At 45.0% G+C, this 144,179-nt stretch overlaps 4 protein-coding genes across 4 annotated transcripts; 1 reads left to right on the forward strand and 3 right to left on the reverse strand.

Moving 5' to 3' along the window:
- Positions 1-1,323: 1,323 nt before the first annotated feature.
- UBE2F (ubiquitin conjugating enzyme E2 F (putative)) lies at positions 1,324-88,844 on the reverse strand. Its single transcript, XM_050900263.1, has 10 exons — positions 88,782-88,844; positions 85,978-86,111; positions 76,066-76,095; positions 73,436-73,501; positions 65,639-65,706; positions 55,578-55,648; positions 49,277-49,334; positions 33,507-33,539; positions 31,056-31,118; positions 1,324-1,800 (listed from the first exon to the last, which is right to left on the reverse strand). Exons 2-10 carry the CDS (start codon positions 86,093-86,095, stop codon positions 1,750-1,752), a joined length of 558 nt encoding a protein of 185 aa, XP_050756220.1. The 5' UTR covers positions 86,096-86,111; positions 88,782-88,844; the 3' UTR covers positions 1,324-1,749.
- An 11,194-nt stretch (positions 88,845-100,038) lies between these two features.
- Positions 100,039-101,336, reverse strand: LOC127018377 (interferon lambda-3-like). The gene is made up of 5 exons (XM_050899967.1): positions 101,175-101,336; positions 100,829-100,906; positions 100,519-100,662; positions 100,329-100,409; positions 100,039-100,215 (listed from the first exon to the last, which is right to left on the reverse strand). The coding sequence occupies exons 1-5, from the start codon at positions 101,334-101,336 to the stop codon at positions 100,039-100,041; spliced, it is 642 nt and encodes a 213-aa protein (XP_050755924.1).
- A 5,934-nt stretch (positions 101,337-107,270) lies between these two features.
- LOC127018550 (putative methyltransferase DDB_G0268948) lies at positions 107,271-113,034 on the reverse strand. The gene is made up of 7 exons (XM_050900254.1): positions 112,932-113,034; positions 111,165-111,293; positions 110,461-110,621; positions 109,971-110,184; positions 109,205-109,305; positions 108,296-108,433; positions 107,271-107,701 (listed from the first exon to the last, which is right to left on the reverse strand). The coding sequence occupies exons 2-7, from the start codon at positions 111,273-111,275 to the stop codon at positions 107,611-107,613; spliced, it is 816 nt and encodes a 271-aa protein (XP_050756211.1). The 5' UTR covers positions 111,276-111,293; positions 112,932-113,034; the 3' UTR covers positions 107,271-107,610.
- A 7,091-nt stretch (positions 113,035-120,125) lies between these two features.
- MREG (melanoregulin) lies at positions 120,126-136,187 on the forward strand. Its single transcript, XM_050900228.1, has 5 exons — positions 120,126-120,217; positions 124,743-124,902; positions 133,391-133,481; positions 135,225-135,388; positions 135,768-136,187. The coding sequence occupies exons 1-5, from the start codon at positions 120,126-120,128 to the stop codon at positions 135,900-135,902; spliced, it is 642 nt and encodes a 213-aa protein (XP_050756185.1). The 3' UTR covers positions 135,903-136,187.
- The last annotated feature ends 7,992 nt before the right edge of the window (positions 136,188-144,179 follow it).

Genomic DNA, 144,179 nt, shown 5'->3' on the forward strand with positions numbered 1-144,179 from the left:
ACTATTTTGGCAGCAAAGATCTCTCACTGCAGTTGCCTGCTAAAAATACGCTGATCCATGTTTCATTTTAAATAGACACGGTGGCAATATTATCTGAAGATGAAGCGCACGATAAGGTGCTCTGCATGCCAATCCCTGCATTTCACTTCCCTGCTTTCCTAGACCTCCAGTAACATCTACAGGAGCCTGTGAAGCTGTAAGGGAAAAGGCACCGTGAAAACTTAACAAGCAAGGCTGCAGCGTGCTTAAAATTTGCAACCCAGCTCTGCCCCCCTAATGATGGAGACAATTTTGATCTCCTTCAGTGTCTGCAGAGGAACAGTAGGAAAAAAATGACAGGTAATCATTCGGGGGGATAAAAACCCAACAGCCAATGCCCGAGCGTTACACATACACTTGCTCCGTATGAAACCACACGAACATTTATTTCTATGGTTTATCTATTTATAAAAGCTTGAATCGGTTCCACGGCACCTCCTCTGCGTGATCCCACAAGCGAAATGCGTTTCGGTCTCTGAGGCTAGGCCAATGCCCCGGCTCGGCAACCCTGGGCATCGCCTGGGTCAGCGGGTGAGCAGCGGGCAGCTCTGGCACACGACAGGCAGCAGACTTCTCACGGCATTGACTCTGAAGTGATTCCTGAGGTACACGCTACTCTCTTCTGAAGGATCTCTGCTTGCACATACTATGTGTTTGATATACAGCTACTTACAGAAAAGGCAATTATAGCATCATACCCTTTCAAACTACCAAAAAAGCCAGGCACGCACGAGTGTTTAAAAGAGGGTGCAGTGCGTTAGGATTCTCAGCCGCATTATTAGTCATTCACTTTCAGTGCAGAAGTTTGAAGAACACAATTAGGTGTTCTCCAGGTAACGGTGCTTGAATTTACGTTCATCAGATCGAACAGCATCTGATGCTCCCTCACCACATCCAGATCAGAAAGCCAAAGGCAGATTTAAAAAAAAAAATCTCCCTTTCATTAAATTTTCACAGAAATATATAATATATATAATATATATATACTTTTACTAATACTACACATTTACTTAAGTTACGGATTAGCCTGTATTTCTTTTAACTACTTCACACAATGAACAGAAACAAAAAAATACTGTAGCCCATAACAGGAGCTGAAAATAACAATGTAAAAATTCCAAACGTGTGACAAAAACATACTTACATTAAACATCATCAGGAATTTCAATACCAGAAGTAGAATTTCATTTAGCACTTGCATTCTGGCAAGCTCTAAGCCTTAGCTGAATGACTCTTGGAAAAAGCTTGTATTGTTTCTGCTCATCAAAGGCAACAGTATTGTGATTTGGTTCACAGGAGACTATTTTATTGCCAACTTGAAGTGTTCCAAAACCACGCCACCTTTTCTGTCTGTTTGTTTTTTTTCCTTCCCCCCTCCAAACTAGGCAAGAGTTAAAAAAAAGTGTAATTACAATTTCAATAGTGATTTCTTTTAAGCTCTCAAGCATATCTCATCAACAGGATATACAGTACAGTTCAGAAGAGTAAACATTTTTAAAAGTAAGCAAACAACTTTTTCAACCAACATACACAATTTCTTGCTGTATTTATGCTGAACTCTCCTTTTAACATGGACAAGTTATGAAGTTAGTTTTCTTCTTCAGTACAACATGGACACAGGACTAGTACAATCCGGGCTGGTTTTGTTGTTGTTGAAGTTAAGGACAACTCTAGTGTGGAAGCCATGGTCCTGCCATCCATCTCCCTTCATCATCTCGCATAGCGCTTAATGTAATCTTCAACTTTATTCCGAAAGTCCTCCTAGAGGAAAGCACAGTCAGAATTACCGCAAGCATGTCAGAGAGGGACTCACCTAGGACTACGACGGTGGTGGATTCCCACATTAGCACTGGTGGGGTCAAATTGCCATCAAGTGAAAGGCCCCACCGCTCTCCCCGAGACCCAGTACGTGTTTCCGACACGGTGTATGAGAACTGAGGCGACCGCTCGAGTCCTTGCAAGCAGATGTCCGTGCTCCGCTGGGGACCTCCTCTGGGAACTGAACTGAACAAAGAGTTTGCCATCGCCAGCTACCAACATAGGTACAAACAGCCGGTGTCTGACAGGTCGCCGGTGCCAGGAGGCTGGGTCCCAGCTAGCGGCACAGCAAAGATCTGGCCATGGTTTTAGAGAAGGAAGGGAAGCTGTCCTCCTGGATAAAAGAGGCAAGGCTACGGCAGGAACTGTTACAAAAGCTGCGTGCCCTAAGGCAGCTTTGTCCCAAATCCTCATTCTGGCCTCCCCCTGGTAATTGCACAATATCACAGCTAGCACATAACTAAGCACACATAATCAATCACTGGGGTTTTTTTGGTCATTTATTATAGCCTAGAGAATTAAAAGTTCATCCTCCAAGTCAATCATTTGTTAAAGTGGTTCAGGGGGAACACGCTTACACCTGTAGACCTCCACAGAAAACCTACGGGACTGTTACGTAACCTCTGTATCTATGGAAAAGCACACATTTCTGGTAGTTTATCTTTCTAAAGCACAGAGATGCCAAGCGAGAGAAATTCTGACATCCTTTCCTTATCTGATACTTGTCCAAGCCGGGATGTCAGACAGATGCTACATTCCTGTAATGTTATTCTGAGTCTGAACCTCGCCTTGCACGCTTACAGCCTGTTATTAAATATGTTCAACGCAAACACACCAAGTGGCCTGTGCTCCAGATTCAAGTGGGGGGTTCACAGCAAAGTGCTTCTTGCTTGATTTCCAGTTCCCAGTTTTGCGTGCTGGCTAGAATATTAAAAAACCAACACACACAACAGATGAAGAGGTTTTGAACACGGTGTCCTGCTACGCTGGAGCTGCCTGGAGAGCAGGGGCCACGGAAGCCCTGAAATCCTCTGCCCACCAAGTCAAGGCTCTGCTTTTACTAGGAAGGGCACAAAGTATCGCTGCCACGACCTGACGGATCGCAGCAAGGCACGATCCTGCTTTAAACAACGTACCTTGTCAAAGAGAGCAGCTCCAGGTTTGCTGATACATAAAATGATGCCCTTGGAATGCACACCGAGTGTTCTGGTACAGTCCACTCAGCAAAGAGCTAAGTAAAATGAAGTTTACAGACAGAGCAGCAGTTCATGAATTTAATGCCCCATGTAAATAATGGCCATTCATTGTTCAAGGACTTTAATATCGGGTCTTTTTAACTTCTTTGTTAACAGTAGATAAAAGCTGAGCACCGCAATATGCACCATGACTTTGTACTAATACTGCTAAGAAGGTCTGAAAAGTAGCGAGTAGTCACTTTTAACTGCAAAGCTTGGTTTAAAAACAGGGAGAGCGCCATCTTCCCTTGCAGCGGCATGCAGTAACCCATTCTGAAATTTGAAATATATAGTAAGATACTTAAAATAGAAACAGAAATTGTCAAAGCTAAAATATCCCCTCCCCAAGCTAACTTTGCCTGCTTCTAGCTTGACTACATCAGCTGTGTGTCCCCTTTTTTTAAAAAATTTAGATTTCCCCCCCCTGTGTCTTGATCAGCATTTAGCAATACACTGCCACTAAAATTTTTGCTAGACATCGCATCACACCAGAATAAAGCAGTAATACAGCCCTGTATTTCCTTGGCCCCAACATCACGCTTCAAACACTTCCTGATCAGCTCCCTTTACGATGGCTTGGTTTTCTGCCAGTGAGTTTTTCCTATCAGCAAAAGGATAAAGGTTATCTCATGGTTAAGTCCCAAATCAAAAGATCAGAGAAGAACTACAATCCATCAGCAACGTTGTGCATGATTTCATTTTCCAACTGATGAAGCGCATCACAGAGACGTCCATGAACTATATGCAAAGTGCTCTGAATCTCAACATGGTTTTAAGGCCAAAAATATCATAGGCGTGGAAACAAAAGTATAAATGCGCTTTAGGGAAAGAACACTCACCGCTAATGGCTCTTCTCAAGAGAAGTATAGATCTGTGTTTTGGAAGAATTAAAAGCAGAGAGCGTAAGTTACAAGCATGCCTTACAGGAAATCACTGTAAGATGCCTGACACCTCGGCATCGGGCAGTAGGAGGCCGGGTGCGGAGAGGAACCCTGCGAGGACAGAAACCAACGCTTTAGGGCTGCAGAAATCCCTTTCCTCCTTAGAGGCCTACAAGACGGGTTGCCTGCACTTCTTAGGTGAAAGCAGTAGCTTTTTTGGCACAATATGGCACCTTCTAAAGGCAATATTCTGCGTAGTGACTTTTAACTCTGCTGCAAGTACGCGCGTTTCCATACTCGTACAACTGTACATTAAGTGTGCTAAGAAACTAACACTACAGAGCTAATGCTGTCTTCATTTTAAATAAGATTTCAGATACCAGGCAACTTCAATCCTTTGACGACAGTTATGATAGCCAAGTATCACGTTAAAGTGTTTTTGAGTAACTACTTATAAACAGCACATCTATTACAGTGGCACCCAGATCTCAGGCTGCCTCAGGCAAGAATAATCTCTAGGTACCTTGAGTCTGTTAAAATACCACATGAACAAGAGAAAAGTGACCTTTTGAATTTGTTTTCAGTGTTGATACTTTGTGGACTACGTTGATGCAAACTGGAACAATTACTCATAATGGCAAACGATGCTGGAAACCTCATTTATTGGTTATGATGGTCATTCTCAGTATTATGGACTGATGGCTCACAGCAGCAACACTCACTGTCAGCCCATTCTTGGGCAGTCACAACATCAGAGCGTGTCGGTCACAACACTGTACCTGATAAATGAAGCCTTTTGGACTCATCATGTTACTAGGGTATAGAGCTAAATAAAAGGCTGCTAGCTACCAGAAGGCAAAAAGACCCACCTTGGCAATACCAGCGATCTTTCAGAATAACCAAAACAGCGACACTTCCTAGTAGTTTTTTGCTTGTTTTGCAGCCATCCAGGGTCACTAACGCTCTTAGTTACAATCCCCAATGTAGTGGAAACTGAATTAATTAACCAAGGGCTTGATTGTACGTTATTTCCTACTCCTGTGTTTCTCTGAGAGACAGGTCACTAAAAGAAATTGGGCACAAGGCTAAGAAATACCACTGGACATGCAATAGGGCCAACTGCATCTTCGCCGTATCTACAATATTCAAGAGCAGTGCAGCACAGACAGCTCAGAGCATCCTCTGCTTTTTCACTCGCACCTTTATGAGGTTTTCAAATGGGAAGACAGGCTCTCGGCAGTGACTTAACAGAAGCAGGACCTCAGCGAAGAAGGAAGGCTCCAGAAATCCACGCTGTCACTTAGGCTGACTCGCCAGATGAAGGAACTGACAGCGTTGGCAAGAATATATTAACACGGTACCCGCTGCATGTGAACCTGGCTGCTGAACAGGAGGTTCTCATCCCATAGCTGTAATACTCCATCTTCACATGCCATATGGCTTAACAGTTCCTGATTAACAGGGGGCACTTTTCTATGTGCACATCTGTTTATGTGCAGTACTGAATAATCAGAACTAAAAAAAATTAATCAGAGCAGCACATATTCTGCATTATAAAGAGGCGCATATAAAATCCTGCTAGGAATGCTAAGGGAAAGAAGAGGAACTCATTTCACAGGGAGTGGAGCTGGAGACGCATTGTTCACCTGACACGTGGATGCTGTGTGTGGGAGCACCCATTGCCACGCAGTATGTACCTGCCCTGCTACTCTCTGCGATGCAAAGCAGTGCATTTTACCCTCTCTTAACTTCCCGTCAAGGACAGATGCTATGTGTCAGGACTACCAGAAAGATGGGCTAGAAGGCAGGTTGTGCAAAACATCTACTTTAAAAAAAAAACAACCAAAGCCTACCCACTTGAATGGAGCTTCTTTCTCTGATACTTTCTGTGGCTGACTCCGAGGAACTGTACCCAGCCCCGAGACTGCATGAGTGCCCTGAGCCCCAACCATCATTTGACACCAAGACAAACACTGATGAGAAAAAGCATACCACGTCCCGTGGTCTTGATGCTGAGAGGCAGAAGAGTCAGGTGGTTTGCTGCTGGAAATGCCCCACCAAAGCAGTTCATGTCAATGACCACTTATGCTCCTGCCAGAATGCTCATCTAGCTGATGGTGAAGACTGCTTTGCTCCGTGGGGTTTCTGCCACATCCCTCCGGACCTGGATCACATCCCACTGCTAGCTTGGCCAGAGGCACAGCTGCCTGCCTCTATGCTGAAGTAGTTTCCCATGTCATCAGAATTGTCAGGCCAAAGACTGATCAAGGGCGAGAGGGTTGACTGTTACTGTGACATTTTACTACAGAAGCACTGATACTGTAATGCATGAAACTTCATGAGAAACAACTCAGCCAGCCATTAAAAGCCCTGACAGGCCATCAGTGAGTGCTGGAAATACCACCCAGAGGAGCTTTTCAAAGGGGAAATCCAATTTTAAACTACCATCATTTGGCCTTCACCAACCTCACTGTACAGTATTTCTTTCACAGATTCCAAGACAGAAGATAGATGGAGTAAGAGACTGGCAAAACTGCCCTTGGGTTCTCCAGAGATGTGCTGGGTGGTGGGGAGGAACGAGGCTTGCGTTGGGTTTCTATCTGGGAGCCGTACCTGCCACCTTGCTGTGTTTAGGGTGGAAGGACACACAGACCCAACCAGAGAGGTCTGTGCCTGGTGCTAAGCCAGGAGACAGGCCGCCTCTGTGCAAAACAGAGCGGCATGGTTCAGGGACCTAAATTAGGCACTGGCTTCATAGGCAGTATGGGAAATTGAAGCTCAGACAATGCCAGTATCACCTTAGCACAATGGCCACCCCATCACACAGCACAGTAATGGGATGGACAGCACAAGTATCAGATTATACAATTCAACAAATGCCTTCCCCATACCTTTTAAAGGAAAAAAAGGTACATGATGATCAACTGGGAATAGGAAACTAAGAAAAATGTTAACAAAACAAAACATGGTAATTCTAAGCATACTCCAAAAGAGCACAGCAGGTCCTGTCCCAGCTCCAGCCAGATGCTAAGAGGTACAGATGAGCCCGGACACAGCTCCACGGGGACCGAGGGCCTCATCGCCCTGCCCCACATGCCACCCCTATAGCTCCCAGGCACCGGGCTGCAGCGTGTCCCCCCTGCCCCACCTCCGGGTCCCTGTCCGATCCCAGCCCTCACCCTGGATAAGGAAGACCCTGCTGGAAGTCCAGCTCTGAAGGTGCTCAGTTCTCAAATCCATGCATGAGAAGAAACCATTTAAAACGGGAGAGTTTATATAATTTTGGAGCAGACCCACAGCAGCTTTGCCCTGAGCTGCGGGGAGGTGAGAGGGAGAGAAGAGCGATACGTGAGTAGCCCTGTCAGAAGTATTTGCTGCATGAGTAATGCTGGCCAAATCACCACTTCATTTGATGAAAATCATACAGGGACAATCAATCGAAGGGAAATTCAAAATCCATCAGTGGATGAAGAGTATGGAATATAAGCCACGACATATTTCACAATATCATTAGCCGAAAACTGGGTTACAGCACAGACCGTAAAGTTAAAACATACATCCCATTGAACTTCTCCCGGGTGTATTTTTGTACTTAAACAAAGAAGTTTTGTTTATACAAAGAAGTTAAACAAATAACCTTAATGCAGATAAATATATATATATTTTAGTAAGAACTCTGGCCAAAGACATCAATTTCAAACAACTTAACTGATCTCATGATTTTTATTTGTACTATATGTTCTCACCAGACAGCATGAGATGTGCAATGATTTGCATTAAGAAAATATTAAAAAGCAAATCCTTATCTAATTAGCTTTAGATAAAAAATACTGACTGATGTAATATTAAAACAATTCACTTAAGTCTCAGTTGATGAACTGCTTGTCTTAAAAACATGCCACACTGAAATGAGATAAAAAAAAATATGGCAGACTATAAAAAGTTGTTACTACAAGCTATTTCACACTGAAGGCATAAACAACCCCAGTACCTGGCCAGAGTGGTAATTTATCACAAATTATGTATACCTCTGAGGAGCACTTGGGAGAGGATATATAGACAATCATGGAAACAAAAGGAAAACAGCCACCCCAAGACCCCGGAAGGGAATCGTGGTCTACAATTTGTAAAAGCATACTGAAGCACGCACTCAAGAACTAGGTACCTTTTCGAAAACTGGGGTTTGACCTGATTTGGCACCTCTAAGAGAGGAGACTTTATTTTTTCAACAATTTATACTGCACTGAGTTGTACTGATTAACTGCTTGTCTATGATTAAGCTTTTAATTTGAAAAAGAAAGAGGATCTGCTCAGTTATCCAAAGCAAACACAATACTTCTCTGTGACAGCTACCAGCAAAGTTTGGAAAAGTTGTAATCAAAACTTTGTCTCAGGAATCTTTTTTTTTTTTTTTTAATTTAAAACAAATATATACATAAGAATTACACAATAAAAAAAAACCCAAACAAAGCAGATTTAGCTCTTCATCCTTAATATACCCACTACTGGTACCACTTCACACACTGCAGTATTTGGCAAAATTTTTCTTCTTCTTACTCACAATACTGAGCTCAGTTTCTGCCTGCAAGTATGTCAGAGACCAGAGACTATTCCCCCCTCTTTGGGGGCTGCGTTCACAAGGCTGAAGGCCATACTGGCCAGTCCCTGCAGGAAAATGCACAGTGTACCATGTCTGTCCCTCGATCGTGACTACAACCACCCAGATACTGTGACAAACTCTGATCCACCTTCACATCATTTAGATTTACAATTCTGTAAAATTCAAACGGAGACAAAAAAAAGATCACAAAAATCCTCAGTTGCTCCTGCCCTTCCCTCCTTTGTGTTAAACAACAAAATAATAATTATGATAAAAAAAGCACTATTTTAACAGAACACTATTTTAATCCAAAGTTTATCACCAAGGTTAAATTCCAAACAATTTCTCTCAGGACCTTACTCGCAGTTTTCCTTAAAGTGCTGTTTAGTAAAGGGGTCTTCTGAGCACCAGGAACATGACATTACTCAGCTCCAGCCAAAGCTTTAGGAGGAGGATATAATAACCAGATAGATTTACCCATTAGCCCTATGAATTATATTTAAAGTGACCTTTTCTTTCTTTTCCATCTTGCAGGAAATAATGAGTATTCACACCCACCAACCCCCCACACCCACTCCCATTTAAAAAGTAGCTGAATGAAACCTCTGAGTAATACAAACATCTCAAGTATGAGGTGTTTTTCCAATTCATGCTCCTGCATTGCTATCATTTCCCTGTCATTGTTTTATTTAGCTCAGCCTCTACACCATCTGAAGAATTTTCCAAGCTCTGTAATTAAATTTTAGTTCTGTGAAGAAAGAAGAGCGGGGGGTGAAAAACCTATACATAGGTATCTCCCACAGGCTCCCGTGCCTAGCAGGTGCAGTTGAAACTGCATCGATTTTCACTGCTCCTGTTCTCTACTTCAGATTTTAAACACCGTTTCTAGACATCAAGCAATTCTGATTTGGCAAAATGATGAGAAAATGCTGTAGTACATCTCTTTGGGAGCTAAGTCCTAAAGAGAAAAAATGGTGGAATTTTTACTGCAAGGGAAAAAAAAAACAACAAAACACACACAAACCCCAAAAATGCCACTGCTGTTTTTATTGCGACTACTTGGAAAAAAGCAACATTGTGGGGAAGAAGAGAAACACTAAGTTTTGGACCTTTTTTTGAAAAATATCTGTACATATAGGTAGGTTACAGAATTGATGTGAAAAGCAGTGACCTGCCTGCCAGGACTGCCTCCAGGGAGAAGTCGAAGATGCATTGCAAAGAGAGCGAACCATTACCACGCTGAACATGAAGCAGCACATCCATTTGTTTGAGATTCTCAGATCTTAAGTAGGAACCATTTCCCTCATGCTTCTGCAAACTTTCTGTTGTTTGCCAGTGAAGCAAAGATAAAGGAAGAAAAGCACTCTCTGAAATTATCAGAAGAGGAAAGGGCTATGGATTAGGAGGCAGGGTGTGAAAGCTGCCAGGGTAGCCAGGGATAACTACATCTAAATCCCATTTGTGCAAAGGAGAGGGAACTGAGCCAGCTAAAGAGGGCAAAGCAGCTTCCCAAAGAAAATCGTTCCCTGGATCAAATGCAATGAGGGTCCTGACACTCTTGCCAAATCTGCCCTTCGACTTACAGAGCACCTTGGCTGGAGGCAGACGGTGAAGACTTCTCTGAGTCCTCTGGTCGTATGGCCGCAGTGCCAAATGACTTGGGATTTGCCCTGACTGTGACCGATTTGCTTATTACCATTTATGATTTCACCCAGGTTGCTGAAAACACAGAAAACCTCCTGGGAATTAAACCAGGGAGCACAGAGATTGCGCGGTCCCTCAGTGCCTGATGTCAGGCGCTTGTCTCCCCGCTCCTCCAACGCTCCTGGGGTCAGCCCAAGGCTGGCGCCAGGCACACTGGCCATCTTGTCGATACACTTGTTGGAAAGGGTTATAGAGAGAGCTCTTCAAGAAAATTACCTGAATCAGCCCAGTTACACTGATGTTAACCTCCTCTGCGCTGCAAACGCACTTCCACCGATGAGGATGCCACTCATTCCCAAGAGAGGATATGTCCTCGGGATCTGAGATCTTAATGGATAAATTACAAGCGCAGAGGAAATGGGAGCTGCCTGGGTCTGGCGAGAGGGTTTTTGCAAGTCATACTCTACTCAAGTCAAACAATGTTCAAACAAACCTGACCGGGCAGGTGAGGCACATGGGGTACTCAGCTCAAAGAGGTCAGACTCCTTGTTTGCATTCAACAACCCTCCTGTATGTTTCCGTTTTAAAGCCATGCATTTTTCTAAAGAATGCAGAACAAAAGCTTTCCTTTTAAGCCTCTTATTTGCCTAAAGCACGTAAAGCAAAAGCTTTAAAACATCTGCATTTCTTCCACATTTCTATCATTACCTCAGCAAGTCAAACCATCTGCAAAAGCTTAATCAACTTTGCTGAACCTAAAAGAGGCTCCATCCATAATCAAAGTGTTATGAAAGATGGATAATGGTTTCTATAAATACTTTTAGCATTAGAAAAGTAATGTTTTTCCTATTTACATCTGTTAGCACAATTAGCAGCTGTGCAGTTGCTCATTTGCACATGCCGTTTAATGTACTTTATGCTCACTTGGAAAAGGCTTCAAAGGCTGTAACACGGACATGGAACATAAAATGGGGAGGCAATCCAAGAAAAACCCCAGTGCAGTTCTCTAAATGCAGGAATACTGCAGAAAAACAAATATGTATTCTACTGTGGCTGCCACAATTTCAGTGAGAACAAACAACACCAAACAGGGTGGCTGGGTGTGCAGAGGAAGTGAAGGATTTACTGCAATAAATACTGAGATAAATAAATGCAATGACTCACAGGGAGAATGCTTATGAAAAGATGTTTTTGGACTGGGATGGTACTGTTGTTCTTAATAAGACAGTTAAGCTGTAATCAAAGAGTAATAAAAACCCCACAACAAAAATTAAACAGCTTCCAAAAAACCCACATCAAGTTTGAAAGTCTTTTGGGGCTAAATTCTTTTCCAGCATGGTAAAAGCTTGAAAAGCTGAGGTTAGCCTCGAATGCAGCAGATCCAAGTTCTTCCCTCGAGAAGCTCCTTCTGCCGCTTACTGACTCCTAAACCGTAAACGCGGCGTCCACAGGCACTTGTACTGGCTGGAGACCCATGGTCTGAAACAAACAGCTTGAAGAGAATTTCAGGACAATGAAGATGCTGGGGGTCTAGCTCTGATGCACACATTGACCATCTGTTATTGCCCTGCTGACGTCTTCGGGTGTCACAGCAACACACGCACGTCCCCATCATCGGCATGAAATTGAATTGGTATGTGGAGCGGCTGATGTCTGAGCGGTGGCAGCGTACGTCAGGAAAGCGAGGCTGCAAGTTCTGGATTAGTTACGAGTACTTTGGGATTCATTACAAATATGGGGGGAAAAAAAGTTTGCTTACACAAGAGATGACAGGCTTGTCTGGCCAAAGGTGAATATATACTTCAATTCCTCAGATACACTTTGTGGGTGCATTTAATTAGAACAATTCTTCAATGTTTTGTAACCGCTTTTAGAAGAAATCAGGAAATAGATACTCGATTCAGTATCCAGGAATAAATGCGAGTTTCTTATTTTACTTGAAGAAGGTTAAAAAAACCCGCACACTTTCATCACTTCACAGTTTTGTACTGTTAGAAATAAAAAGCAGTGTTCTTGAAAGTGTTCAGAACCAGCTACTTCCTATTAGGAAGAGAGATTTCAGGATGTCAAGGCTGGTGCAGGGCTATCAATTTAAACAAGGGAATGAGGGTGAGTGGAAAACCTCCTACTAGACAACGGACAAAGACAGATCCCAGTCCAAGAGAAGCTCAAACGTAAGTAAAACAGCACAGCAAGGATGAGACTACGCTAATTTAAGCAACACATTGACTCAAATATTCTACAGTGCAAACAACGTAAAAAACAAGGGCCTGACAAAGCCAGCTTGAAGCAAACATAATGAAAGCAAGATCTGGGCATGCCTCCCCTTGTCAGCTCTAATGATATCCCGGTCTTGACAAGTACTAAACAGCCTTTCTGTTGTCTACCCTTCCTTGAGCTAAGAGCCAACTGCCTCAACCGAGTTGTTGACAAAGTCCAGCACTGAACAAGTTGAAGATGAAAACATATCAATTTGCATCCTAAATTCTTGGACCCAGATCACAGATCAAAAGCCTGAGGAGTTCCTGGGGGCCCAGATCCATCCTGGTAGGTCTTTCTGAGTCTCTCTGGAAGAGCAGTGGGAGAAAACGCACACAGAATGGGTCAAAGGAATGGAGATGGCTGTCCTGAGTGGAGAAATCTGCTGTGTGTTTGCAGTACCAAAGGTAGCACTGGAAAGAAAGGTGAGGTCAGCATTCCAGTGTGGAATGCTGCAAGTCGTAGAGAGACCATTTGTAATGATGGTCCTCCAAAGCAATTACTCATACTTTTAAGTATGATGTATCAGTGTTACAAGCTCTGGGACAACCAGCTGAGATCTCTGGTAAAATAAACCGACACCAAGAAGAAACAAAATAGTTAAGAAGAGAGAAAGGTAGTAAAGAGGTCAAGTTATAGCTTACCTATGTCTTTATGCATTTCTTTGGCAAAGATTAATTGGATCATCCCGTAGAAAGAACTGTCTGGAGAGCTGTCCTGAAATCTCCTGACATACCTCAACTGGAGATGACGCATCAGGAAACCCAGCAAAGACCAAGGGATTCCTCAAGTACTGTCACAATCACCACGTTTGGCAAAACATTTCTTACGCTCGTGAGTTTCAAAACCAATACCTTCTTACTGTTTCTATGGGTATAGAAGCAGCTGTATCACCTCAAACTCTTTTCTGCCATAGCCCTGGATCCCACAGCAAACTCTTGGGAACTTTATTTTTCACTATAATTTCTTTCCAAGACTGACTGACCTCACAAACTTCACATCAGAATAATTCCAAGATCACGTGGAAGAATGAAAGTAGAGAAGGAGAAATCCAGTTTACAGACAAAGTGAAAACAACTAAAAATAGTAAGAGGTAAAACAATGAGACATTCAGACATTATGAAAAGGATAGCAGAATGCATGCAAGCAGAGCAGCTAGTATGATATGGTATACAATTTTACAATGGGTTTTACAATGCCACTCTTTCTGTAAACCTTGAGAATTAATAATGCAAGGTGAAGAAGCAGTAGCTTTAAAGCCTTGACCTCAATTATTTCTTAAGCAATCTTAATAGCATATATGTTTCTATTGCTGGAGTAAGAGCCAGCAGTACTGAAAATGAAAAAGTGAGAGTTGTGCAAAAGTCCCCTAAAAATTAATGTACGCAGTAGTGTGATTACTAATTACTTCAAATGTGGCTAAATACGGAAGAGGAAGAGAGACAAATGCAAGTAAAAATATGCAGATCTCGTGATCAGTATGAAGTAATGGAACTCCCCGCAGTGTTTGAATAGTTTGTGGGTAGTTCCCTTTACAAGAATAAAGCCTCACTTAGTGCGCAAGAGTCTATTTGCAACCCACACATTTCTACCCATACAGCTAGGGAATATCTAGCACAGTCATGAAAGGGCTTTAAAAGACACATTCAGCAAGCAAAGATAGCAAAATCTGACTGCTTACAGATTTGCAGACTATCATTACTATTCCCCCCCCCCCCCGCCCAAAACACAGCTTTTCTTTGATACTCTTTACCACCTCCTCTCTCCCAGCAAGAACTGCAGTTCCCTCACCCTCCTGCAGCCCTCCTGGGTTGCACCCAAGTCTCCTCGCCACCAGCTGAGGGAAAGGCGAAGCACATAGCCTGCTCCGAGCTGCGCGTGCCCGCACAGGCCCGACGGCAGCCCACCTGGAGCGGGTCCTGGGTGAGCTCACACAGCAGACTTTCCTGGTGGCTCGCTCACAGACCATCCTCTCTCTGCTGCTGCTGACAGTTTTGTGACAGTTACGAGAACTGGATGTAAAGACTCTGCTGCTCTGTCAAATTTGATGGAAATTGATGTCTGTGTTTAAAAGCTACGGGGATTGAGGAGAAGGCTGCGATGAAGGAAGGGGACAGATGGATGGCATCACTGCATAAGTCTTATTCCTTTACAAAAAAAGACTAAAAAGCAAAGCAATTGCTAAAGGTTCACTTCAGTGAAGCTCCAAGACAAACTGGTTAAGTATGGACTAGATAAATGGACAGTGAGGTGGACTGAACCAGCTGAAGTGCTGGGCTCAGGGGGTTGTGATCAGTGGCACAAAGTCCTAGTGGAGTACTCAAGGGGTTGATATTGGGGCCAATACTGTTTAACCTCTTCATTAATGACCTGGATGAAGGGGCAGAGTTTGCTGATGATATAAAACTGGGAGGAGTGGCTGATACACCAGATACGTGTGCTGCCATTCAGAAGGACCTCGACAGGCTGGAGAATTGGATAGAGCGGAACCTCATGAAGTTCAACAAGGGGAAATGCAAAGTCTTGCCCGTGAATAGCGCCATCCATCAGTACATGCTGGGGGCTGGCAAGCAGCTTTGCAGAGAAGGACCTTGGGGTTCTGGTGGTCACCAAGCTGACTGTGAACCACCAAAGAAGGCCATGAGCATCCTGGGCTGTACTATGAAGAGCATTGGCAGCAGGTCAAGGGAGGTGATCCTTTCACTCCACTCAGGCCTGATGAGACACATGCCGAATGCTGTGCCCGGTTCCAGGCTCCTCAGGATTAGAGAGATAGGGACTTACTGGAGTGAGCCTAGCAAAGGGCCACAAAGATGATAAATGAATTGGAGCATCTGTCATAGGAGGAGAGACTTAAAATCTGACTGTACATCGTCCTGGGCAACCTGCTCCAGCTGGCTCTATCATGAGCACAGCAGCTGGACTAGATGATCTCCAGAGGTCCCTGCCAACCTCAGCGGCTTCATGATTCTGTGAAATACCTTCTGAAAAAGTCTCAAGGATGAAGTTCTGGAAAACCTACAGTTACAGAACAAACAGCCCTCCTAATATGATTCAGAATCACTTTACTTGGTTATGCTGAGCAAGAAAGAACAAATAAATGTTTCTATCAAGACCTTTAAGCTTGTGTTTTTAATGTAACTGCAAGTCATTTTCATGTAACTTGCCAGCTGCGTAGCAAAGTTTTCCAGTGTCTCCTTACTCAATTTCATCATTATCCACCATTTGATATTTCTTCAAATTATTCTGCTGCTGTTATAAGAATATTAGACTGACAGACTCCAAAACAATATCCAACTTTTATCAGAGAAGTGAAGGGATAGAAAACAGAAATCCTTCAAAAATGACGGTGGCACTGAGGTTGACACATCTATCCATACCACAGTGATGCACCAAACATAGGAACATTTTGTTAAAGGTATAATTTTTAGTCTTGATGAACGGAGGAGGAAAGTGTCGGGCTTGTCAACTCAGTAATTCCTTTACTCTCAGCTCCACAGAAACTCTTTTCGTTCTACACCTAATTACTATTATCTCATATTCCAGTATGTTCAAGACCAGATTGTTTAGCTTATAATACCTGGACGGATTTCCCTCCTTCCCCTACCCAATTACAGTTTTACAGTTTAGGAAACTTTAATCAAAAAATTACTTTAAACCTGAAGTGCCCTGCAGTTCTGTATCTCTCCCCACTCAATAATTTACATTAATCATGTTAAATTGATTGCTTCTAATGATCAAGGCAAAAACTTTCTTTTCCTTTTCACCTATTTTAGTAGCTATCTGTATTGTACCTGCCTTGTTCAGGAAATTATCCTCCTGCTGGCAGCCTTTATTTTTAGAAAGATGGCCACAGATTTTAATCACACACAACAGAGAATTTCCTTTCAGCCAAGGAATTATAGCTGGGACTGCCTGTAGAATACAGTAATTATATCATGGATGAGTAACCACTCATCATAAGAATGAGTGCATGGTGTGGAGCCACTGCCAAGCCATTAAGAGCAACTCTCCCCTCAGCAGCACAAGGAGAACGGTTTCAAAAACCCAACTGAAGCCACTTTTTGTCAGTGTTACGCAGTGCCAAAGAGGGGCTCCTCAAGGGAGAATGGCTATCTGAACCAATTCAGACATGAGAGTTACTTACTCTTAGGAACTCAATCTTAAGACTCACACTGACTTCCTTGCCAAACATTCTCTACTCTGTTTATCACAAACACAGGCTGATTGTAGGGTTGAAGTTTCTAAGACGTGAGAAAGAAAACCCCTAGGACAAGAGTCTCAGCTGTGATTGCATCAGTGCAGCACAGTGCTGATTTAAACCACAGTCCAATCTCAGTTCTGAAAACCAGAAAAAGGATTTATTTTGCAAGCAGATAAAAAAAGCAGAATGTCAAGCTTAGATTACAAAATTGGTTGCTTCTTCCTTTGTGCATTTTAGCTTTTCTATGTAATGGGAACCTTTCGCACCTACAAGTAAGAAAGGCAGCACAGCAGAGAAAAGTGGTCTGTCTACTCCTTCAAAACTGAACTTGTCAGAGCAGAGATAAAATAGGTGAGAAAGGCTGTCTGTGTAGGAACATTACAGCAAGACTGAGACACATTCAAGCCAAAATTAAGGAAAGGATAAGAAACAGAATGCAATTCAAATGCCAGGGTATTAATCTAGGACTAAGAGGATCCAAATGAATGCCCAGACCCCCACTGTTTTATTGTCCTACCCGGGAATCATTTCCCTCTCTACATCACTACGTTCCCACCAGCAAAGTAGCAAAAAATGCAGTGAGCTCTCCATTTGTGCGCTTTGTTTCCACTGATGAAATGCCCTAAGTAAGAGCGAGGCATTAGATCTCAAATTTAACTTGGAGTTAATTGACTCAAATTGACTTAGAGTGAACTGAGAATACCTGAGTACCCTTGCTACCTCGGCAGTGAGAGGAGGTAACTGCATCCTCTTACCACGATAACGTGTCCTCATCGGCTTCAGGGCTCCGGCAATTTGTATAGCTTTAAGTCCTGTCTACAAGAAACTACGCCCAAAATTGCAATGCTGGATGATCAAACTAAATTCGTAGACATCAGATCCTATTCTATTCACACAAAAATAAGTGTCAAACACATCTACAAATTCTACTGTAAACCAACATTAACCAGCTTCATGACACTGAAAGTAAAAAAAAAAACCACCTATTTTTCTTTAAATCCATTTCTTCAGTTTATTATTAAAGATATCAAAGTGAAATCACTTACAATTACTACTAATCATTATAAGAAAAATCAAGACAAGGTGAAAAGCTTGGCTTGACTGCAGCCAATGGAGAAAAACAAATTTGCAGTGGTGAAACATTAATTTGCATTCTTGATGAAGCAAATAAGAGTATTAAACCAAAGGATCATCTTTGTTGTTGTCTGTTAAATCTTTCAGGTTATCTACCTATTTCAGCTTTGCAGACAGACATCTGTGAATTCTCAGACAATATGAAATAAACAGAATATTCAAAATATGTCCAAACCTGGTTTACTGCCTCTTCCTCCTATTAAATGTAATTCCTATTTATTTTTCAAGAGGGATTTCAGCTCACAGGTTCATGTGCTTAATGATACTAAAGAATCAAAAGCAGCTGTTGTTTTCTACAACAAGCACTGTAAGTACTTTGGAAGTTATAAAGGACTTATTTTTAGTTGAGTGATATGCTAATACCGCAGCAGTGTTAGATCAGTGCTTCACTGCAGTAATGCAAGAAACCCAGCTACCTACAGCTACAACAATTGTTAGATATCTTGTCCCTATAGATTTCACTGCTGGTGAGTATGTACCCCATCAGGTTCTTTTGGCCAGGAGCACTATTAAAAGTTGCTTCTGTTGTCGCAGCCAAATAAAACACAGTAAAAGCAATTGCCCAATCATCCAGGATAAATATCTGTAATCTAAGCACAAAATTAGAATGCCGGACCATAAGCTGACATAGTGGAGAGTACTACCTGATCAGAGAAGTCATGTAATAACCAGCATCCTTACGATATCCTCAGATGAGAAAACCCAGTGGGATGCTTGATTAAAGGGCTCCGGATAGACATGGCTGTTAAATTGTTCCTATGACACTCATAGAAAGCCTGATTTTTTTTCCACTGCTAAAAACCAGTACAAAATCTGCTGAAATTAATGTCAACGTTAACAACTGCTAACTCCAACGGACAGGGCTGGCCACACGACCGCGTACGTGTAAGAATGGCAGCTATGGTCAATCCATACACTCAACAGAAGGCTACGGGCTCAAAAGTAGTAACTTATTTGTAGCTTTTGCTGAGTAATAAAACATATTACATGGAAAGTGATTTGCAGGTTACATGGTAAATGTTTTACTATTGAAATAAAGCTCTTCCAAGACACCAGAAAAAAAAATATTCTGGCTTTATAGATTTTGTTACTGAATATTCACACTCCTGACAAGGTAGTCAGCACACGATGACAAGCTGAAATTTTCAGATAGTTTCCTCCCAAGTCTGCCAACACAGGGCTGGAATCCACAGAAAAGACCCACTCCCTGACAACACTTCATTTGGCAGCTGTAACCAACCCACTTCTCTCCATTTACTTTCCCAAAATGAACGCAAGGCTAAACAAGGTCATATCTGAAGTCAGCACCAGCATGGTGCTGGAAAGAGATGCTAGAAAAATTTGTTTATTGCTGATCTACCACTTTCTTATGCCATGTTCAACAGGTCATCAAATGAAATTTCATACTATTTTGACAAATATTCAATGTGCTATCCTCCCTTCACTGACGTGTGTGCAAACTTGGGTTCATAGCTAAGAACACAAACAAGCAAGATGCTGTCAGACATTATTCCTTTACGCTGAGCCAAGTGAGCCATCAGCCACCATACCCAAAAGCGCTGGCAGAGGCTCATGCTCCGGATGGAGAAGAGTGCAACTAAGGAATCACTGCCTTTAATCAAGAAATAGCCAGCATCACCAGCTACTCTACACAAGGTAGAAGATGTTTCTTGACTCTATTTTTTGACATGTTCATACCAAAATTCTCCTGCGTTGCTTCTGTGTGACAGGTGTGCCTGCATCTGTCTCTCCTCGAGTAATTTTAGAGCAGGAAGCTACTCTGTCTCAATAAATTACAAAATAAATCGGATGAAGGCAGAAATTCAAGCAAGCAGTACAGAGCTGTCAGTCATGAATTTGAGGTTACTGACAAGCACACAGCAGAAAACAGGCCGGTAATGTGACATACCAGATCTCATAACTCTCTGCACAATTAGCAAAATACCAGGCTACCTACAGCACGTTGGAGCTGGATATTATATTACATCCTTCCAGTAACAGCAAAGTTACATTTTGTTTTTATCTCCATTCATTTATGCAAGATTACATTAGGGTATGTTAACCCAGCATGCCACTAACAGCTTGCAATCCCTCTCCATACTGCGATCAGCCTTTGTTCTTGCATACAAGAGACAGGAATGAACAGCAGATAATCTGTATTCACACTTCATTGCACCCCTGGGTCTTGCAGGAATAGTTAATACATTTTCATGTGCCATGCTGAAACGGAGGAAGGACAGTTAGCTAATGCTATTTTGTGGAACAGCTGCTACAAAATCAATGCAAAACGAAAGATCCATCCTGAAAAACTCTGAACGGTCTCAATTCTTTTTTAATTGAAGGAGAAACTGAGAGGACCCAGCAGTTTGCACATTTAGATGCACAGTATGATTTACTTGTGTTTTCCAAGCTACTACTAAGTGTCAAACTCCAATCTGACCCTTCTGCCCTGCCAATAATTGATAAAGATGCTTTCCCAGTATTCTGAAGAGTCTGTCAAATAATGCTTTGATCGTCTACATTCTCCATTCGGTTGGCTTGACAGATGAAAGCCAGAGTTTATTATTAAAACATTTTCAGCTTTCAGTTTATTATACCGTTATGTTACTGGCCAGGATTTAGGGAACAAACTTTGAAAATTATACAAGAATGTGCCCATTTTTTAACCCCTTAAAAATAATTTAGTAAAACTTCAAAGCATCTAACAGTTGGATGTTTTCAGTGAGGGACTACAGCCTGGCATTCAACTAAGCAAAAGACAAGAAAGACACATCTTGGAAGATGGACTCTAATGTATTCTGACCTGCATAGGTAAGCTTGTAAAGCTAGCAGGAGAGAGGATCACAGAACCATACTGACCTTTTAAATCCCCACTTATGTCCCACAAGTAGCAAAAAGCCTGTGCAGCACTAGAAGAGGCAATAGTTGTGGACTCTGAACTCACAGAGCCCTCCACTTGCAAACATGCATGCTGTAGTGATGATTTCCAGATTGGACACAGGGTCATTGTAAATGCTTCCTTCTAAACATGAGTACCTAGCCAGATGTTTCCACAACACCTAGTGGGCTTCACTTGGACCATGTATGCAGGAAATGCTACTTAGTGAAAAAGCAGCGAGCGCAACACAGAATAGAATACCTACCAAGAAACACGACTGTCTCTCTAGCCAAGCTGCAAACTCAAAAATTTCCGCTTTAATCAAAAGCATTTCCACCCAACAGAACTGTCAAGGTTATTACAATGAAGTGTAAGAGATCATTTAGTGAGAAGGCTCTTCAGTAAAATCTGGTAGAAGGGACTGAAGAGCCTCCCACATCAAACAGAAGGAAGAGCCATGACGTCTAGTTAGATCTACTGCTTCCTCGTGGCAACTCTTCCAGTTGCTGCTGTGTGGGAAGAGTACTGCCAGCTCTGGGGAAGCTTTGACTTAGAGAAGCATCTCTTCTCCTCCCTGTCACTTGAAGCCTCAGGGAAGCAGTGCAAAGAAAAACCAGTCAGACTTCAGTATGCTACCTTCAGAAACAGGCAAAGCAAAGGTTTTCCCTCTGCACTGCATAATGTGACAACGCAAGTCACTTTTGCATGCTCCATCACTGCTCCCCACCATGTCCCCCTGCAGTTAAACAGGCAGGGTGCAGCTGAGAAACTGCTCCTTGTCACTTATGAGCATCTAGCACAACCAATCCCATGCATAGTTGCTCCTCTAGCACCAGCTCAAACACATTAATAACAATAAAATACATTTTTTTTTTAAAGACCACTGAAATGAACTTCAAGTAAATGTTTTCAAAATAATTCCTCTATTCTAAGGCTAATTGTCCAGCTGTCTTGAGCCATCACTAAACTTTAGGCATCTGAGCTTAAAAAATGAAAATAGTAATGATCAGAATTCTTCAAATATCATTAGCACTGTTTGCATACAAAACTTCATAGGGATAGGTTTGGGAAACTGGAAAAGTTTAACAAAGTTTATGGCTGTGATGGGAAACTGTTGGCAAGGGCAACAAGTTTGATAAAGAGGATTGGGCTAAAAATAATGCATCAGTGAATTAAATGAGCACTATTTTTTAAAAATTCCTTGGGGAAGGCATTAGAAAAAAAAACAGTTTGCCCTTAAAAACCTTTGGAGTGCATCGCCCGGACCCAATCCAATAAAGAAACAAGCATTCAGATAGAAACAGGATATAAACTTGGGTAATACAGAGCTGGTATTTGACTTTTGACCTACCCATATGCTTTTGACTATTTTGCAAAATAAAACTATTTCAACTGTTTTCAGTTTCTTCAAGGAACACTATCCATCAAAGGAACACAGCTATTTCACATAATTCAGAATTATCTGGAAAATAAAATGCTTGTTTAGAGCTATTTCTAGTGCTTTTTACCACAAATAGTATCTCTTCTGAAATGTACAGTGACAAGATGCAGCACCCGTGGACCACGAAATTTTATTTTATATAGTACAAATGTTTTATATTGAAATGTCTTTTACAGAATCTTGGACAATTTTGGTGAGTACTATCCAAACAAACTGTTTTGCACCCAAATTTGCCAACAGTCACTATAGATCAGTGGATAATATTTCTAATTCTTAGACAGATTTACTTCAAGATATTTAACTGCTAACAAATCAATCTAGCAAGCAGAAAATCCACTGAAGAACATCCACAGGAAATCTTTTGCTTCCAGCCACACAAACCCAATTGACGCAAAGGTGGAAGAAATGTTCTTGCAGGTCATTCAGTCTCCATTCGTAAATGGAACCACCAAAGAGGTGAACCAACCCAAATGCTTCAAGCAAGAAAAGTTAATGCACTAAATTAAGCATTCCCTACAATGGTCACGGTTACCTCTGCTCTTGGGCTCTGCAGCCTAAGTCTCAAATAACTAAGCCACTCTGTCCTTGAGTTTTACATAAAGCCAAAGATAAAAACCAAAAAAGCAGAGTCTAAGCAGTTTGGAGGTAAGAAAAAAAAGAAGAAAGTTATTTATTAGAATCCTCTTGCAGATGCTTCATTCATTTCCAACACAGATGTTAGCTAGTGTCTCAAGTGAAGGGCAATAGTTCACATTACTCAGTTGTTTCAATAAGCAAAGGTGTTGATCTGCATTGAAGACGCCGATCTGTCAAGGAGCCTGCGCTGGCTGGCAGCCACTGCCAGCTGCTCGTCCTGTTTCTGTGAAGTTTGGGATGGTTCTGGGGAAGTGGCAAGGGAAAAGACCTGATCTCTTCTCAACAGGAAGAATCACTGCAGGAGCTAAGTACTCAAATGTATATTCAAATGCTTTTGATATAAAAATGATAACAAAAAAGAGCAGCTATGTCAGAGAAACAGAGATGTTACTGTAAGATCAGTTAAATGAATTACTTTAAACCAGAAGACCTCAGGAAGAAATACAGATAATGAATTTTTTTCTTCCCAACTTCCAAGTTTTAATTCTATTTTGTGTTACTGTTTGTCTGCTTAGAGGATCCAACACATCTGCGACATGCTAGCATTTATATTGTGCTTTTCATTCAGATGCATCAAATAACATTTCAAACAGACTAATCTGATATATGAAATTACAGTAATAGAAGAAAACTAACTTCAAAGTCATCAATGACAAGAGATCAAGAAGAATCCAAATTTGAAGACACTAGTTTCAAATGCATTTCTTCAGCTACACAGAAAAATGGATTTTCAAGGTAGACTTAAATCTAAACATAATTATGCCCTTAATATGTATAAGCACAGAAATAAAAAGCCAGGAGGATAAAAGTACAGCTGGCCATGACATTATTTTGGAAGAGTCTTTAGAAGGATCAAATCTGAAATGATACACAGGCAGCGAGCTCTGGGACTTTTTAACTGTCTGAAGGCATTATCAGTCTGAGGACAAAATTACTCTGAACTTCAGCAGAGATGAAAGATCCCAAATCTGCCAGCTTCTGTATTTAGCACCCTGCAGGCTAGCTCAGAAAGGAAAGCACAGGGCTCCCGGTCTGTGTGGCAGATTGGTTTATAGTGTTTGATAAAATCTGAGGTGAGACAGGAGAACAGTAACCCCTCTCCACTTTGAGAACGTGCTTCACAAGCCAGACTTAGTAGTTTCTGATGTAAAAAAAACCAAAACCCACAAGCAAAAAAAACCTAGCAAGAATGAAATCACTCTTGGTGAAAATGAAGTTTTACAGTTGCAAGTTGTTGCTGGTTCTTGGCAGCTCCAGAACTAAAGAGGCTATGCTGGGTAACGACAATTTTTGATGCAGAGGGACAATTTGGGGGGAAATTCTACTTACTGTATTTCCAAAGGGATGCCTAAAGATATTCCACAGACATATCTGTATTTGTTTCTTACTTATGATCGTTACTTACAGGCAGACCTCTTGCTGACAACTTTCTCTTTCAATGACTTACCTGTTTTCAGAAGATACATTAATGCCCTCTCCAGAATCTGGCCCAGGCACTGGCATTTTGCCAGGTGCTGCTGGTTCTCGCCCAGTTGCCCAAGGAAGAGTTTGAGAAATTAAGATTATTCTATAAAAATCCTAAACTGTTTGCTATTTAAGGACTCAAAAAACTGCATGCAGTTATGAAAGGTTATAAAAGCTCTTCAGTGAAATATGTAGTCAGCAACTGTTCCTAATTATCAATGGAATTTCTAACGGAATTACATTAGTGCTCTCACTTGTAAAGACAAGAAGACAGTCCTCAAGTAATTCACGGAAAATGTTCATCCCAGAAGACTCATTAGAACAACCTCCAAAGACTGCAAGCAATTAAGAGGAGAGACTTTTTTTAAGCCTAGTTTCCTAAGGAACTGAGGCTATGTAGGGCAATTAAAATCCTAAGAAGCCGCCTTAAGAGGCAGCTCCAGACTCCATAACACCATGAACATTATAAATCCATCTCCACAAAAACAATCCTGAAATAAAAACCTTATTTTCTTCATTACCAAGAGAAGCCTTTAATAAAACAAAAAATAGCAAAAGCCAAGCAGTAACGTATTTTCTTGTGTAAAAAGAAAAGAAAAGAAAAAAGATTCAATAGCTGTCACAGCAGCATGCAAGTGACACAAGGAAAAGTCTGCCCCAACATCCCTCTTCCCCAAGAGCTTCTGGCCTCGCATATCGCTGGTGCCGGCACTGACTGTGTGATTTATCTGAGGGTGCAGTTCATGAAAATGCAGACCATTATCCCAGGTGAAATGAGGCTGGCAATACTATCCTTGATGTCTTCTGGAGGATTTTTGCTAGTGTGCTAGTATTACTGTGGTGAGGAATCAGAATGACATGATTTGAGCAGGACTAGAAGCCTCAACTGTAAGGATGATCTATTGAAAACTAAAGACCACAAGAACTACAAACTACAAAGACTACAGCCATAAGCACATCATGAATTGTCCAGAGTCATGTTTTACTGCAGTACGTTATATACAAATTCCAACTCTCCTAAATTTTTCCCTTAATATTCTTACAAATGTATAACCCCCCTCCCTCAGAATAAAAACACAATGTCTACAAACAACATCATAACAGCGAATAAAGCCACCTGAAGACAGATGGACTAGAAATACAGTCAGTGACAATCAGAGCTGCTAAAATTCGGCAGCTATAGTTAAAACCCATGCTTTCTAAAACCTGGGCCAGAACCAAACTCCCCCACGCAAACCTATGCAAAATAATTAATCATTAAAGTATCAAAACAACAGCTACAAGCTTTGCTACTGATCTAGCCATGGAAAAGGCAGGGAAACAATTAAAACTCCCTTTGTTGACAGCAGCAGAAGATAGCTAGGGGAAAAAAGGCAAAACCAAGACCCCTTTTACATAGGGTTGTTGTGCTGCATGTTCTTTAAAACCAGGCAGACAACTGGGAAATACAACGCAGGTACAGATCAGGACAGTCGGCACCTGGAGTGCCTGTTGGAAGCAGCATGCTGACTCCTCCGCATCCAGGAGCAACTGCGTGTTTCCAGCAATAATTACGTTGAGTCTGGCAACAACCCTCATTCCTCTGGCTGGGGCAAGCAAAGAGAGGGCCACAAAAGCATGGCATTAATGATCTTTTGATGCAATTGCCAGTTACCTGGAGGCAGTGAAGAGAGGTGACACCCCTACTGTTCAGTGCATTCCTGCACTCTATAATTGGAAATATACGTCGCTGCTTTCCAAGGAAGATGCAAATAAAATCAGGGTTCACTGAATTAAGTAAAAAGTCTGTGTTTAAGATGGATCCTGGGCAAACACACATTTATTCCGATTAGATTTCTCAGCTTTGGCACTTCAGAGCTGCTGGTAAAAGTCCCATGAAAGAAGACATGTTAGATCTTCACAAGGGGGAAAAAAAAAATCCCTCCCAGAGCGCTATCTATCTTACTCTTTCACAATGACACAGCAGGAAGCGTTCCCATGCACTGAATACTGACAGATGAGTTTCACTGAGAAGATGGAAAGATCGTGCAGGAAAATCACACAGGGTGATGTTACTCAGCTTCTCCTATTAAAACAACTCAAGACCGCATGGATGAACAAGTAAATGAGTGTTTGCTAATCTGCAGGATGACAAAAATTGCTTTAGCCTTTTAAATTGCACCGAATACAACAGGCGAATACAATTAAAATAGGACACAGCATTAGCATTCTTGATATGGCAGGCCTAAGTGAGAAAGAAAGCTAAGGAGTATTTGGAAAAAACGTTTCTACTTTAAGCCACATGAACAGTGTAATGAATTTTCCTGTTGTGTACTGCACATATGGATTTGAAATGTTTTTTTTGGCAAACACTACTAGGAAATATAAGGGCTTTTAAGGAACCCAGTGAATTGCAACGTCCTGAGGCAGTATCTCAAAACAACCATGACAGATGTATGTATGGAAAACATTTTCTAGATTTCGGCTAACAAATAGCAGACACAGTGCCCATAGCACCTATGGCTAAGAAATACACAAGTCCTGAACTACTAAGCTGATTCGGTTTTGTATTACAAAGTTATATACCTATTCTTTCAATATTCAGCCTACCTGGCTGCCACAGAAAGCAAATCAATAGAGCTCTACTTGTTCACTATACAAACCAGCAAATCCTACAATTTTTAGCACATCATTTTTAAGTGAGTAGTCATTAAAACTTAAACACTTGCTCATTGCTTAGGAATCCATGGAATTGATCTGATTGACAATTAATGGCTCTCGTCATCCACATAATTACTGACAGGCTGACTTCTCCGCTAAATCCAAAGTGGTCCCAGCTAATTAACTAGTAAGCAGTTCTTTAAATTCAATAAGAAAACACATACTACCAAACTGATGAGATTGTATCAGTGTGAGAAGACTGAATGTTGGGAAACACCTTGCTTAGTTTACATAGAGACATCAATCATCTTTTTATTTTGATTTATTGAGCTCTAAACCAAGAGAGGATGGCTGCTTATCTTCCAGTGATTGTGACCTAACTGCAGCGCAATGTTCCTGGGCACCAGGAATGTTCCAAAAAGTAACACTACAAAAATGAACAATGCAAACTTTCCCTAAGCTGGAAACAATTACGAGTTAAACGAAGGCAGAGGGGGAAGAGTGAAGGGAAACTACAATTTTATCTGAATGCTTTATTAAATGCTGAAAGCCACAGTCAATAAGCTTGCAAGAAGGTTTCAGTTTAAAAACTGGCTGAGTGTGGAAATTGGCAACAGATCTACAGAAATACGGTCACTAAAGAGGATGCAGTCAACATGCCGGAGGGGAAATCCACCCTCCAGAGAGACCTGTGTGGGCTGGAGGAAAGGCCAACAGCAACCTCAGGAGGCCCAGCACGGCCAAATGCGAAGCCCTGCCTCTGGGACACGCTCAGCCCCGGCATGGGAACAGTCCCAGATGCCGTGCTGGGGACAGCACTGCTGGGAAGGCCTCGGGGCGAGGAGAGGCTGAGGGAACAGGGCTTGTTGGTGGACAGAAGGTGGCTTTGGGGGGGACTTAAAAGCAGCCCCCCAATACTGACGAGGAGGTTACCGAGAGGACAGAGCCTTCTCGGAGGTGTGCAACAGGAGAACATGAGATTGAGCTCATAAGCTGAAAGGGGGGACATCTGACTGCGTACATGGAAAAAGATTACCATGTGGGTAACTAAGCTTTGGAGCATCCCACATCACTTGATGACAATCATAAGATAAACTCACGATTGGTAAAACTGAAGCCTTACAAAATTGACCGCAATGACGAGGAAATCACTTGAACAGTACCATTTAATGCAAGACAAATACAGGGGTCCTATCTCTGCACAATTAATTAAAACTCACACAAGGAGGCAGACAGCATCCTCTGTCACTGAAAAGGTCTTTTGATGAAAATAACCAATTACAACACAGGTCTCTAGATCACTTCTGTAGCTGATAAGAAGGTAGTTTTTGGATACATAAATAGAGGGCTAGCAAGTCTGAACATTGAGATAATCTTTGTCTAGCATTTGTGAAAATGGACGTTGATGACTCTGCCCAAATTTCTTGTACAGCCTTCCAAAAAGTTACTGACATCTTGCAAAGCGTGTGGGGAAGAACTGTGGAATTACTAAAGCTGCATAAACAATCATATATACTTTAAAAAATAATTCATGTAAAAGTGACTTGATGATCACTGGCTGAAGGAAGCTGGAAGGGAAGAAGTTCAGTAACTGACAGCTCCTTCCTCAAGCTGAAGGAGGCTCCTGAGGGCTGGAAGCTGAAGCTGCACTAACTCAGATCTCAGATAAGACACAGGGTTTTTTAAAGCAATTAATTGAACAACTTGAGCTCTGAATTTTGTATCATTTTTACATCTGAGAACAAGGCTGCTTTCCCAAAAGCTACAACTATGTGCTCAGGTATAAGCCACAGATTTAATGCAAAAATGAAGAGGTCCCTTATGCAGGAAGAGATGATAACTGTGCCTTCTAACCTGATCTGCAACACAAACATTCACAGCACAACTGTCTTCCAAGAATCAATAACAAGGACTTGATATCTATGATGTGACTTCTTCCAGCAGCTGCAAGGCGGCAGTCATTTTTGATGACTTAATACCAGCCTACAGAACTGAACAAACTCCAGTCTCACATTTTCAATAACCAGAGGCAGGCTTCAGATTAGCTGTTAACCTCTCGGGCAGCCACACTTAGCCTAGAATGTCAGCAAATGGGTCCCAGGATTTCAAATCTGAAGTGACATCAGTGAAATACTGAGTCATCTTCTCCAGGAGAACCACAGAAGACAGCTCGAGGTACGTTTGTTTTGGCTGTTACAAGCCATATACTCCCACACTGTCAAATGACCAAACGCATTCTGTTACAGTATCTGTTAGACACAGATGTTTGTATACAAAACTATTTGTATATAGATCTATTTGCACATCTGTTTGTATACAGATTGTGCATGCGGGTATATTACATATACACTATTTGTATAATTGTATTACACACATAAAAATGTCTCAGGGAAAATTCATTAGCATTCCCATATTAATCATATCGTGCATTTCAAGTATTTTCTTAAGAGACAGGACAGGACCACAGCACTTTGACTTCACAACAAAGTGCTTATACCCTACATGACATCTATGCCCGAGAGACAAAAAAACCCCAACAACCTAACTCACACTGCAATTGCATCCTTTGAGGCTAATTGTAAAAGCAGACATTTCTCTCCCTTGCATAATTTATTCTCTCCAAACAGGCATCGTTGGTTTTGTCTTGATGTTGCTGTCAGACATACTACGGAAAATCCAGCACTACCTGGTGCTGTCGCTACCAATTAAATACCTAAACTGAATTCAGATAAGCTCCCAAAAAAAGTTAACATGCCAGAATATGAATTTTACAGATGCCTGTGAGGAGACTACTCAGAGTTTACTAAATAAAAAACGTTTTTTTCCAAAAATATTTTTAATTTAGAAGACTGTCAAAAAACCCACTCAATTTCCCTTTCACTTCTTCCACAGCGGCTCTTACCTGAAAAAAAACCTCTCCATGCTATTAGTGTAGCAGTACGTATTTTGAGTGCTCACCTCTGCATTTTTGAGGGAGTTGTGTTTTTAAAAGCAGGTAACATTCTTCCTTTCTGTGGATTCCCAATTTCTGAATGAGGTTGAGATGCAGGATAGCAATTTCTTAGAATTTCATCACTCTTTGGGAAGCAGACATTATTGTCTGGCTGGTCTGAGGTCTAATAATTTACCTGATGCACTGGTAAGGCTCACCTATCCCAGGCTCAGCACATCTGACAGAAGACTGTACTAGCACTATGGGAGCATCTTCACTACGCTGGTTTTGTTTCTCGGGCTGTATCCCCTCTGTGACTACTTTCAGTGTTTTATGGCTTGGAAGGCTTCCTGGCACTCTTTGCCGAAATGATATAACAAAACCGTTTAAAAACCCTCTTCCATAGTAGGTGTCTACTAAATTTTTCTCACCTTAGGCTTACAGTTTCGTCCCAGCCCTGCAAACACTGACAAATACCAGAATAGCTACAAGATCTCACTAAACGAGACAATAGCTAGAAAGATGAACTTGCAATCCTGACATTTCCTCTTGAAAAAATGAGAGAAATTAGGTGCACTGCCTGACTTTGCATTTTAAATGAACTCTTCAAATCAACATTTACCTGGAAACTTTCTTCAATCTTTAAGGTCAACTTCAACAAAAGTATCGGAAGAGTTTAATTAAAACAAGAGATCTTGAACATGCCAAGTGTAACTTTTATATGCTTGAGGGATGCATCTATATAATGTAACGTGACACAACTTCAGATATCCATACAAGGGGGAAGTTAGTACTTTGTTCACCTCTACCTCCATGCTCAATCTCAGCGCAGAGGTACATCTCACAGATGTTCATCAGGCCACTAATCAATACCATGTTATCTTTTTGCAGGCCTTTTAAGGTAAAGGCTACTCACATAACTGCGCCAAACCAATTCACTATTATTTGCTGCACAGAACATGTACAACTTCAGGGAAAATCTCAGAAACGAGAAGGAAAAGATCATCTATTTTGGGCATATGACTACATTATGGTCAACAATTCTAGCATATGGTGAGTAACACTACTGTGTTGAGTTTACTTTCCCAGATGAAGCACATTTTGTTTGAATAACTGGTTGCTGATACAATTAGTCACTCGACTGCCTGAAGTACCAGCTCAAATGCTTTAAAAGGACTGACTGGGAATCACTGAGTACAGTATGTGTATTTGTTTAGGAACAACATGCTTTAAATAAACCGCTGACTCACCTTGTCGCGCAAATGATGCTCTGCAGCCTCAATATTCAGAGGATCATCAAAATTCAAAAGATCCTGGAAAAGAAACAGAGAACATTATAGAGTTCCCACTCACTGCATCATACAAGGAATCCAAAGCCCTAATGAACAAGATAATGAAACAAAGCAAACAAGACTAGCAAGTGTAGTGCCATTTTCTCACTCCCTTGATAGGTATCCCTGCCAAAGGTAGATGCAAATGAGTTGGATGATTGCAAACCAAATCACAAGTCAAGTAAAGGGCAACAGCAGCAAGGCATTCGACCCTATCTGGTGGCACGCCACACACCGCCTCGTGACACTTCCCTCTGGCAGTGACACATTTCTATTTGAAAACTGAAACAGTTTTAAATCAAATTTTGAAGGAACATTCAAAGTTTCAGTAGGCTCAATTCCTGTTGATTTTTGTTCAAGGGTAAAGTAAACCCTTAAAAAAACCCCTGCAAACAGCCTGGTGATAAAGCAGGAAGAGCTTCCTTAATACCATCTCCATAGCAAAGCAATTTAATTTCCTCTGTGAAGAAACTACATAACCTGGAGCTTGACAGACAGGAAAGTCTTAGTGCAATAGGAAAAACAGGGCCAAGAGGAAAGGGAGTGCAAAGACCCCAAGAGCTAAGGGCACGTGGGGCCAGGGAGCAGAAATAATCAAAATAAGTCTCAGGTCTGTCAGTTTAATCTCAATAAATATTAACTTCAGAAGGAGAAAGGGTCTAGGGTTAAAACCAAAGGAAACCAAGATGCTGATAAAAGGGGAATTATCATAAAAAAATAACATTGAATCACAAACCCCTGTATTCTGCCTGCAGCCCACACCACTTTCCCCAGTTTAAGGTTAGCCTGTGACAGCAGCAAAATGCCATCGTTTCACAAGTATGAAAGGCTCGTGTCACTCTCCCACTCGTTTTCAAGCAGCAAGTCTCCCATTTCATTCAAACCAGGACAGCAATCCACCTCATTCTCACTCACTTTCTTCAAGAAAACCCCAAAAGAATCTGCAAGGCCAGTACGATCCAGTGCCAGCTTTTCAAAGCCTAATATTTATAAGAAGTTGGGTGTGAGGGAAATCCAAGAGGCAAGCTGGGAAGCATGGCTCTTACTGGCCATGACAAATCCCCGTGGTCTCCAATGCGTGACCATCAGTCTCTGCAGCTGTTTGCCTAATGGATTATTTTTACGTGCAGTTCTGCCTCTGAAGGCACTCCTTTGTACCTCCAGTGGATTTCGCTTTCTTCCAGTTACTTAGCATGCAGTGGGAGACTAACTGTGAAATGCAATTACTCTTTGTTGAAAAGGCAAATGCTCTCCAATCTTCTAAATCAACTTACCAAAGAAGCTGTCGAAACAAATCAAGCCTTTGGATGCCAGGAAAGCTTAGGAGATTGTAGCCAGTCACTGGCTTGGTCTATGCTAGAGGTTTTAGAAATGCACCATGATCCTGGTGATAGTGCTGGGAGTACAGTCACTGCTCTGCCCCTCCTCCTGCAGGCAGCAGTGGAAGGAATTTCTCTCTCCGAAAACAGGCTGGGGCTAGTGAAGCCCACAGCGATGCTCCTCATCCAAAGCTTTTCACAGCCTCCTCTGTACACCCTAGAGTGGCTGGGGTAGTTCTCTCCAGAGTTGATGACAAACATGTCAATCAAGTTAGTGCCTTTCTTTGCTTTCTCCTGACCTTCCTACCCAGCAGCAATGGCTGTGGAAGGGGACCATAATCCTGGACTCCCTAAAAGAGGCAGCTTTTGTACAATAAAGACTTAGCCTCTCTCCACTTTTAGGGCAAAAGTAGCTGTTGCATCCTGCCTGCCTCTCGCAGCTTCCTGCCCTCTCCTCCGTTTTCAAGTTGCTCCTGTAATTACGAGGCACAGGCTTCTTGCTCCTGTCAATCTAAGGAAAAAGGGGCAAATGGGATCTCTGAACAAAATCATATCATTTTGGTGGCAAGTCAGGGTTTATGCAAATTCTGCGGGTGGGTACCAAGGCCCTTGAACAGGAATATAAGTGTTCAAAACAGGAATGACACTGCAGGGCAGTCATTAATTCCTAAATATAATTTTTCAAAAACGTAACACCAACAAAATTCCTTCTCAGAGCAATATGAATTTCTATTTCCTGCAAACCAGCAGAAGGAATTTCATACTGTGTGGAAGATACCAAGTAACTTGTTACCAAAATATCCCATAATGGATTCGTAACCAAAAGTAAAAACGACGTACAAAAAAGCTGGCATCAGACTGTCTGTATGAGTCTTGCAGTTATACAAACAGAAACACAAACTGAATTCATACTTGTACAACACCCACTGAAGCCAAAGGAAATAACGACCTTAAGTTTAAGAGGTAACAGATGGGGTTCACATCAGGTGATGCTGAAACCAAACCAGGCAGGAAAAAGGAAAGTGGATATGCAAAATATTCATTTACTTACAGTAAATAAAGAGTTTAACCCCCAGACAACATCCTGCAAAGGAAAAGCACAGTCAGTTAGGCATGCATTTCAGGTGTTTTGAACACATTCACATACTTTATTTTTCTATTAATCCATGAAATTACTGGAAATCAAATCTAGATTAAGGGTGATGTTTTACTATTGAATCAAAATATTGAAAAAGCTTTCCCATTTCATGGATGCTTGATATTTAGAAGTCACCAAAAAAACAAATACTGCACATTCAAATACAAGTTCAGCTCTTTCTGTGTGTATAGGAGCCTTATTTCTGTTGCTTCTCTGCTCAAGGAGAGGAATAATACCTTAGTATATGCCACCAACTGACTGCACTGCTTAGTTCAAAGGGTGGGTATAAAACTTAGTTCAGCAATCCATTCTTAAAATTAAAAAATTAAAATGGTGTCAGACAAATATTTGAAACTGTGTCAAAATGTGAGAGAAAAGACATTTAGGTGTAGTATGAGTACAGAGAAATACCATTCTTATATAAGCATGTGTCTCAAATCATTTTACTGCCTTTAAGCATCTATTTAAACACAGCTGAATAGAGAGGGTTTGCAATTCCTGCAAACAGGAAGCTTCAGGGGAATCTGCCTCCAAATGGTGTCATCAAACACAGCTTATTTTGGGGTGGGCATCTCCAAAAGGGTTCTACTAGCACTGACCTCAGAGTCCACATCCCCCATTTACAGCCTTCAAAGACTAAGAAAATGCACAAGATCCAAATATTACAGAAAGGAACCTAAAAGGATCACTTATGACCAACTCTGAGGCTATGTTTTTCTACCTAGAGGAAAGATCATTTGCTTTAGCAGCAACATAACTAAGCTACCCTACTGCAAAATCTCACTGAAGTCTGGGCTCTGGAGCTCACACCTACCAGACAATTAAGATCAGCATTGCACCTCCTGCCCTTACAGCCTGCTAGGACTTGACTGCCTACCCATGAAAACCACACTGCCTGATTTCCACTAGCAGGACAAACACTGCACATTAATCATTTCATGGCTAAAATGTACCTTTCACAATAAAGATAAAGCCTCAAAGTAAAAACTTCCCATCCATAGCAAAGAACTTCAATGAACGAGCATATTTCAGCTTGTTTCCTGTTCTGGGCCCTCTGCTGAGAGTGGTGGACCACAGAAATCCATATCCCTTAAGGACACTATCCAATTATGTCCTAATGAAAAAGACACAGTGTCAGCATTATCCGGACAACAACCTCTCACGATCCAATTTTCCTTTGCTCTTGCACAACCAACCTACTCAGTTTATCTGTTTTTAATAACGTGAATCTGCCCAGCAAAGCTGATATTGTCAGACACAGTTTTCAGTTTCAGCATCTTCTCCTAATGGAGCTTCTGAAATCATCAGGTGCGGCAAATACAGCAACTCTTTCAAATGTACTCATCATCTTCAGTGGCAGCACAGACACACAAACTGCAAAAAAGGACACACCCGAGACACCTAAGAATTACAGTTATCCATACATTTTAAGACTATAGTGCTGAGCAGTCATCCCCACTCCCAAACAACCATACTGTCAGTTCCTCAGCAAGTATGAGAAAATGGACTATTTCAAATAATGGATGAAAAGTCATCGTTCTACCCTTTATTTAAGTTCTGTGCTTGTTCAGCTACAACTACTGTCACAGAAACCGGGCACAGCAGAGGTTAGCAAAACATGGTATTAAGGAAACCTGTATTAAGCAATCCTGGGGATAAACTATTTGTAGAGTACAGTGGTGCTAGAGAAAAAATAAGCCGAAGTCACTGATTAAAGGAGGATTTCAGTGGTGTGGAGTGCCTGGAGAGTAGAAACAGTCACGAAGATCTCCGCTTCCACTACGCTCTCCTGCATTCAGGCATGAGAGGGTGCGCAGCACAGCACAGGCTGCCACGGTGTCACCGCTCTTGGGGTCTGCTCCGCTCCAGTGCGCCTACGTACGCTGCCCGTGGCATGGATGTAGCCTGAGGACTGACTGATGCAGGGCGGGTAACCAGGGGCGGCTGCGAGTGCCTCTGTCTCCAGCCAGCCACTCTGCTCCAGCAGATGCTCTGAGCCCTGAAGGTCAGGAGCCCCTTCCAGTGCTGCCCTCAAAGGCTGTATTGTCCTTCAGGGAGGTAGAGTGAATGCCTTGGGGGCATTAAGAATTTCTTGCATCCGATTTTAACCCACTGTGTGTTTCCCACAACCTTTGATAATGGGACCTTACTAAAGCATGGTAATTTGCTTTCTTCCACTTGAAGAAGCAGGAATGAATTAAGTTTTTAAGGGTCATCTTTCATCTACACCATGTGACAGCAGACTGTAGCTGGAGAATGTGATGCAGAATTACAATACTGAGTGTTAAAAACATCCTAAAGAGGTACGAGGAGCTCACACTAGCACACTGGGGTCTGTCCATTTCTAAATCCTGCCTCAACGCCAAAACGGCATTCACACGGTTGCAAGCTGTTCACAACTGTTCAACCACTTACCAGCATGGCTAAAAAGAAACAAATAAAAAAGCAACTCAGTCACATTGATTCTGAAATCCTGAAGAGCTCACCTTCTCTTTACATTTAACAGTGCTGAAGCCCCCAGTCTCCCAGAGCCTCCCCACCAGGACACCTGCAGATTGTCTCTCCAGACAGAACACCTTCTCCTCCAATACAAGCAGCGACAAGCCATACCTTACACAAGTAAATGTTGCAACTCAAAACAGAAATGTAAATTATATCAAATTATTTTCCCATTCTGTAAACACCTGCTTTTGAAGTTTACCTAAATTGCTCCTAAATTCTCATTTGCTGAATCCTGGTTTTAAGCCTTTGGGACGCTTGACTCATTCAGGCTGGCTTTGTACAGAGTTATATAAAAAAAAAAACCCCAACCACAAAAAACCCCAGCAAAAACCTCTGTAAGGCTGTGAGTTTTCAGAGTGCTGTATATTTTCACAGCCATTCTATACACCAAAAAGCATAAAAGGATTATTATTATTATTACTGAATAACTTATGTGTGAAATTCTTAATATCATTTCTGATGTTTCCACCTATTCAAGTTTTATGATTTGCTGGACTCATTTTATACCCTTGCATGGCTCCATAAAAAATAATGCTAAATTACTACCAGAGGGCAACACTTTTTGTAATGACTTTGAGGCTAGCCTGGATTTAAATCTAGGATATTGAGAAAGGGAAGTGGGATGGAACAGATGAGCAAGAGTGAAGCAAGTACTTCACAGCTGAAAAACGTGACACTGTTGCATTGCAAAAATAATCAGTTTGCATTATTGACTTCAGCAGAGCTGCTTGCTGCATGCAGATAAGTGCTTGCCTGAACACTTGCTTCACGTTTTCCTGATGAACTAAAAGGATTTGCAAGCCACCAAAGATCCTGTCAGATTTAACAGTTCGAAAACTTCTGTTTTCTTTTAATGTAATAAAGCATCATCCCTGGCTTCAAACATTTACTGAACTTCTGGCCTAAATACTCTGAAAACAGAAAGTTAACCCTATGTACAAGAATTTTTAAAGGTTATCTTCACATGTAGGAGCAGGGCAGATGTCGCCTTAAAATGTTAATAATGCACACCTTTATGCTGCTCCACTTCAACGAGAGAATCTACTTGCAAAAGGAGAATCAGACATATGGATCTGCCTGTTCACATGCCAAATACCTGACAAGGCTGTGTCCTTTACAATGCCTCTTTTTGTCTACTTTCTTCTACAGGCTTAACATCAAAGTTACAGAGTACAAGTACACCCGCTACTGAGGGGTAACCTCAGAGCAAAACCAAGGACCTCTTGCGCTTTTCGTAACGAAGTGGCACGGTCTGCTCAGGACGGACCCAGCAGAAAAGGCTGCAGAATCCCCCAAACCGCTTTATCTGGTTTCTGCTTCAGCTGTGCCCAGGCAGGCACCCTCCGTGTCCCCCTGGTCTCCCGGAGGCTTTGCATCAGCACAGATGTCACCCACAAGGTCAGACGCCTTCGCGAGCCAACTGCAGGTCTCAGGTAAGCAAGAGTTTTTAATTCCCCTCTACTATGTCAGTTCAGAAGATTCAAGTATCATACTTGAACTAAAGAGCGGTACCTGGTTAAATCCATAGTGGAAGAGGGGATAATGAAGAAAACATGCTTTGCTCCTTGGCACTGTCACTATTTTGAGCTCAAGCACGGGGAAGTCAACACAAGCAAGTCAGGAGATCAACAGGCTGTTATAAATAACACTTTATAATCACCTCTTTTCGTTCTGGAGTATTTTTGTGTTGCATGTGAGTGAAAAGTTACATTAAACCCCTGCCCACAGATTTATTTACAGCATGCCAAATGAGGAAAAAAAATCTGCCACTGCAGCAATGTTTAAAGTTCAAGAACAATGAATCAAAATCCTAAATACAGCTTTTGAAATAGCCTCTCCTGAGGTTAGAGAGTCTCAAAGCATGGCATTTGTACAAGGTCCTAATTCAGTTAGTCACCAAATCTTCCCAAGTGGCAGTTCTCACAACTACTTCACAAAAGCAATGCCATTGAAACCATGTCACAGACAAGTGTTTAGCTATGCTTACCGATGTTTGGAAATACAACCACACAGCACTTCTTTTGAAGAGAGAGTAAACACATAAATTGTAAATCAAGATTTTCCTTTAACAGGCAAAGTGTATTTAATACATTAATTTAAGCGGAGAACAAGCCAGACAAAAGCAGCTAATGAACTTCCAATCAAAGAAACATCTTTAGAGATCCAAGGAGCAAGGAGATCTAATAGACTGATTAAATTAAAGCTTGTTAAACCATTTTTTATAAACAAACAATTTAACCCATTCAGATCAATGAAAGGAGCAGCAGTCACTTATACAAGCAGATGTCTGAAGGAATTTTTAATTTTTTTTTTTTTTTTTAAAACAAACTGAAGCAGTAATTCCAATAAAACAAGTGCCAAGCTTTGTACATCACAGTTTGGAAAAGGGCTTGAAATTACACCTGAAAACTCAGCATGCTGAAAGTCAGGCCACTGCATGGCTGTCTCCTGGGGCAGCTCTCTGCTGTCCTGTCTGCCTATGCGCCAGCTCAGGATGGTTTTCTACTTCCATTCACCTTCTTCCATTGTCTCTTACAAACAAGCCCAGCTTCTTTCTCTCTTCATTGCAGCCTAGAAACCCAAGCACCCTTCATCCCACCCAGCCCCACCTTCCCCAGGCTTTGTTGGACTTCTCTTTCTGCCTCCTCAACATGCCCCCACAAACATCTCGGATTTCCCCCCAAGGACTAACTACCTGTCTGCAACCACTACAATGTAACCAACGGCACAAAACTTATCATTGTTCCAAGGGGTTAAAAAAAAAAAAAAAAGTATGTTTTCATGCCAGAGATGGTAGGCACTTTTTAGCTTACGAAAAAACTGCTTCCCTCCTAAGCAGTCTTCTCCCAAATAAAAAGTCCTCTTTTACGTTTCCTCTCCCTGTCCTGCTCCTTTCTAATCTTGCATGTAACACTGCTACAGCACCTTGCAAAATTCCTGTAGCAGGTAAAACACTGTTTCCACCTGGAATAAGGTGATGAAGAGAACCTCAGCTTTCTTTAATCAACCACAAAGGCCATCTCAATTCTCATGTGCCTGCAACCCCAGCTCAGGCTTCCCACCCAAACACAACAACAGTAGTTTAGAGGGCTTCGGGTAATTTAAATGGCATAAACTGCTCCAGTTAGCAAACACAAAAAAAGGAGGAAGGCTGGAAAACGATTTCTTCTGTGCTCAAATATCCTAGAGGGAAGAAAACAGGAACAATTATAGTCTGTTCCTCTCCCAGACGAAGACAGTTGTGAATTGCCAAGTATGCAGGAACACTCATCTAAAATCCCTTACTTTTGTTACTGACTCCTTGACATTTGTCCCCAAGGTTACTTCAGAGCAAGCAGATAATCTTTTATAAATTGTTCCCAGGGGAATTCTGTGATAGCTTCTTAATGAACTACACTACAGCGATTACGAACACTAAAGCGATCGCCCTCCGGAGACCAGTCTACTCAACTGATTAAAGCTGACACAAATTGCATATTCAGAAATCAACAATTTGGGGAAAACAAGCATGGTTTAATTAGACTTACTAATGTACTGCACTGTTTTACTGACTCACTCTAAAAACATGCTAGTAATAACAGCTATTGTATTTAAACCAAAGATTTAGCTTTGCCAGAAGCCAATAAATAGAGAAAAAGAAAATTTTTGCAAATATTTTATGAAGCAAAGGTTCATGCAAGACATTGATTTGTGTAAGTATTTTCACTGGTCTGGGCATGTACAGAGGGAAAAAAATAAAATCACTCCTTACAAAACTAATAAAGCTGATTTATAAAATCAAAAGACCACACAATGCATCCTTACAGAAAAACTTCCTGAAGCTTATTTTAAGAAAAATAGAATAATGTCAGATCTACATAGAAGATTGTATTCAGTGGCTTATAGCTTCCCTTTACCAAATACTGGGTCTGAAGTTTTTTTGTCTGCTGCTTATTCAATTTTCAGAGGTGGAGAAGGCAGGCAAAGAAATGAAAGGAGTAACAACGGGCATTTTAAGCACCTTAGAGAGCAAAGGTATGGAAGAAACATAAATCCTTTGCACTGCACTTTTCTTTAGATGACTTCCTCTACAGAGGGAGACTTGAACCATTGAAAAGTACCTTGTGGTAAAGCTGTGCCTTTCACAACAGCTACAAAGACCTATCTAAATTGTGATCAACAAGGACATTCAGAAACCCCTTTGACTGTAACAACTAAATCTCCCTCGCTTGGTTTTCACTGAACACGCACAGGCTCTCCCCAGTCCCCGGTGCCCGTCAGAGCCGCAATGGATGGCCCAGCCCTCGTGAGAACCACCTCGGACCAGGGGCTTGCACAGCGAGCAGGGCACCGATGAGCAGGTCGGTGTTCGGTTCAGAGCGGCAGTGCCATCTGGAAGCTGGATCACCACCTGTCCCTACTGTCCACGGGGTCAGAGCAGTTGTGGTGCATGCAAAAGAAACTTCTGGATAAAGTCAGGCCAGACATCCTGTTGCAGATGCATGCCACATGGGCTCCAGCACCAAGCAGGGACATAGAGATCTGGAGCAACAAAGAGCACACCACCCTCCAAACCATACCAAAAAAGGCTCTGAACCACTGGGAGGTCCTACAACACCCTGAAGTACTTCTTACATTATGGAAAGAAACAAACAGCACATGTCCTTTCATGTTTGCTGACAACCAACAGTCCTCAAATGGTTGTGACTCTTTTGTCCTTCCTCATCTACCCATTTACTGGTTCAAAAGCGCTCTCTTCTGCACCTGCCTCTACCTTCTGCTGCCACTCCCTACCCTCCTGCTAAATTATTGTTTCTTCTGTATTTATCTCCTTGTATGTCACTGCTTCCCTAGAGCCGTCTTCTGCAATACTGATATCCCCTTCAGTATCCCAGAAAATCCAAGAAGGTGTGCAGCTTAGGCCCTGAGGAAGGGACACTGTAAACATGTGTTGCAAGAGGGTCCAAAGCTTCTCAAGCACCAGGATCCAGCGACAGTATCAGGCAGTAGCTGATCTCATAACTGCCAAGAAGGATCAGGAGAACCAGAGGACATCATCACAGCAGATGAAAGAGGAAGCTCCTGCTCTCAAGCCTCAGGACAACTGCGGGTTGGGGCGGGTTTGACATGAGCCACCTCATTTTAGAGGATCTGAAACAGATCTTTAGTTAGCAGCACATGATAAAGCTTCTTGGTCATTAGTTATCCACACCCTGGGATCATTACACAGGAGAAGCTGGAGAAGAGGATACCTTAAAGCATACTCCTCCTATCATGCAGAAAATCCCTTCAAGGACACATCCAGGGACACACTGTCAGCCTGCTCCTCGTCCCACTACTATCAGCAACCTCCTTGCACTTCTCCTACTTCTGAATCCAAAAGCATATCACTTTTCTGTATGTGTCTTTAGGGTGGTCAGGGAGTAAGGCTTTCAGTAGAAATAGTTTAGAAAGATTATAGATACACATACATATATATATACATATATACACATACTTCTGAATCCAAAAGCATATCACTTTTCTGTATGCCTCTTTAGGGTGGTCAGGGAGTAAGGCTTTCAGTAGAAACAGTTTAGAAAGATTATATATATACATACGTGTGTGTGTACATATATTCGAGAGAGAGAGAATGGTCTTGCTCTCTTCAGCCATGGCACTTTGTGCAGCAGCACTGTGGGTTCTGCTCCTGCTGTGCTGACAAGAACACAGTATAGCCTTGAAGGAGTCCATGTTATTTGCAACAAAGCAGTTTGCAGCAGATCAGTGCCCATACCACCAGGGACATGCAATGGCCAGCAGGCTTGCTTTTCTCTCCTTCACAGATTCCTTTGATCAAGACCCACAGTGCTCACCTCACACCCTTTCAGCAAATAAAGAATAAGTCTTCAGGGAATAAAGGATAAGACTAAAGACTTGCACTGACCTGTTTCTGTTAAGGTACAGGTATAGCTCCCTGCTGCTGTGGTGACCTTTCCCTAAAGCTATCTGCTTGCAAGCACATGTTTTATTTTGTTACTTTGTTGAGTGGGGGAAAAGAATAAAGATGCTGGCAGGAGGAGACATTGTGCTATGTGATCAACACACAGAGCTGGACCTCTAAGTGCTCTCTGCGTGCGAGGGAGGAGGGCAGCTCTGCAAATGAAGAAGATGAGCTGGGTGTGATCCCAGAGGGAATACTGAGAGGTGAGCAGGCACAGTCCTCTGAACAGTGTTTCAGCCAGAAGGTCATCCATAAAACCTACCGCCACCCAAGCACAGCACAGCTGAGGAGGAGAGGACTCCCAGAACATTATTCTGCATGTCTTGCTCCTCAGACAAAAGAAAGCCCACATGCCTGGGTGTCAGCTCATTCAGGGTGTCCTTCTGGAATAGCTGCTGCAGGCACAGAATTAAGTTCACTCCTCTCCTTCCCTCCCACTGTGCTGAACACTGCTCCGCGGGGGGAGCAGGCTTGGGTGACAGGCACCACCATGCCTCTTGGAAACGGCACAAGGAGGAATAAGGTGGTGTAAAAAGTGGGCAATAGTGCAGGACGCATGGACACGTTGCCTGAAACAACATCCACCTGACTCAATTCCTGTATGATACCAGAGAAGACAGGTGAAGGTACATCACCTGAAAAAAAGGTATTCTTCTGCTTAATGCAGTATTTGAAACCTGTATGCAGTGAACGACTGTAACTACACACGGGGCAATTTGTTTCTCCCCAGTGCTCAGAAGCTCTATACTGGTCTATACCAGGAGGCGGCAGACACCTTGACAGTCCATCTCTCCCTTGAGATCACACATACAATTTCTCAGGTGCTCAGTTTTGTAACTTTGGTAATCATGACCAAGAAGATCCCAGGAGATGGATGTAAAATTCATGTAAGATCAAGAAACTCCTTGCTAGGCTATGCTTGACTTCCCAGTAACTTCTGCACTGTGAGAGCTGGCATTTGTGCTCTTTGCCACTGCCATGAAGCCTTTAGCTTTCTTTTGATGACTTTCTCCTCCTTACTTATGAGGGACAAACATATTCCATCCAGGAAGGCAGCTTTTACAAGCACATGCTTTGACATTTCTACATACAGTACAAAGACCCATTCCAAAATAGGATTTGAATAAATCAATAGCAGAACAATGTTACCATAATGCTGGCTGAGAAAAATAGTATCAGCAGCAAGAATTAATGAGAACAACACAGAACATAAGGGTTTACTTTTTTCCCTTCATCCTGAAGGGAGTGACAGTTATTGTCTGTTTAAAATACTCATCTACACTAATTACATATAATTTTGACAGCAGACCACCTATTTTCATTAAGACAATGAATGAAAGTTTTGTGCTTATACCGAAGCTTTTAAAACTACTCAGGTTTATGCTTAAACATTGAGATAAAGGTAACTGGAAAAATTAAGTCAAGACCCTCTGATTTATTGCTCCAAGAGATTACAGTTTGACATTTGCATGATTTCAAATAAAGTAATCTTACTGCCTGAAGACAACAGCAGAACCAACGCAACAAGTAGGGCACATTTTCCCATTTAGTATTAACCACTAATTAAATAAGCAAGCCTCTTAAGGATAAACTCCAAATAGCAGTATTTTATTGTAAACGAGTCTTAATTCCTTTTAGATAAGATAATCTAATAGCAGAGAGATATTTCTTAACCTAGTATCTGAAGTTATGGGAAAGGAATTCCTGAAAAAAAAATACTGTTTTCCTATAGGTGGGTATAAAAAGCTGTCTGCATATCTACAGTTTAAGACTATCTTGATGTTTCCCATTCCTGCTCCTGTCTCTCCTGACAGCAGTAACACAAAAATGACATAAAACAGCTCTTTAAAATATCTCAGTGAAGAACTGAAATGCATATACACCTTACCAGTAAACATGAAAATCCTACAGAAAACAGTTCTCCAATTATCTGAGACCAACTGTAGCTCTATCAGGACAGGATTACCAAAAAAAAGGACCAAATATTCCTTGTGAACATTCATCATACATTTTAAAATACTGGTTTTAACATTACTATGCTCAGCCCTCCAGAGTCAGTCAGCAGTCGCACAAGTGTGCTTTGATTATTTTTACGGTTCATAAATCAGTCACTGACCAATTTCCAGTTGTAGTTTGTTAGAGATAATTGCTGAAGGAACAGCTTGACTTTTAGAACCAATTAGGTAATCACAATACACAGATCCACTTCTTCCTTTATGTTTTAAAATCAATCACCCAAGATAATTTTATAGCAAAGTGAAAACAAGCATTTGAGAGAAAGCTGATGAATACTAGGGAGGCCTATCTTAACTAGGCAGATGATACTCATGGCGAACAAGGTACAAGCCTGTTGAGGACTAACAGGAGCTACTGAAGCACTTTTGAGTTTGAAATGGGAATTATTGAGGGGGAAGAAGCAGGGTATCAGAGTAACAACAGTATTATTTTATACTAGGTATTTAAAAGCTGGTATCTCCAGTGACACAAAAATCTGAGAACAGAATGGAATTAAAACCATCTATTTGCTTTCTGCCCGGAAAACTTCAATTTTGACCATCAAACTTAAAAGCAGGAGAAAAGCAAGTTCAGACAGTCTGAGCAGAGGCCCAAAATAACTTCAGCAGTCCTCAGCTTTATGAATACTCTGTTTTAGAGAGGAAAGAAGTATGCAATAAAATGATGCAGAACATAATAGAATGGAGACTGAAAGGTAAATAAGCTCCTGTTGCTAACTCATAGCTAGCTATAAAGAAGTAAAAGATTACACAAAGATCAGTTAGAAAGCATTGCATCAGTTTTTACACAATCCATAGTCTGTGGACCACACTGCTACCAGAAATTACCTAAGCATTTAGAATTCAGGACTGTTTCTATGGACAAAGAAAACATTTACAATTGCATCAACGATGATCAAAAAAAGTATATATAGATTGTTTTAAAACATTAGCCTACCAATGATGTGTTTCAGGGTTAAAGCCCAACTTTCTTCATAACCTGATTAAAAAGTATCTAATACAGGAAATCAGAAATAGCACATTTTAGTGCCTTCACTAGTACACAGGCTGCTTTTCTCAGTGGTCCATGGAAACAGGCTCAGTAGCAGGAAGATGTAAAGTGGGAAAAAAGATAATGCTCAACACTTAGTAACTTAAAGAGAATTCAATCATGGATGAGATGACACTGAGTGCAATAAAATGCTAGAAAACAAAACTGACTTCGCTTTTTTCCCCCCTTAAGAATTCTCTACTTAAAATACATTTTTTCAGATAACTTTTACAGAGTATTTAGAAGATTTTCATTTTTATTTCAGAAAGTTAAAAGGCATAATTTAAATGCCTCTTCAAGTTTCTACCCATTTGATACTAAAGAAAGTGTTAAAAAGGTCACAGCAGTTTATTTTGAAGGATTTTTCATGTAAGAGCTCTGCTGCCCCCACAAGGATACAGAAGGTGAGACACAATCTGAAACAAGCCTTCCAAAAGGTTAAGCGCATAACATGAATGCATGCAGTAGCATACAGCAGAGCTGGTTTGTGCATGTGGCTTTTGAGGTTTTCTGTTATCTATTTGAATGGTTTTACCAATGCACTCAGAATGGCTGCATTAGTAATGCCTGCCAATTTTTGTCACAGAAAAACAGTACGTCCCCATTCTCAAATTAAGTATTTTAGCAGTGTTTTAGAGTTCTTTATTGGACAAATTTGGGTACTATTCCTCCAGAAAACCAGGCTGCCTTCATATTATTGATGAGTGGAATATGAAATACTGACTTTCGAGTCCATCATTGGCCAAGACCAGATACTATTCATAGTGCTACTGTGCAAATTCACACAGTATTCCGCTTGTGGAGATGAGCAGATTCTCCAAACCATGGTGTCCAAATGTTGGAAACAAAGGATTCAGGAAGGCTGGATTAGTGGGTGCAGGTGGCATGTTAAGAGATAAAAGTAACTTGGGTCACATCTCATGGCTCTCATTTGCTACCAGTCACTCACTGTTTCATGTAATTCTGTGGTCTATAGTTAACACATACCTACCACAGTTATTAATGCACACTGACAAATAACTTGACTGTGTGGCCATACTGCTGATAAACAAGCACAATTCCATATTTTCCATCTCAGAAGCGTGTGTAGCCTGGAATCTAAGCACTTGGACACTAATCAAACTTCAAAACACACAGGAAGGCATGTATGACACTTCACAGGTGACAATCTGCCAAAGATCTGAAAGAGCATCTGATAAAGCAGCTGTCAGGAACCCTGGCTCTGACCGAGACTCACCTTTCCCATGTTTATGAATCCTTTCAAAGAGCACACTTGGAATGAATGAAGAATATCTTCAACAAAGAACAGACTCACTGCAGACCCTAGTTACCATTAATTACGATTTGTATCCCAAGCAAAAACACTGTTCAGGGAATAGTACTTGTAGCTTCCTGACATTCCCAATGGCTATTTCTTCTCTCTTTTTTTTTAAGCTACTTTTGTACTAGAAGCACAGTGTAACTACCACGTTTCTACAGAGGCACAACTTGGAAGGCAGGACCAACATGTGGTACTTATTTTTTGTGATGACATTTCAAATCACATGAAGTGACAAGATGCCAAGTGAGAGAACACTTACTGAAACTGCACATTTACTTAAAATGGAGACTCTGAAGACAAAGAGGAATGAAAACTTGCTAGTTTGGAGTGGTTTTTTTAAAGCTATAAAACGTGAACTTGCAATTGTGGTGCTTCAATGTTCATGGGGAAAAAAACCAAAATCCAAGTGGGATGCTGGATTTTATTTTTTTCTTTTTAAAGTTAAGCTACTGTCTCCTTTCCTCTTGCTGAATCTTTCCTTTCAACACCCACAAAGTTCCTGGGGTTTTTTGTTTGGGGTTGTGGCGGTTTTTTCCTCTAACTTATTGAAGGTAAACACACTCTAAAATGCTTCATAATATTCAGTAATCTGAGTCTCCTGGTAGTTGAGATTCCAGGATGTTTAATCTATGAAATTAATCACATACAATTAGCAACCTGATGCAAGAATAAAATGGAAAAGATTAATACACATCTTCCATCATCACTGAGCACAGGATGTTAAGGACACATAATGTCAACAGTTACTCCCACCCATAGTCTTAACATGTGGCAGTATTTTAACCTCTATAAGAAAAATATCATGAACAAAGCTAGGAGAGCAGATAAAAATATATGTACATTCTTGTCCAGTTGCAATATTGGTGTACTAATTTTCTAATGGATGAAGCTTAAAACTTGTAGCCCAAAAACTTTCTCTGGGAATGAAATACAGGAACAGAACCCGTTAACTTAATTACCCAGTCAGTGTCTCGATTTAACCTAATATGAAAACTGAAACACAAGGAGCAAAACAAAATCATACTAGCTGATGAAAAAAAAAAATAGGGAAAGAGTGTTTAAGAAAACCCACAAAACAACACACACAGATTCTACTTCACTTTCCAGAAAGTCAGATGCTCATGAAGAGATTGTACAGATGAGGAAAGCCACAGATCTCATTCATAGTGCCAAAAAGGAAATAAAGTATTAGATAAAACTTGTTTTCAATTTGCCTTTTGGAAAGAAACAAACACGTGACGTGTACCTTTTATCTACCTAATGTAGCTAAGGTTCTTAAGAACCAATTCTGGCAGGGTTCCTGGTAAAAGCAAACAGGAGATTATTGCTCAGTGCTCTGCAAGACTCCTCTGGCAGCAAGGTCATGTACAGTAAATGGACAACCGACCGCTTCCTGTAGCAAGACAAGAGCAGTCACTGCGCTGAAGCGCATGTCCTTTGTGACAATCTCCCTAAGAGTATTTCATACAAGAACCATAACTCTGAATTTGTTAACCCTGCCCAGCTGTGGTGGGACCAACCCCTGAAGTCATTCTGCAATCTCAGTGGCACAACTACAAGCAATTTTACAGGGGCCAGATTTCACTTACATTTTAGTGACTCAGGTAAAATGACATTTGAGGCAAGGTTAAATGGAAAAGGCAGCTCCCTGCAGGAGTGACAAAACAGCAGAGTGCCCTGCTTTATGCAATACCTAAGTGCAGGTGTGCTGCTCCCCGCTTTGAACACTGGGCATGAAACGGAATTCAAGACAGTGCAGTAACTACACTCTGATTCGGTTCCACATGGTGTTTCTCCCAAATACAACTTGCCTTTCACTTTTCCAAGTTCCTCTACTCAGAGGAACTTGGGGGGGAAGACAGGCTATTGATTTATCAAGAATGTCTGTTGTGGTTTAACCCCAGTCAGCAACTAAGCACCACGCAGCCGCTTCCCCTTCCCCCCTCCCAGTGGGGTGAGGAGGAGGAAAGAAAAAAAAAAGTAACACTCATGGGTTGAGATAAGAACAGTTTAATACCTAAAGTAAAATATAATACTAACAATAGTAATAATGAAATATAATAATAGTAATGAAACAGAATATAACAAAAAAGGAAGGGGGGGAGGGGAGGGGAAAAAAAAGTGATGCATAATGCAATTGCTCACCACCCACTGACCGATGCCCGAGCCGCAATCTGCGCCTCCCAGCCAACTCCCCCATTTATATACTGGGCATGACGTTCCATGGTATGGAATACCCCTTTGGCTAGTTCAGGTCAGCTGCCCTGGCTATGCTCCCTCCCAGCTTCTTGCACACCCGCTTACTGGCAGAGCATGGGAAACTGAAAAGTCCTTGGCTTAAAATAAGTGCTCCTTAGCAACAACTAAAACCTCAGAGTGTTATCAACATCATTCTCACACTAAATCCAAAACACAGCACTGTACCAGCTACTAAGAAGAGAGTTAACTCTGTCCCAGCTGAAACCAGAACAATGTCAATACAATGAAAATTACAAGGGTTATGGATTACTGTTAGTCCTGCTCACATCATGCTCTTGTATTTGTTGCCTGGGTGAAAAAAAAAAAGCAGACCACCCTTACCAAGCATGGTTTCTCAGGGTCACCTCCAGTCATACCACTCTACAAAGCCTTTTATCAGTCAAAGCAGTATTTGTGCAGCTATGCTAAAACTAGCAAACATTTCTATAACCAGTTAGCACTGTACTTGTTTTAGTATTGCGACCAACACTTGTTGAAAGAGAAAAAACTCAGTTGTTTCTAGAGCAAATCGCATTATCTGTCTCTTTCCAAGTCCATAAAAGTATTTTAAAAGAGATAGCTCATTCAATGTACATATCTAAAAGGAAACAGTACCTTTAATGTTCTAGTTGGAGCCCAGCCAGTGCCATCAATTGAATGTTCTCTCAATAAACTGGAAAAAAGACACATATATTATACAGTGCAACTTCTACTTAAACAACCTTTGTCAGAAATCTTCTCAGAAAACATTAAGAACTTAGGAAGCAATTGCAACATAAGGATTACCTCTTGCACTGTATCTAGGTAGTGGGATTTTAAAGCACAAGAATTGGTATGTCTTCCTAGAAGAATTACATTCTACATAGCGTCATTACAGATCTCCCGATCTGAGCTCAACCTTTGTCAGAAAACCTGGATTATTTTCATCAAGCAAAATAAGTGTGACAGAAATCCTTGTGACACAGTCTCAACATTGAACCTTTATTTTCCCCTGAGCACACAGACACATGTGCTCCAGTTTAGAACGTCTTCACCTTTGGCAAAGAGACAGGCTTATGGAATGACCTCTCACCAAATCTGCACATTTCCATCCAAAAAAGCGTATTTTTGGTGGGTTATCTAATTAGCAAGAAAAAGGGTTATCGTCCTCTCTTCTGTGAGAGGACCTCAGCTTCTTAAAAGCAGGGATAGGAAAGTGAAATAGTTTCAGCCTGTCTGCTCAGGAAGGTTCTGCAACAGCCGTAACATGAACAGATGCATCTCGAGCCTCCGGGGACACAGCGCAGAGAGGTCTAAGGGCAGGGTCTTACAGTCCTCTTTCAGCAGGAGAGCTATACTGCACGCAGAACGTTTTAAGGCTTTACAAACTCAACACCATACATCCCCAACTGGAAATCATGATGAAGACTACTCTGGGCAAGAGAGATTGCTTACAGGAGCAAAAAAAGTTCCTTATAAACTATAGTACATGTTCTTGAATTTTAATATAAATACATTTGAATATTAATATAAATAATTAAGATACAGACTTTCCTATACACACACATACTGTATAGAAATTTTATATGACCTGCATATTATGCTACATAGTAAGTCCAGTGAAGCTGTTGACCTATTTACAAGTTTAAATCATTGAGGTGTATTCAGTTGGTTAGGCATTCCTGGACCTTTCAGGTCAAAACATCAGAAGTTATGAGAAGTAAAAATATTGGAGATCAGAGCATAATTGAGAAGTGAGCTGAAGTCTTGCTCACATTCATGCAAGCAAAAGTAATAATCTGAATGAGAAAGTCCGGAAAACTCCTTGAAGCATCATTTCACAATCACACCTTCCTCTGTTAAGAAGTAATCTAAAACTGAAAACTCATACAGCGAAGTGGCAAAGCATGAAAATTCATCACCACCAGCAGCTTCTACTGCTCAAATGATAGGGTTAAACTGAAACAGTCTTAAACTATTAGGTTTTACCAACTTTCAGGATGACATGTATTAAGTCAGTTTTAAGTTACAGTAGATGACTGGACCATACAGGCCAGTTTTTAATCCAAAATGCTGAGTTTTTAATCCAAGGTAATATACTACATCTAGCATTCCTCCTTGTTCAATGTAGAGAGGCTAGGAACAGGATGATCATACCGGACAAGACCATTCCATCTTAACTGTGCTACTTATCTCATTTCTGTGCCTTTAAAAAGATAAAATATGCCATTACCACTAATGCAGATCAAAACTAATTTCAAGAACATTAAAAATAACATCTTGTGGCTGCAATTTTTGTTCATACTACAAAAGTAAAAGCAAAAATGCTGCTGAACAGGCAAGAGCCAGGATTTTCAGGTTTTGAGCAAATAACAGACTTTTTAGCTTGCTTTCTGTCTGCTCATAAAATTTTGCTACAGTACTCCCTGTTACCTCTTCATATAGCTCACTGTGAACTTAAGAGTGACGAGTAAGTTAATACACACCAAAAAAAGCATAAAAATATCCACTGATAGAGCTCAAAGTGCCTGAGCGTATCAGCTAAGCCTCATTAACAACCTTCCAGCTTCCCAAAGCTTCAGAGCTCTCTCTGCACATCTCCAGCTGGGACATCAGCAGCCAGGACTTGAGAGGAGACACTCATACCTCTCATAGAGCTCTGGCAGAAAAGCAATGAAGATAGATAAGTGTACCTTTGCCTAATATTTCCCCTTTGCTGATATAATTCATATTCAGAGCAGCATCCTCTTTCTTCCTACAGATGGGGAATGATCATTAGGCCCCTAATCAAAACCTTTTCCCAGCACAGAGTGTCTAGAGAAACCGCATCTCGTGCTCTCCATGATATAGCACTTAAATATAATTGCCAAACAGTTCGGAGGTCTGAATGGTGATCTGCTCTCAGAGCATCATCCACACAACAAAATAAACACCTAAATGAGTAGAAATACACAAAACACATTATGAACTAGTTTCGCGGATGAAGCAGCACCTGCACGTAGCTTCTGCTCAAAGACCCGTCATCCACAGGTCCTGCTGCCACAGAGGAGCTGGGCTACTGGGAAGTTCTCAAATGGCACAACCAGCAGAGTTTCTCACCCACTCAGTGCTTCAAGAGGCTGCCTTTGACGAGCCGCCAGACAGACCACAAAAGCTACCTGTTCTACTAGGGTGTCAATACACTTGATGGGCAGGAAAACCTGTTTACTTGAAGCGACTATTCTAAAATTGCCAGAACTTTGCTGTCTGATGCTGTCTCATACAGGAGTGCCAGAAAGCTCATCTAGCACTATTTAGATTGAATAAACATTCAGAAGCTTCCCTTGTGATGCTTGAGAATTAATTTGCAAAAGTAAAGAGAGGGGTAAACCAACCATACAATTTCTGCAGCATTTCAAATTACTGAAGCTGGTGAGTGCATGCCTTGGGGAAAAAGCGGCAGGGCTGACAGGAGGGGGAGTGCTGTGGCACAAGCAGGAGTTTGTCAGGCAGGGAACTTCACCAGGAACAAGGAAGGACAGTAAAAGACTATTTCCATTTGCTTTGTCTTCAGCTGTAGTAGGGTCTGAGAAAAGCCAAGCGTGTCCTCAGTCATGGGGGGACTGGAACTGACAACCGCACCTTAACATCTGGTGTTTGTATCTAAGGAAACCTCCCAGAACATGATTTCAAATCCTTGTATCCAAGTTCCTATGGGAAGACTGCACAATCACTATTTTTGAAGCTATAGTAACCAAAACAGCCACTGATGTGACCAGCCAGCTGCTCAGCTTTCATTTCCACAAATATCTTCTCGTTCTGTAATTCCTGCATGGAGAAAAGCTTTGAGGAATTTTTTTCTTTTTAAATACACAGCATCCTAAAGAGACCTTGCAAAAACATCTACTAAACTGAGAACTGCATGGCTCCAGCAAGCTTAAAACTTTCTGAAACTCCAGCTGACACGATTTACAGCATGACTAAAAATTACTGTAATGGGGAGATCAGCCCTGGAGAAAACCTGCTTTATGTAAAGATCTCAGATGAACACATTTATCAACATAAAATGTCAGTTCCAACAAACTTCTGCCTTCCTTTTGCCAACAGAAAGTATCATTCAAGGTAAGTTTGAATTAAAAAGCTGTAAATCCACTTCAGAAACCCTCTGCTGGCAGGGACACATTACAGGGGTTATTCTTTTGCTCACCTCCCGCTGCCCACCTCCCTGCTCAACCCAGCACCGCCAGTGCAACCATTCTGGAGGCCATGCTATAGACTGGATGAGTAGAGCAATTGGTGCAGAAAGTCTTTCTGAAGAGCTTTTTGTTTCGACATTGGCACAGCTGAGGAGACTGGGAACAGCACAGGGGAACAGAAACAAGCAATCAACTTAATCAGCTTTTATAACTGGAGAAACTGCAACACTGAGCTATACTAGATGATACAATTAATCAGTCTTCAAACACTTCTCCATTCAGCACCCTTTAATATTGCATCATGAAGCGACCAAACCTTAGCTAACAACACCTATTGACAAAAAAAGACATCCAACAACACTGACCACCTCACCACGTAGCAGAAAAGCAGTGAAATTTGAGTGATTAAACTATTCTAAAAGCTTATGCGGTCAAGAAGGAAAAAAAAACACCTCAGGCGGAGATCACATCAATGGGGGAAAAAAGAAAAATAGTCAGTGACATGCATTACACATTGTCAAAAAACTAGTTAACTGGTGTATGTAGCAAGCAAGCATATCCTTTCTAGGTATCCTGATGTTTTTTATCCACATGTGCAGTGGAGGCAATATCCACAGGTATGGTCCTGACCTAATTAATATGGTCCATTATTAATATGGTCCAGAGTAACTGCAATCCATAAAGCACAGACAAACAACACTTTTCCTGCCCAAAACTATTACACTTGACCACAAGTTTAATCATTTGGTATGTTTTAATCCAGGGATGATTATCAAACCAACACACACCATAGCGTGAGGTATGTTTAGTAAAAGACAGTTGGGAAAAATACTGATAAGGAATTTCTTTCTGCTGATATATAACTGAAGCTATTTTAATGTAAAGACTCTTGTATAATTTGATTGCAGGTACTATATATAGAGTGCATTCTCCATTATAACAGGCATAAAGCAATCTAAGTTATTTTAGTTTTTCCATCTAAACGGTACGACATTTCAAAGGTTTGATATGTTAAAGTATCCGACAATCAAATAAAGCTGACGTTTTAGTGCAGATGCTGAAAAAATGACTTCATTAGAATTATGATGTTCCAACACTACATTCATCTTTCATAATTAAAACCACTTAAAGACAAGAAATAGTGAAATATCCTCAAGAATGTGAGACTTTATTTAACCTCAGAAGATGTTGCACTGTAGTCAGAGCTTAAACTTTTAGCTACCGTTTGGTGTCTAGTATTCCTTGTTCCCTGGTTCCAAACAGCTCACTTATTCATTCCTTCACTTGCACTATTTGACTTAAAGTGTCTAAGCTTAAGCTTTCTCCACTGACCAAACCACAAGGACTCTGGTGGAATTTAAACTGTAAAAACATGATCCTCAAATCGGTCTCCCTACTGTCAAGTGGCAAGTTCAGCTTTGTAAAATGCAACAGTCCTAGGAGGCACTGAGAAACACTACACATCCAGCAAATTGCTAAAAGTAGCAATACGTATTTGCCAAAACAACCTTCCTGTATCACCAGCATACAGCTCCAAATAACTGTGGACAACCAGATTTTTAGGTAGTCTCAGAGGATTTAGTATGTTTTTCCAGTGCTTTTAAATCCTCCAGTCCCCAAGTGAGGTAAAGTCTACGGACACCGGCCCTCACTGCCTGTAATCCTGCTGCAGCCTGGCACTATCGAGGACCAGGAACATACTACAGCCTCCTCAGGCTGGTTTCTATCATCCTTTGATGATATGAGCTTCTCAGAAGCATGGAGCAGACCACTATGGCTAAAAGCACCGATATCAGCTCTTTAGCTGTTATCAGCTGACGAGCCTGACCTGTCTATGAAGTGACAGACTGCCCTGTGAAAACTTCATTTTCACCAGGGCCTTGAACGCAGCACTAACATGATTTTTCAATCTGGAGGAAAAATTAGCTTTTTTTTTTAAGCACCAATTTGCTACACGTGGTGGCAACTGTTTTGGATTTTCAGAACAGCTTTCAATCTCACTTATATTCATTGCTTCTGCTTCATCTACTTGTTCTTTTACATCCCATTAACTTGAAAAGTGACAGTCATGCTTGTCACTTCTGTTTATGTTTGGTTTCTGGCCAATTTCACCATCAGGTACTCATGATGAAACACTGAAATTACAAAGTTTCAGAAACTGATTTTGAAGAGGAAACATTTACTATCAAGCAAAACCACCCAGCAACATAAGCCTCTCACTTTGGTAAAGTAAAGCTTTCGGGCTTCGTATCTTGACTTACACTCCCCCAACTCTGCTTTGTTGTAACTGGCACGTATGTCTCATGGTGGATATTAAATGTTAAAATAAACTAATGGCAAATATAGAATAGTTACTGTCAAAGTTTAAGGAACATTTTTTCCTTCCTTTTTGAAATATAAATGGTTTTCAAGCACTTAACACATTCAGGCATTAAACAAGTAAAGCCTTAAGCCCGCTCAGGGCCTGAGGACTATTCATTTATGGAGGGAGAAGAAAAACCAACTAAGTTTTGTTTAGGTTGGAGTTTACATTTTTACCCCAAGTAGAACAAAACGTTAAGTCTGAACCTGAAAGGTCAGGCTCTACGTGGCCTCTAACACACAGCAAGAACAATACTTTCAGTAGATTTCTAAGTTCCTAAGGGTCACATGCCACTGATTTGCAGGATCTGTTGAAAAAAATAATGGCATGAAAATTACATACAATGTTTTATCACACAGATAAACCTCCAAGGTTAAAAAAAACAGAATGCTGTTGCTACCTTAGGCAGATTTCTCCCGTCTCTGTAATGTTCGGGTGCCAGATTCTTGTCAAGCATTTTACCTTTGGAGGCTGCCAGGAGAGAAAACAGATTACGATGTTATCCCTTAAAATAAAACCATATCACTGTTACAAGTCATAGAACTGAAAAAGGCAAATATATTTGATATTCACAGCCTAGGTTTGAATGTTAAAGACACCCATAACATAACCTACAGGAGTTAAACCAGTTTTCTCTGCCCTTTTAGCTTCTCTCAACTCTTTACAAAAGCTGGGCTGGTATTAGGCTTTTTCTTAGAAAAACATAACTTGAAAGAAAGCCAAGAAAATTTACTCTCCTCTCCTGTCTCCTTCAGGGGAAGGAAAACATTCCAAACCATTCAGTTTCTTAACACTTAACCAGTAAGACAACAATTTAAACTGGAAAACTACTGTTTTCCCCCAAGGCTTATCCAAGTCAGGGGGTTGTTAAAAACCAGCAGAGGATGCAATGATAATAACTACATCAACAGAACAGCTTCTTTTAAACACAGACCTTCCTGTTCACAACTGAATAGGAAGTATCACAAGAAGCGTCAAGAAGGCGCATTATATGCAAGTTTAAGACACTCACATAAAAAGCCACCAAACTTATTTTCAGGCAAGACTGCCAGATTTCTGGATTCCATAGTGGGTTTTGAAATACAGGTTCTTAAAATACAGTCTCATTTGCTCTAGTTTTGTCAAGTAAAGAGCGGGTCATAAAAATCCCAGTAGCTTAGCAACAGCACGTTGTTCCATCCACGCTCTCCAAATTACAATTTGCAGCTTTCAATCAAGCAGATGATTTCTTATAGTAAGTGTACTGGAATACATCAGCACAGACCAGTACCTTTCATAAGTTCAATTAAATCACATATTATAGATGTGGAGCTATTTTCCTCCACTGCTTCCATGAAGTCTTCAGTCAAGAGACAAAATAGCTCAAATAGCTGTATTTGCATAGCAGCATGATGTGTTTTGTCTCATTGCTTTGTTCTCAACTTCCCAATTATCTCTTTAGTAAAATTTTTTTAACCAGGACTCCTTGGAAAAGAGATAAGAAAGTATGCATGGTACTGAGCTACCAACAACATATCTGTCCGGCACTAAAAGAAGAAACACCTATCACCACAACAAATCTGCAATTCAAAATGTAGATATTGACTTTTCTCCACTCTCATTTCACGTTTGACTAATAACTCAAGGGACACTGACTGCCCCAGTGCTGGATCACAGCATTATTGAAAATTAAGTGGCATGCAGAAAACAGTCTCAAACTTTTTACCTTCAAAACAAACGTTGTTCTTAGAAGTTTTCTAACAGCACAGCTGTTCATTGGCTACACCTTCACATTGTTTTGAAAGAGTATGTCTAGTTTTCAAGAAAGGGAAAGCAGCAGTATTTATTCCATGCCGGTAGATCAAGATAAAAGTAAATTTCTACCATACACACCTTCAAACAGGGAATGTATTGATGAGTAGGGGAAAAAAGTAAGCTTTATACAAACTAAATCTTTTTAAAAAAGTAATCCCCAAATCCTCACAGACTGAATTAACTGGTGTCTCATTTTTTGTATCGTGGAAACAAAAGAATTCCTTTATCCCTTCAAAGCATTTTTCATTGCCAAAAATTAGAAAAACCCACTCCTGACAGTAAGACAAAGGTTTTCTCTGTTAGACAGACAGGACAACCGCAGCGCTATCACAAAATTTTCTTCAGACAAAAATTCTCCTTTGAGCTTGTTCCAAGTCATCTTTGAGTCTTCCTTAGACCAACAAATCCACACAAGACTTCCTCGAGATGTTTCACTTGAATACCTCCAGCCATCTCCAGGTCATATGTGTGACACTTTGCACAACAAAGCTTACAAAATCCATTTATTTCATTGCTCAAACTCTTCCTTCACCTCAGATACTGAAAGCTGCACAGGTAGATCCAACCTCAACTGGGGCTCACAACAGTGAAGGGACTCATTTTCTTCTCCATTTCCAAGAGGTACAAGAAAGCATTGCAAGCATTTGAGAACTACACACATACTGACTTCAGTTTTGGTGGAAGTTTTTCAGAACAAGCTTCAGATCAAGTTTGTCTCATTTCTTTAAAAATATAGCTAATAAATAATCTCTCCCCTCCATTATTCTCACCAAATGAGAGACTGAATATAAAGTGCTAATCAATAAATGAACTTAATTAACAGTTTCAGATCTTGATCAATTTGGCACTCTAACAGGACACATGTACTAATACAGATATCTTTTATCTGTCCTGTAACCGTAGTTCTTCACTTCACAACCTTTTCCCTAGAGAAGGGACGGGGTTCCTAGCAGAAATTTGGAATCAATGTTGAAGTGTTTTCTCTAGATGCTAGATAGTCCCAAAGCATTCTTGTAAACTGCCCTGCAACTACGACTCCAGTTTTTTCTCTTTACAGTTTCTACAAAACATAATTCCCCAAAAGATGCATTAACAGGAATACAGATTCCAGACTGAGCTACACGCTAGCCCTAAGGTATTTCTTGCCACTTCCCCCTACCAGTTCCTGAGGAACTTCTTGAGATCAGCTGAAACTGAACACCAAACACAGCGAAGCACATAGTACAGAGAAACAAGTCAAGGAAAATGAAGCCACACTGCCCTGTGCTTTTGATGGACTGGATTACCCAGCTTGACAAGTGGAAGAGGAGCTGCCTTACAGTAGGAGTGGGTCTTGACACAAGAACTGCCCAAGTCATGCACTTCAGGTCCCTGAGCTTCCTTGCGCTGCCTCAAAATTTCCAGAGGCATGATGGAGCTTGAGCCCAATTCCCATTCCATCAGTTCCAAACTAAGACCTGTATAAAGTAGGGTCACCAAAGAGGTAGATGGAAGCCCCTTAATTGTGACACCTGATCATTCAGGAACCAAATCCCTTCCAGTTTGCTGTTTCCACAACTAACATATTGACCAGAAAAAGGGCCAAGATTAGCAGCTCTGCTGTTAAATTCCCAGCTTTTGACCACTGCCTAAGGCACCTCATGTCATAAAAATATCAGCAAACTGGAGAGTCCCTAAGACTGTCTACTCCAACAACATGATACATCAGAACCACGGGAGCTGCAAACAAGGCCTGGCTTGCAGTGGCAGACAGTTTAGTTTTATGTGAACATTACACCAGATCTGTACTATTAATCAGGTTCCATTCCTTAAAGCACCGGGTCCCTAGTCTTGTAGCACCCACTATTTCATCAGCTGCACCTCAAAGCAGAAAAGAACGGCGTTTGTTTTTTAAAATCAATTAATCCCTCAGTCACTGGATTTTTTTTTTTTTTTTAACATTTGATTCCATCTCCCACTGACCTCTATTTCTGGGCAGCTCGTCAGCCCGAAAAAGCAGTGCTTGAGGAACAGATGCTGCGGACACAGAGGTCAGGCAGCACCACTTGCTGCTAAAGGCATTTGCTGTCTATACCATTTAATGTTTTGCTTGCTGTTTCACAGCTTCCTCTGATGTCTGTATAGACAGCAACATTCCCGGCAGGTTTTGTAAGCACAAACACTAACAAACTTCTGTTTGCTTTACACAAAAGCTCATGAATGTGCAGCCTGCTTCCTAACAAGTGTAATACTTTAAAATGCCAAGTGACAGGTTTACCAACAGATTTTAGTATTTCTAATGGCCTGGTAGTTTGAGGAGACACTACAGAATTAACTAACCCTGCTCCAGTTTTCTTCCCATGATCCCTCTGCAACATCTATATCAGTACCAATTGCTTTCTGTTCTGACACAATATCCCATCACCATCAAAGAAAACAGTCCGCAGGCTATCTGGTAAATAATGTATTACATTGTTAAAGAAGTCTTTCCTTCACTCTGCACACCTGCTAAGGATATAACCAACAGTACACTGGGAAAGTATGCAATGAAACAAGGGCAGTTTCATGCATGAATGGATATGCAAGCAGGGATCAGCCATTTTTCTTCCCAAATATCATGAAATATGAAGTGTTTTGAACAGTGGAGCAGGTACATCCCACACTCCCTGCCTGGCACACAAGGGAGCCCTCATACTAGCAGAGACTGACATTTCTTTTAGTATTTTAGCAGTTATCTTTACAGAAGAATTGAGAAAAAAATGTGAAACTTTTAAAAACAATTCAGAACAGATAAAATTAAGCATTGATCTTCCAAACACTTTTAATGCCCTAAAATAACTTAGAAGTTAATTATCAATACTCTTTTCTCACCGTAGTATCTTTCCACACCGATTAGCTCCAACTTTAGAGGGAAACAGGCCTCTCAGGATGTTTTTTTTTTTTTTTTTTCTTTTTGTACTCAGAATGTGGACAGTACTTACGGGAAGAGCTACAGTGAGTCCAGAAAACATCAAAAGCTCAAACCTACTGGTTCCATCTATGGCATGCCCCTAAAACAGTGCTATAAAAAAAAAAAAAAAGAGTCATCAAGAAAGCCTTGGGTGTGAAAGAGTTTGGATCTGAGCAGAGGATTCTGTAGACACAATGCTAGGTTTTCCCGAGGCTCCAAAAAGCAGCCAGCCTGAATCAGATTCTTACAGAAGGAAGAGGTCCGAGGTGCACAAATTCCTTTTGGAAGACATTTTTGGGGCATGTATGGGATGAAGTCCTCATTTCAGGACGTTTTTTACTCCGACTGTCCCTGAAAAGCAGAGGTGTTTCCATTCAGGACCATGTTTGTATGCTTGTGTCCTTGGGAGCGTGACCAACTCTACCTCCATTAGGGCTGCAGGAAGCATCACCTGACTGTTCACTTGGATGCCACAGAAAAAGGATGAACAGAACTCCTCACTCTGGCCCCATTTCCAATATGGGAATTTAAAGAGTGGGCAATAACTGAATGTTAAGAGTTCTTTGTAGTAGTTTCACACTAACAATAAAAAGGGAAAAGAAAGATGAAGATCCTGACCTGCCTTAATCAGGCAGGAAGAAATTCAACTGAGAACACAAGAGAGAGAGTAAATATTAAAACATAAAGCAGACAGCAGTCAAGTGCTCAGTAGTGTACTAACTGAACTAACTCAAAAAGACTATTGAGGTATGCGACTTCTTGGATGCTGCCTTTGCAGAGCAGCAGTGTAGGAGAAAGATCGCTTATGGACCACGGGTACCATCAGGTCCACTTCATTTCATTATTGCTTGGTTCAGCACAATCAACATCAATACTTGCTCAATTACAGTATTAAATCACCAACAATGAAAACGTAATCACTGGACTAGCCAACATGACAATGCACAACTGCAGCACTTGGAGGAGTTCCCTCTTTGGAAACACTTGAGTTCCCTCTTTGGGAAACACACCCACTTGGAAGAGTTCCCCTCTTTGGGAAACACCGCTTTAGGAAAAGCCCATGGTGAGGTTTCTTACCTCTCTTCAGCCTTTCTGTAAAGCACAGAGTGAAACTCAGCCCATCGGCCTGCAGGAGTGAGGTGACACAAATTACTGCTAGCACTGTAGCACAAATCTATCTGAACCATCCTTGTGCCTCCAATAGCTAATTAAAAAAAAGGAACCCTTTCCAGTTCTCAAGCTCAGATGCTTCTAAAATTATCCACCTCTCCAACAGCTTAAATAGGTTCAGTTAATTATTAATACAGTGGAAGAACCCTTATAATATTTTATTGCCTTACAGATGATCATAATAAACATTTCTAATACTCAGTACAGCAGCTCAATGGTACAGAAGTCTGATTAAGCTCTAACCAGCTGTGTGCTCTGTTCACAAGCAAGAGGCAGCACTTCACAGTAGTGCTTGCTCCAAAGCATCCATGCTGCAAAGCATCCCTCCCACATTTTAGGCTCTTGAATCTTTGCACCAAGAAAGTTTATAGCCCAGGTACCAAACATTGGTGTACATCCTAGTCAGTCACACCTAAAGCAGCACAAGGATACATTACTTCTCTGTATTCACAGACCCACTGCTTTCCAAATCAGCCTCCAGTGCTTTATTCCATGGGCAGAGTAGTATGCCATGGCTGCAGCCCACAACACAAAATCTTCCAAGTTTTTCCTCTTTAATTATATATTCTTATACTCTTCTACTATGCCACCATTCTACACATCCACTTCTTTTCCCAGTGCAGAAGCTGAATGCTTGTTTATGAGGAAAGAAGGGCAAAAAAAGAATTCCCCAGAGGAGCAGCAAACACGCAGGATTTTGGCAACAGCACACTACAGAAATTAAAGGATGCCGTTACAGAAACTATACTATAAATTATGCATTTTGTAGCTTTAAAAACAGCTGTTCTTTTTTGATGCAGGCTAAAAAGATTAGCTAGAAAACGGATGCAGGCTCTGAAGCAGGGCTGTAATGACTTGCCAGTCTTGTCCAGTATTTTTACTCTCAACACAAACATGTTCAGCACTACTGCAAGGAGCTTGACGCAGATGTGTGATATCCCAACCTTGCTTACAGACTGAAAGAGCACTGGCAGGTCTGAAGAGCTCTATTAAAAACACTGCCATCACTTGTTTCAGGCTTCTTCTGCCTGGCAGAAAACAAACCATGGCCTCAGCATAATTATCTCAGTATTTGTGAACTTATACAGTTTCATTAATAACTTGACCATAATCCAACATTCAACCTACTGCATTTTTTTCTAAATTGCACAAAGGCAAACTTTACTTTTGTATTGAATGAGAGGTGCTCAGAATTTAAAAATATCTAATTAACATTTGTGCTGGTTTTGGCTGGGGTAGAGTTAATTTTCTTCACAGTAGCTAGTATGGGGCTGTGTTTTGGATTTGTGTTGGAAACAGGGCTGATAATTCAGGGATGTTTTTGTTATTGCTGAGCAGTGCTTACACAGAGCCAAGGCCTTTGCTGCTCCTCACCCCACCCCACCAGCGAGGAGGCTGGGGGTGCACAAGGAGTTGGGAGGGGACACAGCCGGACAGCTGACCCCAACGGCCCAAAGGGATATTCCAGACCACAGGACGTCACGCTCAGCACCCCCTTTATAAAGCTGGGGGAAGAAGGAGAAGGGGGGGATGTTCAGAGTGATGGCGTTTGTCTTTCCAAGTAACCGTTACGCATGATGGAGCCCTGCTTTCCTGGAGATGGCTGAACACCTGCCTGCCGATGGGAAGCAGCAAATGAATTCCTTGCTTTGCTTGCGCGTGCAGCTTTTGCTTTACCTATTAAAACTGTCTTTATCTCCACCCACGAGTTTTCTCACTTTTACCCTTCTGATTCTCTCCCCCATTCCACAGCGGGGGAGTGAGCGGGCGGCTGTGTGGTGCTTAGTTGTCGGCTGGGGTTAAACCACAACAACATTTGCTGTAGATTTTCTGCCAGTGCTGAGCAGGGAACCATAACAAACCAAAAGATTTTTTAATTATAGCAATTGAGAATTTAAAAAAACAAGATCAAAATTAACATTCAGCTCTCCTGTTAACACATACGAAATACTTTCCTGCAGCAGTGAATGCAAGTTTAGGTGAATACCTTAAACACAAAAATTTAAGAAACCAAAATGAGTATATACTGTGTCTATATGTATTGTGTATTGTTCCCCTGTGCCCAGCACTGCCACAGTGGTTAAACTGCTATTACTGAAGATGATTAAAAATTAGACAGCAGAGAACATGACAGGGTTTCCCCCTTTACCCTGAAGGCCATGTTTCTCATGTATGGAATGGCACAATTTATTCAAGTTAGAACAAGGATGTACTCAACCTTAAACGACCACGTTTGTCTTTATAGTGTGTGCATAACTTTACACAAGCTAGTAAAAGTGGCCTGTATTACAGTATGAAATTCTTTGGTGAGGTTAAGGGGAACTTAAAAAACAACACAACCAAAACCATACAACTGCAAACATTATTAGTACATGTAGGTGTTTTAGATAGAAGTATATCGATAAAGACAGACAGGACCCTAAACACTTAAAAAAACCAGCTGGAGCAGATAATCCTTGACCAATATTACTATGAAAGGAGAGCACAACTACCAAAAAAAAAGGAGGGGGAAAATTCAAAGTTGTTTCAGAAATGTTACAGTCCTCTACAAGCATGAACTTTTTATAAGATACAGTGCATGTCCTATGTATTTGTAGACCATAAATAAAGGAATATTAGAAAACTTCTGAAGGTATCTTCTGGAATGCGAACCCAACTTCTCTGCTTTCAGAAACATAACCTTTCTACTCTACTACCAGTGTTAATGTGTCGTTCTCCAAGCTCAGTCTGGAATTCAAGGTATTACATTCCAGACCACCGCACCTCCTTCGTACGTGTATATAAACAATGCTGTGACTGCAACTACTACATATATACGATGATGAATTTAGGCTTGGTGCAACTGAACACAAAAGCCAAGGGTCTTCCCAGACACGTTTCTCTAGTATCTTCCCCTACATGTTCTTCAGCCTCTCAGAGAAGATCTCTGAACTACCAACACCAAAATAAGAAAACAAAAAGCAGGAGGATTGGAAAAAAGTTACAGAAGCAAGCAAAATTATCAAAACCGTTCAAACTAGAAGAAAATGAGGCTTCCTTCTTCCTGCAATTCATATACCTAAATGCAAATACTGCAACTCAAATGCTCAAATAAGTCTAATTTCCTTACATATCAAACTATCGGGACACAGAGTGGCAGGTGTAATTCCCGAGAACCAGATGTGTGCCCCAATTGTTTTCCATTTTTGGAGTCAATCTTGTTCTTTTGACAGCTAAACTCTGAAAACAATGTCTGAAGTTATTTTTATTGTAATTGCACCTCCCCTCCCTCGCAAGGTTCTGCAATTTTAGTAAAGTACAATAACGAAATACCAACATGTCTCATGCTTGAATAGGCCAAGCTGTCTGGAGCTTTCTATTTGTCTACAATAAGATATCACAATCCTTTGCAGGTCCTCTGAAAAGCTGTTTGCTTAATAATCATTGAAATTGTTATTATTTAAAGATACAGCCTGGGAGACAACCAGTAGAACTGGCAGAGTGCGCTAAAGGAGGCCACTTGTCACCATATCTGTGCTTTCCATGTCCTCCACTGCATGCCCTCAAAAGGGATTAAGCACCTAAGTCCAATATCAGAACTATAAGCATCAGTTTGAAGGCCCCAGAGAAACAAAAAGGAAAAAAGTTTTTCCTTTCTGTTCACCTATTTCATTCTTTCTCTTAGATATACCATTTTTTGTGAGAATAATCATTAAGTGCAGGTCTCAAGAATAATTAACAGGAGAGAACAGATGAGTGTGGAACCTCAGCCAGAAGGGAGACTCTCACGTTTGACTCATCTGCACTTCCAAGCAGCTTCTACCAGCCAGTTGCAAATACTTATTTTTTCTTTAAGGCATAATATCATCATGGCAATAAAAGCCTCAAGGCTGTTTGGTTGCAAACACTGGACTACAAAAGAATAGCCAGAGAAATGATTATTCCCACTCCCTGGGACTCAAGACACTGCATCTGGAATTACTGTGTCCCATTTTGAACTCCCCAGTACCAGATATTGACGAACGGAGCGAGCCCAGCAGACAGCCACCAAGATGGTGATGACACCAGAGCACACGTGGTACAAGGAGAGTTGAGGGACCTGGATTTGTTCAGCCTGGAGAAGAGAAGGCTGAAGGTGGGGACCCTACTGCTGTCTACAACTACCTAATGGGAGGGTATAGAGGAGATGGAGTCAGGCTCTTCTTAGAGGTGCACAGTGACAAAGCAAGAGGCCACAGACAAGCTGTAAAAAAGGAAATTCTGACCTGATATAGGCAAAAAATTCACAACAGCGGTAATTAAACATTGGAACAGAGGCCCAGAGAGACAGTGGAATATCAATCCTAAGAGATTTTGAAATACCAACTGGTCCAGGCCTTGAGCAACCAAATCCAACTTTTAACGCTACCCCAACCTTGAGAAGGAGTTCAGATGACCTCCAAAAACTCCAGATTTTTCTACAAACCCATGATATTTTAGTAACAGACAGAAGATGCTTTCTTAGTCTCAATGCCAAGTTCCCACTGAAGTCCTATTACCTGGAAAGGAAATTTAAAATGACCACTATTAGATTAATGACAAATACTCACCACCATATTGTAGGCATCCGGAACTTCAATTTCAAACTGAAACTTTCCACCTTGGTAATAGCCCTCATCTGGAAAAGAAAAAACAAGAAGAATAGTTAAATAACAGAAAATAACAGACACCATATAATATATTTGTCATTACAAAGACTAAAATAATGGCACAGGGCGATCATCAAATACTTAACCTAGTTATACCATAACAGTAGCTGCCACCTAGTCCAAAGAGTGTGAACATAGTGTCTTTCTCCACTCCCAAAACCTTTACAGCAGAAATTTTAAGTCAGAAGAGTCAACAGTCCCAGAGTGACTCTGGAAAATCCACCTTCCTGATCAGAGTACCAGGCGATACCAAGCTAGAGGAAACTTCGATTGAACTTCTCATGTCTGTATGAACAAAATTCTGCCACGCATCAGCTATATGGCATGCAGTACCACAACACCGACCTGTGGAATGAGCTGGATACATACTGTGCATACTTCACTTGCTAATGCATGTTAAATCCTGCTCCAGGATTTAGCACATCTTCCCAGACTTGTGCTAGCAATCACATATGAGTAGTATGAATAATGGTGTGCAAGAGCATGCTTCAGAGCGTACTACAATAAAATAGCAATTTAACTCTTTTATTGTAATTATCTTAGGATGATATATCAGTTAGGAAAATCTGCCTGCCTTATTGTCAACCTCAGACTCAATACTAAATTATTAAAATGGCTAAATTTTAAAATATGAAATCTGAAACTATCTAGTTGCATTTGACCAGAGATAATATAGTAGCATCATAGTCAGCCTGCAACTCTTGAGATGGCTGTGCTTGGAAGCTGAAATGCTTGCAAGGGATCTGAAATGTATCTGTCTGGCATTGCCATTATTGAGTTTTTTCATTAAGAAAGGGAAACAGACAGGTACCCAGCCCACACTGGGGGTTTGGGACACCTGAGGAATGCTCAGGCTCAAACTACCTCGAGTACTCTAGCTCTCTGTATCACACGGTACAGCCACAGTGAAGGCTTAAAGGTCAGGAAGGCTGGTTATCATTGTATGACAGTATTTTTTTATATTTTGTAAACCAACATTGCAAATGAAAGTTCTGTGAAGCAATCCATAGTTTACAGAAAGATTAAGAAGAGTTTTCTTATTATCTAGCTTGTTCCAAAACACAAAAAACTAGCTCCTCTACTATAGGTCAACAAAATCCTCTTTCAGGATGCTGTCTTCTGGACCTGCTGCCTTCCCAGTCCCTACACATATCTAGCACGACCTTCTGTTTTCTCCTACCAACCAATGCACCATATCCACTTGCTCAGGTTTCAGTCCATGCTACAATCTCACCACTGTCAGCACAAGCCTGTAGCTTCCACACTGTAATTGCCATAATCACAAGAGAGCAGTCAGCTCCTACCCTCCTCCTCTTTGCAATAATCTCTTATCAGCTGACTTACTGAAAAGGAGAGGGCATCACCCTGTTAAATAACACAAACCCTCAGCTGTAGAGTGAAGTGAGCCACTAAAAGCTGATGCTGCCAAAGATGAGACTCAACTGTACACTATGCCCAGCGTGCCATTCCAAAAGACCTGTGCCTGCAGAACAGCGAAAGAGTTGCTGGGAAGTACATCATGGTCCGGCTTCTCCCAGGAGCTTGTGTAGACCACTGACAGGTTCAGCACATGAACAGCATCAGAAATTCTGGACTGCAACAGCAGATTAGGCACAGAGTATGAAAACAGAACATGGCTGGTCTTCCCCACCCCACACAGTACTGTTTACAGCTGCCTCCACACTGAACTGCGCAGCGCAAAGATGCAAGCCTTAGCCATTGCAAATCTCGCTTTAATAACCTGTCTAGAACATACGCTTTTCAAATACATTCTCCATTTCCACTCCAGTTCAATTTTGAAGTGTGTTTGATTTATTAACCAGTATTCTCAGGCATGCTATGCTTTACCAGAAAGTAAATGCACATGCACTGATTTTTAGGGGAAACAACATAAAAGTATTTATCTTTTGTTTTCAAATATACTGAGACAAAAATCAGTAAAGCAAGCCATTTCTAAACAATGAGACGTAAAAGGTGAGTTATACCACTATCCCTTTGATGAAACTGCTCCCTGTCAAATGTGCAAAACACTCAAAGCAAGACTGACTGTTCCAGGAAGGAATGATTAGAAAAATGGTCCAATATCTCTCTGGGAGTTCAAACAGCTCAAGCACCACTGAGTTACCCTACAGGACACAGCTAACTGCACTTTATCCACCATCTAGCACATTATAATAGCTTTCCATGCAACACCAAGTGTCAGGAATCCTCACTATTTCCAAGCATGATGTTGTTCCTTGTAAAAACCACAGTCAAAATAATCTCAGGTCTTTCAGTGATCATACTAAAACAAACAAGCAACACCATACAGGAATTCAGTGCTTGTTACAGTGCAAGCCACGTACCTCAAAGCCTTCCATGGTCTCCCCACCGCCCTCTTGCTCACAAGCACTTATCAAGCTATCACTTCACAATATAAGCAATCACATGAAGCACCCACGTGTGTTTGTGCAGGGGGAAGCCTGCTGCCAGCACAGCAAGGTAAAGGAGAAACATCAACAGTGTTAAGGTTGCTGAGGAAGTCCAGCAGCGGAAAGTTATTTTCCTCTGCTTAATTTCACTAGTTCCTTGATTTTGTGGACTTGGAGCGAAGTGCGCACCAGCTCTTCTCATTCCACCCCTGCTAATGTGAAATAGATGCCTGTTGATGGATATATCTACATGTGCCTTATGTCAAAGAAAATACTCAGATTCAATGAATCCTCACAGTAATCCAATTGTCCAAAAGAAACATGCAAGAACGGCTCCAAGGGATGAGAGCTTGCCAAAAGACTGTCAGATTCCTGCCAGTCAAGCACCAAGAGAAAAGCCACACTCCACCTCTCTCTGCACGCTGAAAACACTAGGCCCACAGCCTCTGCAGCATGCAGGAACATTAAGGTAGGCCCTAAACTCCAAGCACAGACAGCAAGATCACTCTGACATTGCTCAAGAGATGCATGGGCCGGGGGCAGAAAAAGCTGAACAGTTGTTCTTTGCTTTCTCTGCTCTTCCTTGCCACGCAGACCTAGCTCAGGACAGCTCCACTTCCACCCAGCCACGGCAGCAACTCCCAGTGTCCATGTGCAGGACGAAATCAGACAAGGCGAGCTCAGTTGAAGGGGGCAAGCCCTTTCTTGCTACATAAAACCATCACGGCAAAAGAGTGCAGACTTTCCTGCAGTATTACTGAGATGAACTGCTGCACAGAGGGGTTAAATTATCACCAGTACCAGCAGAAGAGAAGTAGCAGGACCAGACAGTGAAAGAACACGCAAAAACATTTTAGATGATTAGCTCAAGCACTTTCTAACTGCATATTAGCACCTCCACAGGCCATAAGAAATTCCTCGTGTATTAGCTTCCATTTGCTTTTATTTGTTTTTCTGTGTTCTATGTAAGGCTGAGGAATCTCTAGAAGACTTAGAGCACTTTAGACATTGTACCTCACATTGCAGGTCACTTCCACATACTTACATGATTGAGTCTCCCTCAAAGACACATCAATATTCATCACTGTCTTGCATTACAACTTCTCTTTTTATGTTTCAGGTTCACCCTGGCGTAAGTCCATGCTAGCACTAACCAAAAAGTACACTGGGTACCCTACTGGTTCTGTTATAAAATAAGCAAGGACTATTTACCAAATCAGAAGAGTAAAGCATCTCTCCTCCCACTTTTTTTACAATTCTCCCTGTATGTTTGTAAAACTTTTCACTAAACAACAATAAAGCATGCTACTCATTATCAATCACTGAAATGTATATTAAAAATCCATATCTCTGGAGAGCCTCAATCCCCAGCCAGAAATCTTGCAATGCATTAACAAGATAAGCCTTCACAATGAAGTCATCTTAGGGCATCTCAAGCAAGTAAATAAGTTCTCCCACATGGTAGTTTCCTTCCCTGTGTCCCACAACACCCAGACTGGGACAAAGACTCTCAATTTTTTAGGTGTGTAACAGCAGTGGGAAAAACTGAAGTTCTGGCAAAGTTAATAGTGAGGAAAGTGCTATAAATAAAACAGTCAAATAAAATAGTTTTAGCACATAACTTAGGATGTTGGCCACTGACGAGACTTTTGCAAAAAGGGAATACGTCTGAGCTCCAGTTTTCCTCCTACTACTAAAATTTATGTCTTCAAGCTGTATTAACAGAGCAAGCATCCCTCCCACTTCAGTCTCAAGTTTCATTATCAACAACCTGACTCTAATCTTAGTTTGCATTTGTCAGGTGTTTTGATGGCTAAAAGTGCTGTGAAAATACTAAACTAAATTATTTTATCGCTTTAAAAGAAAATGCAAGATAATTAGGACAGGCCACAAAGGATGTGCTTTTGATAGTAGCTCCTTGAATCAGCAGTGTTGAAATGTTCAGCCATGCTCACCAACATTTGTCATTTTATGGCATGCCAAACAGAAAACAGGCTCTTTGTTAATTCCCTCAAGAACAGGACTCTAAAATAATCACACTAACCCCAAACTACCCCAACTGCCTGGGAACTGCAGGAAAATTGCATTAACTCCACATATTCCTCCAGTTTTCTTCATGTGCAGGGTACCTAAACTCACCTTTTTTTTTCCGGGTCAGTACCATGTTTTAGCCTCAGCTTCCAATTTTGTGCTCCAAATATCAGTGCAGCAGGCAGGATTCCGTTCGTGTTATAAGCATCTATCTCCTTATTTTTCCTAGCTTTTAATCCAGTAAGGTACTGGCACAAAAATAAGTACAGAGGCAAATGGTGGCATAAGGGCATTTTTCAACAACAGAACGATTGTTTCAGATGACAAAAGGAGAAAGATGCTTCAGACAGCAGAGAAAGCCAGCAGTATCTGCCTCTGGAACACACAGTTTGCCCACTGTGGCAGTAAAATCTAAGTCTTAGCCATTTTCTAGCATGTGCTACTATATATCCACTCACAGTGCACTGCAGAAAGCTGTAACATAAAGGAATCGGAATTTCTTGAGGACAAGTAACTTTTTATGTGAAATAAGCAGTCACCCTCATCAAGATTTTCTATAAATTCACTTTAATTTAAAATTCACTGTCACCAGGACAATTTTGTGACATTAAATACTTACTAAGAAAGGTTATTGTGAGAAGTGGAGAGCAAGGAAGCTGAAAGTATTTCTGTTTGACAGTAAAGTTTATTTTCTTATTCAAATTAATCTTTTTGTGAGAACCTAAGGAATCTTCTTTCACTGTGCTTTCAAGAACAGCCACATTTGAAACGACTACATAAAACAAAGCACCTGAGAACAGGCTTTGTCAATAACATAAGGCTAGAATGCTGACCACAAAAGCCATTTCTAGTGTTTAAAAACACATTCAGTCAGTACCTTTGCGGTACCCTGACAGCCAGCTACTTTCAGAAACTGTCTTGGTGTAAGATTCCTTATAAAATGTGGTTACAGAATTCAAGCTCTCATGTTAATCAGAGAACTTAAACATAAAATACAAATATAAAATAATTAGCACGCCTTTATGAGATCTGTCATAGAAGGATGCAATCTCTGTAACTGCAGATAAGCAAACTCAGAACCTTAAGAAGTGAGCCAGCAAGAACCTCTTTGCTGTGCAGACTACCAACCCTGGCTTACACACACTTACTACACGGGCCCAAACAGCGAGAACTGCAAGGCAGCATTAGATATTCCCTGACACCCGTAGCTGAGCCCAGCTCTTGTTCCACAATTGGAAAGCTGCAGAGATATTTGCAAAGTGCTCCCTTAAGAGCCAGATGTATGAGCAGGATTTCTAGAAGTAACTCAGCTCCTCAATGCGAGAGACAGTTCCAGGCAGGAGAAGGAAAACTGGCTCTTCCTCCGGACTGTTAAGATTCATGCAACATCGTTTAGACGCTACAAAAATAGTTGCCTCACGCAAAGATTTTGGCCCACTTGAGCCAGAAAAAATTCTGTGACAACTACTTAGCTGCCTCTCTGCTATCCCAGAGAAAACTAAGATTTAGCATACTCTAAAGAAAAACCTCAATAATAAAGGGAAACAGAAAGCTACAGAGATTTTCTTGGTATGTGTTACGTTCTGCCTTCAGAGAGCTGTGCTAAGCTGTAGCTGATCACAAGATTCTGTACCTGAATTATGCACAGCTGAAAATAGATGTTTACTTCGGTCAGACTGCAACTGCAGAGACTTCAGCTGTGCAGCTATATTTAGAGCAACAAAATGTTAATTAAGATCATCTCATTCCCAAGATCATTTCAGCAACGAAGCTAGCACAAAAACCATGCCCTGCACTCAACGACTGTCTTCTGACTGCAACATCTTACTGCACAGCAGTTAGACAAAAAAATTGCTATGTATTTAGACACCTTAGAATTAGCATGAAGAAGCTATCATTGCTTCACATTCAAGACATCCCTAACTCACACAGTGGTGACCTTGTAAAGTCAACTCATTTCCAAAATACAATAAAGCCACATCATATAAACTGAAGGACATTTGGTGCAAGCAGACTAACACTCACCAAGCAAACATGAATACATCTCCTACATAGAATGAGAGGTTAAAAGTTCTATAATAGCACTTGCATTTATTTTTGTTTATACTGACTAGGGCAGTCTTAGTCATTTTTCCATCTCAAAAAGGAGTCACATGAACGGACACGTTAACAAAGACCACCCAAGATTTCTACTGCTGAGGAAGTGCTAGTTGGTTTTGGCTAATAACAGCAACAGTGACATCTAGTGCCTGTTTGATTTCAAGATACTGGATTATCAGAAACATTCCTATCACCCTGTTAAGTGTAAACCATTATTTCTATAGGTAAGACATCAGGATGACTGCCATACTGCATCCGAATTCTGTTGTCAATAAGCATCTACAGAAAATGTGCATCTACAAGAATTAGTTGGCAGGGAGATACTGATCTCAGCACATCTAACTCAAACAATTCAGTGTACTGAACACATCGATGTTCTCATTTAAGTAGCTGCACAGAATCTCAAAGGTAACACACAGCAAAAATAAGCACATGTGAAGTTTAAATAATCTTCCATGCAAATTCATCCATAAAACCCAAACACAACTTTCTATTCTAAAGTGGACAGCTATGTGAGCAAACTCTGTAATTTCAGATGGCTATTAAGAAACTTACGTGGAAGTGATAAATTCTGAAAACGTTTTTGTTTAACAGCATGCCAGCAGAAGCTTCACAGTATACTTAAGTTGTATTAATAATAAAAGATCTAATTTCCACATACTTGAATATTCAAAGACTAAGAGACTCCTACTTGTTAAGTATTTTCAGATATGCATAGATTTGAAGTTTTCCAGCAGTGTTATATCTGTCATCTATCTCTTCACCTCCACAGAATCAAGCAATCGGTAGAAAAGAATAAATCTGCAACATAATGGGGCTGTAATACAATAATTTCTCTAGATGTAGTCCAAGATTTTTCTCAGCAAATAAAACAAGGTTGTTTGAAATTGGCTGAGAGAAAAAAAAAATGTTTTCAAAGTGAGCAAACAAGACCTGAATATTTCCTAAACCTGCTCAATTTTGATAGCCTTTTTATTGGAATCTAGCTCTCAAAATCCAGCCCAGTTTCTCCACTGCCTCTGTAAAATAATCACTGTATTACAGCCAGTCTTTCTTTGACTAGAAAGTTTATTGGATTCTTAAGCAAACTCTTGGAATTGCATTTCCTAAACACCAACACACACAGAAACAAAAGTAACATGTTTAAAAAAATTACCTGGGATTACAGTTAGCTGAAAGTAATGAAGCTTGTTTGGGTCAGGAAAATTCACTTTACACGTACCTGTGAAGTAAAAGAATAATTTACATCAGACAATTGGTTTTCCACTGTTGGGAAAGCAAGTATATCATCTTTCACACTCCCCAAATTCACTCCCTGATTAATCCTTACCTTCCAGTCAAGTGATTTCCTCCTACACTTTGTCTCTAAGCTCCTCCTCCCTATACAGTTACAGGTCATCTGCAGTAATGGAACTTCACATCTTTGAGCTGTGAGGAAGAAGCTTATTTCCTTTCAGTAAACCATGTTGTCTCAAAAACCTTAAAATGCCAAAGGATTTGGTCTTCTGCATAGATAGTCGCTACATGTTAAGATGACAGCATACAGAATGAGCATCTCTTCCTTACAAGTCCTTTAATGGCAACATGTGTATCTTAATATTTGATCATACACTGCAGTCTGCAAGAAGGCATGCCGCCACAGCCCTATGCTAACAAAGGATTATTTATAGCTGTAAGGTATAATGAGAGACAATCTTTACTGAAAGCCTCATCCAAAAGCCAGTGAGGTCTCGGTTCAGCTGCCATATTGAACAAGTTTCTTCTGCGTAACCCATTACACACATTAACAGCAAAGGTTATTGAGCATCATTACAAACCAAACACTATGTTTTTATTCTCAGACTAGATGAATTTAAGGAGAGTAGTGAGAATGAAGAACAAGTGTGGAAAAAAAGATAAAAACATCAATCTGATGAAACTAGTCAGTGGTTTCAGTTCAACAGATGCAAGTTCACAGCATAACAGCCCTTTGTTCGCATTTGATGACACAAACTAAGTTGCCTTCCCATGCACAAAACTGGCTTTTCTTGACTATGGCAGAGACAAGCTATCAGGCTGGCACTAGAAGATGCATATATCCATGGATACATTATTATCCATATTATGCAGCCTTTGGCTTCTTAACCCATCAAGCTGGCTGTTCTGTTTCTGTAGTCGAGGAGCTAAACACTATCAGAGATATAGACCCTATTTGCCTGAAAAAATAACTAGAACTGTACACAAACCCTAGTAATGCATTCGCACTGTAACAACTGCAAACCCTGATATACATTTCTCAGGTGTTTGTTATCCTATAGAAAAGTCTACACAAAAAAGTTTAACAGAAGTTAAAATTACTCTGTATAAAATCTCTATAATTGCCTTTAAGAAGAGCATACAGAAAGGAAGAGTTAAATAATGCCTCTTCCTGCCCTCCCTTTTTGCTGCTTCTGTTCTGTAATTTTCCCCCTTGTAATTCCTCCCATCAGGCAGTCTGTCCACTAAAAAGCCTGATTTTTGAGATCTGAGCATTGATCCGGATTTAGAATCATTAGCAAATAGAAGATGCTCATCAGAAGCAGCACTCAGAAGTTTAACCTGGAGAGAAAAAAAATATGGTCAAAGCTTCCATTAGATGGGGAAAGACCAGAAACATCATGAGCTACCTGCCAGCATAATCAGAGAGAATATTCACTGCTTTTCTTTGCAAGATAAGCATATGGACAAGACAGTGTGAATGCACAGCACTGTAATAGCCTGCACGCACACTCTCAGTCTGCTGCAAGCAGCTCACGCCTCTTTCCGTGCAGGGAAAACACCTTAGATTACTCTGAAACAGGAACATGCACCACAGGAAGTTATGTAGAGCGTGCGACAGGCTCTGAATGTATCTCTGAGCTTACTAGGCAGTAACTTGTTGTGCTTGCCTGTATTCCAAGAACTCGTGGCAGAATGATGCTGTTCTGGTCAACGCTTGAAGGGAAAGAGAGCTCAGCAACAACTCTGCTTCACAGTCAACACCCACCCTTAGCAACAATTACAGAGCAGTAGGAACTTTACTCCCTTTTATAAAAGGGCTTTGTGTTTTGCTGTCCAATACAGAACTAGGCTTTCTAAAGCTAAGGAACAGAAAACATATTTGATTTTTAACTATCTATCCACAACTATAGAAGCAACAAGCCATTTACCCTGTGCTCTTGAAAACCTATTTTAAAGTGGCCATTAGTATTTTCAGCTTTTAGCATAACATATGTTACAAGTAAGATTCCAGGGCTAAAACCAAATTATCTTGCTTTTTTTTTAAAGGAATATGCATCACTTTTTTAAAAAAACTATTTTTCATTAGTATTTTCACTATAACAAACACATCAGGTTACAGCTTGCATGTGAAGTGAAAAAGCACTAGATTGACTTAATATGTTTCCTGAGAACTATTTGCTCTGCCCCTCAATCAGAATCTCCTGTTTTGAAAATGAGAGAATGGAGGAAAAACAGGAGTGAGGCAATAAATGCACTCTTCAGTTCCAGGTACCTTTGGGGTGTTTTATGAGAGGGAAGCTTCCACTCCACCACCAATCCAATTCTGGAGCCAAATGATCAATACTGCTTCCAAAGGACACTAATAAGGGTCCCTCTCTACAATCCCTTAAGAGGGAGCAAAGAAAACCTGTTCAAACCTGAGTGGCAGAATTTTGCACAGCTTTCCCTAGAGTTAACAAATATTATTAGCATTCATACTTCAGTCAAAACATTCTGTTCAATGGTCCTTTTCCCCTTAAAATGCATGCCATTAAATTCTATACTTACAAGGTAAATTAGCTTCAAGTTCTGCAACCTCTGTTGAAAGAAAAAAAAAAATGCTGTTATTTATGCAAGCATAAAGCCATTCTTGAAGTCCAAATTGGTAGATCTAATTTAAACCACCCTCTAAATCAAATTTTACTTAAAAATATAATTAAGCTGCACCAGAGGTTTACCTTGAAATTTCTCTTTAAGCCACACAATTCATCACTAAAAATGCTCATCTGCCCTACAGACAATGCAAAAGTATCCTACTGTGATTAGGAGGTTCAGCTCTGCCAAGACTGAAGTGCCAGGGCTTCTAATACACGGAGCACTAGCATTTCAAAAGATGGCATTATCCAAACCTCCAAACTTGTCTACATAGGGCACTAAAATACAGAAGGACAGAACTCCACAGCCTGCAAAACACAAGAGCAGAAAAACCTCGAGAATCAGTCCAACGATGAAAACAAGCACAGGAGGTTCACAGCCTGCATAAGCATCACCACTCTCCAGCATCTAACGCTAACGCTCTTCCACCATCAGCTACAGACTGCCTCAGGTTACGCACTGCTTTTGTAGGGAAGCCTCCAAGCATGATACCGTGTACTGCACGCTTGAAAACAGCTACTGAAACCCTAATTCAAGGGCACTGTCATACCAGATATGGTCCTGCCTGCAGAAACCAGCATTAAGAGCGCCAAAAGAACAGAGCAAGACAAACCTTCACTTCAAGGACCTGGCACAGCAACGTGCACTGGTCGGTGATAAAAACTGCATCCATTGCTCAACTCACCCCAAACCTCTCCACTGTTGAACAAACTCAGGAGCGTTAAGATTTTTTTTGCCCCTGTGCCTGGTGGATATTTCCCCTGGGAGCACAGTTTGCTATAGATATGCACTCCTGTTCAATTAAAATTTCTTTTTATTTATTTTATTTCCCATGCGTAAAACTTAGAAGTTATTCATAAAAGAAAGGAAGTAACCCGATTCAGTTGCATAGCTCCTCGGAAGGGAAGTTTATTCCTAAGTCCTTTCTCTGCCATGCTACTTTCTCTGGAAGACTCCCTCCTTTCTCCTCCTTTTATGTATTTTACTGAAGTCTAACTTTCATACTTCTGTGAAACACAGGTAGTTGAATGAGATGCATCAAGATACCTCCCCCTTTTACTTCTGAAGTTCTAGGAAACCTAATAAAATATATTTTTGCATTTCCTGTAGTCTTTTTTTCCACTTAGCCCATTATTTGGGCCATTTATTTGGGCTAACAACAACATGTAAGAGATTGCAACACCAACTCTCAAAAAGATACATCTACAGAAAACTGTAATTCAGTTTAAGATATGGGGAGCGATTTCTTGGCACAGAATCCAAACTGATCTCATCTCAATTAACAGCTCACTAATTCCCCAGAACTTTTCTTGCATCCATGCTTACCAAACCTGGCTGGTCCCTGCAGCGAGCATGATGCTTATTTGACTCCCACCTCCCACTTGCTTGGCACAGCCCTGGTATCCCTGCATCTGCAGCCTACTATATACCAAGAGAGAAAACCCCACCAAAACAGAAGCACTGTGTTTCACACGTACCTAAAAAGGTCACAATTGCACTCTTTAAAATCCCACGCTCTGCAGCACTCGAGCAGCCACAGCTGATTTCACCAAAGTTGTGCACGGAAAGACACATGACACTGGGGGCATACTTTTGCTAAAAGTTTTCAAAGCGTACTGTCTTTACGATATACCGAAAATGTAATTTCCGCTGTAATCCAGGACTTCATTTTTACTTTCCCTTTCTGGTTAAAAAAACCCACCAAACCAAACATAACCAACTACTGAAGGCTGCAGCTATACAAATCCATTGTAAGAGTATTCCCCCACCCCTTTCTCTTTAAACTCACCAGCCTTTCATAGTGAAAGGCACTATCAATCGTCAATAGAGGGTAGAGTTTAGAACCTGGCTCTTATTTTAAGGCGTTGACTGCTTTCCTTATTGCTTTCTGTGCTTGTGTGTTGCTCGGCTTAATGAATACTGCCTGCCCTTTGCTTCAATTCTGAGAAAAGGGCAGGAGGGAAAAGGGAGACACCAAAGGACAGAGCGTGTTCAAAGTCAGCACTGGCCGGGCTGCAGCAGCTCTGCTGAGCTGGGGCCTCACTTCTGCCTCCTTCAGTAGAGAGTTTACTGATCACCATACTTCCTTTGAAGTGTGAAAAATTTCCTGTAATGCATTCACGCTTCTGTGTTTCCCTTTGTCTTGGCGCAAGAATGAGCAGGTTTTCTTGTGAAAACACGAAAATGAAGGTGCTCACACCCACGAGTACGGAACAGCGTGCTCTTTCTTTGAAGGCGTGCAAATGCATGGGAAGGCTATGATAACTAATCCACACGAAAGCTTTGTGAACAAAGGCAAGTTCCCCAAAATTAAGGTTTCTAATCAACTCTGCAACAAACCACTGAAACTAAGAATGAAACAACTTTATAAAGATAAAAAAGGAGGTAAAGACCTGCTTCAATAATCTAAACTTTTAAAGTAGCATCAAGTAAGGAAACAGATGTTACTATTAACTGTGCCATATAAATATTGGTGATTAACAACAACTAACTCTTTTAATGGGCCAAAGCTGCAGTGTTTGTGAGTTTTCCAAATTCTATGACTCTTTGGTAGTGACTGTCTTGACATTGAAATCATTTTTGTATTTTGCTGCTCAGAAAGCAAACATTTTGACCACATCATTCAAGCTCCATTAAGATTCTGATGTTTTAATTTATGTAATTTCTACATAAAGCAATACCACTGACAAGAATATTCTCTGTAAGAAAATGCCCCTTGTGCAGTCTGCCAACGTATTGGCATGGTTTAACAGATTTGTGAAAAAGCAAAATGTAGAAGCAACAATTGGAGCTCCAACGCACTGAACTTCCAAGACCTCACTAAATTAAAGAAGAAATTCAATCTCACAATCTTTCTGATGTCCTCTTTCAAAAAATGACTATAACTACAGCTGAACAGCAAAAAAAATCTAATCTGACTGCTTTTCATAATGTTTTGTGGATAATCAGTATCTGTGTCTCAATTCACAGCCAGGCACCTCACCATTCCTTAAGAAGCCAAGACAAACAACCAAATACCCCAAGTCTCAGGAAATACTGTGTGAAAGCACTCCAGAACTTCCACGGGAAAACAGGGATCGTCAATGCCCACTCAGCGCTGGCTTAGCAGAGGTGCAGAAACACTGCGGAGCATCTGAATTCCTCTCGCAGTCAAGAGGGCTTATTGCCAAGAAGCGGCAAACTCAGGAGCACTGCAAGGCCCTGCACCCACTCTGATAAGCCATCCTGGGTAGGTCTGAAAGGCCATAAGTGCAGACACATGCCAGAGCTTCTGCAGGGGGAAAAAAAAAAAACACAACAACTCTGGTGCAGTCAGTCCAGACCCAGACTAGCTCCCAACCAGCCCGTCTGGTGTTCCTGAAACCTTATGAGATCTGGTGCAGGAGCACACTCAAGTGGCAGATATATTTGCAGAGTCCTGCTCTTGACCCAGTATGCACTTGGTTGAACAGTTCCAAATGCTATTTTAAACCATAAAAAGAGTAAAAAGGCAAGGGTTAAACTTAAACCTACCACAGACTTTGGAAGAGTTGAATGCAAACTGATTATGTCTCAGAAGTAGCTTAGGAAATTTGTAAAACAGGGGAAAGCTAAGCCTAACACGAGCAACCAGAGCTATTTATAAATGATTTCACAAACAATAACTCTCCCTACCCATGACAATTCTCAGGACAGAAATAGGAACACACAATCCTGACGTGTACAGGCATATGGTTTATGAGAGACCCACGTGAATGTTATATTCAGTAACGCACAGACTATAATCACGTTGTTCTGCTCCCTCCCCTTCCCCCACCCCACCTCAACAAGTCAGAATATAGAACTGCTTTGTTTACCAGCCTTGCCACAAAGAGTCAGGCCATATGCTTCCTACTGGAGTTTGTTTTAAGTACACAAAATGAAAGCATTATTTCCTCAACTAAAATTAACGTTCTCATCCACAGCGATACTTACTTCTCTCTGGTTTTGTCCAAAAAGCCCCCCTCTTGTTTAGGTTCCTCTTTCATGTGTATCTTTAAGACTGCTAGAGATGAAGCTAAATACCTTGACACTGTGACAAAACCTCCATTTTCTAAGTATTAATTCTAGCAGTTTAATGCTGCTTGCCTCCTAATTCTTACCCATCTATCTTTATAGCTTTCCCTACTTAGCTCCTCTGAACTGTACAACCGTACAGACCAGTATTAGAAGTCAAACAAGTCACCTAATACTGCCAGTTTCTCAATAGAGTAAGAGATGTATATTTTCCTTCCACTTCCAAATGTTTATTTTAAACAAGATACTATCAAATCACATGCTTCAGCTTCTACACACTCTTACAAAACTTACCATCCTGACATCAAAAACTAGAAAGAGCCACTGTGGTTGGAAATGCTGCAATATATCACTTCATACTTCAGGTATGCTGAAAATCAGAGGTGTAAGAAGTGAAGCAATGCACTGAACCAGGCCTCCCTTTGTCAGTGAAGTTCTAGAAAAAGACTCTGTAATAATTTTTCAAACTAGCTTCAGTTCTGATTGTGTCTTTTTAGCTTTACAGTATCTATCACAATTATGCTGCAAGCATTTTAGTGTAAGCTACTAGTTTCCTCTTTAATAAATATAAATCACTCATTTATCAAGCAACTTTCCACTGTCTTCTTCCAAACTAAAGGATTTCAGGGGGGGGGGGGGGGGGGGGCTAAGAAGCATCACTGAAAAGGAGATGCTTTTGTGATTCAAGTGCAATGTACAGAAGTTAATGCAGCATTTTCAAAACAATGCCTCATGTTATCTCAAGAACGTTAATGAAGAAAGGTTTTTTTTAATTCTCAAAAGAAAATTATTTTCTCCCCTCTCAATTTTCCTCACCTGTTATTGTGATGAGGGATGTTACTGTACTTGAAGGCCTGAAGAAAGCAAACACATGGATTCTCCTCATTTTTATGTACAATACACATACACCTCACTTTCATAATCAGTTTCCCACTTCCGTTCTCTCAGGCTTATACAAATGCTTACCTGAAACATTTTCCAGTTACATAAATCTGGTTGTAAAAGCCACAAATGTTGAAGACAACTGAGGAATAAACCATGCTAACTCATTTTCTTAGATATTAAGTTATTTCAAGCTGTCACGAACAAACTAAGCAGTACTGGTAATATAAAACTGAATGACAATGTTTAGGCGCACTACAAAAATGCAGTTCAAGGGGACAACCTTTGCAACCAATAAGCATATACATCGCTACTACTGACATCCTGGCATGTTCTCTATCTTTAATTCAATTTAGTAGTCACGTTCATTATACAATATTAATCTTAAATACTACTTTGGCTTGTCCTCAGCCCCTCTCAAATTTTCAGAAAGAATCTGCCTTTCAAGTTCAGCACGGCATGGCTCAGAGCATCCTGCAGGAGCAGTCATGCAGCCCCTATTCCTAACTTAATGAAGTCAACATCAAAAATTGCCTCTGCAGCACAGAACAAATTGAAAGCTGCTAAAGCAAGTGTACTACTTGCTCTATTTTAACTTGCATACTAGGCCTACAGAATTAGGGCCTTACTCTCCAACTGAGCCTATACTGAAAATCCAGTGAAAATAGAGATGCAAGAGTAAGTCACACTGAACTTTCAACAAAGTTGTGCTTTACTAGAGCCTCTCTCCCAGCCAGAGGCAGCACAGCCCCTTCAAGCACCATTTCTGTCCGCTCCTCCTCCTCACATCAGTATTTGCTTTCTACCTTCTCCAGTTGTTTGCATTTCCTCCATTTGATTTGTCTTGAAATATGTTAGTCACTGCTTGGTCTCTCTCCAGTCCACCCCTCCTTGGCCAGAAAGCCTGTCTCCAAGAACTGGCAGCCTGAATTACTAGTCCTCGCCCTCCCACACCCTCAGACACTTCTGCCCTCAGTAATTTCAAAGTGGTGGATGTTTTCCTGTGACTTCCCAGGGTTTCAGATCAGAACTACCACTGTGCTCCCCACTCCAGACACACGTGCCCTGCTAACCTCCCAAACATGCTCCACTAATTGCTGAGATAATCAGCAGGGGACAGGCTGCTACCAAATCCTGTTTAGCAGCCATGACTTGAACACTCCAGAGGAAAAACAGCTGGAAGAGAATATCCAGCTGTCTCAGAATTACTTCCCTACATAAAACTTCAGGGCTAGAGGTTTTTCCTTTCATAATATGTCCATGAAACAACCCAACAAAACAGTGCCCTGAGCCATATTGATTGGTATTTGAATATGTAACAATACTGGACACGCAAGCAATCAAAGGACCAGCTTAGAAAAAACTAACAAAGGGCAGTAGTATTTAAGAGTAACTTTTTCCATAGAAGTGGGAAGAAAGCCTGTTTGACTTGCACCTATCACTAAAGCCAAGGACAGCACCTGACGACACTCAGCTGATAGCTCGCATACTTCCAGTTTTACTAAAAGTATTTCAAATGCCGACTTTGAATTTTCTTCTCATCCATATGGTGCAAATAGCTAACATCATACCTAAATTATCACTTATTTTTCCTACTTTAAGGCAGTATCAGTTAGCAGACATATGTAGTTGGTCTATGCCAAATTTTTAAAAGTTTGTAAGCATCTTCTACACTTATCAGTAGCTGGGGTCATGGCCATCTACCCCATAATCAAAACGTCATTGATCTATTTATCAGTCAATGTACACAATACATTTGAGGACTGCAGGGTTATCAGTGTGACAACACATCCTTCAAAGAGATCCTATAAGGCCTCTCTGGACAGGACTCTCTATCAACACAAACAAGGCTGTCTTTAATTTACCTTCGGATAAAAACCAGACACTGTCTGTGTCTGGACAATACCTCTAGTAAAACTGGCAGACATCTGTCTGCAGAATTTATTAGACTATCACCAATTTACCATGGATCAGGAACAGGAGAGTATCTCTCCAGCACATCATCATCATCACTCGAGCAGTCGAACAGCTATCTGACCTTGGTTCATACACTATCACCAGCTCCCAGGGCCAGACAGGATTTAGGGTACTGTGCCAAAAATCACCCTCAGCTAAGCGTCCAGGACAACCCACCACGTGTGTAAGCTGCTGCGGAGGACGCTACACAGACCAGTTGCCCACTGTTCTCCTATATACTCAAAAGGTATAGACTTATTTGAGGCCAAAAAGGATCCATGTGTGCTACGGAAAGAGCAGAGCGATCACGGAGCTTTCTAATGTACATGACCACAGTCCCTTGTTCTTTCAACTCAGAGGCTTTATACAGTAGAATAAAACCACCAGTACTAACACCATTAAGAGGTACAACTGAACCAGCACTAACCTCAGCACAGCTGCTGGGGCAAACAAGGACAGAACATGCCAGGCCTTTTCTCATCTCCTCCTCTCCTTCCTTACTGATGGCCAGCATTTCTTTTCTTTTTTGTAGAACAGATTATTTTTTAATTCACAGTTGCCAGGAGATTGACCTGATTGAGTCTTTCACCCATTCCGCAACTGCCATGTGTTTGTTTGATAACTCCAGCCTAAACAAACATCAGTAACAACTTCTACTTACAACTACTCTTACAGGCTCCCACCAACTTTGTTTCAAAACTAATACAACAGCCTGAAGTTGAGTGTACACTAGGCAATTACAGTTCCATCCAATCAAGCAGTAAAAGGCACCGGCACTGGTCCAGATGCAATAGCATCCTCGCTGTATGCACACCTTTAGCAGGCAGCTCTCCACTCCCTATCAAACTCATTACCGCAGATCTATACGTGACCTAAAAACACTATCAACATCAGAAGGCTCTCAGCATTGCAGATGCTGCTGCAGCTGACCTATCTTAAAGAGCTGGAGCAACGTCTAGAAACTTTTGTAACTGACCGGTCTACATTTAGCTTAAAGAGTAGCTTAAAAGAGAATATCCCCAACAAGTCTTTTTCACACTAGCTACTAGATTTTCCTCTCACTTTCAGTGTAGTTATACTGAAGTGATCTACTTGTACTGTCAGGTCCCATTTCGGTCCAGAAACCATTCTAACCAGACTGACAGCCACTCCTACAACTCTTCTGGGACAGCCACGTGATACAACTTTCACACACAATCAGATCACGATCTAGCACTCGCACTTGTCAGAAGGATACTGGCAGTGACCTGCTTTTAACATTTGTCAGTTTGGGACTCAATTTGTTCAATACCTAGCCTGCACTGGTTTGCTAATGGTAGCCATAGCAATTACAATGTCAATATTGATTTTTCTATAGCTTACATTCTTTTCTTCCCCTGCAGACTTAGGTAAGGTTTTAGTCATAACAGTAAAAAACATGATTGCTCTAAGGGTACAGTAAAATTCCTTATGGCACCTCACACTATACCAGGCATTGCAGTTGAAGTGTATTTATATTACACTGCTATCTTCCCCTCAAGTCTACACCTGTAGGTTAGTGAAAATCTCAGATTACATATATTTAGTAATTTGGCTTTGTAGCTTAGCCTGGTTAAAGAGCTTATTCCTCCTGCCTGGTATCTTCCCCCCTTAGAACTGGAGTTAACTGAGGATTTCCAAACTGGAAGTCTAAAGCAAGCTCTTTGCGAGAGTTATTACATCAGCGTTTAAAGTGTATTAAAACTCCCTGTCCTTAGAACAATGCAAAGAGAGAAAATTGTGAATATAACATTCCTACAGTCTAGTTGAGTGCACTTCCCAGTGCACTGAAGCAGCAGCATTTGCAGTGAAACCTTGCTCCACTATACAGTTATATGGCAGAATCTACCCTAATTCGAAAAAGCCATAGGTAATGCTAGAGTTAGGCAATATCATTCAGGCAAATACACCAGTGTCAGTCTCAAGTCATTCTGAAATAAGACCAGGTGAGTTTCCTTTGGCTGGTATGAATCCTAATAGTGACAGCTTACACATCAACAGTAGTATATTCACCATTGAACATTTTTCGCAGAAACCTAAACAACATATTCCTTGCCACTAGATCAAGCTGCACAGCTCGAGCATTAAAACACTCAACTATTACCAGAGGGAGTAAACCTCAATTTAAGCCCATAGTAAATGCGAAGTGTCAGCACCTATGGATTTTTAAATAGAAGATCATCTATGCTACAGAAAAAATGAAGAGCAAGAAAGAGCTGTCCCCAATTTTACTATAACATTGTTTAATTATTGTCTCACAAACTACCTCATTTACCCAGAACTGCCACAAAGTAAAAGTTTGGGGTTTTTTTCCCACCAATGGTGAGCCAGCTAATAACAACCTACAGTAGCCTTCCTAGAACAGACCATATCGTACTACAAAAATGAGTGTTGGGTTTTTATTCACTACTTCATACTCAACTTCCAGCGACTCCAGGCCTATGAAAAATACCTCTTTGCATTGCTTTTTTAAGCTTTTTAAAGTTTATTGCCTCTGATCTATACCATTAAAGACCACCAGAACACTGATGTTACTTTTAGGACTTTCTTTCCTGTCACAGGCAGTCAGGTTTTTGCTCAAAAAATACCTTCCTATCAAGTCAAATCTGATATTCTCCTCCTATATATTTAGTGACACTTATGTGACAATTTTTTATCATAATGTTTTAACTGATGATACAGTTCCCAATGATGGACTAATTTTTCAGCAGAGTAAGGAGGAATTGCATTATTCAATGAAAATAAGTGTCCTACAGGCAAAGAGCTGTTGGAGATGTGATGTATGCCAATATATACCCTACAGTATAAATCCTGAGGTAAGTCACAAGCAATTTTAAAAATACTTCTGGAAATTATATGCAATTTAGTGTTGTTTACTGGCAACACACCTGCAAACTGTAAATCTCAAAATATTGAAATATAAGTTCCTTTCACCTTTAACAAGTAACTTATCTCGAACAGACACCCTCCGAGTTGAATCAGAAGCTGGATTGGATGCACGGGGTCCTCTGACACCATCATCCCGCTTCAACTTGCTTGCCAGAGTTAGCATTACTGCTGTCGTCAATCTAGAACACAAGTATTAGAACAAAGTCATTTACCAAAACTAAAGCACTGGGAGGAGAAAGAAAAAGTACAAGACCAAGTTACAGTTCATTCCTTATTCAACAACTATCATCATATTCTTAGCAGTCAAACAAAAAATGATATATAGTTACCATGACTGCGATTAAAGACAAGGATGGCCTGGAGTACTTGAAGAATGAGAGTTTGTTTCATATATGAATACTGAGAGAGTTACAGTACTTTAGGCCAAGAGGAAGTTCAATTTTGCTGGAGAAAGGTCAGACTTTCATCATTGTTTACAATCCAATTTCACTGCACCATCTACCACAGTATACCACTGCTTGACATCGCTCCTTCGAGAGAATTGCTGTGAAAATACCCCTGGCCAGACAACCTGCTACGACCATTCTCATCCATACTTCACGTGACAACATTCAGAGCTATTTTTTGGCTGGCCAAAAAAAAGGAAAAAAAAAAAAAAAAAAGGAGAGAAAGGGAAGGGGAGGGCTTACCAGAACAATTCTCTAACACTAGGAAGTGAGCTTTGAGTCAGCTACCAGGACACAGGAAATGGATTTAAACTGCAAATAGTGCAATTATCTATGCAGCTGCACAAGAGTAACTCTTCACAGTGCAAAGCAACAGTGGAGAAAGTTACATACGGGCATCTGATAACTGAAATGAAGAGATTTTTTGCTGTGTCAGTCCTCCACTATAGAAGATAACTGCACTGATAAATAAATTACAATAAAAGGTGGACAGAATGTTGAAGTCATAAAACCAAAACATTCAGTCTGCCATGGCTTAATAGATTTTGACACTACTCCTAGTTGAACACAACTCATTATTCTTAATAGTTTGGCCAAAACTAACATAATGCTGACAAGATCCATACCCTTTAGGCCCCACCACCACTAAAATGGTAGGAGAAATGTTTATCCTTTAGTCATATGAGTTAATTCAAGAAAATAAAGGGAAAAAAACCTTGTAAGAAGTCAGCATATAGCCTTTACATGAACTAGTTTGCCTAGAAGACCAGACAGGTATGATGCAGCAGTTACCAAGACATGAAACGGATGCTCAGGTAACATCAGCTCTCAGAGTATAAAATGGAGAATCAGCTGAGATATTCATAAGGCAAATGATAACGTCCACTAAACCACTGAGATGAAGACAATCACACTATAAAATGACAAGACGCGATACAAAATTTATCTTTGTCAGCTTCAGCTCTACGTGTCTCGATGTTTCTTTCCTTCTTGTAAGCAGGCCCTGAAGTGAAGTTTAACAGGTCCATTGCAACAGCAGTTACTTTGCTTGTTCGTTTTGTTTGTTCTTGCCCCAGAGAAAACAGGAGATAAAGCCTCTGGCCTGCCGATCTACTCACTACATCTATAAAAGACAGCCCTATTGCTTTCCCAAGGTTGTGAGAGAGCTGACAGATTTATACCAGACATCAAGCCAACACCAAAATACCGGTGAAGGGGCAAGGAGAAATGAAACAACCAACACGACGCTTGGATGTTGAGAAGAACATAACAGATAAGTGAGTAACAAGGTTTAAAAAAAAAGGAAAACATGAATTTCACAATAGTACCTAACAGTATGAAACCCTGGCAAGATCTACAAGAAGGTCAAGTTCTCTGACGCTGACAAGTATGTGTGTTAGCTTCAAGATGCATATTTAAAAAAAAAAAAAAAGTAGAATTCAGGGCAAATGTAAATACTGCCTGCTCAACTGAAACATACAGTAGTTTTTTTCCTTCCACTACCCCAGAGGAAGAAAGAATAAGCAGACAAAACAGTCCTTTTTTCCTTGGAGAAGAGAAAGAAAACAGCTGGTTTAAAAATAAAAAAATTTTTAAAAGGAGGGGAGGAGTAGGGGAGTCTGGGAAGTAGTGACACAGGGTCCTAAAAGAAAAAAAAAAAAACAGAAAAGAAAAACTGTAAACTGCAGGCACCACCCCCCCCCCAAAAAAATGAAACCTTTCAGGTGCCAAGTCCAAATGAAATCAATTTCAATGGGAATTAAATGCCCAAATACCTTTATAGATCTGTTTCCTCACTGCTTGTCCTAGAAAACTAGGAAACCAAAGAGAAGTGCGACCACTGTGGAAAAGAGATGATTCACTCCAGCTATACCCCAAATCTCATCAACGGTGCACAGCGAGGAAGCACCCAAAACTTGCTAGCCGCACGGGAAAGTAAGGCTTTACCGCTGCACGACACCGCGGAGGCAGGGGAGGGAGGGGTGCTCTGCTTATTTCTAGGGAAGGGAGCCCCGGGATTTCTCCAGCTCCCTTGGGAGCCGAAGCAGCGGGGCCGCCCTGCCCCGCACCACCGGTGCCCTCTCCCTGCACCGCCGCCGCTACCGGGAAGCCCCTCCGCAGGGGGCAGGGGGGGATGGCTAGGCCCCTGCGGTGGGGACACGAGCCTGCTGGGCCGGGGGAGCGGTCCCGGCGGCCCAGCGGGGTCCCTCCTCCTCCTCCTCCCTCCCGGCGATGTCGGGGCCCCGAGGTCTGGCGGGCCGGGGCCGCCCCGGGAGATGTGAGGGGCACCGGGTCGGGGAGGGAAGGGGCCGGGCCTGAGGCGGGGCGGGAGGGGCCAGGCCTGAGCTGAGGGCGGCTAGCCCCGGCTCGGTGGGAAGGGGGCGGGGGGCGACCCGCACTTACCTGAGCGCGGCGTCAGGGCCCGGCTCCCACGGCCAACACCATCCCCGGGGCTGGCCCGGGGCACGGCGGGGGGGGGGAGGGGGAAGAACCGGGGGAGGGGGGGCGGGCGGCGGCGGCGCAGCTCCTCCCTCCCTCCGCCGCTCGGCGGCGGCGCCGGAAGTGGGCGGGGCCGCAGCCGCCGCGCCCGCCCGCCAACAACCAGCTTTAGCGGCGGCGCGCGGGGATCTCGCGAGAGTTGACGCGGGGCCGCAGGTGCGCCCGCCGGGTTCTCGCGAGAGCTGGCGGCGGCGGCGGCGGCGGCGGCGGGGTCCGGGGGCAGGCAGTTCGCCGCCGGCAGGGCGGCGCCATTTTGGGGCGCAGCGGGGCTCTGTCAGCGGGAGCGTGTGCTGGGCCCTGGGCCGGTGCCGCCTTTGGGCGCGGGGTCTCGCACTGCCTGAGGAAAATCAGCCCCCTGCCAGCGGCAAGGGCCAAGCCCCAGCCCGGAGCACGGCCTTCCCCCAGCACCAGTGTCATCTTCTGCCGTCCCCTTGCAGGGCCGTGGCGATGCGGGTTGATTCAGCTACAGTATTAATTACGCTGAGTCACCAGGGAGATGTGATAAATAGCGACAGCACAAGAGGGGAAAAAACCAACAATTGTCAAGGTGATTTCAGAAGGGGAGCTTAAACACCAGGCTTGCTGTAGCCCTTGCGTTAGTGCCTGCTTAAATTAATTCACTTACTCTCTGTGTTCCAGCACCAGATTAGTGGAAGCAATAGTCAATCAGATGAAGTGAGTGTAAAAAACTGATTATAAGAGTGCATTTAATAATGGAGAGTAAATTACTTGGATATCATAGCTAATGTGACCAGCTGAATCGTTAGAAACTCTTTCACAGTTAGGTTAGATCAGACCCTCAACCTGTAAAACTTAAATACATGCATAAACTTAACAAATTCTTCCATTCAGTAGCTTCCAATAAATAAGGGAACCAAAATTAAGCCATTAGTGCAGCATCCAGGTTAGAAGGTTTGATAAAGCAAAGCTAGAGACCAGGCACGAGGGAAGTTTGGCAGACAGCTATTGAAATACTCACTGCGTCCTAAGCATTCACTGGAATGATAACGCTTCCCCTTCACCAAAAAAAAATTTGAATTTAGCTTAATCAAATCTAGTTAAACCAGTGCAGAACTGCCACTCGGAGGCCTTAAATTGCCCTAACCCTTTCACAAGCTTAATGCAAAAGATGAGCATGCAGTTGAATTGGCTGAAAAGCATTTGCCTTTTCCACAGTTCTTTTTAGTAACAGCCTGTCCACTGCGAATTGCTCGTGCTTTGGTTTTCAGCTGGAGAAAACTGTAACCAAAAGATGAAGAAAGAAAGTATGTGTTTAGAAAAACCTGCTCTCCGCTCTCTGCTTCAGCAGCGTAGAAGGCAAGAGGAAAAAAAAACCTCCAGCGTGTGTGTATGTGGCGACAACAGCTAGAAACAGTGAACATGGCAGTCCTCCTTTTCCTACCCTGGCTCTGTGGCTATGCCGCACGGACACACCAGCTGGGATGTCTAAAAATTGCCAACTTTAAGAGGAAATTAATCTCAAAAATTATCTGAAATGCTAAATCCTAGGGTTTTTTTCTGATTACAGATTAATCCAAGTGCATATTGATTGAAAGTGAGCCCATCGGCTAGCTGTAGAGATACAGGAGACGGCCAGGACCCTGACGGGGCACCTCGCACCAGGGCGTACGTCTGTTCAGACCTCACCACCTGCCTTCTCCCTGGCTGTGCCACGGCAGCGGGTCCCTCCTCCTTTGCCAGGAGGATGGGGACTGTGCTTGTGAGCCACTCAAACGCCGAGTGTCTTAGAAAAGCCTCTGTGTAATTCTACTTCCAGATTCCCATGCCGGTGCAGCTAGGAACCAAGAAGATGGCCTGGGGATAGCTGTACTTTCAACAGCAATCCGCCAAAGCCGTTTCACGCTCTGCCGCGGACTATGGACCCTACAACACAATTTCGTGATCCTGTCATAAAGCCTGCTGGGGCATACGGGGGCAAACAAAGGTTGCGAATTCAACCTCAGCACTGGTATTATTTCCCGGCTCGTTTGCCTTTTAATAGCAACGTCCTGGCAATACAAGTTTGAATAGTCAAGATACTGATGTATCTTCTGCTTTTGCTGATAGTTTTTCTCTCCTGAAGGGCGCTGCCCACTACCAAAGTCCAAAATTCAATGAGCAGGCCAGAGTCACAACGGCATTATTATTATTAGTTAGGCTTAAAATGCCCTACCTTAACAACAGCTAAGCTGCTTTTTAGAAAAGTCAAGGAATCTGCCTCTATTTTATCTTCAGGTATTGCCAGCTGTCCTTCATTTTTCTGCGGTACAGCAGTTCAGTTAATATCTGGTCACTGTGACCTGTGCTGGGATTAATAAAATGTTTTTATGAGCCAATTCATAAAGGTGCTGTCAACACACTGCTGCCTCCTCTAAAGACTAATTAAAGCCGAGCCAATACTGTCCAGCACAGGCTGTAACGGTGTCAAGTCTCCTTGCACCCTCTGCCAGTTCCTCTTATTAGTGATGAGCGAAATTCAGCATCCGATGTTCAGTGACCTTCTGCAACTACTTAACAATTTCAATTTACAATGGCGTGAAGAAAAGTCTTTGAAAATCAGGTTCATCTAAAGCCATGGCCCGGTTTTTCTTCAGACAGTGTTGCTGTAAGTCTAGACAGAGAGACGGCAGTGCTGTTTACTGGAAGCAGGAGTCTCCTATTTTTACTGTGATCCCTCTCTACCCACACAACATCTAGTCTGAGAAAAACTAAGTGAACGTGGTGTATATACACGAAGTATGTATCCTAGGGGATACACGGCGCGCACGCACACTTCCCGCTGCCACGTTTGCTCCACTCGTGTTTATCCATTCTTTTGTTTTGTGTTTGACAAGATGTTTTTCTCATTCTCTCACCTCCTTCTATCACTTAGGCTCCAAGAGTGTAGTGTAAGCTACTCCTGAAGCTGATCTCTCAGTCACCCAAGAGTGAGGAGACCAGGACGTTGACAAATACTGTTCGCTTACAGAGAACCTTAATTTTCACAAGTACCAGCTGATCTGGGGCAAGTTCAAACTGCTCCAGTGAAAACCTTCCTGGTGGATACCCCAAATCAGGCACTACACTGCGTGTCTGAGGCATCAAAACAAGATATTTCCAAAGGTGCTGCTGAAGAGGCGAGAGTCTCCAAGGTTCAGCACCTAAGGAAATAACCACTGGCGAGAGCAGTTTATAAAGTAATTTCGTAATGTTCTATCTATACCTCTGTCTTCGTTAGTGCTTAAAAACACTAATGACTGGTTGAAAATTGTTAATAGTTAAAACCCACTTTCAGCTGGTGCACACATGATGGAGTGTTTTGTTTTCCCACCACTGCGTCTGTGACCCGGCAGGTATTTCATGTTTCACATAGCAAGAATTTGAGCGGTTGCAGACATCACCTGGTGCGGCAAACAAAACCAAGGTTTCTCCTCTGTTGGATTTCAGGCAATTACTCAGCCATTTTCCATTACCCAACTGTGACTGTTTTTAAAGCTAGAGAAGATGAAACAAGCATCTTGCATTTAAACTGTGCCACCATTTAAAGACTATTTATGTCTTCTTGTGTCCTTTTTGGTCTTTTTCTCATGCTTTTATTTAACACATACGTCTCTCTGCTGGGGATGAAGCAGAAGAAGTCTGCTTTTTGTTAAAGTACCAGCTCCTGCCTTAATGAGCAATTGTGGAAGTTCTCATATTGTCAGGAACAAAGAGAACCGACCATTAGCCTAACTCCCTCATGGCTTTTCTAAACACAGCTTTTCTATGCTCTGACTTTAAAAATGCTAGCTCTGTATCCAGACACATTCCATCTGCTGAAAAATAAAGTAGAAGTCCCTGCTGCTCACGTTTCAGTCCCAGAGTTTGCGATCTGCAAAGAGATGCTAGTTCTGCGTTTGCACTGAAGTGCTCGGCAAGCCCGGACAGCTGGGATCGCACATTTTGCCTACAGAAAAGCAAGAGTGTCGACCTTAATGGAGAAGGCCACGTGGTTTTGTGCCTTAAAACAGGGCCAGGTTAAGGATACATTTAAGTTTTTTAAGACTCTTTTTAGATAAGGGATCTGATTTTAAGTCCGAAGCTAAAAGCAACGTGGTAACGCACAGTTTGCAGTGTTCCAACAGTGAAGGAAACCAGTGAGCAAGCAGGACAAATCTCTGGTGTGGCAGAAAATGTGCTCACTAATAGTCTTTGCTTTCTACCACCTTGTTTGCTTCTTTGGGTTTAACCCGTGTTGGCTTTCTCCCCTCCCTCTCTTAAACAACAGCATTCCGCTTTTAGACTGAAATCATTAGAGACTGACCTGTCACACCAGACCTGAAGCTGGCTTTGGAGTATGGGAAGGAAGAGGATGTTGTGCAACAGTAACTATGGCAATGGTGCTAGCAGTATTACAGCTGCTAGTTCATACCCATGTAGCCAAGAAAAAAGTAAATATCACTGATGTGAGGCACGTGCGATCGTTGCCACGTGTAACGCTTTGCCTCCCGCACGCTTCAGCTCGCGTCTGCTGCAAGCCATTTGGAAGAAGGGCAGATCGCTGTAATCTCATTGTGGTCGTGATGGCAATATCAGAGCAGTTTTCCACACGCTGCTTTATTAGAGTCATATGAAAAGGGGATCTCAAGAGTTCTTGCGGTAACAACTGGCTTCCCGTTAGTCGATAATTGTGCATCGCTGTGGACGGTTTGTAAGCAGAGCACTGAAGGAGAAACACGCCAAGAGAAGAGCAAAACAGCCCGGTGGGCTCTGTCTCATGATGATTACCGAGCGGCTGAGATTTGTTGTATACTTGATAACAAACAATCATGCAACCCTCATTAAAGTCAGCGTACATGTTTGACTGCTGATACCTATCAGAGACCGCATTGACCTGGAATTTAGCTGCTGCTTCCCTTGGGCACTGCTAAAACCAGAGAACAGAACACCAGAGGGAGGTTCAAAATCAGATTAGCAAGCCAGGTTTTACCTGCAGATCTAGGGAAAAAAACAAAGCCAAAAGCCCCACACTGATTTTATTTGGTTTTTGAAGGTTTGGGTTTCTTGCCTAGACAGTCCTAATCTTGACTTCTTTTTTCTTGAGCAGAGTAATCTTCTCTTTCCATCTTCTGAAGCATAGTCTGCCTGCAGGACTTCATGTCCCTGGTGGTCACAGCCCCCAGTGACAACCTGGACTTTGGAGCTGGGGTTAAACTACGGAGGAGCCAGCCCAGCACCATGAGAGGGCATTACATTTTCAGCTTTTGGTTTGCCTGATGATTAACCCAGAACCTTTTTTCCTCCTTTAAAAAGAGATTCTGGTTTGATTTTAGCAGGGCATGCCTGCCAGTAACACTGCCAGAGCCTGCGTACCTGCTCCTCTGTGAGGCAGACCTTAAGGTTTTTAGTCCACCCCCTAATCTGTTATCCCATAAACATCCTAACGGCTCATATCTGCGTGCCGACATGGCACGACACATTGCCTACAGCCGTGAATCAGGTAGGACGGTCAAAACAGGCGACGGACACTGCAGACTATTGAGATGACAGTAACCAAGGCAAGTTTTAGGCAGCGTTTTACAGGGATGAAAAGCCAAGCAGTTTGAGACTACAGGCGTACCTGGGAGCACTGGTGCGCAAACAGCGTGCTTGGGATTAACCCTGACTCTTTCTCGCACCTACAAAGCTACACGACAACAGACGGCGATCTGGGAAGCCTCCAGCTCGTCAGCTTTTAGGGAGAGAAACGGCCTTTAGAAACTTAAGGAGCAATGGACAGCGCAGGGGCTGAGAGCTCCTTCGTTCCAATGCGTTGCAGACCTCTCTTTTGCTACGTAAAATGATTCCGTGTGGAAATAGCACTTGAAGCAGCATCAAGAAAGCACAGTCATGGTCCTCCACCCCCACCCAGACACTTCCTCGCAGACAGGAGACCATGAGGCAGACTAGGAACCAGGAATGACTTGGAGAAATATTTATGAAGATATCTGAACTTTTCTCCTTCATCTTCTTTCATTCCAGCATTTAGGGATGAGACCGTTATCTTGGGCCTGTGAAGGCCGATGCCTTTTCTCAGAGCTTTCCGGTAAACCAGCTGGAATTCCCATATTACTTTGATGACTCACAGTCATACTCTAGCAGATGCAAGAAGCCGTTTCTTAAAACCTGAGGCTTTAAATACCTGCACCAAAGTTATTTCAATTATTGCATTTTCCCGACGTACCTTCTCCCATTTCTGCCAGGTTTGGCGTACATCGCAGCCTTCCGTTTTGAAAATCTACGGTTTTTTTCCTTCTCAAAGGCCATTACATTTATCTGTCAAGTCTGTCAGTGCTGGGCCCAAAGATTTCCGGCTTTGATCTGAAGCAACTGGAGACGGGTTTGTGCAGCGGAAGGAGTGATCATGCACAGAGAATCGCGGTCTCGGGACAGAAAGTCCTCCTTTCTGGGGAGAACACAGAAATCAGATTTCTTCAAAGAAAAAGAAAATGAAGAATACCCTGGGACAGAGGCATCTTCCCTGGAGCCGGAAAGCCGTCCCGGCCCCATCTGCAAGCACTTCTGTGGGAGCACGAGTGCAGGGGGGAGAGTCGGGGGACGTGGGTTGCTGGGGGAAGTTCTCCACAGACAGAGGAAACGGTTCAGTCGTGGCTACAGAAGTGACAGCCAAAATGAGACTTCTGGAGTGCAGAGGAAGCACATCTTTACTAATTCAGGCAGCAGTTTGGAGTCCCGGGAGCCTTCAGCAGCTATCTTTTGGCCTGTTCCTGTAGTCCAAAGTGCTGGTTTTTGCCTGAAAATGAGTAACGCATCAGCCACTCGTACACGTGCAGCTGAAGTCATCTGCAGTTCAAAGTGAAGGTTATTTTTCAAATAACCGTTTCTGTCAAAGCAAATTAAAAGCAGTCGGATCTCACTGAACACTGCCTCCCCAGATGGCAACACGGGAACGTAACAAAGTGATTCCCAGTATGATTGCTGATAGGCAGGAATTACTATTTAGAATTACGAACAGCACTGAACAGGAGGAGAAATTACAACATCAAGAGCACCAGCATCTAGCGTATTAGAAAACAGTGCGTTCCAAGAACACCAGCAGCAACTCATTTTCCTGTTCCTCAGAGTGGCAGGCATGCCCGAGAAATGCTCCCGCTAACAGGTGAGAGCACATTTCTTCCTGACGTATTATCAACCTGGATTCTGGCCGGAGGGTTTGGAGCAGAAGTTGTTTATGATCCAGGAGCGTATAACGTGATCCGTCAATAGAAGTCAGCTGTCGGCTTGCTTGATTTGCTGGCAGAAATGTCACCTGCAACGTGTTCGGCGACACTCCCTGCGAAGCTGCAGAGTTTTTGCCGCTCGGGACCAGTGTAAAGAAGGCTGAACTGAAAAACCCCCAAACTCCGCTGCCTTTTCTGTAATTTGGTAGACGATTCCTCTGCTTGTTCGATAGAAGCACGAAACTGTGTATACACGTGAAGTAAAACCAGCCTTACCAAAATAAAACTCCATTGCGTAAACAGTTCTTGGAGGGAGAAAACGAAACATCTCAGCAGTACATCTTAGCCGTGTCGCTCGTCGCAGGACCAGGATATTTAGATGATGTTGAAAGTGGCACAGAAACCTCAGCAGAACGGAGCAGCAATCGGGTAGTTTGTCACTGCCTTACCTTAGCCAGACATCTGCCAGATCCCGAAGGACCTTATCCTATTTTATTGACATCCTGCGGGATTCCAGGATTTTAAATGCCGCAGGATTTTCCTTTCAAAAAAGAAACTTCCCTATTCAAAATTTGCATGTGTAAGCAAACACCCTAGCGAGCGCGAGACTGCTGCTGCTCCAAGCCAGGGCTGCCCGGCACAAAGCTCCCCTCGTCCACCCGGAGGGAAGTCGGCTAGCAGGTCTCCCGAGCTGGCACAGGCAAGGAAGGCTGAGATGTAATGCAGACAAGATCTTGACACCTTCTGCCCTTCGGTCACCGGAGGGGAAGCCACGATCACCACCGCCACGAGGTCTTTTGTGCTCTTCAAGCCCCGAGCTGTCTTCTCACGATTGCCTTTACGTTTCACCCTCCAACAGTTCGGTCCCTTCCACGACACCACTATTTTCCCCACGATGCCACAGATCACAAACGAGCAGCTGGCTCGGGGCGACCTTTCTGGGAGTTGCCGCCTTGCCCTCGTCCTCCTTTTCCAACCGCTTGGTCTACCTTGACACTTTCCCGATCATTTTCCAGCAGAACTTCGCACAGAAAGCTCTCCTCCACCGCAGGTTAAACGTACATCCATCTACCCACCCCTTTGTGTTTCTTTCCAGTAAATTTTGCCCTTGGGGCCAGAGATCAAGAGTCCATGTGGGAACTACAGTAGGTGCCTCCCAAACACCGGGGCCGTACGGAGACACAGCAAACCCAAGGCTTTCTGCCTTTCCTTCTGCTGTTTCTGTGTCTGAACTGAAACTAATGCAGGGAAGAGCACGCCTCTCTCCTTTTCCCTGGGGAGGCTGGGAAACTGCCAGTAACATCCCTCGGCGTTAACCAGCCAAGCGCTCGGCGATGCTCGGAAAGGCTCCGACTCCCCAGCATCTCCCTCCCGGCACCCTTCCCCTGAGCCTGCCGGGGAAGCTAAAGCGCTTCTTGCCCACGTGCAAGCACCCGCCGGGAGAAGCAGAGGGGCTTGTCCTGAGCTGCAAAAAGCTGGCAGGGGCGTTAGGCTAACGGTGGCCGGTTGCGACACTTGCAGCTCCGTCCCTGTCCCCATCGGCCCCGCTCCCAGCGCCCCGAGGAGCCTGGCCGCCCCGTCGTTAAAGCCTGGCCCATCTGGCAAAGGAACAAAAATAGTCACCCGCAGCCGTAATTTGCAGCGAACTTGGTTTGCATGGGAGATACCGGGAGGTTAGCCTGCCAAAGGCAGCCGTGCGGGGGGAGCGGGGAAGGTATTGGCACGTCTTTTATTTCCTGCCCTCGCAGGACACGCGGAGCGAGGAGCACGGTGATGGGAATGATGCCTCATGAACCCGGCAGAGAGATAAAGAGGGACTGCTGTTCCCCGGGAGTGATTTCTGCCCTCGCCTTCTGCTCAGGAGAGCTGCGCTGTGGGGAATAGAGCTAATTTCCTTCCCCGGAGACGGACGCGCGGGCAGCTCTGCGCCTTCCTCCCAGGTGCAGTGGCATCACATGCCGTTTCGCAGCAGCTGCATTTCACAGTGACTTGGTAGACACCTTAATGCGAGCCGGATAATCTAAATACATCTGGTTTGGGCGATGAATAAACACCTTCTGCCCTCACCAGGCCTTCCTCTCCCGATCCATGTATCGTTTGAATATTGCAGCGTAGCGCTTTTGGCTGGAAATGTTTTAAAAACAACCTGCCCCCCTAGACGTTGGCTATACATAGGCCCTATAGAGAGGGATTTCTCACAAGACTTCAAAACCGAGGGCTGAAATTGTGAGCAGGGCCGGGAGAAGGGGTCGCTGGGGCAGACCCCTCCAAAGCAGGCACCGATGGCATCTGCCTTTTCCTGGGAGCGTGTGGCCAGGCAGGCAAAGTACTGCTGCAGCCTGTTCTTTGAGAGATGAGCTGCGCCTCATTTTAACCAAAACCAGGAGCCAACGTGCAATGCCAGACACACCGCCGGGGCTTTCCCTGCCCGTCCGTCTTGTTGACCCTACGGCATTTCCCTCCTGATGGGTTTTCATTGCCTTGGGCGTCGCTCCTGACATTAGTTGGCAGCCGATGGGTAGGTAGCACCTGGGGCACGGCCAGATGATGAAGGCTATTAAAGCTGCCCAAAGAGCCCGGCGTCCGGCCTCTGGCTTCTCCCTGTCCCGGCGAAGCGGCTCCACGTAGCATGGGAATGCCTCTTACCCGGGGTTTCTGGTTTCGGGGTGGCATGCGTTCACGTGCTTGCAGCAGGACGGGCTTCCCTCTCCCCTCGGGGTGTGCTTTCCTCACCCCTTGAAGTCGATACGGCCCAAGCGTGCAGGTGTCTGCTTGAAGGCGCCTGCTTGGGGGTGTCTCGAGCGGTCAGGGCCCATCACTCCTGCGGAACCAGGTTGCATCCAGCTGCAAAAGACAGAGGAGCAACAGCCTTTCCCCGCTTTAGTGCCCGGCTACCTTAGTGTAAAGCACAAGTTGGAAACAGAAGGGAAAATAAAGCTTTTTTTCCCTCCCCATCAGCAATGAGGTTTCATTTGGACAGCGTCCTTGCAAAGCCTGAGCAGGACGAGCAGGCGGTGCCTGGGACACGCTTCGTGACAAGCGTTTATGGCTCGCGTCCCCAGCTGTCTCTTTGTGGGAAGCCATGGCTGTGCTTGGAGATGGCGGACCGTCTTCCCGACCTGAGAAAACAGAGATTGAATGAGGTTTGGGTCTGCTCCCGGCTCCTTTTCCTCCTCTCGCCGCTGGGTGCCTGCCTTGCCCGGCTCCTCGCTCGTCCTGACCTCCGGTTTGGTCGTTAAATCATTCAGGGATCTTCTGAGAGCTCCCGGGATGGCCAAATCCAGAGGCTTGCCCAGCCCGTAGCGGGACGCAAGCATCGCGTTAGGCTGTGGGCTCTTCCAGGCCTCGTGCCCTGGTTTGCACCGCCCAACACGGGCATCCATCCTGGAAACGGGTGGCCAGCAGGCTCCTGTCCCCGAGCGGGCAGGGACAGCCCCGGCCACAACGGCATCCATCTGTCCCCAAAGGCAAACCCGGGAGGGGCGGTCAGGGTGCGCCCCCAGACAGCTGGAGATGAATGTGAGCGCCAAAGTTCTGCTAATTTTCAAATGCTCAAAATTCACCTCGATGCCCTCCCTCACCGCCTCCCAATAACTCGCTTCTCTGAAGGGATGACATAACAAAATGTAGTACAAACGTATGATGGCAGCTTGTCTGTTTATGGTGTCCATTTTATTTTTCATATTAAATAGCATGTAAAAAAATAATTTATGCAGGCAAATATATATAATATACTCTGTAATAAATAGCAGGTAAAAAAATAGATTTCCTTAAAAACAGTCAGTGTTTTGAAAAGCAGCAAAACAAAGATATCCAATAAATACATTCATCCACGTTGAACAGCATCTCTCAGGAACAACATTATAAACACACAATAAACCCCAATAACTTAAAAGACTGTGAAAAAGAAAAATTGCTCCCTGAGCTCACATAAATAAGAAAAATGCTTAAATAGGAAATATAGTCCAGTGATGCAATAAAAATCATTTTTCCTGGTCCTCGGGCCACCCTTTGGGGCTGGTGAGCGCCGCGCCGTGCCGTGCCAGCCGCGCTGCCAGCGGGGGCCAAGTGCATTGCTCCCGCAGGGCCGCGCACCGCAGGTCGTTCAGCACTTGGAAGAGGTGGAGGATGGCGGAGGCCTCCAGGCAGCCGGTGGTCTCCTGCGGCGGGGAGAAGGGGGGGGTTAGCGCCGGAGACGGGGTGCAGCGGGCCCCGCGCAGCCGGGCGGTCGCTAACACCCCGAAACCCCCTTTGCCCTGCGGGCCTGACTTACTGTTTGCATGGCCGCCTGCAGCTTCTTCAGCCAGTGCCTCAGTTTCCCGGACGGCTGATGCGAAGGAGCCTCCGTGGCCATCTGCAAGGAAAGCGGCTGCGTAAGGACCAGCAATGCCACACGGCGCTGCCGCCAGCAGCGGGGCCGCTGAGCTGGCACGGGGCCGGGGGGCTTTGGGGAGGGCACTCACGCAGCCTCGCAGGTCCTCCCGGGCTTGGGTGAGGAAGGCCAGGGGCCGCTGGCGCATCTCAGCGAAACTGGGGCTGGCGGGGAGCCCCAGCATGGCGGTGGCGAGGTCCAGCTCGGCTTCCACCAGCATCACTCGGTCGGGCACCTGCGGGCAGGAGCATCCCGGTTAGGGACACAAAGCGCCCAGGGCTGGAGGACAGGGGCCTCGAAGACCTGCCCGGGGGTGCGGATGGAGGTGGGACCGGCTGACGGGAGGTCCCGGCTGGAAGGGGGGGATGTACCCCCTTTTTACAGCGTCGCCTTGCTCTTACCGACAGCTCCGCCGTGCTCCATTTCCGATGGAAGAGCCTGGTGTTGCATTTGCGGTCCGACAGCAGCATGATGTCCTCCTGCAGGCGTAAAACAGGAGAGAGATTGAAAAACTGTCATCTTGACTTTTGGCGATGTTGTGCAACCCCGGTCAGCCTTGAGGGGTTTGAAACCAGGACGAAATTTGGCCCAGCATCCTTCTTGTCCCCAAACTCCCTTGGAAAACTTCCTCCTTGTCCCCAGACTGCTGCAGGAAACGTCCGCCTTGTCCCTCTGGCTCTTGAATTCGGCATCCCCTCTGCCTTGCCCCCCGCCAGCCCACAGCTCCCCGTTGCCAGTGGTACTCACAAACTGCTCCTTCATCTTCTGCACCGCCTTCAGCTCGTGGGGCACGAGGAACTGGTACTTGGACAGGCTGCAGCTCTTCTTCAGGGCGTCGTGGGGGAAGGCAGCCCCGAGGCTGGCCCCCAGCACCAGCACAAGCAGTGGGGTGAAGCCGAGGTGCACCATTTTGCCGATGAGAGCCCGACGGTGAGTGGGTTACGATGGGGTGAGGGGGCTGCGGTTCAAGAAGCCAGAGAGGATGAACTGGAGCGCTCCGGGTCAGATCTGCTAAATCTCTGCTGTAGAGATGCCTGACAGTGTTGCCGTGGGTGGCTCGCTCGGCTGCAGGGCTGCTGGGCTGCTGGCCGGTCCTGGGGAACTGCTTCACCTCCCTCGCCGTAGCTGCCTCGCTGCCCCATCTCCCCGGCTTTTTATGCCACCTTCCCGGCGTGATTGCGCTTTCAGATTGGCAGGAAAATCCGTGGCCTGGCGTCTCTGGAAACAGGAAAGCGAAAGCGGCAGCGGAGGAAATCCCGGTGCGGCAGGTGTGGGCAGCGCCCGCCTCCCGCTGCCTGCCCTGCTGTCCGCCTTGACGGAGCGAGCGCACCCAGCACCCCGAGGATGCAGGGGGGTGCTCGGGCTGCCTTTGATGCGCACCCCTCCAAGGGAGCTGAACAGGGGGACGCTGCTGCCACATCGAGCGGCGCAAAGGTGCTGATAAGTGCGGGGAAGCCTGGGCACGACAGAACCCGGCACCGCGCCGAAAGCTGCGAGAAACCCCCAGGCCCGCAGCCCCACAGGGGCAGCGGGTGCCTCCCGAGCGGCAGCAGCAGTTCGTGCCTCAGTTTCCCTGCAGGAAGTGCAACACAACAGCCGTGGCAGGGAGGGGGCAAAAGCAGCAGCCGGGAGCGGGCACTGCACAACGCAGGCTGTGGGCATGAGCTTTACGTATGCGTTATCCTCAGGGACAAGGCTCACTGCAAAAGCAGGAAAAAGGGTGAAAGCAGAGGCACTTACACCTGGCGTTTTCCAGGTGGGACATAGAGTTGTGCAGGGAGGCTGCCGGAGATGAGCGGGGCTGCCATCCCCACCAGCCGCTGGAGCCAGCTGGGGTTGCCTCCCTGTTTAGCCTGGAAATGCAAATATCACGTATTGACATCTCTCTGCTGACAGCTGGAACGGTGCCCCCATTCAGCAAAATCTGTCCTTTCCTCGAGGTAACCTCCTGCGCCATGAAGCCATCACCACTATGCTTTTAGTTTCATGCATTCATCAAGCATTAAATATAGAAAATTAGGGCAATACCTGTATCTAAAGCAATAAGCAGCAGCAACGGACATAAACACACTTTGCAGTGCCTCACGTGGTAGCCATAGAAGAACACTGCTCCGGGAGGACCCAAGTTTTAATGTTCATATTTGGAAATAAAGTGCTGACTTCAAGGAGTCCACGCAAACAAGGGAGTTTCTTACACGAGGTTGTGGAAAGATACACCTACGGGCGGGCAGACCAGCACGGACGAGCTGTGCCGAGTCGTGGAGATGGGCTGGGACCTCTGGACTTCGGCCACCCCAACCCCTGCTCTAGCAGGGTCAGCTGGAGCAGGTTGCCCAGGACGTTGTCCAGTTTTGAATATCTCCAAGGATGGAGGCTCCACAGCCTCGCTGGGCAATCTGTGCCAGCATTTGACCACCCTCATAGTAAAAAAGGTTTTTAGTCCTGTTCAGATGGACTTTCATGTATTTAGGGTTGTGCCCGTTGCCTTCTGTCCCATCAGCAGGCACCACTGAGAGCCTCTAAGCCTTCTCTTCTCCAGGCTGAACAGCCCCAGCTCTCTCAGCCTTTCCTTGTACGACAGATGCTCCAGTCCCTTCATCGTCTTTTTATGGTCCTTCGCTGGACTCTCTCCAGTATGTCCACGTTATCTCTTGCACTGGGGAGCCCAGAACTGGACCCAGCACTCCAGGGCTGGCCTCACCAGTGCCGAGTAGAGGGGAAGGATCACCTCCCTCGACCTGCTGGAAACACTCCTCCTAATGCAGCCCCAGATACCATTCACCTTCTTGGCCGCAAGGGCCCCCAAGGTCCTTTTCCGACAAGTTGCTTTCCAGCTGGACAGTCCCCAGCATATACTGGTGCCTGGGGTGGTTCCTCCCCAGGTGCAGGACTTTGCACTTCCCCTTGTTGACCTTCATGAGGTTCCTGTAGGCCCATTTCTCCAGCCTGCTGAGATCCCTCTGGACAGCAGCATGACCCTCTGTGTGTCACCCACTCCTCCTAATTTGGTGTCATCAGCGAATTTGGTACACCGCAGGTACACTCTGCCACATCACCCAGATCATTAATGAAGATGTGGCATCTCAGGGAGCTCAGGTCTTCCCTGAAAAACCCCAGTGGAAGTGAAGAGGAGCAGAGACAGCGTGCAGTGGCTATGTCAGCTTTGACCAAACCAGATGAAGATACAGCTTGGAGAAGAGCCAGAACAGCACTGTGGGCACAGGGTTTCCCTTCACAGATGTTGCTGCTGGACCAGGCTCCTGTGCCAGCCTCCCGCACTGCGGCAGGTTCAGTAATTAAAAGCCTGACAACAGCGCTGTCATTCCTTTCTCTCCCACTAAAGAAACGCACAGTTAGAAAAATAATTTTTTATTCAATGCAACTTGTTCACATTCAATACAACTATGAAATAAAAGCCCAGGCCAGCATAACTAACTTCACGTGCAACACCCAAGTGAGGCACAGCTCAGCTGGAATAGATGGCACCTTAGCAAAAAAGCCTGACGTGTAAAAACAGTGTAAAAGGTGTAAAAATGAATGTGGCCCCTGGTGAGCGAGGCAAGGGAGCGGGGGGCTGCGGCACTGCCTGGAACGCTTCGGGTTGCAGTAGAGTGACTGGAGGGTGGTGGTGGCTCAAGGTCCCACGTGGTGGAGCCCAGCCGGCCACGGGACAAGCACCGCAGGGCATTTCCTCCTCCAGATCGAGGTACCAGCCAGGCTGGGATGGTTTGGCACCTAGGTTGGGATCTCCAGTGGCCTCCGGCAGGGCTGGAGCAAGGTCCCCAGCACCCAGACAGCGATGTCCAGCACCTGCTGTACTGGGATGGCCTCGTCTACAGCCCCACGGACCCAGAGCAGGGCTGGAAGATCACCCTGGCACGCACACAGATCCACCGTGAACCGCTGCCCCACACCACAGGCCCCCCACTGAGGACAGCACTGGGGATACTCTCAGGTCACCTGCTGGGTCCCAGAGCAGCATCACATCGCTGCGGGACCCAGCTGCTTTGGCTCCTCTTCCCTGTCGCTGTGGCTTTTATCTCCAGGTGTCATTTCTGGTTGGAGAAGCAAAGCGAAACCTCATCTCTTCACGCAGGCGAAACGAGATCTGGAAGCACCAAAAGGAAAAGCGAAAGCTGAGCAGGGGAGCCGGGGCCATGCGCGCAGCCCCCCGGCACTTAGGGCAGCTGCGGTGAAGGGCTGAATATCTCCTGGGTGCCTTGCTCAGATGTTTGCCCCTCACTCACCACCAGCCATAGCCAAGCCCACAGGTGCCTGGCTGAGCAGCAGCGAGGGCGTTTCCCTGACAGGATGTGGTCTTGCCATCCTGGGCATCGGCACGCCGGCAAGCGTCTTGCACAGCGATGCCACACTCCACCATACCCCGGTCCCCTGCCCGGCCAGCAAAGCCTGGCTGCATTCAGCACCGCTCCTCCAAAGCACGCTAGTGCCGGCTCCTGCCACAACAGCGGAAGTTCTCCCAAAGCTGGCATGGGCTAGGGACACTGCACCATGCCCGGTGGGGTCTGCAGGGTGCTGGGGACCCACCACAGTCATCACCCCAGCCCTGGCGGGTCCCAGCCCCAACTGCAGACAGCACCGTGCTGGGAATGCGGCGCAGATGGCAACGATGGAGCCCCCTCCTTGGATTCATGCAGCCCAGCAGGCTGGAGCCACTCAAACTTGCTCAGAGCAAGAAATCCTGGGTGCGTGGGAGGTCCTGGGTGCAAGAAGGAAAGCGAAAACGGGCAGGGCTGTGGGCAGGGTTGGCACCAGCACTGGGTGAGGCAATCACTCCGTGACTCATCAGCTGCCAGCACGGCATGAGCCTGGAAAAGCCTTGGCTACAAGCCATGCCACTGGAGTGGGTAAGGACAAGCCTGGATCGCTCCTTCCCGACCCCTGTTGGAGCCGGTGGGCTCATCTGGGAGGAACTGGCCTCCTGCTAAAGTTGCTGGTCTTGGAAAAGAAGAAAGAAAGAACCAAAAAAAAGTGCCCCAAAAAAAGCCAGCTTTAAAAATAAAAGCCCTGGGTGATGTGCGGGAGCCCTGCCCATGGCCCAATGGTGCCGGGGCAGGGGCTATCAGGTGGCCTCTGCTCAGCAGCCATCACCAGGCCTGTCCCTGCTGGCCCAGTGTGTCGGTGCCACCAAAGTGCTGCTGGCCCCGCTATGCACCCCGGAACCCTTCACGACCTCTCGGCACACGCGAGCTGCAGCAGCCGCCGTGACGTCAGGCTGGTTTGTGCCGCTCCACGCGCCTCACGCTGCAGACACCATGCCCGAGCACGTTGGTGATGCAATCCCTGGTGTTACATCGTGGCCGGTTGCCCACTGCATCATCCGGGGGAATGCGCTGAGCATCCTGCCAATGCTGGAGAGAGAAGGCTTGTTAATTGAAAAGTTAATTAGCAAGCAGATTTAAACAAACTGTTTTAAATTTAAAAGTGAGGAAAACACCCAAACAAGGACTGTTTCCCCAGAGCCTTTGTGCCAGCGCTGTAGGGACGCGGGGTGTCCCCTCCCAGGTCCCCAGGGCACCGCTGCAAGGGTGCACCTCACCGGGACAAGCCCTGCCAGCCGAGCTGGGGCTTCCCCAGCAGCCGTACATGCCACCCACCTCCCAGCAGCTGCGTTGTCCGGTGCAGTCCCAGGCAGGGAGAGACCTCTAGTGCTCCTTCAGGAGATGACAGGCCACCAGCCCCATCCTCACCCAGCAAAGGAGGTTTCATGGCTGCTGCTTGCCCAAACGCAACCTGCACCCCGGTGCGGCCTCTTCACCAGTGACTGGGAGCAGGGCTTGATCCAGCATCACTGCTCGATGAGGTCTTCTCCAACACACAGCCATGGACACAGAGACCAGCCTCACATCCAGCAATGGGCTTTCCTCCCCATAGCTGTCCTCCTGGGACCCACCAAGCAGGGTCAAAGCCTTTGCTCCCCACCCTGGGCAAGCTGAGCCAGCACTCAGTGACCCCAATGGAGACATGCCCAGGGCCAAGCACCTTCATCAGGTTAAGGAGGCTCAGTCTCTGCACCCACAGCAGGACCATACCCAAGAGCTTCAGGACCACAGCTGAAGCACCTCCAGCCCCTATAAGCCTCCCTCCAGGTGCTCTCCCCAGGGCAGGGAGCAGAGATATCACTTCTGCCTTCCTTAATAATGCACCAAGGTGTAACAGAGTGAAGCCACAGTCCTCCCGTGGCATCAGGGTAGCCTTCTTGCCAAGGGCAAGAATTACAGGAAAGGGAAAGGTCCCCACAGAGGCTGTGCCCAGACTTAAAATATCCGGAAAGCAAACAGGAGGGGACCTGTGCTAGGTTGTGCCCAGTTTTGAACCCCATTGCCTCCATCTGCCCCTCCCCGAAACGCAGCCTCTAATCTTTCCTTTGCAGCGTGGGTGAGCGATAGCAGGCTGGGACAGAGGGGAGCACAAACATGCTCCCCCGCAGCAGCAATCCCAGAAAGGCTCCTGAGCTCTGCTGAGGGCGAGTAACCTCATGAGGGCCAAAGCAGCAGCGCTGGCACAGCGCTGGGCAATCCTAGGGCAGATAAGCTGCTGATACACCCACACCAGCCAAAAAAGCACCCGGGATGGGGTCACGTAGTAGGTGAGAACAGCCCCTTTCCAGCTCGGCCTTCAAAGACAGCACACAACTCCTAGCTTAACCTGGGCAGGGAAAGGGGCAAATGGCCCTTTCTACCTAAAACCCATCTACCCCGTGAAACAGAAAGGCCACTCAGGGCCTAGGTAAGCGATGGCCATGAAGTGCAGTTATTCCCACCCCGGCAGCAGGTGCTCTACAGCCTCTCAAAAAGTAGAAGCACAAGTAACTTTTTCCCTCAGCTTTTTTTTATTATTATTATTCATTATGTAAGAAATGCAGCAAGTTTCTCAGCTGTTACCATGATTCTCATCCCCACATGCAATCCAACCACCACCAGTCTGAAACCAGACCCTTCCAGTGCCGAGGGCGCAGCACTGGGCAGACTGGAGGACCAAGGTGGACAGGAACCCGAGAGCAGGCATAAACCCCTGTCTGCTCTCCACAGAAGATCAAAATTTTAATCACCAAAATAAGCATCGATCTTCCCAAGGAAGAAGAGTGGTCACAAGTGGGGTATTAGGAGACAACCCACTTTTTCCTTCCCTTCCAGCACCAGATCAGGAGAAGGGTTTCATCTCACCGTCCCTTGCACCCCAGCACACAGACGTGCCTCACCCAGAACTCCACTGGGGTTTCACGAGAAGAAACTGCCATCGTCTCCAGCATCCTGAAACAAGAAGCAGAGGAAGTGTCTCGCTCTGCCCAGCCAGCTCCCACCTGACATGGGGCGACATCCACAACCAGAGATAGGTCTCCTCCACCCACAGCACAGAGGTCTTGACAGCAGATGCTTCCAACACATGCACGAGGGTTGTTCTGGTCAGTGAATCAATTAGCAGGCACAGGGATGCCTCCCTTTCCCAGCTTTGCAGCAGGCCCTTGTTGTGGGCCAAAATAGACTGACAGTTGCATCTTAACCAATAATTTTCCTGCCCTCTGCTAATCAAGAGCGAGGCAAAGAAATTCAAGATACCTCTGACATGACGCTTAGATGGCTACATCAGTGCAAGAACACCATACAGCTACATGGACTTAAAGTTTAAGTCAACTGACTCGAACTGAGGTCAGTGATGCTGTGAGCAGCTGAGGATCTGCTGTTTAACCTCTGACCAGTGTCCATCCACACCTGGGGGGAAGGAGGGAGCGCATCACTGCACAGCTCACTCCTAGCTTTGAAGGGGTCTCCACAACCTCACTCTTCATGCACTGTATAAGACAAGTCCTCCGTGTCCTGCTTGTTTTCCCCAAGTGGTTTTCTCACCTCTTTTCAGTCTCTTGGAGGAGGGATTTTGCAGCTTCAGGGTCTTTCTTCATAAAGGCTTGATATGGAGAGGCAGACTCCAAGTAACCAACCACACCAGCAACCGTCATGGGAATTCTGTCAAAGATATCAGTGATTCTAGAAGGGAGACGGGGAAGAAAAGAGCATTGGCAAGTTAAATCTCAAAGGCAGTGGAACAAGGTCAACAGATGGAGGTGGTGGTGAATGAAATATCCGACACCATCAAAGGTCCAACAGATGGAAACAACATCTGATTGTGGCATTTGATGGGTCAGGAGCTCTAATTGATGCACTACTGGAGAAGCAGAAATGGTCCCAGGGACCATCTAACATAGTCTGTGACTTGAACAGCCCTTTCGATACAGGCCTACCTGCAGAGCCCATTCCCCTCCAGCAGCTGGGACACCAACACCTCGGCAACACCACCGCCAACACATCCTTTTTGCCTGCGGAGACAGCCCCTGCCCCACGCCTTGGTGTGGAGGCAGGCACTGGCTCCCTGAAGGTCTGGGGCAAGTTCTTTCTCTCATGCCAGTTTTCCCCTTCATCCATTAAGTGATCTGCCCAGAAGCCTCAAATTATCATAAACCAACTAAAAAAAAAAAAAGATATCTAACCCAATTCTGCCTTGAGCAGGAGAGGTCCTTGTAGCCCTTAGACCACACTTGCTGGCCCAGCACAGAGCCACATTAAATCCAACAGGAGTGGAAATGCAGCCACATGGCTGTGCCACGATGCAAAGGCATTTGCTGAAACCCAGCAGCTGCCTGCTCCGGCAAACCCGGCTCCCCTGTGTCCTCACTGGGCCGGTGGCAGAGCGGCCCTGCAGAGGAGCGGAGTCCCCACCTCTATTCACTCCTGGTGCTGCGCCGAGGGGTTTCTGCTCACCTCTTCTTATCTGGAAACGGCAAGGCCTCAAAGATCTCTTTGTAGTCTTCCAAGACGAGTTTTATTCTACTATGAGAGTATTTTAAAAGCAGGTCCCAGCACTGTAAAGACAGCATATTAAAAAACAAACACAAAACCACTTGAAGCTCTCAGTTTCCACTTAACTCAGGTTTGCTTGGCCCTAGATCTGATGCATTCATATATGTACTTTTTCCCCCCCAATACTCCTTGCATGGAAATACACCAAAATCTTGGTTAGTGTCAAAAATTTAAGGATCCTATTTTATTATAGAGATAAGGGTCCTGTTCTCCTCCCTACACTGCTCTTACTTATAGTGGAAAGTCTCCTTTTATGGAGTTGTTAAAACACTCTTTGTCAAGAAAGATCACTAAAAAAACCACCTACCTCTTTCCAAACAGTTTCTACTTCCCATTCTTTTCACTGTGATCAGGGCAACAGGAGGAGTCTCTTTGACAATACCAGCCCCCCAAATCTGCTCCGCAGCCCTTCTTGCCACACCAGAGTCTGCCCTATTGATCCTAATGTCCCTCTTCTCCTCAGCCAGTCAGCCCTAGCACTGCATGGGAGCCACTAAACCCCATCTCAACCTTGTCCCTGTATTTAACCATCCCTCTGCCCCATCCTGCAATAGGAGTCCTCTAGTCGTAACCCCCAAGCCCACTGCTTTCCTCTCTGCAGCTAAGTACTACACATGTCCCCCAGACCAGGAGGGGAAGCCTCAAGGTTTAGGTTTCATCACCTCACCTCCCTGAAGACTTCGGTCAGCTTTTCAGAGCAGTTTCCATAGCGCAGACTCATGTCCACGGTGTAGGTGGCGATGACCACGCAACCACCCGGCTTAACCACCCGGTTTGCTTCTCTCATGAACTTCTTGATATCAAACCAGTGCGCGGCCGTAAATGAAGTCAGGAGGTCCACCGAGGCATCCTCAAACGGCAGCTCCTCCGCAGGGCACACACTGGAGTGGGAGAAGGAAAAAAGGTAGTGTGTAATACGGAAATTAGGAAGCATGACTCCAAAAAATGCCCACTGACTTCATGTCCATGATGATCATTTGGGATGCAAGACCACAGCTGCTGGGAGTCTAGGATAATGCCCGTTCACACCAGGAATTCCATCAAATGGGATTTACTTTGGTGTCCGCTGGCTCTTACAACATCATGCTCACAAAACACCACCTCCATGTGAGGACCTGAATTTTCCCTTTGGCTGAGCTTGCTCCCCCGACACTCACAGGTAGGAGATGTTGGGCATGGAGGGGGCATTCCTGGCCTCTTGGATCTGTGCTTCGCTGATGTCCGTTCCCACCACCTTCTTGAAGTGCTCCGCAAGGAAGCGGGTGCCTTGTCCGGACCCGCAGCCGACGTCCACCACCAGCTCAGCAGGGTTTGCCCTCTGCAGGGAGGAGTGGATGTGTCTCAGCAGGCAGCCACCCAATTTCTGTGCTTTTACCCCATTCCTTCCCCCAGCGTCTAGAGAGGAACAGCCTCGGCATGGCACAACCCGTGGAAAGGCTCTTCTGTGCCCACATCTTGCCTTGAGCCCTACCTTCCCCACGGCACCAACCAAGGTAACACTGCCAGCAGGGTAAACAAAATACAAAAACTGCCACAAATACACTGCCACAAATACTACTGCCACAAAACACGACAAATACTACCCACAAATAACTGCCACAAATATACGCCAAAATACTACTGCCAAAAACTACTGCCACAAATACTACTGCCACAAAAACTGCACAAATACTACTGCCACAAATACTACTGCACAATACTACTGCCACAAATACACCCACAAATACTACTGCCACAAATACTACTGCCACAAATACTGCCCACAAATACTACTGCCCAAACTACTGCCACAAATACTACTGCACAAAACACAAATACTACTGCCCTGTTTTTTCCTACAGCCTGGCCATACCCCACTCACCTTTTCCTGCAGGTAGGCAAGGATGGTTTGCTGCAGCTCTTTGCCTGGCGCAAACCTGTATTGCTGGTAGACAGCCGCGTGCCGTCTCCCCTCAAACATCTGGGTGGCCATGCTTGGGCGACCTGGCACCTGAGAGGAGGCAGCAAGCCGGGTTTGTCACCACAGGATCAAACTCCTCCTGCCTCCTTAGCCTGTGACCACAGGCACTAAAGTCTCCAGTTCCTGGCAGGGGTCTGGGGAGGACTTTGCCCATGAGGCTCCAGCAAGGGAGCATGAACCCACTCTCCAAGCATCCCTCCCACAGGTATAAGCTAATCGCAGAAGAAAACCAGCAGCATCTGATAAGGAAAAGCTTTCTAGGTTTTTAAACCTTTATTCTTCTTACTCCTTTGCTCTTCCCACCCACCTGGGTGTCTTCTGAAATAAATCACCATTACAGCTGGAATATCTGTGAATTTGGGGGGACCGAGCAGAGCATCAGAAAAACTAACAGCAAAAATGTTTGGTTTTTTTTTTTTTTTAAGGAAATCCATGTTTTAGTATTAGCAACACAATCACAGCAACTTTGCCCTGCGCTTTCTGAACCATCTGATTTTTTTTGTCCCTTCCTGCCCCAGAAGGGCTCAAAGTCTCTTAAATCCAGAGCTCCATTAAACCTGTCACCCAGAACCACACCCAGAGGTAAGCCTGGCCTCACCGTGGGGCCCCTTAGGCCTCCCGCCAGCTCAGCCCCACATCCGCAGCGCCATCAAAGCTGCTTTCACAGATACAGCACACAGCATTCCCTTGCTCACCCATCAATTTAAACCCCCCCAGCTGCTATAAACCACACGGTCCCTGCACCCACCCAGGCACGGTTCCACGAGCCGAGGCCCAGCGGCTGCCGGCACGTTGCTCTTCGCCCATCGCGCCGCACCGGAAGGCTCTCGGCTGTATCCTGTTTATCCTGGTGCCTGAGCAGGCGCTGAGACAGCAACGGCTCCGTGGTCTGCCAGCAGACCCCAAGAGCCTGCCAGAAGGACTCCCTGCCTTGTTTGACGGGCAACTGCACCCTCTCGCATGCTCGCAGCGAGCGAGGCGGGCAGGAGGATGCCACAACGGTGAGTTTTGAGTGACGCACAAATATCCAACATCACGCAATAAAGGGTTATTATATCTCATGATGCAAGAAGAGATGCTGAGCTAGGTAGGGCTTAGCCAGCTCAGGACTGGACATTCCCAGCAGGGAAGAGCAGCCCTGCCAAAGCCCTTTTTAGAGGGGAATCTTCCAGGTGCTTTCCCTATGCTCAGAGAAGCCTTCTCCCGCCAGCGAGCCCCCCCCCCCCCCGCCCCCGGGCAGCTTCACCCCTCCTCTTACCGCCTGCCGCCCCCACCCGGAGCTGCTCCCGGCACCAGCAGCTCCCAGCACCTCCCAGTTCGGAGCTCCGGGGCCGGGACAAAGGGGAAGGCAGGCGCCGCCCCCAGTACCGCCCGCCCCGGGCACGCGGCCCCGGCTGCTCCCCCCGCTGCCCGGCCGGGGGGGGAAGCAAAAACTGGGAGGCTGCTTCCAGAGTCTCCATCCCACCGAGATCCCGGAGCCCAAGAGCCGAGCCTTAGCCTTTACTTTCTGTGGTTATTATTTAAAAACAACTATCAAAACGCCCACGAACTGGGGGGATGCTCAGCAGCCCTGCACATCTCAGGAAGCAGAACTAAAGGCCAGCAGATGCTGGGAGGCAGCAGGAGAACAGGATTTCAAACACAACAGGCACCCAAAGCCATACTCACAGGGGTCTGGCTGCACTGGAAGTCCCCTCCTGTCGTCCAGCAGAAAGGGAAAAGGCATAAATAGAGCCTGTATAACCCCAGCACCAACTTTGAGAGCACAGGGAGTTGATATTTCAGGACTAGGCAAAGCCCCTCCCCTGCTTTGGGGCAGGATTTTACCCCTTCGCACACATTACCTACAGCTGAAGCCAGCAGAGCCATGGTTCACCTGAAGCACATTCACTTCAGTTTGTATTTTGCACAGCACTTGTGAATCTTGGCTAATTAGCACAGCCTTTAAGCCCCTCCTAATTTTAAGAGAAATCAGTGGAACTTATCCAGGGGCTGAAGATGGAGGCCAGCTTGAAGCCGTTCGCTGAATCAAACCATGGGTTGAAGTTACTGCACTTGTGTCCTGAGTATTTCATTTGGGTCACTTGCTGCTTAATTGTACCAGGAGGTGCATACCTGCACCAAGAGAAAATACAACACAAGCACCAAAGGCCCCCGTGTTTTCATAACCCAGTGTCCTGCAGCATCTCGCAAGAGCGTGGCCTATTTGGGGTTTAGATACTCTAATTTTGCCTGTACTTTGCTGAGAGCATGAATGCAGGCAGGAAGGGATGATGTCCTGGGCTTCAGTCACCTGCCTTTTCCTAACTCTGAGGTCCCCATAGCACGGGCTGCTCTCATGGGCAACGTATGGATGGTATTTAACTGATTATCCTCTGGCTATAGCTGAGACCAAACACCTACAGTAAAAGAAAATATGAGCCAGGCATGGGCTGCAAATGGCACCGGTCCTTTTCTAAGCTCTCCTAGTCTTTGGTACACTGGATTCAGCTGCCTTTGTCTCCCTGCCCCAACTCTATTATATTCCCCAAGCGACAGTTAATCTCCGATGGCCCTGCACCATGCAGCAATAAATTGGTCTCCTCGACCTTTGGATTGCTGAGCCTTAGCCCAAATGTGAGTTATACCCCAGGCACAGAGAATCAGACACTGTCCATCATCCCTACCAGCCCCCTTAGTAAATCCGTAGGCTTTAAGGAATACCAAAGCACCTTAGGGTCTTCCCAACTTGTTTCCCAAACCTACAAGCCCTGTGGATTTAAATTATATAGCGGGGTCCTGAATTAATAGACCCCAAACCCTAACCTTAATGCAGAAAAGGAGAACGTAAGATACTGCATCCCTCCATACCTACTCTCCTGAAGTCTGCCTGTTGGCTCTGCCTCCTCCCCACCTTTGTGCCTCTGCAGAATGCAGTGGCAAACCGGCTCCCAGAGCTTTGCTTTTCCAAACAGCATCAGCAAGCTAAGCCCTAACCTCGTCTATGGCCAGGAGATCAATTCCTGTCCTTGGGAAAGAGAGGGGTACTCGCTTGAGTGCTTCTGACATCTCCCTGTGCTCCTCCACCGCCGGCAGTCCCAGCCCGCGCCGTGTCCTCACCTTCCTGCAGCAGTCCGGGTGCACAGCCGTCCTCCCCGCTCGGCCGCTGGGGTTTCACTGCAGCCTCTGGGACCATTTCCAGAGAGATGTTTGGGGTTTTTTTCATTGGGAATGCATCTCAGTCTGAAATTTATTTAAAAAAAAAAAAAAGGCAATCTATTTTGCAGAAAAAAGCCCAAATGAGACTCCTGTCAGTCTTCCTGCGTCACTTGTCGGTATTTTTCACCAACAGTGCTGTCATTTCTGCAGTGCTGAAATGTCTCATCTTGATATGCAAAAAGCCATTTTGTTTCTATTATTGTGGTTCATTTCATTGCACGTCAGTAAATACTATTCTGAATTCTTTTTCTCCGTGTAATGACCTGACATCCAAGGGAAACAGCTCTGCCTCGTGAAAACAAAACATCTGACATTACCTTAGCCAGATGTCTTGATATTTCTGAAGATTTCCTTTCCCCTCCTACCTTGTTTTGGTGCCGGTGGGGAAGAGCTTCTCCGTTTTATCCAGAATAGAAATGTCACTCTCGGAGCAAGCCTGGCTCTGTAATTGCGTTCACGCCGTCCCCAGCAATCACTTCCTGGCAGAAAAATCTTCCCTAATTTCACTCGGAGAACTCTTAACCGGCTTTTTTTCCTGCAGCTGCAAAACACGTGTTACAAAACTCATAAACACCTTCTAATTAATTATACCTACTTCTCAAATGGAAAACGAATTCTCATTTATTTTCTCCATGACTGTATTTTAAGCCCAGCCACCGCAATTCTGGGCCCTTCGGTTTTCTACCTGGTCGGCTTTAAAAATCGTCATGAGTTTTCTCTTTTCCCTAACGATGTGTCATTCACCCTCCTTCCACCCTCCTTCTCTGCAATGAAGTCAGTGTCCCACTCACCTCCAGATTACACCGCTCCTACACCAGCCTCTGCCCGTAGGATCCTGTCCACAGAGCTCAAACGCTGCCAGATACACCGAGCTGCATCTTTCGGAGGGTCTCCCAATTTTAGAGGCTCCAAGTACTAAAACACTTACAACATGTCTTGCTCAGAGGGTTCAATTCTCCACCTTCTCTGGGGGTAATCGCCTACCTGGAAAACGTTCCAGGTCGCCTTCCCACACCTACCTCGAGGAATTTGAGGAAAAACCCCAGCTCTGGCCAGCTGCAACCTCACGAGGGAATTTTGTTGTGGTTGCTACTAGGTACAGATGGAGAGGGACACCACTTAACCACATCTTGCTAAACTCAAGGTGTCGAGAAGATGTGTGGCACCTGAAGGAGTTTGGGATACTCATAGTTTTCTTGTTGCCCTCCTTTCCTTGGGCTGGACATCTGCCCGCTGCTGCTGGCAGCTGTGTAGAGGTGACGCTGCAGGACTCGGCCTCTTGTAGATGAAGTGAGTCCTGAATCCTCTTTCCCTGGTAGCGGAGGTGCCCCTTTAAACATAGACCTGAAAATCGCAGCAATTCTGTAGCCCACAGCCAAGTCACGGGCTTGCTGCTTGTAATTTGGCTCCACTGCTGCGTCCTGCCCCTGCCCGTGGGAGGAAGACAAAGGAGGGGACACATTGACCTTCAGATCTGGGCAAAGGAGCGCTGTGGCATGAAATATGCAGCCTCATTTTTAGAGGTTTTGAACACCAGGCAATTCCCCAAGAGCAACTGGGACAAGTAGGGTCCCAACACACATGCTGGCAACCATCATTACTGCTTGTAATGAGCTCCAAGACATTACCCTGGGAAAAGAAATCCAGACCCCGTGCGTGTACCAAGGAATGCGCTGTGCCCACCCTGATGGGAGCCCTGGTGATGTCTGGGGCCGTGTTTCACCCGACATCGCTCTGACTCCTCAGCACGACCTGTGGAAGATGCCAAGCCCCATCCTATGCAGCACTGGCCTTGCGGCACTGAACCCTGCAAATGGATTACGTGCGGCATGGAGCTAAAGGAAGAGGAGGCAAATCGCCCCGTTGCAGTGCTGCATTTCATTTACCAATTTAATTGCTTTAAATTTCATTTCAGCTTTGATTGACTCAGCAGCTCTTTGCTGGACCGCGCTGGAGAGAGGATACCCAGAGGGCAGGCAGAAAGGGTGAGCAGCCGCCGCGGGAGGGCTGGGCAGGCTGGGGCCAACCTCCCCATCACCGGGATACTGATCCAGGATGGGGCTGACATCGTCCTCCTTCCTACCCGACAGCCTTGGAGCTTGGGGACATGTGTTTAGGTGATAACTACACCGAGGAGTCAAAAGAGTCTGTAACCAGCAGGCTCTTGCTCACTAGGAACAAATAAATACGGTGCAAATGTCTCCACCCCGGAGTCCCTCCTCACCAAGAAGGTAGCGGTGATGTGAAAATGTAGTGGGACCACAGTGCCCGAGGGGGAATGGGCGAAACACTCAAGGCACGCTGCTCCCCAGAGCATCGCTTCTGGCTCTATCACCTGGGTTATTTATACTGTGAAGAAGCCGGTGATATTTCTCTTACTTTGTGAAGAAAATATTTGCTTTTAAGACCCCAGCAAGGCTTCGGCTCTCAGGAGACTTGCCCCTGTTTATTTGTTCTCTGATGGAAAAGGAACAAGATTTATTATTACAATGAGGAATAAAGGGATTGGAAAATACTTGGTATTTCTACAAGGCTCTTTTTAAACCTAGAGGGCTCAGACTTTAAATTAATGAAGAACATAATTCTCTTGGCTTACAAGTGGCAGGGCATGGGATAAAATCTCCTTGTAGGGAAGGGAGTTAGCCACAAATCAAGGATGTCTCAGCTGTTCGCATGGCTGTGTGTGTTATAGCTGTGCCTTGAGGTCTTGGCTGCAACCGGGGCTGTCCCTGCCTGCTCCCTGGCATCTACGACCCAGAAAAAATCAGTGCTCATGTGAAAAGAGAGCCCAGATGAAGGAGAGACCCAGTGGATCAACCAGTGAGGGAGAGGGGAAGGAGAAGGGAATCTCTGTAGTAGTGACTATTTTGGGGAACGTGCATCCGCACCCGTGCAAGTAAGTGTCATGGCCAATTGCCAGATACTTTTAATAGCAGCCGGCACGTCGGCTGGTTATTCTCATGCTCAAGCACATGAAAGGCTGGAGAAGAAACAAAGGCAGGCGGGGGCAAGCTCAAGGGCAGAGGAGGAAGTCTGCAGAGGAGAGCGCCCTTGACTTTGAAATCCTGCCTCCCCCCTTAGCTCATTCTGCCGTAAATCCTTCCTTATGAATGATTGATGCATAGTGCGTGGGGGAGCTGAAAGCCCTGGCTGGGAGCAAAGCCCCAGCGCTGGGATCTTCCGGAAGCAATCAGAAACAAATCCTCCTCCCATAATTTCACCTTTTAATTAAGGAAGATGGGAAGACTGGTTGTTGGGCCGATGAATGAAATTAAATTAAGAAGTCAGGTGAGAATCTGTGGCGGAGCACGCCGAGATCTCCTGTTCCCCACACAGGGGCCGGAGGCTCCTCTGTGCTTCCTGGCTCATCTTACATCTTTATTTGCTGACGACAGTGGCACCAACAGCTTATCTTTGTCTCCAATTCATTTGTAACTGTAGAGCCATTGATCTCTCGTTACCCGATGGCCTTAAACAGACCCGAACGTCCCAACTCGCCTTGGTGGTACTGCAACCCAGCGCTGCAGCCCTCTTGGCTGAGTGGGTTCCCAAAATGGCCGATGGGAAAGTATCAGACAGAGATTTTGGTGTTTGCAGGCACAGCCGGCTCCCGACAGGATCCCGGCAGTCCTGTCAGATTTGCGGCGCTGTCAGCTTTTGCTGTCGGAATTTGTTGCCGTCCGCCGTTGCCAGTGCAGCAACTTGGAGAGAGGGCTGGACCTGCGTGGGAGAAGCAGCCCACCCAGATTTTGGCAGTGGGGTTTCTCTTCTCCTTACCAGAAATGTTTATTTTTAGACACTTGGGAGCAAACGAGATCTCAGAGAGAGAAGGAGGTCTGTTGGGCTCCAGTGCTTTTCGGAGAGCATCAGATGTGAAGACTAAGGTTAGACACCTTAGACAGTCCTTCTGCAATAGCTGAGAAGCGCCACATACCTCTACCTCCAGCTTCAGCCCCTGCGTTTCAGGTGCCCAGAGGTTTCCCACCTCCTGTCTCCTCTGGTGGATACAGAATTGGAGAGGGGAGGTGAGTCCATAGGGGAAGCCACCACTGATGCCGCCTGGGTTTGCGTGTGATGGTTGCGATGTCCGTGCAGTTTAGTTGACTCCTGCTAAATGTGCTCTGCTGAATTCCCCCTTCTGCCCCCGGCTGCTTCTGCACCCTGGCAGGGGTCTGTGAGCCTCCGCATTCGATCCCCCCCTGTGAAGTAACCATCAGGGAAACTTCGCTAGGGCTGGATTCGGATGCTACGAAGGCCCCGAGCCGAGTACCTTCCTTCAGGGAGTTTCACAGCGCTGTTACAAAATAGTTGTGCCTTGTTTAGCACAGAGCTTCACTTTTCAGGGCTCTTGGGCATCCAAGGGGCCACAAATTCATTGATGATGAATTAACAAGCCCTGGAATTAAAGAGAGAGAGAGAAACGTGAGTGCAAATTGGTTTTATTTCGCCTTTCCTTCTGTGGGTGTGCTGGGCATGAGGATATAGTAGATTATATTATTATATCTGCTGGGGTAAGCAAAAAATTCAGTGATGTCAGGAAGCTGCTGTACTAAAATTAAATGACTCCCTGGGATGCGCACAGCCAACCACACTTGGAGCGATTGCTTTGGGGACTGGCTGATGCTTGATGGTCTGGTCTGAAATGCAATCAAACCTGTGGCAATTAAACGAGATCCAGGACCATCTTAATTCAGTTTTTAAGCTTTTTCTTCTTCCTTGGGGTCTGAGCTAGGCACATAATAGGAATATTCATCGTAACAAAGGGAGAAATAAAGGGGAAGGGAGTGATCTTTTAGGCTTTTCTCTCCTTCCTCCAAAAACCCCTGCATCGGCAGACAGCCGAGTCCATCACCCCCTGCCCATTTCCTATTGCAGTTCCCGGGATCACAGCCCTATGTCCCGAAAGCCTCTGGCCCTCGCGCCCCGGCTGAAACGGGCATTGAGGAGGGTGCAGGAGGGTGTGGGAATATGCAGGAAGGTGCAGGAGGATGCAAGAGGGCATAGGAGAGTGCAGGGGGGTGCAAGAGGGTGAGGGAGGGTGCAGGATGGTTCAGGCGGGTGCAGCAGGGTGCAGGAGGGTGCAGGGGGATGCGGGGGGGGGGGCGCAGAAGGGCGCAGGAGGATGAGGGAGGGTGTGTGAGGATGCATGAGGGCACAGGAGGGTGCAGGAGGATGCAGGGGGGTGCAGGAGGGTGCAGGAGGGTGCAGGAGGATGCAGGGGGGTGCAGGAGGGCACAGGAGGATGCGGGAGAGTGCAGGAGGGTGCAGCAGGATGTGGGAGAGTGCAGGGGGCGTGCAGCAGGATGTGGGAGAGTGCAGGGGGGTGCAGCAGGATACAAGGGGGAGCAGGGGGTTGCAGAAGGGTGCGTGAGGATGCAAGAGGGTGCAGGAGGATGCAGCAGAGAGCAGGAGGGTGCAGGAGGGAGCAAGGGGGCTCAGGAGCGTGCAGGAGGATGCAGGAGAGTGCAGGAGGGAGCAGGGGGTCTGGCCCCGAGTCAACCCGCCCAGAGCCGCCGCGGGAGCGGCCGCCGGTGGCGGGGAAGGGCGGCGGGGGAGGCGCGGCGGGCGCGGAGCCCGGCACTGCCCCGCTCCTTCGGCGGCGGCGCTGCGGGGCCGGGGGCGGGCTCAGCCCGGCCCGCCCAGCGCGGCTCTCCGGCGGCGCCGATGGGGCTGGGGGCCTGGCTGCGCTCGCTGGGCGGCTGCTGCGGCTGCTGCGGAGGGGAGGCGGCGGCGCCCGAGAAGGAGCCCTTGCTGAGGTGAGATACACCCCCCCCCCCGGCCCCTTCCCTGACCCCCTTGGAGGGCTGGGGCTGAGCCCCCCCCCCCCGCCTTGCGCGGGAGGAGGGATGTTCCCCACCGGAGGTGGGTCGGTCCCCTGGTCCACAGCCACGCGTGAGCCCCTCTTCGCCCCCACGCCGGCACCGTCCGGACCCCAGAGCCCTTTCCCGCAGGTTGGCTGCCCCGGCGCGTCAAGCCGAGCCCCGTTTTCCCCCAAAACAATTTCCAGTGATTTTACAGCCGCTGCTCTGCGTGGGGAGTTGGCCATCCCCTGCGAGAGCCGGACGAGGCTCCAAAGGGATTTTCTCCCGGCAGTAACAGGTTGCTTTCGATTCTCTTTCCGCCTGGGTTGGCTTGTCATAGGGGCCGGGTTCTTTCTGACACCTCGTGGCACGATGCACGCCGGACTGCTGCGTGCCATGGGGGTTTTTACAGTTAAGTGTTAGCAAGCGAACCGAGAGCGGCATCTCTTCGGTGTTTCCCGTGCGCCCCTTGCTATAGGAGCCGTTCAGCTTTTGTCTTCCCACGGTGGGATTTCAATAGAGGAGGCCAAGGCGCCGAACAAAAAGGGGGTCCCCACATCACTACGCAGGGGGTCAGGTCCCACTGTCGGGCAGCTCTGTGCTGCGCAGAGCTCAGTTCCTGGGCCGGGGGATGCTGGAAAGGAGATGACGCCGCACTGCTGGAGCCGACTTTATATGAAAGCAGCGTGCGTGCTGATTTCTAGAGAGCAGATTTTTCTCTCCCGCTGTCGGTCGCATCTGTCTTGCACACGGAGCTGTGAGGTTGGGGGGGGCGCACTGTATGAAAAGATGAAGCCCGGAGTCGTGGAGAAGAGCTGTGCGCTGTGCAAGCACGTAAGGAAGTTTTGCGTGTTGCAAAACATCCGTGCACGGGGTGTGCAGCACCGCTCCCTCCTTCCCCAGCTGCCAGCCGGGGTCCTGGCTGCCGCTGAAGCTTGCAGTGCGTACCCCTGCCTTGGGACGGGGCAGGGACCGTGCCCTCCCTCTGTCATCGGTGGGACAGAGACATTTCAAGAAGGAGGGTGGGATGCTCCCGGTGTGGCCTACATTGGTATTGGGTAACAGCAGAGCCAGAAACAGGGCTTGAAATGTCCTGATTTCGTGCTGTTAAAGCAGTTACCTAAATAACCACCAGATAATCCTGAGCGTGGAGCCTCCGGCCCAGGAAATTGGCATTAACCTAATGAGAGCCGAGCACACGTGCGGAGAGGCTCCTTCCTGCTGCCTTGCCGGCTGGGGTGGCTGTCCCTCACCGGGCGCCTTTCTTTAGCAACGTGCCTTGTGCCGGCGATCCAATTAATGCTGGCTATAAGTAGGAAAGCCTGTATAAATGCTGGGCATTCGAAAGGCACCTGCTCTTGCACAAGTGTGCCAGCATAATTAAGCTAACAGCCTAATCGCTGGCTTGTCCCTCTTTGGGAGGCTTTGGGGTTTTATTTCAAAGTGGGGATCTTGCAAAAGCACACTTGCTGTATTTTTATTTTTATCGCAGAATTGTTTAAAATGAATGACTTGCTTGAGATTTCAGATCTTTTAGCTGAGTTTTAGTTTTTGAGAGCTGGTGTTGCTACTGAAATGTTGACTTTATGACTTTTCACCTTATTTTCCCCAAGCGGAGTGGTTGCAGCCTCATAAATCTGACGTGTCAAAGAATGAAGCAGTGAGGAGGAGGTAATATGTGTATAATTAGGTGCATATATTACCCGAGCGTGTACAAGGCTGGCTGTAACCCGTGACGAGGCCAGTGAGAGAAGCCAGTGCTGTGCGCGGAGGTGGGGATGGAGCACGGATGTAGGCACAGTGCTAGTGTGGGGCTGGGAAAAGAAACCCTGGACAAAGCCAGTGAGCCGGGCTGCTGCAGCAAAGTATCCAGGCTGCCTGGCTGTCTCTCGATGTGCGAAGGTGGGATCTGGCTCGGATGGCATCCTCAGGATGCAAATAAACTGAGAATTTGGGCTCTGAATCCCAAGACGAGTTTAATCTGGACTGAAAGCCCCCTGGAGCAGAAATTTGTTGATGAAGCGTTAGCGCTCACCATTTTCTGGATAAAGCTCAAGTGTGAAATGGTCTGAGTCCCACGGAGACTCCTGTCACCTGCAAAGCAGGCTGCTGTTCATGTGCTCCTTTTTTCCTCCTGTTTCTTCATTTTAAACGTTGCTTGGAAGTCCAGCGTGCTCTGGGGGTGCTCGCTGTTGGCAGAGCTCTCCGTGCTTGTATGGATTTGCTGACTCTTGGGCACTGCCCGCATCCCTTACAGGCTGCTGGATGCTCCGTGCTGCAGTTTGGAAATAGAGATGCATTGGGAAGTGCCTTGCAAGCTGTGAGGGAGTGGCTCGTAAAAGCTAAGGCGTGTTAGTGTTATTGCCAAATACTGGTTTTTAAAGTAAGTCAGATGTTAAGGGTACTGGTAAGTCACCGAGTGGGAAGAAGCCTGTCGAAGGCAGGATGGGACCGAACTCATGCTGATAGCACGGCTGGCTCCTGAGTGATCCCTTCTAGGCTGGGATCCTGTCTGCTCCACGTCTGAAATCGGTTTGAGCAAACCCATGCTGGCTCCGGTGTAGGAACGGCTGAGTTATGCCATCCACACCCTCCAAGTTACGTATGTTTGCTTGTCGTTAATGAGAGATTATAGGAGATTATCTTTTCCCTTATTACCTGTTGCTCAGGTTTTTGGTTTGTTGAAAGTCTAATTAACCTTCCTGCAGGAATGCTGATGTGAATGATATTTTTCTATTTTATCTACATGCTGGAGCTCCTCTTAGCATCTTTTTTATGGCTTGGCGTCACGGCTAAAGCGCCTGCAGTGTTATCTGAGGTTTTGCTGGATGGGTTCCTTGCGAAAGGAATGGGGTTTGGGTAGCAAATAGAATAAACAGTGGGTTGTTCTAACAAGAAGTGAGCAGGGATTGCCACAGGATGGCTGATGAGACTATTGAGTAAGGCCGAAAATATTTCTCCATTTGTGTTGTTCTGCTCAAGTGCCTGGACATCTTGATTAGAAACATTATGGAAATCCTCTGCTAAAAGTTCTCCCGGCAGAATTAAATAACTCTATAAAAAAAATGCACATCCCAGTAGCAACATAAAGCCATAAAACACAGAACTGCCACCAGTGCAGAGAAAAGCTCCTTGCCTCGGTGGGGACAGCCTTCGCAGAAGATGATGCTGTGCTTTGCTGACCGCTAAGCAAATAAAGCCCGGAGTTCACAAGCAGGCTGAGGACATTTCCATCCCCAAATAAAGATGGGGCTAAATGTCCTTTCTGTGCCTTGGCACAGGTTCTTGCGCAGCTCAGTGCATCGCCATACTTCTCAGGTAGGAGCTGCTGGGGTGGGGGGCACCTGCGGGGATTGCCTGCTTGATTCGGTAGGGTTTGGGCTGCTGGGGAGAAAATAGAGCTGCAGGGTCACACAGAAACATGGTCATGGATGTGGGCCCTCTGGAGAACATCCAGTTGAACCCCTGCTCGAACAGGGTCAGCTGGAGCAGGTTGCCCAGGACCGTGTCCAGTCGGGTTTTGAGTGTCTCCAAGGATGGAAACTCCACAACCTCTCTGGGCAACCTGTACCAGTGTTCACCCACCCTTCTTATGATTAAACAGAACTTCCTACATTTCAGTGTGTGTCCTATCATGGGGCACCACTAAGAAGGGTCTGGCTCTGTCTCCTTCGCTCCCTCCCATCAGGTACTTATACATATGGATGAGATCCGCCCCCCCCGAGTCATCTCTTCCCCAGGCTAACCAGTCCCAGCTCCCTCAGCAGACGTGGCGCATATTTCGTCCGAAATAAAACCATGCCCGATAGCACTGCCTTTGAGGAGAAGATGGGTAGAAGCTGCTTCTTTGGCCAAGAGGCAAGGGAGAGGCATTGCACGCAGCCGTCCCCTTGCCCGCTGCTCAGGGCGTACCCCTCTGCGCACAAAGCCTCCGTGGGGACAGATGGTGCCGCTGGGATCTTGGCACGGCTGCAGGGTTAGCTGGGCAGAGAGAAAATACCCTCCAGAGCCGCCGGGATTTTTGAGTCTTAGTTAATTAGAACTGTTCCCACGTTAAGCTTGGAGAGGCTGGGGGGGGCTTGAGCAGGGTTTGGGGTGGGAAGGCGTGATGGGGAGCAGGGCAGGGGGCTGTGGGAGCAATGGGGAGATGCTGCCTTTCATCCTCGCAGATGGATGCTCACAGCTCCTCCATCCTAGCTGGTCAAATAATATCCGGTGTCTTCAGCAAATTTGTGTGTCTGATGTCTTTCACGGCAGCACTGCCTGGTTTGAACTGTGGCTTGCGTGGTCAGGATGTTTGCTAAGGTAAAAAACTCTGTCTTCCCATTCCCCACTGCTCCTCTTCCTCCTCTCTCCCAGGCAGGACGCTGGGCTGTGAGAGGGGATGCCACAGCAATGAGCACTTTACCCTGGCAAGGTAAAAGGAGGCAGCGTGATGCTGCGGTAGCTAACGCTGCCTCGCCTCTCCCCCTCTCTGCAGTAACAACAACCCCTACGCCTCTTTCGGAGCCACGCTGGCGCGGGACGAGGAGCAGAACCTGTGGAGCACCCCGCACGACGTGACCCACACGGAGGCGGACGACGACCGGGTGCTGTACAACATGATTGTGGTCAGGAACCAGCTGGACAAGGACTCGGAGGTGAGGCGGTGCCGTTCCTCACGCTCGGTTTCACCGTGGACCGAGGCTCGGTGCTTTCATCGGATGCTTTGGCAGTGCCTTTATTGAAGCACCCATTAAGCCGCTATAAAGACCCCAAAGTCCCCCAGCGTGGCTCACGTAGGCATCAGGTCCTCCCATCTGCTCCATCACCCTCCAGATTTTATCCTATATCTGGTGTGGATACATCTGTAGCCATCTCATCCCTGGGAAGCTTGGGGATGTCTCCGGCAGCTGAGCCAGGAGAGCCACCCTGAGCTGGGATGCACGATGCCCTGCAAGCACCTCTACCATCACCACCCGCAAACGTGTACTGGTAGCACTGGGATCCCCAGCTCAATTTCCTAGCTTCACAGGCTGCTTTTTTTGTCCGATATTCCCCTGGTTTGGCCTTTCCGTGATCAGACTGGCATTAGCCCTGCCTGCAGTGGTGTTCGCCCGGCAATGGCAGCGCCTGGAGCTGAGCTGCCGCTCCAGCGACACGTCAAGTTAAATACTCCTCTAATGGGTTATACGGCAATTATAGAGAAGCAGAGAACTGGCACAGCTCTTAGCGAGGAAGGGAAAAATCATCGCTGTTACATAAAGGCTGTTTTGCAGCCCTGATTTCCTTCACTAAAGTACTTTGGCGCAAAGGAGATTTCAGTGGCCTGATTAGGAACAGGCTGTAGCAAATAGTGACGCAGTTTCCCCTCTCTGATTGCTTTTAAGACTTCAAAATGTTTGCAGGAAAGCCTGGAAGCTTCACATTTAATTTCAGCATGATCCCACTTCATCCGAGAGACTGCAAGACTCTAACTCTTCCTCCTGTGATAGTCCCCTTAAACCAAAAGCTAGCTCAGCTTTCACAAGAAGCCTTAAACTCCAGAGGTACAGCTGAGATCAAAATCACATTTTTTAAAACTTAAAATAAGATAATGCCATCCTTGTATACAGTTGGCCAGAATCCCCATTTAATGTTTGTTTTTTGTTTTGGTGGGGATTGAATTAATCATGGTATTTACAATAGATGGTTTTGTAACGTTTTCATGGCTGCACGTAACCTTTACAGCTATAACTGAAGATATTCTCTTCCCTCCCCACTGCTGTTTTCTCTACCTTGCGATTGCTTGTCTTAGAGAAGACAGGGAGCTTCATCCAGCCCAAACTGGCTAAAGGAAACACAGACAACTCTGTTTAGGAGGCTGCACCAGTGCCGAGTTGTTGCAGAGTTGGGTGTACTTCAGGGCAGCGCTGAAGCTCCTGATTTCAGCCCACACCCATTCGAGCGGCCTTTCAGCTTGATTTAGGGTTCATTATGAGGCAGGCCTCCTAAAAGCTATTATTATTTATAAAATGGTATCATAAGTGGACGGGCTGCTAAAAAGACGTCTCCCTGGGCAAAGGAGAGTCGTGTGTCGGCCTTGCTCAGGTTGCAGAGGAGAGCATCAGTTATAGGTGAGCAGGAGAGCGCTCCTGCACCTGCCTGTCCTAAACCCAATGTGCCTGCTTGTCCTAAATCCAACACTTTCTCCCTGCCTTCAGCGTATCCGTAGGGTTTTTAGCGGGTCTGAGCAGTCGCCGTGCCTGCCAGTGAAAAAGGAAAGTACAAAGAGCATGGGGCTTCCTCTCCATAACAAATCTCAGATCGCATACCCTGGTTTTTTATGCATTGCAATTAATAAAAAAGCCTGAGGAGTACAACATCAGGCCAACTTTGAAGAAAGCCAATGCACGATATGCTTGATTTTAATTATGACACAGTGCCCTTTGCGGCTAGTGATTGGCAACTTCTCTGTTGTCTCTCTTTTACAGCTAGGGAAACTGAGGCACGATATAGAAGCCCAACAAGCTGTTGCAGTTTCCAGCTGCAGCTTTTTCAGGGTGGCAGGACAGGGAGGGACTTGGCTGGCAAAGCCAACATTCCTGTGTTCGGCCCTGGGTGCCAAAATCTCTCCTTACTCCAGCGAGCATTTTAAAACTAGGCCAGATTGCGTTGTCCTCCCCTCCTTCTGAGACTTCAGCCCTGAGAGAGAGAAAAAAAGTCTAATTGCAAAACAGCACTGGGCTGCAAAAGCCATAATCTGCTTGGGGAGCTGTTCTGCTCCCAAAGATCCCAGGGAGAGCGTGTGGACACTGCAGGACAGGGGACAGAGGAACGGTTTCTTGTTTGTGCAGTGCACAAGCATTACGAAACCATAGGTCCGTTTTTTCTCTTGGTTAAAATCGGACTGAAAGGAGAACCACTCCCTGTATTTCTGCTCCTTCATTTAACACAGAAATTTCAACGTGCTGTGCACTTACTGTATGCTTTGCCATTCCCCACCTTTATCATAGCGATTGCCTAGCACGGGACTTTGGAAGGATCCCAAAGAGCAGGTCGCTCTACGTCATGTGTGCTTTATCTGTATGGCACCACCTCAGCCTCAAACTAGTATCACATTTCTCTTAATCTGGCTAACCCACTTCTGCTTTCCTGGGTATTTTCTTTTTTTAAAATGGTTGTTCACATAGTGACAGGGTGCTGTGAGCTAGGACAGGAGAAGCAGTGGGCCTGGATGCAGTGGTGACATCGGCGCAGTGCTGGAGGTCAGTGGGCATGGTCCAGGACGGCTCTCCCCTGGCCTGGGCACCTCTGCGTCATGGATCGCTGTAAATAAATAAACAAAACTGTGTATGCAAAGGGCCAGGTGCTCCGACACTGAGTGCACCCTGTAGCTCAGTCAATTTTCTGCATGTTAGATCATTCGTGGTGGGGCTGCCAGCAACTCATAGTGTTGGTGTCCTCCCTTGGGGTCAGTTCCTTGCCCCTGCCGTGGGGCTGGACCAACACCCGATCCATGCGGAGCTGTTTCTTCTCCCTGCCCTGTCCTGACGGCCCCACTCCAGGAAATTTGGCAGCTCCAGCCCAAACTCAGTGTGACCTTAGCTTGCATAGGCATGGCAGGGCTGCTCCACCCTGCTCCTCGCTGAACCAGGGCAGCAAGCTCTTCAAAGCAAGCACCGTGAAGTCCCGGGTGCACCCTGTTTCACGCCCACTTGCTCGTCCTGCTCGATGCCGTGTGCTGGGAGTGACGGCTCGTGGGGCCATTGGCCGTGGTGGAGCCCGCTGGAGCACCCAGCGGTTGCCAAACCCACCGTGCAATAGGTAGATGAGGCAAGATTCGCCGGAGCCTCCTAAAATCATAAGGACTGCGCAACTTGTAGCTCCGCATTTCTCTCTGCTTGAGGCCAATGAGTGTGATGTGCTTGGATGCACTTTCGGAAGCAAAGTGTGGGCAAGGCGGGGTGTACGCAGAGAAAACCAGAAAAGCTGTAGCTGAAGGGCTGGCTTAAGGGGGCTAGTAAAGCTGATGCAGCCTTTGGAGATCAAAGCTGTTGTCAAAGCTTTTGAAGGCCGGGGTCAACGTTTCAAATGTGGAAAAAATGTTCTTTTCCTGCTCCTGCTCTGCAGCATCGTTGAACCTGTTGTGGTGTAAAGTAAAAGCCCAAATCTGGAGGTGAAATGAGGACCTCTAGGAAAACAGGATGTTCTTTAAGATGCTGCATAGATATAGGCCAAGTCACTGTTCCAGCATATACCCTGCTAGTGCGGAGGAAAGCGTTTTATAGGGAAGGGGGACTACTGTGGCTTCGGCAAGCCTCCAATCTTAACAGCAAGAGCTGCACTGGGCTCATTGCTGGGCTTATGTGCGTGATGTGGCCCCCTCCATGAGGTCCAGTTTGTGGTGGTGCCTCACTGTCCTCTGATGGGGTGCATGGAGTTACTCAGCCGTGGGCAGAGAGCCTGAGCTATTGCATCAATGCTGGCTTCAGAGAAGGAGCCAGGTTTAGGGCAGCTACGCCGTGGGTCTGTGAACAGAAACTAAAGGTGGGTTTTTGCATTACGACCAAGGAAAAAACACTATTCTTATGGCTTCTTGTAAACCCGGTGTTTCTTTCTTCTTTTGGCTTATTCCCTTGGGGAAGGTGGGATCATAAACCCCACTAGCAAAGGCAATTCCTCAGCCTGCATCTCTGCTGGGGGCCTGGCTAGCAGAGCTGCGCTGGCATGATCCTCCTGGCAAGCCCATTAACAAGCTGACAAAGCCTATTTTTCTGCTTCCTCCTGCTTTCCTACAGGATTATTCTTTTTTAAACACATTACAGAGAGGGTCAGTATTGCAACACACTGTTGCTGGGGCATAGAGAGGTGATGGGATTTGCCCAGGGTTGGGGATACTGGTCGGGGAGCCCAGAACTGACACACTTAATGCATATGAAAAATTATTTATGAACTCCTGCATGCCTTTTAAAAGTGAATCCAGTTTAAGCTTACTCTAAGCTGAGATGTTGGTCAACGGTTCAATGTATGAGCGTGGACCTAGAGTTTGTATTTGCTTAACTCCTTCCAGTGGGGCCAGTCACAGAGCCAGAGTAGGAGCACCCCTGGACATGGTGGGTTAGGTGCCTGGACTGGTATTTTGCAGTCTTTCCCTGATAACTCTGTTTTGACCTCATTTCCAAAATAACTCTTGAACAGAACGGTGACACCAATTGCTTTCACGGGAATAAAGGAGAAGGCTTTGGTAGAGGATTGCTTTGGCAACATGAGGAAAGCTACCTACTAATTAGGAAATTTCCATACGAGCAGGGATGAAAAGCTAGACAGTGCTTGCCCGTTCTCTTGGCATGTTGTTTCCCAGAGCTCTCGGTTATGTACCAACCTGGCTTATATTTCATGCCCAGCATTTCCTCACTTCCATTTGGCATTTGCAGATTTAGTATATCACGCTAGAGAGTCTTGGGTGGTTTTCCAGGTAAATATTTGAAGGGCTGAGCACTGAGAGGAGAGAGGCAGCGGGGTTTCCCTGCTGCTCCCGGGATATTCTTGACTCACGCACAACGGGTTTTCTCAAGTCCCCACTGGTATATGTTGTGCCCTGCTATGTAGGTTTAAAAGGGCAAAGCTGGTTGCAAAAACCAGGGGCAGGAACTGCAACCTGCTTTGGTTTCCTGTGGTTAATTCAGATTTTGGCAAAAGGGTATTTTTCTTAAAGGACTGATTTTTGAATGCATCACTGGGATGTCCCAGACCCATAGAAACACCAAGGGGTTGGGTGAAGACCAGTCTCCTGCTGTACTTTCCCAGTACTGTGTGCAAGAAGCCTCCTCACCGCTCCAGAAGTTACATCTAACTTTGCAAGAGGCAGGACAGGGAACGGAGGTGTGCAGAAGATGCAAAACAAAGCTAAGTTTTGGGAGAGAGCTGCTTGTCCCGTGCCTGCATACAGGCTCGGACACCTTGCTGGAAGGGGCTCTGGGGGGAGCCAGCCCGGGATGCAGTGCAGAGGGCAGCCTGCTCCGGCCTCGCTCTGCCCAGGGCTGCCCGAGGACCGGCGTGACGTTCCCTCCGCAGGTGACATCTTGGTGACTCACGGGATGTGCATGGGGAACACCCTCCCCAAAGTCTCTGATGTTGCCCATTCCTATGTGGAGACACGGGCAGGACAAGCTTTGCTCTTCCTCTGCCGTGTAGTTAAAGGGAGATGCTTTTTAGAATAATTTTTGGGGATGGAAAGATGCTCTTAACTTTATTTCCTCCTTAAAGCAACAGAGAGGACAGCCCCCTGCTCACAGCATTTAGGATGTCTCTGCTACAAGGAATCGCCTGGGAAAACTCAATGGTTTCTGAGGCTGATGGAGAACAGGGCATGAGTCCTTTCGCGAGCTCAGCCCGTAGCTGCCCAACCTCATCCTGATAATCTCTGCTGTCTCTAGTTGCTTTTCAACGACTGGCACCATGTGCAGCATCCTCCTCCCAGCTTTCTCTACAGAAATATAAATACATCCAGCTCCACGCTCAGGCAAAGGAAATCCCACCAGAACAAGAAGTCCCCCCCAGGCACTACCGTTAAGCATCATTTTCTGTACCAAGGCCGCTCTTTTGCACGCTCCCCAAATTCTTCATCAACAGGACACTGTTAGAGGTCCCCTGGGACTAAATATGCACCATATTCACTTCTATAACACAACTCAGTAACTACAACGTACAAGAAAGCCGTAACCTAGATTCCTTTAAAACAAAAATAGACAAGGGAAAACACACTGCTGTTAATCCAGAGAAAATCAGGAGCAGCTTCCCTGCATGCTAAGCACTGCTCACCGTTTAGCTTAGCGAGGAGTCTGGCTCGCTCCCATGGAGGGTAAATCCCTGCAGCCCTGAAAGCTGCTGCCAGTTGCCAGCAAGCCACATTTCGGGGAGAGGAGCATCTTTCCCACCCCTCCAGCTCGCTAATTCAGCAGTGTGAAGCATGCATGGAATCACGGTGGCTGTGTTGATTGATCATCTGTGTTAAAGCACTTGTTTATCTCCGCGGGAGAGCAGAGACATGCAGCTTATTTCCCCACCAGCATGCCCAGACTGGTTTGCTCTCCTTTCTGCTTATACCATGGGGTCACGAGCACGCTGAGATGTTTCCAAGGGATCCCTGCCAGCAGGGAGCGAGGCATCGTGCAGCCTTTATTCTCTTTTTAAAAACTTTCAAGTTTGCAATAAACTTCCCACAAAGCTTTAATACAATAAAACCCCTCTTTTCTTTTTCACTGAGAGGAGCTCAGTTCCTAGCTACGAGCTGGTATCACAAGAGAGGAGAGTTTTGTCCCTGCCTCCTTTCTCTTGCGAAGGGCTGAAGAGGCGTTTTGATGCCTTGCGCTAGCAGCCAGGTGCCCTCCTGTGCAAACAGTAAAGCTTCTTTCAAGTCCCACTGCAGTCAAGAGAGAAACGCACCTCTGATCGGCAAAGCCAGCTCGTTGTGAGCAGCCACACAAAGCTGAAAATGAAGGGGATTTTGCTCCCCGGGAGGACGAGCGGTGCAGAGCGAGCGGCTGCAGGCAGAGCTGCATTTCCTCTGCTCTCCTGACCTGAATTCACCAGTGTTTTAGCCCTGCCGGCTGCTTCTTCCAAAGCGTAATCTCCAAGGGCTTCCTGCAGCTATCGCTGAACAACAAGAAAACAGGCTCGTCATTTAATTCTCTGTAGTCGTGGCATGTCAGCCAGGTTCAGGAAAAAAACACTAAGAAATCTCCAACTCTTTATCAAATCAAGTCAACTCTTTAAGGCACCAGGTATCAGAAAAACAGTGGGATTTCTAACATACAGCCCACCTTCATGGGTATTGTTTAACCCCTTTGAACCCAGCGTGTCACGTAGGAAAATCCCAGGGAGACGGCACAGATTAACACCCATTTATTCTACAAGAGTCCATCTATGTAATCTGTTGCTGAGAAATGAGATTAATTAAGGTTGTTAGGGCAGGGAAAGTATCTGAGTGGTTATGACCCCCTGTGTCGATGCTTCTGTAAATACATCCTTTGCAGTGTGGGCATTGATTAAACTCAGCTAGGAAAAGTACTCCTGGTTTTCTTGCAGAATACACAGATTTCCACAGGAATGCATACTTGTACAGATGTGTTTAATTGTGCTGGTATAACTTTAATAAATAACCTCAAAACCTTCCCTTTTAGGCAGCATCCCATTATGCAGATATAAAGCTTGAGGTCAAGTGCAAGGATTTAAGCTGTATAGTTAAGTGAGACATTAACTGCAGCAACGGGCAGCCACTAACAGTTATCATGTCAAATGACTCCAGCTCAGCCCTCAGCCATCCACGTGCATCCCTCTTCTCTGCTATTTAAAAAAAAGCTACCCCAGCCTTTAAAAAAAAGTCTATTTTTCTTCTTTTCCAGTACTTTTGAAAACCTGCCTACTCCAGTTAAATGCCAAACAGAGGGCTGAGCAGTTTGGAGAAGCCACTGTGTGTGTGACCATACGGAGAGCAGTAACTTTTTTTCAAACTTCTAGTTTCCCATGGGCTATCATCAGCTGTAAGAAAATGTGCCATGCCAGTTTAACTGCAAGGATATGAAAATAAGGTGTTGCAATAGTTTATAGAAGGTAATTATTAATATGTGGTTGTGGTTTCTCAAGCTGTAAATGCCGAATAAGGTATTTTTCACAACCTCAGGTTTTGATACTAGCTGGGGTGTCAAGGTTTGGAGTAAAGGGCTTTGGACCAAAGAGACTGAAGTCTCTCAGTTGAGCTACATTTGGAAGTTCATGTTGTTCTCCAGCCTAGGACAGCGTTACAATTTCCAGCACAGAGCTGGAATTATATTCTCCCTGTCTGACCGAGGAGACCACTTTGGTCATCAGCAACGCCTAAGCTAAATTCTGTAATCCCATTTCAAGGTAACTGGAAGCCTGTTTTGTACATGCAGAGAAGATCCAGAGATGCTGTACCAAATGTCAAGCTAAAATATTCTATGCTGGTCAGTGTAATTTCTTCCAGGGACAATGGCAGCCTGGCCATCGACCTTCATACCGATCCCTCAGTGCCAACATCAACAGTTCAACTCTGGCTCCATTTCTGAAAGCTGAAATTCCTAGAAAAGCAGCAGAGACCTCCCTGCATGCAAATGACTGAGTGTCTCTTATCCCTTTGCTTTGCAGGAATGGCAAAAGCTCAACTATGATATTTATACCTTACGGCAGACCCGAAAAGAAGTGAGAAGCCGGTGGAAACACATTTTGGAGGATTTAGGTAAGCTAGAGGACAAAAGGATGTCATTTCTGTGGTACCGAATGAGAGATCCTACGATGGTTGAGGATGGGAACGGCTCCACAAAATCAGGCTGGCACAGGAGAGAGGGAGGAAAATAAAACAAGGTTGCTGAGCAATGCCATCAGGTAGCCCACACGGCAGCTGAGAGCCTGCGGGAGGCTCCCAAGAGCTCAGGCATGGCTGGGAGGAGACGGGGCCACCGTGTCTGCAGGCACGTCAAAAAGCCCACGAACCACAATCAGTGGGAGAGCCTTTCAAGCCCATAATAGCATGCGCACTCATCCATTTCAAGCTTCCACGTGGAAACTTAGCAGGGCCACCTGGGAGTTCACCCTGGGTTTTTCTAAACAAGATAAGCAGAGAGAAATGAATATTCCTGTCAGATTTGAACACAGATACATCTATTTTTCTTCCTTAGCCCATGCCAGCTGATCAGAGCTAAACCACCCACTTTGTTTGCTCCTAAGTGAATTTGAAATACTCTTTCACCAAATGAAATTGCTCAACAGTGGCCCTCCTACTCCTGCTATTTCCTAGCCTGCAAACAGTGAACTGCACCCACCGGTCCTGTGTGCTCAGCTGCGGCTCCTCTGGAGAAGGCAGTGGCGGGTGTGACTGGTTTTCCCAATTGCATTGCACACAGCATGTGACGCTCGGGCCGTACCGGCACATCAGCCTGGTGACTTGCATCATGCTCTGGAGGTGGTTGGCAGCTAATGAGAGGAGGATGTGCGAGTCGAGCACACTTGTTGGGCTGTTCAAGGATATTGTCACTGGGAGCAAAAGAGATGGGTATCTCAGCTGCTCCTGCCCTACCTGCCGTTCTGGCATCTGGATAGGAGGAACATTATAAATTCATAATTAGGTATCAGCATTCATCTTCACCCAGGTGCTCGCGCAGCCTACACAGACCAAACACAGGAGGGATCACCTGACGTCCTTACATCTGTTGCTGCATGTTGACAAAGGCTCTCCCACATCTCCCTCACATCCACAATGGCTCCGGACCTGTTTTGCAAAGGATGGGGAAGCTCAAGGCCAGGGATCATTTGGCCTTAGCAAGGCTAGACGTGCAACCAGATGTGAAACCTGCTATCTTTTGTTATCTAGACCTGTGCTTTAAACATAAGACCACCACTCTTTCTCCATAAGTGTTTTCAGGTGAGATGCATCACCACCAGCTCTCTGGAGCTGAACGAAGAGTTAATGGTAGCCATTACATTTAAAGATCCCTGCATTCATTCTCCTCCCCCTTTCCTTCCCTGGATACCCTTCCTATAAGAGATGCTGACTGCTACAGAAACAATTACCCATGCATTCATCACTGCTGCAGGTTTTTTATCACTGTTACCTCCCAACAACATATAGGTGTAGTCACTGGGGTGGCTCAGGAAGCCCCACCAGCCCTGAAAGCTGTGGCAGCATCAGGAACATGGAACAGCTGAATCAACGCCCTGGGTGTTGATATGCCTTCTCTGGAAAACTAGCAACAAACTTGCTCTGAATGGATTTATGGTGGTTTTTTTCCCCACCAGCAAGCTCATACCTGCCGCAAGTGCAGACACGGAGCGTGCCTCAAGGAAACGCTATTTTGTTTTAGCAAGTAGGGAACGCAGCAGCCCGAGGTGGAGGGGGAATAAGGAACCTTGCAAGAGCCTGGAGGACTCAGAGATGACCCTGCCCGCATGTTTGACTCGTTTCTGTAACACATCTCTTTCCCAGGTTTCCAGAAGGAAGTGGACTCCCTCTTGTCGGTGACCAAACTCAGTATCATTAGCGACTCCCAGAACATGGGCAAAGCCCGGGACTTCCTGTTAAAGCTGTCTGAAGAGACAAACATCTTCCCGACCACCTGGGAGCTTTCTGAGCGCTACCTCTTTGTGGTGGTGAGTAGCTCCGAGCGTGCCTTCCTCCCCACTGCCCCCATCTCTGCAAGTGAGCTCAGACGAAGGGGAGCGGATAGGTGAACTGCACCAGAGGACGCTCAAATACACGGTGGCATCTGGGGCGTCCCCGTCAGATGTTGCACTTGTAGCTTGGCTGTTCAGCTTCCTTGGAAATGTCAGTGCTGTAGCACCATAAATTTGCCCCCCCCAAGTTCCTTTAAGCCTGTGTAACTGAGTGGTCTTGCAGCCTGTTAACGAAGTGGGAAAAGATTAGACCTAATACCTGGCTTAACCTGAGAGCAGCCGTGGAGGGGGGACCCTCACCAGGGAGTTGCCCAAAGCACCCCGTAGTGACTGTAAAACCCTGTTGCTTTGGCAGGATCGGCTTATAGCTCTGGATGCTGCAGACGAGTTCTTCAAGATGGCCAGTGTGGTGTATCCGAAGAGACCCAGCGGGGAAAGAGTGGACGATAGCCAGAAGGCCCCGCAGTGTATCTCTGTCGTGATGCCCTGAGGAACGCGCCTCGCTGGTGTGAGACGGACAGCGGGTTTCCTTCCCTCCAGGACCAGGCTCCTCTGCCGAGAGGTTAGGACAAGTAGTGCCGCTCCCTGTTTTCCTGCAGAGAAGCAAGTGGGCCGGCCAGAGCAGAGTGAGGAGGTCAGCGAGCCGTGCCCCACCAGGAGGGCACGGGAAGGCGGATGCTGGCCCCAAGGTGCTCCCAAGCAGAAGGGAGCAAGAACTGCCGTAGCGTAGCCCTGGTGGGAGACCTCTAGCTGAGTAGTGTGTGCGATAGGCACGGGGGGGGAGCCCACCGTGTAAGGCGTTGCTACCAGTAGCTGCAAAAGTTGAGATGCCTCTAGTTGCAAGCGCTACGAGGAGATCCGCGTTTCCACCTTCCACTGGTACCTGCCACTGTCCCCTCCCTTGATCCTGCTAGCCGGGAGGACCAGCAAGGAAGGAAAAATACCTCAGTCATCTACAACTCCGTCACATTTCTCTGTGCACAGGTCCTGTTCTTCATCCCCAGCCCATGGCAGCCCCACCGGGCAGGCCCCAGGGGATTTGGCAAAGAGGCAGGAGCAGCGTGTAGCCAGGAGAGGAGTTAACGCCAGGCGGCAAAGCCTTGGAGCAGTGTCGCAGTTGGGTGCTCGCTCTATCCCCAGCTGTTAGTGGCGTTTGTGTCGGGGGCTGCTCAGCCTGACATCTCAAAAGAAGGTAGATTTTAGGAAGGTGCCAAGCTCAGAGCTGCTGAGAGTTTGGCTCCTGTAATATCCTCAGATTGCTTGCCCAACATCTTAATTCATTTCTGAAAGTTTTGGTCTTAATTGCATTAAAAAACTCCACTATAAAGCTGCATGTACTGTCAATATATACTGTCCCTGCTGTTAATGAGGATTTTTAATGACCATCCTTTATATCTTGGGTTTTTGTCTGATAATGAGCAATAATTTTAAAACACTGGATTTGATAATTTAAAAACAAGTGGAAGTTCTTCTCTGATTAACACATGTGCTGCTAACTGGCCAGTTGAAAATGCTGGTTACACAGGACCTCTCAAAATAGCAAAACAGAGCTTTTATTTGTTTATACCTACTGTGTTTGAAATATATATATTTATGAATTGTTTCTGTTTGTCAGTCTTCCTGGGAAACATTTTTGTCAACTCAGGACATCAGTGAAAACTGAGTTTAATAAACAAAACACATTACAAAACTAACGTTTCTTACTCTCTCTGTAACCCTATTCAGGCAACAACATTTATCTTGACCACTGATAGCAAAAGGGTTGGGGTGTTTGTAGAGCATACGCCTCTGCGACCTGTTCTCCACACACTTAAAATTGCCCGTTGACTTGCAAGAGTAGGGTCATTTGCCAGCTGAGGACTGAAGTCTTTGTAGGAGATGATGGGGACTGAATTTAATTTCAGTGGGATTTGGAGTTAGGTGCCCAGTTCCCATTGATTTTATTTTTTTTTTTTTTTTTAGCAGAAGTTCAGCTACACTTTGGAAAACCTCCCATGTTTTTACAGAAAATAAACTTCAGTGCATGGCAGCTCCAGGGTTTGGTTTGAACAAACTGTTGTAGAACAGAGAGATCCGGCGGTCCAAGGAACGCTGTGCCAAAGTACATGACACCACCCAAAAGTCAGCCCTTGGGATGTTATCACTTTATAGTACTACATGTTACATAAAACCACCTGATGAATTCCGGAGTCTCATGGGCGAGAAGAAGAGGTATCTTGTTAGCTGTGGTGCTGCTTGTTTTGGCGACGGAGGTTGATGTTAAGCAGTGCCTTTGCAGAACCACCCCTGGCTGCCACTTGTAGCTGTGAAACCGGTTCTGATGTCAACAAAATGCATTTTGTTGTAACTTAATAGGACAGAAACTGCCTAAAAGGGACAATAATTAGGATCTCTGAATGAGTTTAGCTACCGAAGAAAGGCCCTGCGCAGGGGAAGCGCTGAGTCTCTGAGCACAGCCGCAGGGAGGAGCAGGAATTAGCAGCATCGGATCAGAGCGGAGCTGCTCACTTCTGCCCAGCAGGGAGGAGTAACCAAGCTCAGGAAAACGTGCATCAGCTTATGTACCAATCACAACATGAACAGAAAAAGGTCTGTCAGTCCCAGCACTCAGATAAAACTGGTCATGGGGTCACCTGCGAATACTGCAAACCAGCCTTTGATTAAGTATAAGGATGCAGAACTTCTAAAAATCTGCAACTTGAAAAATTACAGAAACCAGCAGAAATTGTTTCCATGGAGGTCCAAGCGCAAGTTTGTCATTCTGTACATCTCAGTAGGAAATGCCCTGTCTTTCACACACTTGAGATAGAAGACTGATAAACTGTATTTCAGTTAGCAAAATGCAGAGAGTAATTTGCCTTTTCTAATTTGCATAGAAATTACCAGGGAGATGCACATCTTAAACTTTTGGTTTGCTCAGATTTGGGCTTCCTCTCCTGCCAGTAGAAAGAAACACAGCTTAGTTTGTCTCCAAGCAAGCCTTTGGCTGTGTCTCGGGTACCAGTAGTAGAAGACCCTCCACCTGGAGCCCAGAGGTGGCACACACTCACTGTAAGGTTCAGATGCTGCCCAGTTGCCTATTGATACTGCCCTGCCAGAGGTGTTTAAAAGATGTATTTAGGCTCTAACAGCGGAAAAAGTTACCCATGTCTATACAGCAGATACGGTGGGGCTATCCTGTTTAATGGCAAGAACAAAGATGAGGAAAGAGGCACAAACAAACGCCTCCTAATGAAACTCATTCCAGATTTTGGGCAAGTTAAAATCACGGGCACTGGCAAGGGAAAGGCTCCTGGGCAGCACTTGCATTTTGGGTCTCAATTTGAGAATATGAGGTTAAACTGAGGAGACATTCAGATGGTAAAAACAAGTCAGACACACACAGTTAAGCATGACACCCTGGAGCTGTTGCAGCACAGACTGAGCGTCACAGGCCTCTGGGTGGACAGGCTGTCTCACCAAATGGGCCAGGGCACCTCGTTAGGCAGCGAATTCCTCTCCATTGAGAAAGATGGAATAAAGATTTCATAAAATATACAAATCTCAAACAGCATCCAAGTCAGAGGCTCCCTGGTGATGCTGCATCACTGGCACGGTCCTGGGTGGGGGGAATTCATCCCCCAAGAGCGATTACCTTCTTCACTAGAAGCAAGTGTGGGTTTCTCTCATTTGATGCACCATCCAGACCTCTGGCTGCCATTCAGGTGGGCTTGAGTCTCCCATATGACCTGTGTCACGCCTGGACACTCGTACAGATGTCTTTGCCATCCTACAGGTCTCAGGTGCCGCTAGATACCTGCATGTGGGGAGCCAAATCCTGCCCGCGCCCAGCGAAGCCTGCCAGCACCCACCTGGGAAGCAGTGGCTGTAAGACAGCGCAGCGAACACCAGATGCCACTGTTCCCTTAGCCATGCTGCAGCATGGTGAGGGAAATCATGTTTACAATGCAGGGGAAATTTTTCCAACCTTTTCTTGCATGCATCAAGTCTCTCAAGCCTGCTAGAACTGGCTTTCTGTTAAAGGTTGGGGTTTAGATATTTAATAATTGCTCTGGCGCTTTCCAGGAGACAGTGGCGAGCCCATCTCTCTTTCAAAGGTTTGCAGGGCTGGAGCCAGGGCCTCTGCTCCTGCTTGGAAGTGCCACTCAGCACGGGGCTGGCTGCTGCAGGAATTAGCATGTTCACTAAGAACATTTATTTTTCTAAGTAGAGGGTGACTTTGGCACCCCTTCCTTTGCCAGTAAAGGAAAAATACCTAGAATTCTTTAAAATGACTGATGTGAGAGGGTTTAAAGTACATCTGGGTTCATTTGGCTTTCAGATACTTACTTTTTTCCTCAACTTGACTTTGTATTTAACTAATAGTTCAACTGGAAAGAAAGAAAAAAAAAAGGGGGGGGGACATTTTTCTTCCATCCATAAGCCATAGACATGCACCACTTGGGTTTCCTTTTCCTAACCCACAGTAGAAGCAGACACAACTAGCACAGTTCATGTGATAACTTGAAACAGATAACCACTGGGTATGAATCAGGGTAGCTTCTCCGAAGCAAGAAATTGTGATTTATACCAACTGATGGTCTAAGCTTTGTCTTCCACCAGCACCTGTTTGGTTATTTCAGACATTGCCTGTATCAGTTAGGCTGCTGAGCAAACCTAATCGTTGGCCGGTATATTGGCTTAACAGCAGCTGAGCAAAGTATTTTACTTTTTTGGGTCATGGGGAGCAACACTGTAGAGTTCCCTTCCTCTAAATTAAAGGTAGGAATTAGGTATAGTGCAATCGCCATCTGTAATAGAGATGAGCTAGAAACAAAAATCAATTTACAGACCATTTTGACTGTGCATGTGCACACGTTGTTTCTTCTTTGTATTCCAAGTTTTCCTAGGACATACATCACGAATTTGGCAGGATGAGGGGAAAAAAAAAAATCAATCATGGTGGAAATTCAGCTGTGAGCTGTAAGACAGGCAGAAGGTGGCAGTGCAGGTGTTTGGTAAAGGCTGGTGCAGCAGCAAGCGAAGGAGATGGGAGGCAGTGGCCTGAAAGGAGTCAGGCTTTCCATTTTACTTGCTAGGGATGTAAATCACACCGTAAGTTCTGATAAATAATTAGAATGGTCATGGGAAAGAAAACTGTCATCTTTTAAATTTCAGCTATACGAAAAATTACCATTTCAAACCACTCAGTTTCAATCATTTCTAATGTTAGAAATTCCATCACTTACATACTCTTCCTGGAGGGAAAGCGTGTACTTTTCTAATCTAATGAGGATCAGTAATGTTCAGTGACTTACCACAAAACAGCTCTCCAAAAGCATTTCTTTGAAGACAAACAACCATTTTTGCATGGGGAGTCCTTGTTAGGCTTGTTATGGATTATCAGAAACATTTCTTTGGCTTACAAATTGCAGACCTTGCGGACACATCCATAGGGGAGCTGCCCTTGCACAACGGAGGCCATGGAGAAATCTGCTCACTGGCTGCTCCTGAATGCCCTAAGAAAAGACTTGCATAGCCAAAAGCTTGTCTGTTTTTTCTATCAGTTGGTCTAATGAAACGGACCACCTCTCCCCATAAGCCTTATCCTTACCCCTTAAGGAGAACAGTAATTTTTCAAAGTGGTAACAAATTCAGGTGACTATTTTGTCTTACTTGGATTAGGAAAGGAAGACACCATGGAGGCTGTGGGCACCCTTGACATGATAGGATCCCAGCAGCATTAAAATAAACAGATTTAGGCAGTCAAGCTAGCAAACAACCAAAGAGGTAGAGCCATATCAAACCAAAGACAAGAGGGCAGCAAATGGAGGCACAGCCCAGCCAGTGCCCAAGAAAAGGAAAGAGTATTTGGCAGGTGGAGAAGGTTGTGTGCAATGGGTACAGCATCAGTGCCAAAGCACGTTGTGATGGTGCAGCAGAGTGCGTCATCTGGGTAGCACCAGCAGGATGAAATGTGTTTGTGTATGCCTGAATAACCATCGTTTAAAACCCTGTTTGATGATAGCTCACCAGCAGATCAGAAAGAAGAGATATTTATGAAACGATGTGTTACCAAAAGTTTAACCTTTCAAGAGTGGCAACTTTGTATCTGTTAAGCTGCTGGGATTCTTTCCATTGGCTTGAACTGGGTTTGAGTCAGACTTGGAGACACAAACACCGGGGCAAGTCCAGACACCACTGAAGTCAAAAACAAAACTTCTGCCAGCTGCCCATCTATTCCTCTTCTGCATCTAAGTCTCAAAAATAACAAGTATGGTTTCTGAAAAGATTTCCACAAGCAATGAGAGGATCTACCTGTACTTGCCTGAAGGAAGAAAATAAAGCCCAAACTATTTCTCATGGTCAAGGGATCACAGGGAAAATTCAGGTCAGAGGAGACCTCAGGAGGTCATCTCAGCCAACCTCCTTCTTGCCTGACATAATCTCTCCCCTTTTGAAAATGGCACGAGCAACTTGTATGGAAAACATTATTGGCATACACAATATTTCACCTAGCCAAAGAAGTAGTGGTTGGTACAAAAGAAATATATTAAACTTTTTTTTTTTTTAATTAAAAAAGTGAAATAGAAGATTTGTGAAACCCATCTGGAGGGCAGGTTTGGAATGAGTTAATCCCCCTATGCAATACTCCTTTGATACCTCTAACTCAAGCGACCGGGGTTAGCTTTAAACATGGATCTCCATTCTTCCTTAGGTGAAGGAGCCAGATAGAGAAGTGATGGGAGCCCGGAGCCATGCTGGGTGATTCACCCTGCCTGGGACATGCCCGGCAGGGCGACCTGGTTAGCAGGGAGCCAGCGGCATCCGCGGAATCAGCAGTTCCCAGTGAGCCATGCGGGGATGAAGGGGGAGGGAGGGAAGGGAATGGTGTTAGCTTGGTGATAGGCAGTTGGCCTAGGATTTGGAAACTCGGTTTCCATTCCCAGACCTGCCCCATCTCTGCCTGCCCTTCAGGTCACCCAAGCGCAGGATGGGGAGGTCGTATCTACTAGAGCTGATAGCAAAATGGTCTTCCTGGGCTGGAGGTATTGTCAAGGTCTTGATATTTCTGCATCTGTCTTCAAGCAAAACTTTGTATCTCTAAAACGTTCACAAGGCTATTATCCAAAAGACTCTGCTATAATAATTTCAAGATGTTTTGCTTCAGTTTTGACTTTTTTATAATGCTCTCCAGCTTTTTAGTATAAGCCAAATAAAGCATTGTTTCTATCCAGAAAATAAAACTTCAAATTTAGATCACAGCAGTGCCTTTTAAAGCAGTGCTAAACCAGTTTTTTTTTTTAATTCAGGGGAATACCTATTCCCACAAATAGTTTCAATTCTGATAAATCAGCATTTCCAGACAGAAAATCGGTTAGTTGAGGGGTTTTTTTAAATCCTAACCCTGCCTAATACTTAACTCTTTGTTGTGAACTGCTTTGAGATCTATTAACAAAGTGTGCTGCATGGCAGTCAGTAGTATCGTGATTATTTTTCAAGTGAAAATTACGTTTCAAAAATAAAAGAAGGGCATCTTTTAATCATTTTGACTATGTTTAAGTGAGATCACCAAGAGAGACTATAGTTCTGCAAAGGACATGTGCAGGCATGCCTAGGAATTTGGCTTGCCTGCAGTTTATCTGTCCCAATTAAAGGCAGATGCAGCCTTTCGCTTCCATGAACATTTATGAACTGGCAGATCTGCTGAACAGGGAGACAGTTAACATATAGCAACTGGTCCCGAACTAATCAGACACACACTTTTAGTGTTGGCTTTAACTTGCCCAATTGCATGAAGAAGATTTTCAGTTTTCCTTCCTACCTCCTTGGACAAGAGGCAGCACAGAAATTACCCGAGTTTGGGTAATCGCGTAGTTTGCAGTTTGCGTCACTTCTCCAAATTCTATGACAAAAGAGGGGAATTACAGGATGCGCAAAGTATCAAAGCAGCTTATGCTCTAATTCTGCTTCGCAGAAGAGAAGGAGCTTCCCCGAAGTACATGCAAACGTACTGGCAATGGTGAACGGTTTGGAAAGCCCAACAGGTACTTAAATCTGCCTCTTGCTTAGATATCCGAGGAGTCCCACTGGACCCGACCACCACTATTCCCACGCTGAGGTGCTTAGTGATATCCTACTGACGAGCACATCAGATGCCTGGTGAAGCTGCAGCCAGGTCTCCACCAGGACAGCTCCGATGAAATGAGTGTACCTACGTACCTGGGTCATTGCACACCAGGAGAAAGCAAGACTCGAGTCAACTCCCCTGCAGCCCTGATGTCTCCCATAAGCTCAGTTCAGCCCAGACACACTTCAGAGGCCAAACACGGTCACAAATACAACATCCTCTCACTGTTACTTGCTCCTCGTACAGCAGCGGCGCACAGAAAGCTCAGTTTCAAAAGGCTGTATGGGCAATCGGACCGGCTGCATGGATCTGGCCCTGCCGGTTGCAAGCCAACACAAACCCTGCTAGACAGACGACGGACAAGCAGGATGTTTAAAGGTAAGCTCACTGCAGTTTTTGCTCCTATACTCATAAATACCACTTGCTAATGTTAATTTCTCTTTAAATTACGTATATGTGTTATCGAAGGTCTCCAGAAGTTTAACAGCAACACACATGCTTCACGCTACTGCAGAGCACCTGCAGGATCAGAGCAGCAGTTTCTTTCCTCCCCAGTCTTTATTTTTCTTCACAGTGGCCATTTACAGTACTAGTTATAAATACTGGGGCTCGTTTTTCAACCCATCGCCTTTTTTCAGATTCTTTCCTTACGTTTTA

This window comes from Gymnogyps californianus, chromosome 7 (assembly GCF_018139145.2).
Source record: "Gymnogyps californianus isolate 813 chromosome 7, ASM1813914v2, whole genome shotgun sequence".
In the NCBI taxonomy this organism is placed as follows: Eukaryota; Metazoa; Chordata; class Aves; order Accipitriformes; family Cathartidae; genus Gymnogyps; species Gymnogyps californianus.

Excerpts from the sequence above, each read along its gene's own strand:
- UBE2F (XM_050900263.1), bottom strand. The coding sequence starts at position 86,095 with ATGCTAACTCTGGCAAGCAAGTTGAAGCGGGATGATGGTGTCAGAGGA. Across the intron at positions 55,649-65,638 it reads CGGATGCCTACAATATGGTG|CCTCCAAAGGTAAAATGCTT; the intron begins GTGAGTATTTGT and ends CTCTCCTGGCAG. Across the intron at positions 49,335-55,577 it reads ACGGGAGAAATCTGCCTAAG|TTTATTGAGAGAACATTCAA; the intron begins GTAGCAACAGCA and ends TCTTTTTTCCAG.
- LOC127018377 (XM_050899967.1), bottom strand. The coding sequence starts at position 101,336 with ATGGTGCACCTCGGCTTCACCCCACTGCTTGTGCTGGTGCTGGGGGCC. Across the intron at positions 100,907-101,174 it reads AGAAGATGAAGGAGCAGTTT|GAGGACATCATGCTGCTGTC; the intron begins GTGAGTACCACT and ends TTACGCCTGCAG. Across the intron at positions 100,410-100,518 it reads GGGAGGACCTGCGAGGCTGC|ATGGCCACGGAGGCTCCTTC; the intron begins GTGAGTGCCCTC and ends CTTTCCTTGCAG.
- LOC127018550 (XM_050900254.1), bottom strand. The coding sequence starts at position 111,275 with ATGGCCACCCAGATGTTTGAGGGGAGACGGCACGCGGCTGTCTACCAG. Across the intron at positions 110,185-110,460 it reads ATGCCCAACATCTCCTACCT|TGTGTGCCCTGCGGAGGAGC; the intron begins GTGAGTGTCGGG and ends CTCCCACTCCAG. Across the intron at positions 108,434-109,204 it reads CCGTTTCCAGATAAGAAGAG|AATCACTGATATCTTTGACA; the intron begins GTGAGCAGAAAC and ends TCTCCCTTCTAG.
- MREG (XM_050900228.1), top strand. The coding sequence starts at position 120,126 with ATGGGGCTGGGGGCCTGGCTGCGCTCGCTGGGCGGCTGCTGCGGCTGC. Across the intron at positions 124,903-133,390 it reads AGCTGGACAAGGACTCGGAG|GAATGGCAAAAGCTCAACTA; the intron begins GTGAGGCGGTGC and ends TTTGCTTTGCAG. Across the intron at positions 133,482-135,224 it reads ACACATTTTGGAGGATTTAG|GTTTCCAGAAGGAAGTGGAC; the intron begins GTAAGCTAGAGG and ends TCTCTTTCCCAG.